The sequence below is a fragment of the Apteryx mantelli genome, chromosome 9 (assembly GCF_036417845.1).
Source record: "Apteryx mantelli isolate bAptMan1 chromosome 9, bAptMan1.hap1, whole genome shotgun sequence".
In the NCBI taxonomy this organism is placed as follows: domain Eukaryota; kingdom Metazoa; phylum Chordata; class Aves; order Apterygiformes; family Apterygidae; genus Apteryx; species Apteryx mantelli.
Window position 1 is genome coordinate 15,678,849 of NC_089986.1, and position 126,129 is coordinate 15,804,977.

A 126,129-nucleotide genomic window follows, 5' to 3' on the forward strand; every position below is an offset into this window, starting at 1 on the left:
TTTTTGAGTGTTCATGTCAAAGACAGACACTAACAACTCATGTGACAACCTGCCAGGAAAACTTTTCAGATCATAATTCGCATAGCATTTGTATCATGTTCCCTTCCTGTTTAAAAAGGCAGTATGGAAACCTTACAAGGGGTTATTTGCTGGTCAGAGGAGTTTGCTGGTTACGCTCTCCACCACGTGCATCTCTTTAGGAAACGATGCCACAGAGATAGACATTATTTCTAAAAATAAAAACCATCCCATGCATTGGTTTCTGGGGCTGTTTTTCTAATAACTTATTCCCAGTTAATGCTAATGGCTAATGACTGGTGGAGGGTGAGTATTGAGCCCAGGGCAGAGCAGGAAAACAGGCTGTTTCCCAGCAAACCACAGGCCGCTCTTCCTCGGCGGCTCGTCGCAGCAGGGCGAAGGACAGAGGTGGGGATGCTGCCTGCCTCTGCCCAGCCTGCCCAGTTTAGCCCCACAGGCAGGACTCAAGTCTGTAAGCACAGATTTTTTACCTATCCCACCCTTGACTTTGGTGTCTGAAGGACAAATCCCACGTGTGCGCAGAGCCCTGCGTAACTGCAGCGCTTCAGCAGAGCTGCTCCGCTGCAGCTGCAGGGATGGGGGCCCCGGCAGCGCGGTGGCTCACGGATGAGGCTGTGTCTGCTGTAAAATGACCTCGCAGTGAGTGACAGGATTTACCGAATGCCAGGCTCCTGCGTTAATGTGGCGCGGCGAGCCGGGCTCTCCACGGCCCCCGGGGAGGCGCCTGCCGGCAGCGCAAAGGCTGGGCATGGCCTGTTTTAAGAGCAGTCGGTGCAGGTAGGCACAGGATCCAGGTGGTCTTTCCATCTGCTGGCGTGACGCTCGTGGACTCGTGGCCAGTCTGAGACACGCAGCCGGAGCGCTGCACAGCCCCGTCCTCCCTGGCAAGCCAAGCACCTCCAGCTCTGGGAGAGCCCCGGAAAGGGCAGAGGCTGGAATCCCCCTGCGGTTTATGCACGCAGCGATGCCGGCAGCGGCTTAGTCCAGCCCGCGTGTCTCCCCGGGGCTCGGGAGATGTGCACGTCCCCAGGTGCTGCAAAGACGGCTCAGAAAGGTTGCCCACGCGGGCGGTCCCTGTCACCGGTCTTCCCGCGCACGGCACGGCCCAGGACTGCCGCCTGCCAGGCTGCGTGGCAGGGACGCGCCAGCCGCAGGGGCCGGGGCAGCAGCAGCACATCTGTACAGCAGGCACAGCTGGAGGAGCTGACAGGCCTCCCTGGACACGAAAAAGCCCCCTGCTGGCTCCCAAACCTGTGCCCATGCTCTCAACGCCTTCTGCCGCCGGTAGCAAGTTTGGCCGCGGTGGCTGGAGCCCCCCCGGAGCCGGAGGGGCTGTTGCCCGGCCGTGGGGGACAGTCAACGCTAACAGCCGTGCATCAATAGCGTGCAAAAAGAAACTCCCCGCAGGACTTTTATCACCCGTACGGCCCTGGCGAAGGAAAGGAGGCCACCGCTGGGGAACATCTGGCTTCCATTGCTCATTGTCTGGCAATTAATGTCAGCGCTGAAGACAGAAGGGACGTCAGATATTAAATAAACACGACCGCACTCTGCAGACCAAAACAATCACACTGGGGAAATGTGCGCATGCACACGCACACGCATGCTCCCGCGGCGCGACCTCGGGGCCAGCGCGCAGGAAACGGGCTTCTCACCACACACGCACATGCATGTCCAGCCACACGCAGCTGCAGGATCTCACAGAGCTTGGGTTTCACGTCAGTTAAGGAAGGCAGGAGAAAAATCTCCTTTTCCTTTTTTTTTTTTTTTTGGCAGCAGGCAAATTACATCTGCAAGTGCAGAAGCCTCCTAAAACCCTGCCCTGTGAAACCGAGAATGCTATAGGGAACCCAGCCAGGGCTGGACGGACAGATGGACAGGTACTGCATAGCTGGCCACGGACGTGTTTCATGTGTGTCCAACATGTTGCGAGGCAGCTGCACTGGATGAGGCAGGGAATGGGATGCAGGAAGCGGCCTTGATGGCTGGGCTGGCTCGTACCCCCCCAGCTAAAGCTGCCGCTCTGCGTCTCACCCTTCTGCTCAGCAGTCCCCGAGGCAGAGCCGAGCCTGGGAGGCGCCGGAGCCCTGCGGGAGCGGGCGGTTGCATGGGCACAGCCGGCCGGTGGGCAGCTGTGTGGGCTGCCTCGCGCCGGGCAGAGGACGCGCAGTTTCTCTGCCAGCCGCTTCCCAGCATGCCAGGAGGCCACGGGTGCAGCCGGCTGGCAGCCACGTCGTCGGCGCACGGCAGAGCTCAGCGACGCCTCCCTGCGTGCAGCCCCCGGCCAGGCTGCACCCGCGAGCTTCAAGCTCCCGACCTCTGCCCGGTGCTGCTGACGAAACGCGGGAGCAACCACCACGGGCAGCCGTGGCTTCCCGGTGTCCAAAACCAGAACATAACCGCCTGCTATGTGCCCGCGGTCCCTCTGGGTGGTCTCTCATCCCTTCTGCCCTTACGCTTGTGGGTAAACTTAAGGGCAGCGAGGAGACGGTCACCCGGGGGAGCCATGCCCCATCAGCTGTATTTTCACATGAAAGAGGTGTGCTGCACCAGGGATGTCGCAGAGCAAAGGGCAGCACGTACTGATTTCTGCTCTTGCGTGCAGAGGGGACTCATTAGCTCAGCGCTGGTTTTGCCTGTTTTATTCTCTGGAAGCTTTTGTTTCCCTACAGAAATGTAGTCTCTCTCTGCCTTGCCCTTAGCCCCTTTTAATATTAAGGTCAATAGGCTGATGATTAAGCAGGAAAAGGGCATGAAGAATCAACCAAATTAAATCCTGTGTGCAAACAGGTGGGTGTGAAATTTCAATCAATGGCCGGTGTTAGTAGGGACCCCCGGGATCCCGATTTCCCAGGGGAAGGCTGGACAGCGCGAGGGGGATTTGGGTGGAAAAACTCCAGACATGGGAGAAAAGAAAAAGGTCTTCTTAAAAACTAATATTGACAAGGGCCCTGTGTTTGCACCCCGGCTTCCCCGGCGAGCACAATGGGGGATGATTATCCCGGTCCGGCGGGGAGGGAGCAACGGGAGCTCGGAGGTGAGCCGGGCCCCTCCCAGCTCTTCCCGCCCCCGTCCCTCCGCTTAATCCCCCGCTCGCCAGGGCTTTGAAGTCCTCGGAGGCCGAATAAGGGATGTAAATCACGTTAGACGCACTGCGTGATCACAACGCCGCGGCGAGACAAAGCCGTGCCCCCCCGGGAAGGTGCGGGCGCAGAAACGGCGCGGTGTCCCCCAAAACCGCCGGGCCGCAGAGCCGGGGCGAGCCGGGGCCAGGGAGCCGGCGCAAGCCAAGGGAACAGCTCCGGCACGGCTTTGGTGGGGTTTCATCCGCCACCAGCACGCGCAGGCGGGATGCCAGGGCGAGGGATCGGCCGCGCCGGCGCCCTGCAGCAAAGCCCGGCCGCGGGAGAGCGGCAGGAGGGGGGACGGCGGGGAACTGCCCCCGGGGCTCGGGGCGCCCTGCCGCCCGCCGCCTCCCCCGTGGGCACCGCGGTGCGCGCAGCGCGGCCGCCGGCAGCAGCGGGCTCGTCCCCGGCCTCGATCAGCGCAGGCTGCAGGCGCGCGGCGAGGTCAGAGGCGGCGGTCGCCGCGGCGCTGCCGGCCGGGGCTGTCCCACGCTGTCGCACGTCTCGCAGCGTTAGCATCACGGGGGGGGGGGGGGGGGGGCGCCTGTGCAGGCAGACGCGGGGTTTATCGAGCTGTGAACCGCGTTATTCCCTATCGCTAGCGATGCTGCCGGGACGGACACGTGCCTGTCACACGCACGAGGCTCCGAAACCGCGTGCGCCGGCAGGAAGCAGAGGGGTTTTGGAGGCGCCGAGGGGAACGGGCCGCCGGTGCCTGCACGCACCGAAGGCTGCGGCGCGCTCGGCCGGGCACGCCGGGGCTGCCCTGCACCGTGGTCCCCGCCGTGTGCTCGCTCCCGGGCCCTGGCAATCCCCGGAGAAAACATTTCCATTCCTTTCAAAGCTTTTTGTCCTTTCTTAATTGGAAAACTTTTTTTTTTAAGCAAAAAATGTTTTTGTGGAAAGTGCCTGCTCCCCACAGAAAAAGCCTTGCTCTCATTGTATGCGTTGTGGGCCCTGCCAGAAAACATCTGATGTGCTTCCAAAACCGCTGGGGCATTTCTTTCCCTATCAGAGTGGAAATTTTCTTCAGAAAACACAGTTTTACCTGGTTTGCACTGAGCTTTTGGAGGAGGGACTGCTGCGAGAGGCAGCTTGCAGGGCCGGCAGAGCCACGCGCGCATCGAGGCGAGCTGGAGACGTTTGGACGGATGCTCACCTCGCTCGCAGGGAGCTCGCACCGCCCCAGTCTCATACCCACCCGTTGCAGGTGAAACTCATTGCCTTCTCGCTGCGAGACAGTATCTGTTTGAGAAACACACAGTAAAAGACATTATTTTAGTCCAGTAAACAGCTCCCCAGTACAATAAAACAACAGTGAGAAACGAAACACTCCTGCTGCTTCTCCGATATCAGGGCCCAGGTCAGGCTCACCCAAAGACAGTTATGGAAATGCCCTTTTTCGCCCTACATACGAGACGTCCAATATTTTAACATTGCTTTCTGCCCCAAATCAGAAGAAAGTTTAGAAAGGTAAATTTAATGTGGAATAGACATTTTGCAATATTAGATCTGGAAAACTGAGCTGATTTTTATCAGCATATTTTATTCTCACAGTGCTGAATATTTTATTCTCACATACATGCGTATTTTCACATATATGCATATATTCTCACAATATGCATATTTTGTTCTCACAGTTTCATAATGTGATGAATTAACAGTGCGCTTGATAAATATTGTAACATTAGCCCATATAACTATAGCACTAATTAAAAATTTAGAAAGCTAAGTCAAAATCAAACACTCTTTCAGTTTTTCACTTTCCAGGGAATATTCTGTTGAAATGAACTTTTTACCTTGAATTCTTGGCTTTCAGTGGAACAACAATTTCCGATGGAAAAATGTACCACTGGAAAATTTCTGGGAAGCCCTAACAAAAATTTCCCATTGCATCTCCAACCAACAGACTTATTAGAAGACATCTGAAATAAATTCCCCTAACTGAATTATTTCTGAGATTGCGTTTGCAGTGGAAAGCTCCCACAGAAGGAACCTTCAAACAGCACGAGCCCAACTGGGCAGCTGCATCAGCGCCAGATGAAAGTGCATCTGTATTTGTTTTGTTCAGCAGACTTTGCTTAGAGTTAAAATAGTGGCTGTGAAGCAAAATGCTAACATTTCCAGTTTACGCTGCATCATTTTTATCCAAATTTGTGAAAGAGCTGCAAAATTTCACTCATAAATGAGTCTACCATCTTTAAAATTAGTTTATGATTAGCATGAATTTTAGGGCAGTGATTATAGCAATAACTCATTATCAGTTTTACCGGTCCGTCCATAGCACAAAGTAGGAAACACCCTGTGACAACATTACGATCCCTCCATCACATCTCCAGCGCAGTTTGAGTTTTGCAGCCCGGGACTTAAACTCTGAATCACTGGGAGGAGATGCCACATTTCCAGTTTGGGAATAATATTGAGTACTGAATATTGCATCGCAGCAAAGCCTCAGGAGACAATAAAGAAAGTTGCCTGTGCCTTCCCGCATGAAACGCGGCTTGTTTGCTCACTGTTGCTCCTCAGGCGTTTATAGGCTCAAACCCTTCGCGGCGCGCCTGGCGCTCCGGAGAGCCTGGGGCTGGCCGCGCGGCGAGGAGCCCGGGCGAAGGAGCTGCGTCCCACATGGCAAAGCCAGCCGGGACAGCGATATCCTGAGTTGTTTTTTTTTTTTTAAGCAGCCTTCTGAGAAAACATCTGCTGTGCCCCAACCCTGCACTGGAGTTGAAGATCAAAATAAAGAACTTTTGTCTTTTTATTAAGCATTTTAGCAAATGTGACTATTACATTCATATTATATTTCCCTGTTTTGTACAAACACGTTTAAGTCAGCACTAAGAGGATTACGTTTATGGCGCACCAATCTCTGCTCAAATGGGCTGACTAAAGAAACTCTTGTTAAACAGTATTTTCTCTAATGCCTGTTGCTTTTCTTCCTTGCCTTAGTGCTCAGACATCTACCCGGGCTCCCTAAATCCACCCTCCTCATAAGCTTTCAGATCAAGACTCTCCCCCCTCCACCCCCCTCTGGACCCCTTAATACAGCTGAAGATGAACATTAGCGCTTGGTTCAACTGCACTGGAAAGGGAAAGGGCAGATTCATCAAAATCTTTATACCTCCATAGAAAAATGTAGCCTTTTGCCTTTCCTCGAGTGAATGCCTTTTCTAGAGGGTATTCATTAGGGCTTCGGTCTGTTTTTGCAGACAGCTCCACAGATGTTGACATTTTTTTTCTTCGCTGGGTTAAGACGCCTTCTATAGGCTTTCATTCTCCATTTGTTACTTCTTTATTATCCCGGAGGGTTTTTTTCCCTCTCTCCCTCTTTCTTCCCGAGGAGTTGACTCGGTTCTCTGAAGAGAGCAGTGGTAGCCAGGCTCGGCATTATCTCGGGCGCTTTTTCATCCCGGCGGCAGGCCGTCCGGGGCCGCGGGCCATTGTGGCGAGCAGCAGGCAGCGGCGGCCGGGCCGGGTGACCGCGGCGGCCGCGCGGCGCCTTTGTGCGCCCGCCCCGCGCGCGCTCGGCCTCGGCCTCGGCCACGGCCCCGGCGGGTCAGCAGCGCGCCGCCGCGCCGTGCCTGCCCCTTCGGCTCCGGCCGCCGGCGAGCTCGTGGGAACGGTTTGTTGGAAAGCGACCGCAGGACACGGCGGGGGGAAAAGGACGAGACGGGGCGGGGAAGCAGAGCCAAGGAGCTGCCCGGTGCTGCGGAGCGGCCGCTTCTTTGCTCCGGGCTCCTGCCCACGGCAGGGCTGGCCCCGCTCGCACAGCGGCCCCAAGCCGCTGGCTTTCGGGCGGGTGGGAGAGGTGCCCCGGGCGGCGGGGCTGCCGTGCGCCTCGGGCGCTCGTAGCAGCTCCTCCAGGGCCGGCGCCGCAGGCCCTCGCTCCGTCTGCCGCCGGGGCCCCTCCAGCCCCCGGTGATGCCGGCTGGCACCACGAAGCAGCTGCAAAACGCAAGCTGGCCGGTGCTGCGGCGCTGCCGGTGGCCGCTCTCGATGCACTGCTCAGGGGTTAACGTGGTTTGCCAGGCTCAAGAGAGTGACCTTTAAACATCAAGATAGCTGGTTCCCCGCGGTGAACTTTGCAAAGACAGCAATTTGGCCCAGGGTGGAGGCTTAAAGCACGATGCAAACAGCACCCCTCATTGATGCTCCCGTCTGCAAGACCAAACGCCCCAAGCCACACCTGGACCCCACCTCCCTTGCTTCCCAACACACGTCCGCCAAGTGCTCCGTCCCCAGGGCCAGTGTCCAGACGTCTAAGCCCCAGTTCCCAAAGAAAATTTATTGTGTGTCTAGAGATTTTGCCTCCCGAAAGATTGCTTGGGCAGGCACAGGTATTGGCAAAGGCACCGTAATTCACGTGGTAGTTCAGGACCTGTCTGAACAAAAAACGGGGGTAACCGTCGCAGCCTAGTCACAGATGGCCTCATTGTGTCGCTTTTGCTGCTGCCCGCCGTGCATTATCTCCGCGAGAAGAATAGCCCTCCTGCTCAAAGAGCCTCCGCGGCCTGTTCCCACACTGCCCTAAATGACCAGCTCCGGAGCCAGCACGGGGCTCCCTCGGACGGCTCTCCCAGCGGGCGCCCGCGCGAGGCGCGCAGAGGTTGCAGGTACTCTTTATCCCGCCGCGCAGCAGAGCGCCAGCGGCCTGCTGCTAGAAATTTGTCTGCAAATTTGGCCTCATTGAAAGGCGCGCGGGGCCCGCGAGACGCGGGCTGATATGATAACTTGATTAAGGCCGGGGCTGGCGATGGGGAGCCACAGAGGCAGCTCAAAGGGAGCTGTGCTCCCGGCCCTTAACCTCTCCTCGGGAGCCTGACGATTTTGTGTCGTAACCGGGCTGTCGTCCTTCCGCCGGGGTCCCCGGAGGCGCGGCAGGGACCCGGCTGCGGAGCACTGGGCAGCGCAGCATCCGCAGGCGCAATCAGCTCCAGCCATCGGGGCACAATACCGGCACGGCGTGGATGGGGCTTTGGCATGAAATGATCCCAATTAGTTTGCACTGTCTAAATAACACCGGATATGCATTGGGAAGGATGGTCCTTGGCTTGGGCAGGCAGGATGGGATACCCCCAGCTCTCCCTTCCCCGGCAGACTACTGTTTTACCTTTGTGGGTTCGTCTGGGTTTTGCTTGCTGGCCGGGCAGTTGTGCTGGATGCCAGCAGAGCTCCCAAAGCTTTACCGAGCTGCCTTGGCCCCCCAAAGGGAAGGAGGGGAGGGCAGCAGCTCCCCACGGCAAGGCACAGCACCCCGCTCCGCACCACCTCAGCCCCTGTGCAAACACGGCCCCGCAGCGGTGCTCAGCAGCACCGGGGATGAAGCCCCGGTGCCTTCATCCCTGCGCTGCGCCAGGCTGGAGCACCTCACATCACACCCTCGCCTTCAGATTTGGGCACTTTCTTGTCTCAGCTGCAGAGCCCACACCTGGCTGCAGCCGAGGCAGCATGGCCTCAAGCAGGTCAGCGAGGTCGTGCTCCAGAAAAACTGCTTTGTGCCCTCAAACTGAAGACGAGGGCTGCAAAGCCGCACTGGGAGCTTCGGTGGTCTCCCAGCAGCCGGCTCAGCCCCCGGAGCACAGCTCGGTGCCACCCCGGCCCCACTGCTGGAGGCCGTGACACCGCAGAGCTGCTGGCCGTGCCACCCAGGGCACCCACGGCGTGCTGCAGTGCCCAGCGAGGCTGCGCCATGCCCCGTCCTGCCAGGGTCCACGCCAGCGCGGGGCCAGGTGCAGACCTCTCCAGATGAAGCTGCTCGTGCCCTCTGGCCCCAAAGAGCTCCCCGAGGCGCCTGAGGCCTTTCCTGCGCATTATCAAGTGCTCAGAGCCACGGCAGAGTGCTGGGATATCCCAACAAATCCCTGGGAGAGGTGGTGGGCTTGAGGGGCCCGAGGAATCAGGCTCCCACGCTGCAGGGAAGTGACTCTGCACAGGTGGGACACGTGTGGATGGGTCTGCTCCCACCAAGCCAGGGTCTGTGCCAGGGGCTGGCTCCAGGATCTGGAGCTGTGCTGTTCATACCTGGGGTCCCAAGCTGGGGATGCTGCCTCTAGCCCTGCACGTGTTCAGGTTTCCCCGTGGCTCCCCGCTAACCCCTCTCCTCCAGGCTCGGGAGGAGGCACAGCCCGTGTCCTCCCACGCGAGCCCTCCAGCCTGGGACAGGCATCTCACCTGCCGGAGTCTGAGCACCGCGAGTGAGACGGGAACATTGACAGGGGCACTAAAACCCTCACTGTCACATCCAGCCTGACCACTGTGCTAAAAGCTCCTGGCGTTTTCCCTTTTTATCATCACTTTAGCAGGACAGCTCACATTATCTTTACACATCACCCTTGGGGAAATAGTGCTGATTGATTGATAGATGTATGATATCAGGCAGGTGACATCTCTTCTGAACACTTCTGCTGGAGGAGCCCTCCCCTGCTAAAAGCAAGACGAGAAAGAGCCAGCTCCCGTTCCCTTGCAGTGACCCAACCAGAGGGTTACAGCCTGCTGGATTTCACACACCTCGCTGCGGTGCCTCGCTCTGCACCAGAACTGGGGGGACTGTCTGGCATGAGCAAGTGGGACAGGATCTGGCCCAGGACAAGCGGTGGTCCAGGACTGCTTTCCTAGGGGCTGGACTCCACCTTTCCCTCTGCGCAGTTTTCGGATCCCCGCACCCCTCTCAGCCAAGGCATTTCACCTTGGCAAAGTCCCAGCAACATCTGCCCGGCCACAACCGCACGCAAGAAGCGACTTTTCTAATGGGGCTGAGTGACGGCATCTCCCGCTGCATCTGCTCTTGCTCATTTTTGTTTGTTTGCGCAGCCCTTTGTCCTCCTCCGAGCCGCGCCGCGAGCTTGGCAGCGCGGCCCCGCTAGCGCTCACGCGCCCCGAAAGGCATTAGCGTTGCAAAGGAGCCCTGGTAGCAGGATCCGCAGCGTTCACATGAACATTGCGAGCACCGGGGTTTATAACCCAGAAAATCTCAGCTATAAAGGGCTCTGTGTGGAGCGGGGGAAGGAGGCGTTCCGGCCTGCCCAGAGCTACTTTTATTCCATTGTGCCTTTTCAGCATTGCATTAAGGCAGCCAAAGAAGGGGGATTTTTAATGGTTCCCCGGGAACAAAGCGGGAACATTCTGCCCAACTTCATTACAGAATCATCTGAAACGCTTGAGGAACGTTTCCCACTAATTATCATAAATAGCCGAAAAAAATCTTTCACTCCAAAAGCAGGTTCCATCTGCCCCACTGTGTTTTCTCACCTCCACTTCAAATAGCCTGACACTGCCCCCGCACAAAGGGGAGACTCCATCTCCGCTCCCCTCGCACACGGATCCTCTAAAGAAATACAAACAGGCGGCAGATTAACATAACTTGCTTGCACCTTAAACAAATAGGCAACTTCCGCCCCGCCAGGCTCTCCCGTTTCCCAAAGGGAGCATGTGCTGGCGGGTGTTTCTGGCCCTTGCTCGCACGAAATCCCGAACAAAAGCGGCAGGCCGCTGCAGCCAGCGGCAGCGCGAGGCGCGAAGCAGCAGGACCGAGGCCCGGCGCCCCATGTGCCGGCGCCGAGGTCGCCCCGTGCAAGCAGCCCCGCCGCCCCCGCCAGCGCGGGCGCTCGCCGGAGACGGGGGGCTCACACCGCATCCGGCGGCCGGGCAGGCGCCGGCTGCCGGCGCATCTGCGGCACAAGCGCCCGGGGAGGAAGCCGAGGCCGCGCTGCTGCGAGCCGGGGGCACGTGGGCCGGCGGGGGGGCTCGTCTGCCGGAGGCCCGGGTTTGCTCACCAGCCGGGGTTATTTTGCAAGTCGCCCCGGTGCAGGTGTTCATGGCCCTCCGCCCCTGCTAGCCACAAGAAAGGGCTGCCGCTCGGCTGCCTCCCCCTTCCCGCCCGCGGGGGCCCCGGCGCGTGGGGCGCTGCGCGGGCTGCACCGTTGGCAGCGCTGCGGGCCCCGCCGGGCAGCCGGGGGACCGGAGGCAGGTGGCGGGAGCAGGCCGGAGCATCCGAGCAGCTCGACCCCGCTGCCGCTGCCTCCAGCCTCTGCTCCAAACTGGTCGCCACCAGAGGCTGGCAGCAAGGGCCTCAGACAGTCACGGCAGCTGGGGGGGGATGTGGAAGAGGCTTGCAGATTCACAAGCAGCCTGGAGATGTTGTACAGAGATCGACTGCTCACCTCTTTTCCAGCACGGGAACCGGGGGCGTCACATGCCAGGAGCAGCCAGCAGGACGGGAGCACGAGGAGGTGCTGCCTTGCACAGCAGGGAGGTGGTCTTGGGGCCTCCCTGCTGCAGGGTGCTGCTGATGCCCAAAACTTACCTGCGTTCAAAAAGCAAACCAGAGACATTCACGGATGGAAAAGGCCTGAAGAGCTGTTCAGAGCAAAGGCTCTCTCCCATCCCCTGCTGCTCTGGGAGCCCAGGGGACCGCAGCGGAGCAGGAGAGCACGCTGGGGAGCATCACTCCATGTTGCTCCGCACCACCCAGGCACCCGCACTGCTTGGCACATACCCCGGCACGGTTTGAGCAGAGCATAGCCCTGATCCAGCTACAGCAGTCGGCCACTGGTTTTGTCACAGCCCGTCAGCTCTCCGGCACTGACAGCTCTGGGAAGCGTGCCGGCTATCTTCATGCATTAAACACCCGACTTTCAGCTGACAGCAAGAGTGCTGGCGGGCGCCCTGCTGTTGGGGTGTTGGATTACAGCCGCCCTGACCCGCGCATAGAGAGCAGCTCTGGAAATGCGGCCACAGCCACCCCCTCCTCAAACAGGCGCCTCCAAAGGCTGCTCACATCTCCAGCGGCAGCGTGAGGATGCAGCAGGTGCAGCTCCCCCAGGCAGGCTGCCGAGACCCAGACGGGGGTGCAGAGCCCCCAGGCAGGCTGCCGAGACCAGACAGGTCGCTGCCACGCACGGGGACTGAGCTCGGTGCAAGTCACACCAGCAACGCCTGGGCTTCAGCGGGACGCAGTTGCATCAGGGGTCTGAGCACCCTGCGCGGGAAGAGCTGGCTCCCCGGCGTGGGGGCTCTCCACCCCGGCTCTGCTGCTACTTGACTGCCAGAGGCGCTGCCTCTCCTTCACTTGCTCCCTGGCTGTTCTTGCTCATTGACCAGGAAGTCCAAGTGTATTTTCCCCACAGGCTGCCTGGTCATGTCACACCCCCAGGACATGCTACCCACACCTGCTAGCGGCCAAACTCCTCTTGTGCTCCTCTGTGGCCCCATTAACCTCTTATTCCTGCACAGTGGCCCTGGTTCAGCTGAAAGCAAGGAGAGCACCAGTCCTTGGTTACCTTGTGCACATGCCTAGGACGAAGCAGACCTGATTTCAAACCATCTTACACAGGCAAGAGCTGGCCCTACGCTCTCGCTCAGCCATCCAGCTGTCTGCAAGGCCCCATGTTTTAGAAAATAAGGGGCCACCTGTAGCTCTGTGGAGATCAGCCCTGCTGGCATGTCACCACGGTCCATGCACAGCCACCTCTCAGACTCCCTGGGGCCGAATCCCCGCGGGGTGACACAAGGACCCAAACCCGGCCACCCAGGTGTGCTGGGAACAGGGGTCACACCAGGAGCCGGCTGCAGTGGAGGTGCGAGTGGTCCTCAGCTCCGCACGTGGAGATTACACGTTCCTTGGTCCAGTCTCCTCTTGCAGGTACCTCACAGTCGCCTGCTGTGGGCATGGGCCCACCGGTTCACCGGGGATCCCACAGTGGCTGATGGGGCAGCCCAGGACAGACCGCATGCCCGTTCCCTCCCCGGCAGCACCGAGCCAGGGCCAGCTGAATGGGAACCGCTGCTAATTCCTACCGGATCAACACAGCTTTAGCCCTCTGGGGGTCTGCCCCTAAGCGATGGAGGAAGCTAACTCCTGTCCACGAGCCAGCTGCTCTAGCCCTTTCCCCAGACACACAGAAGGCTGTATTTTCATTGTAAATTGGAAATCAATCATAGCAGGAAATTCCCGTGCTGAGAACGCCCTGGCTATTATTATTTTATAGTACTCGGAGGTGTTCTGGGCACTTGGAAAGGCATGGCCCTTTCGGGGTATTATAGGGCAAATTAGTTTTAAAGACTGCTGTAGGAATGTTGGCCATTAGTTTCCAGAGCAGGACTGGTGCGCGTGGAGGCGATGGTTACAGCGGCGCGGGCAGGGCTTTGCACTGATTTCAGACACGTGTCCGACAGGAGAACGCACCACTGCAAAGACGGCATCAGTGCGCTCTGGAGTGAACACCTCTGGCCCTGACCCCAGCTTTATTAACAAGTAATTAATAGGAAAGCGGACGTGCTTTGTGTCTCTGAAGACCTTTTAAGATGTGATTATGTTGTGCTAATCTCACCCCGAAGTACTTCCCTATTTAGACTGCACTGGGCCATTAAATATCTGAAACGCAAAAGGAGACCCCCCCCCTCTGCCGCCTTGGGAAGTGTTCAGGGCTCTGTTCCCCGGCAGCCAGGCCCCGCTTTCAAACCCTCTAAATCATGTATTAAGTTGAGCCCATATGGACTGCCAGGAAAAACACTCCCTTCCCCTCATCTGTGTCTCATTACCCACAGTGCCAGGCCCGGCTTCGGAGCCGTTTGCTCCATCCCGTGCAGATGTGCTGCCCCGCTCTTGCCTATGGTATTTCACAGACGTCATCAGGACTTCAAGGAGCAGCTGAACGTCCTGCAACACTGCACAGGCTCTTGGCAAAGACATATACCCAGGGTCCCTAACACGTGGCCATAGACATATACCCTGACACCAAGCACCTTTCTGGTCCCCTCGGTCCCACACGAGGCAGGCGAGCTCCCGTGCGCGGTCCCACCAGGGAGGAGGTTTCCTGGCTGCCTCACCGCGGCAGCCCATCTCAACAGGCAGGCAGTGCTGGCAGGGGTCTGGCCCCTCGCCGCCCGGGGAGGTCTGCAGAGCCCAGTCCCGGAGGTGTAAAGGGAGAGGGGAAGGTGTCCCAGACAGACCCATCCTACAGCTGCCTCCTCTGCTCTTTGGCACTGCAGCGCTTGAGCGCTCAGGTCGAGGAGCAGGTCAGGAAGGTGCAGGCACCTGCATCTCTTTCCCGATGTGGCTTGAGTCCAGGACACCCCCCCCAGCTCTCGGGGTCCTAGAGCTGGAGTTTTGATTCACCCGATGTGCAAATCACGCAGTTACTGGCAGATCCTGGCACGGGGAATAAATTTAGCCACTATACAGTGCTACGCCTGACAGCGCTTTGGGCTTGAGCTGTGTTCTGGCACAAAACAGCAGGATTTGCAGACACAAGCGGCTGCTCTCGCTGGACCCTCCTTGTGCAACACATGGCCTGACTGTTGATTTACACACGCTGTCCTCCCCGAGGCCCCGAACCAGCAGCGCCTACACACTGCACCCAGGGAAGGACACTCCAGGGCAGGGCAGGATGGAGCAGGCTCGAGAGGCAAAGGCAAGGATTTACAGACAAATTCAACCTTGCAATAACTGGGGTAGTTAAACTTGGGGACAGCGCGGGTGGCACAGGGCTAAGTCACCACTGCTCAGAGTCTTGAGCAAAATAAGTGCCCTAAGAGCCACAACAAGAAACAGCACCTGCTTTATTTCACTGCTGGGGACACTTCTTCAGCCTGCATCTAGCAGCATCTACAGCTAAACACGAGGATCATCCATCTGTCCCCCACCTTAGCTCCTGTGAAAGCCAGACCTGGTGGCTGCCCAGGCCATCCTGCTCTGCATCTCCCGAGCTATCGCCACGCAGACATGGGGCCACCAAGAGCTGTGGCAGCTTTTCACCCTTGCTTGAAAACCTGGATGTGGGCTGGTGAGGTGAGAACCCCACCATGTCCGGGCCTCGCTCAGACCCCACGACATCGCCTGGCTTTAGTGCCATCATTTTCCCCCACAGTGTGCAAATGGTTACAGTGACTTTTATGCTGAAAACGCCAGACGAGGAGAGAACACACCTAAATAACATAGCGGGCGGGTACTTGACAATGGAGCTGCCCCCTCTCCAGTGCAATAATTAGCTGCTCCTCCTGGCTGCCGCCTGCCTTGCAAGCCATCAGGGTTCACGTCCTCAGGCTTTTGCTAATCACGATGGCAGGAAAGTTATTTCTGTGCCAAATGGGAGCTGGTGTTCAGCCCCCAGGCTGTGCCGCAGAGGGCAATTCTAGCTACGGGGAGAGGCTGTGAGCGAGCAGCACCGAGAGACCTCGGAGTCGGGGCTTGGCCACGTCTCCTGCCTTACAGCAAGAGCAACGTCATCTCTGCAAGTCTCCCAGCCTGCAGGGATCTGAAGTTGCTGAACAGAAGGCTTAGCAAGTCATAGTAGTCTTTGCACAGCTCTCGAAATCAGGCTCAAAATCTCCTGGGATAAAGCTCTCTAGTGAAAGTTTCACCACTTCCTGCGATGCCAGAAAAGCCACAGAAACAGACGCTTTTGTTTAAGTTTGGCACTTCCCTTTTTTGGCCCTGGCTGCAGCCCAGAAGTGCAGAGGTGAACACACACATCAAAACTTCGTTTATGAGGAAAGTTACCCACCTCTTTCTGAACTTCAAAGGAACTGGCACTTAGCCTGGATTTTGGGTACAGGTCCAGGTTAAATTATTGTATGAGAACAAAGTGATTGGCCATATTCAAATGTTACTCTGACAGAGAAACCAGGACATGCAGCATCTTAAAGAGCTTTTGGGGGTACAAGATTTAAGAGGGGGGGGGGGAAAAAACCATCAGTTTTCTCGCTCTGTCACTGCCTGTGTCTGTCAGACCAACAGGAGAGGCTGCAACTCTGGTCCAACATAGCTCTCTGACAGCTTGCACTGGTTCGGGGACCCCGTGCCCCAGCCAGCAGTGGGCAACCGCCACAGGAGACTACGTCAAAAAAGAGCCTGGCATAGAAACACTCCTATCATCAGCCCTTTAGCGCATGGCGGAGACGCACACGGCAGACTTTAATATCAGTAAGGTGGAAACTGAGAAAGAGAGAGGAAGAGTTCAGAGTTGCCTGACGGATGTACCGGTGTGGACCTGTCCTGTAGCACGACCATGAGCGCTGGCAGCAGGGTCTCGGACATGTCAGAGCAGGGCCTCCAGGGCTGCAGTCATCCTCTGTGGCCGTGAGCGGCAGCGGGACAGGCGGTGGCAGCCACTGTCGGTGCAGGGATGCCATCTAGTGTCACTTGGCAGAAGGGCCCATGAGGCAGTGCCACCAGGGACGGGGCAGCCCCGGTCCCACAGGCTCACAGCCTCTCCAGGGCCGGACTAGGGGCACCCCAAAACCATCCCCAGCACAGAGAGGTCCTGGGACACCCTGCTCCTGGGATTCCCCTCTCGTAGTAACTGACAGGACCAAGGGAGCAAGGCAAAGAGGAAAAACAGTGCTGGGAGAGCTGTGCCAAGGCCCCTGGTCCCCCAGCATTGCACACAGAGCTGTGCTGATGCCCCGCTCCTGCCTGCGCCAAGAGCCCGCATGGTGTGTGCAGGGCAGGACCACGAGACAAAGCAGCACCGCTGTGCTGCGAGCACGCGCAGCCCTGTGCCACCAGCACGGCTCCAGGCTCCAGCTGAGATTTACGGGCAAATTGCCCTCCCTTACTCCAGAGGATGCAGGAACGCTAAATCACAAAGTGGAGATGCACCAGCTGCACTAAGCGTGCTGGTTGTGCAGGAGCAGCAACGCTCAAAGTGGTGCCGGCGCCTCCTCAGGGGGCCCTGGGGCAGCCCCACATCCCAAGGCCTGGTGGACGCTCTGGCATGGGCGCACGGCTGCCAGGGGTTGGACACTCACCAGCCTCACCAACGCCACAGGTCCGCTTCTGCGGCGGGTGGCTTTGTAGAGGAGAAGGGCCAGATTCACCCCCAGGAATGTGCAACCAATTTCTAGCACGAGCATAGACAAGTACAAGGCAAGGGAGACCTGGCAGTACTGGTGGCTGGAGTGCAAGGTGCAGCCCCAAGCATGAAACCAGCAAGAGGACGAAGGCAGGGAGGCTGGCTGGGTGCTCGCACGGCCCCACGTGGCAGCAATGGTGAGGACAGAAGACGCAGGAGACGTTGAGAGGGGGCTGAGAGGGTGCTGGCAGGCAGAATTGTGCTGGGAGGCTGTGGCTGAGGGCTGGGTGCTGACGGTGGATGAGCACTGCACCATGGCCTGGTCCCACTCTCCACTTGGCTTAGAGGCTTGGTCGGATGGTGGGTGCGATGCCAGCATGGCCATGCCTGGCACGGCAGCCCTGTGGAGTGGCTGGAGCACTGACGGGGAGCCTGAGGCAAGGGAGGTGCTGGGAGTCCCCAGAGGGATGGCTGCTGGCCTCTCCGTGGGCGCTGGAGGAACAGGGGGCATTTGTCCAGCGGTGGCTGCCAGTGTGGTGGCTGACACTAGTGTGGCAGCAGGAGCTGGTGTGGATGGTGTGGGCTCCATGGTGGTGACTCCAGGAAGCTGCAGTCTTATGATGGCTGGTGTTGGACCAAAGCTGAAGGTCTCCGGTGGCACGGTCAGAGATGGGGTGGTGATGGAGGCCTCCGGTGGCACGGTCGGAGATGGGGTGGTGATGGACACCTCCGGCAACACAGTCAGAGAGGGAGTGGTGATGGAGGCCTCCGGTGGCATGGTCAGAGATGGGGTGGTGATGAAGACCTCCGGCGGCACAGCTGGCAATGGGGTTATGATGGAGGCCTCTGGCGGCATGGTTGGAGATGGAGTGGTGATGGAGGCCTCCAGTGGCGTGGTCGAAGATGGGGTGGTGATGGAGGCCTCCGGTGGCATGGTTGGAGATGGGGTGGTGATGGAGGCCTCCAGCAGCACAGCTGGTGATGATTTGGCAATGAGGGCCTCCAAGGATATGGTTGGTGATGGAGCATTGATGGATGCCTTTGGTGGCACAGTTGGCAACATGGTGGGAATGGCTGCAGGCAGTGGCGTGGTTGGCAATGCCAAGATTGGGAAGGCCCCTGGGGACAGAGTGGTCAGCACTGCAGTTGGGAAGGCCCTTGGTGATAGCATAGTTGACATCCCTTGTGATGACAAGGAGGTGAACGGCAGAGGTGGAGTGAAAGAAACTGAAGGAGGCAGAGTATTTGGGCAAATTAACTGGTCGTCCCTCAGTGACATTACTGCTTGCCCTGCCAGGTGGGGTGGACTCTTGCATGCCACTTGGGTGGGCAATTTAACTTTCTCAGTGTTGCCCTGGATCCAGCTGTGCAGGTAGCAAAGGTTGCAGTCACATCTCCATGTGTTCTCACTGAGATACAGTGAGCTGAGCCTCCCCAAGGGGTCCAAAAGCCCATGGGGAATACTCTGCAGCTGGTTTTTTCGAAGGTTGAGGGTTTTCAGATTTGTGAGAGAAGCAAAGACCTCGTTGTCCAGAGAAGAGAGCTGATTTGTGTCCAGCTGGAGGTCTGAGAGCTTGCTGAGCCCAGTGAAGGCTCCTCTTGGTAGGGCTGTTAGCTTGTTCTGAGACAACGTGAGTTTGTTGAGAGATGTGAGGTTTCTAAAGATGCCATCTGGAAGTGTGGCCAAACTGTTCCTGCCCAGGTCCAGCTCCCGGAGCTGTGGCATGATGTCAAAAAGGCAGCTGGGAAGCTCCACAATGTGGTTTGAACCCAGGGTCAGCAGCTTCAGTTTGTTTAAACCAAAAAAACCCTCAAATGGGAGAATCCTGAGGAGGTTGTTGTCCAAGAGGAGTTTCTCCAGGTGGGGCAGGTTCTTCAGGAGGGTGGGTGGCAGCACCCTGAGTCTGTTCCTCTGGAGGCTGAGCTCCAGCAGCCCCAACTGACCATCCAGCAACCCCTCTGGGAGGTCCTGAAGCTCATTCTCATACAGCCGGAGGACTTGCAGCTGGGAGAGTTTGCTAAAGGCATCCCCAGGAAAAGCCCTGATCCTGTTTCTAGCCAAGTCCAAAAACATCAGATTGGCAAGAGAATCAAAGATGCCTTCTGGGAGAGAAGGGATTGCATTGATGTGCAGGGAGAGCTCTCCCAAATTCTCCAGCCCATCAAACAGTCCTTTGGGGATCTGCCTGATGTGGCTGTCTCTCAGCTCCAGTCTCTGCAAGCTTGGGAGGTTTTGGAAAGTACCCACAGATAGTTCTTCTAATGAGGCACCAGAGATTTCCAAATCCCTCAGTTTCTCCAAACCGTCAAAGGCTCCTGGTTCAACTGTCTTGATTTTGTTGCCAATAAACAGAATTTTGATCAGTCTGGGCATGTATCTGAAGGCACCTTTCCTTATAGCAGTGATGCTGGTCTGTACAAAGATCATCTCAGAAATGAAGGGCTTTGCAATCTTTGGGATCTCTTTGACATCATTTTTGGTCCCTCTGTAGACCTCCTGGTAATCCTTGGGGGTTTCATACTGATCTTCACTCAAGATTTGCTCTTGGCATTTATAGGGATGGAAGGAGAGGAAGAAAAGGAAAAGGAAATGCTGGTACATTGTCCTGAAAAAAAAGAAGTTTTCAGATGTCAGATATGAAGAAAAATAAAATCTGTGTCCACAGCTCATGAATTATGGTATGACACTGTCATTCAGCTCTCAGCACTCTTCTACGCACATATCATAACTCATTTTATGAAAGAGAAAGATTGTACAAGCCAAAGTACACTGCATTTACAAGAATTCAGTTCTGTTGATACTAGGGGTTGGAGAGAAATGGAGAGAGCACCAACTCAAAACTCAAGTGTGGGAGAGGGGAGGCACTCCAGGAGAGGCACAGGCTAAACAGTGTCTGTTCTCTGTTCGCCTTCTCCTACACTTGGGTTCAGGCTGGACGTGCATCTGGGTGAAGAAGGCGAAGTGCTGCTGCCTGTTAGCACTGCCCCAGTGGGACCAGTTACTCAGCAGGGCCGTAGCTGATTCATATAACAACGGTAGCAGTCAGCCCTTTGCTTGCTACTGCAGCAGATTGGAAAGGGTCCTAGTAGCCAGCCAAGACCAGAAGACCTTGTTTACTCAGAATTTGCCAATAAATTTACAGCTTAAAACAGCTGACCACCTTATGCAATGCATCTGTGGAAAAAACAGCATTACTGTAATTTTTGTAACAACAACCATGACAGTGAGACACCCAGCACAAGTCCAACAACACCAGTTGCCCTTTACTAGGAAGGACACGTTTTTCTAGGTCATTCATGGTGGTATGCAGTGGTGCCACCCCAGCCTCTCAGCGCAGCTCCTGGGGACTGTCCAGTGTCACCCAGGGCTGCCAGAAGCAGATACACTGAAGCAATGATGCCTGGTGCATCCCTTTTCCTTTCTCTTCTAGCTGTCCTGCTGTAGGTTTCTGTGCCCATCCTTGGTCAGACACCTCTGCAGAGCACACTGTGCTGGATGGACTTGCTATTATTGGCACTTCTTTTAGTTCAGGAGGATTATTTAAAGTATTCCTTCTAAATAGCTCTTTTTCAAGGTTCCTGCTAATCACATCACAGTTTGGCCTTTCTTATGCAGCTTTTTCAGATAGAAATGGCTGATCTGTGGGTAGCAACTGAGCTTTATACTTAGGACTAGGCCCATTAATATCCACAAATTAACCATTTGGTGGCCTACATTTAGGGCCATGATGTGGAAGCCACAGTCTGCAGTTAGAAGCCGTGTAAATATCCCCCACTTCCACCTCGTCATTCTGAAACATCCAGCTAAGACATTCGCTCTGGTTTAACAGCAGAGAGCATCATACTCCAGCAGTATTTTTCATTTTGTTATTCACAGCCATAGGTGAGAGTAGGAGAAAGGGATGTGGACTGCTTCTTGGGCATCCAAAGCTTACTATGGAGAAAGCTTACATTGGGAGGTGACATTTCCTATGAAAAGACCTACAGACTCTCTGAAAATGTTTAGAGGTCAGCAAATCCAGAAGACTGAAAACCATTGGGTTCAAACAGAGAAATATGAGAGGTGAGGTATGTGCTTACTTCCCCACAGGGTTTCCCAGGGCCAAAAGCCACTGCTGATCCCTGTCCATCCTCTCTCCAAGGGTAACTCAGGTGGAGGAGCTGGGGGCTAAGAGTATAAAAGTGCATGCTTCACTGCAGCTGCAGGGGCAGAGCAGATGGCCTGGATTTCATGCACAGACAGGACAGGCTGGGCTGGGTGCACAGGAATGAAAATAAACAGTTTTGAACCACAAAGTGCTTTTAAGACTCCCTCATCGTAGCTGGCTGCATGGAGCTTCAGCATGGCCTGCCTCTCTCTCTCTCTCTCCCGCAGAGCAGGAACAAGGTGGGACAAACCGCAGGAAAAGGCACACGATTAGAGCCTTGCAGCCTTGCTGCGGAGGAATGACAGTCCCCCCAGAACTGCCCTTTCTGGCACATTCCTGTTTTTAAAGAGCAGAAAAGCATTTTGCATCACTTACTTGGCCAAGCACTTCCAGCCCAGCGCAGGCAGCCACTCCAGCCACTCCAGAGGCGAGCCGAGCCAAATGGAGAGCGAGGCCTCCAAACGAGGGGATCCCTCCACCTGGTGAGGCCGAGACCTCTTTATCCCCGTAGCAGGCGCAGGGTTTGGTTTCTCACGATGTCGGCTGCACAGGGAGATAAGGGGCAGCACGGGGACTGCATGCCCCGGTGCAGCACAGCCAGGCTGCCGGCACAGGGAGCAGTCCCTGAAACTTCTTCGAGATGAGGGGAGGCACGTAGCCCCTAGGTGTTATCTGCTGGCACCACTTGACCAGCCACATCCACGGAAAGCTGAAGATCTCCAGTCCAGCCTGTTCAATAGCCGATGGTCTCCACAGTCTCGTATCTCCGGCAGCATAACCCATCGGCCTCACAGCCACCACCCCCGTCAACACAACAGAAAGGAGATTCTTTTACTGGGGCTTTTCCCAGTAAAAATTTCCAAATGCTTCCTTCTTCCTGAGCTGGCTAAAAGGCATCGCTCTGAAGCTATTTCGTTAAGCCTGCAACAGTGACGATGTCTGTGACTCTGCTGGACAGATCCCCTGACGTCTGGCTATGACTCGGCACGCACAGCTGCTGCTCTGCTCGAAGGCTCAGGCTGCCGAGCGATGGACCTGTGGTCGTGCCCTGGGCTCACCTCCACCATAACACAAGCCAAAGGCCTCCGGGGGGGAACCCAGGGCTCCGGGCAGGTGCAGTGCCTTGTGGGACAAAACACCCTGTCTGATTCAAAGACTTAAAATGTCAGGGAGCTTATCACATCCCACTGGGTAATTGCACTTTAACATTTCTTCTTCGGTTTTCACCTCTTATAAAAGTTCAGCTCATGCTTACCAGGCTTCACTATGCCTTTCCTGGCAAATTAACAAGCATTCCAAATTACTGCACGTATTCAGCAACTTTACCCCCTCCAGCATAAACCCCATACGCACGTCGCCTTTAACACAAAACATGCTGGCTCTCCTTGAAGGAAGCCCATCTATCATCTCGGAAACCCCAGCTCTTCTACGTTGCAACGGAGCAGCAGTTTCACACTGTGCACCAACAGAGGACAGGCAAGAGGAAAGGGACTCAAGGGCGAACCCAGACCCCCTGTGAGTAACCGCTGAGCGTTGGGGACCTCACCTTCCCGGCGAGCTGGGCCTGGGGGAGGTGGCAGGCCAGGGTAATCGCCTTGGCGCCACGAATGGTGCTAATTAAACCTCCTCTGCAGCAGGAAACATGCGTGCGAGCACGAGTGCGTGTGGGAGGAGAAGACTCCCAGCTGGAACAGCTCTGTGCTGCCAGTGCTATAACTTGGCGTGCTGGAAGGAGGCTGGTGCTGTCAGGCTGCAGCCCCCACCAGGGCTAACAGGGCTGGTTTTCCAGCCAAGCCAGCTAAGCTCGTTGATGCAAACAACTAAGACTCGTGTCCCCAGCACGGCCCCAGGGGGTTGCACACAAACCTGGACCTCCTTAGCCTCTCGCGCAGGCACATCCACCAGGAGCACGTGAATTTTTGTGGGAGAGAGGATCCGTGTTCTTTCAAGGGTGGGAGGGAAGCAAGCAAAGAGCAGAAAAGGGATGGAGCGAAAGTCTGCCCTATCCAAGACCAGTATTTGCCAAAAGGGCCTTGCTGTGGGATTGACATAACACAGCTGGGTCTGCGTACTGCTGAGCTGGAGCTGAGCAGCCCTGCGGGGAGGTGAGCGTGACCACGCTGGGTCCCCGTGGTGCCTCGCTGCTCCGGCTGGGCTGGGGTGGTCCCAGAGCACCTGGGACACCAGCCCCCAGGAAGAGCAAACCCAGCAAATCTTCAAGAGAAGACCCCAGGTTCCTCTAAGTGCAGGCAGGGTCAGGAGGCACGGGGCAGCTCGGGGGGGGGGGGGGGTGGCCAGGCCTCTTCTGGGCCATCCCAGCTCTCTCTGGCTCTGGAGAGTCCCGTGTCCCATCGGCCACAAGATGGTGCAGCAACACTGAACAGCAAACCCCTTGCCCCAGTGGGGACAGGGAGAGAGGCTGTGCTGGGCATGCTGGACTGCAGGGCAGCAGATCGCAGAGCCTGCTAGGTCATGCACACACACACACACACACGCACTCGTGTAGCATCCCTCCTCTAGGGAAGAGCGCGCCTTACCTGCCTCCCCTGGGCGGGCGGCGCTGCTGGGACTTCGCACCCGTCGCCCCGAGCCCGTCTCCGGCAGGCAGACAGGGCCGTGCCGTGCGGCTCCAGGCGAAGCCCCGCAGGGAGGCCTGGGGGACAGGCCAGGGGCAGCCGCGGGATGGTTCCCGGTGAATCCCACCCGGCAGCAAGGCAGCCCTAGCCACCTTGCCCATGGGCTGACCAGCTTCTCCCTTGGACACCCCTCACCAAACTTGTGCCCAGGGGATTAATGCTGGCTGACAGCAGGGTCACTGCACAGCACGGGGAAGTGGGATGGGATTTGGCACTGGAGAGACGCAGGGGGCAGTGATAACCACGCCAGAGACCAGCACGTACTCACCCGCGGGTACCAGCTCCCCAGCACGCCCCAAGCGTGGCCTTGCTGTCGGGGACGCCCCAGCCTGGAGGCAGGTGACAAGTCCCTCTCGGATTACAGCCACATTCGCTGCTTCCCCCAAGCACTCGGGCAGAGGCCGGGGAAAAGATTGCGTTTCTTCTCTCCACCCTGGGAACTGGCCGCACAGAAGTACATATATACAATTTAATGATACTTGAAATATACAGGGAACACCTGGCTGCGAGAATAAATACCACCAGTCCAGCTCTTGCGTTTGGCGACGGTTGGTGCCGGCGGCAGGGAGAGCAGGTGGGACGGAGCAGTGCTTCTCGGGCGGGTTTCGGAGCCGCAGCAGCCGGTCCAGGCGGAGCAGAAGCGGGCACGCGCCCGAGCCCTCAGGGAGCGGAGGCTCCGGCGGGGACCGCGACCCCTTCCCCTTCCCCTTCCCCGCCGCGCGCCGCGATGCTGACGCTGAGGTGCAGCGCGCCGCAGCTGGAGCGCAGCACCCAGGCGCCCCGGTAGGGCAGCCCCGGCCCCGGGGCCGCGGGCAGGCGCAGGCTGAGCTGCCGGCAGCCCGTGGCGTCGCAGGCCACGTGCACGCTGCCCTCGGCGTCGCTGTAGGCGCACTGCCCCGGCGCCTCCTCCTCCTCCTCCTCCGGCGCCGGCTCCCCCGGGGCGCCCCGGCACGGCAGCTGCTGCTCCGCTGCCTCCAGGAGGGAGCGTCCCTGGAGGGGAGCCGGCTCGGCGCAGGAGGCCGGCGCGTGGGCCAGGGGGTCGGCGAAGCCCTGCAGCCAGCCCAGGAGGTAGGCGAGGCGGCAGTCGCACACCCAGGGGTTGCCCGCCAGCCCCACGCGCACCAGCTCGCCGTTGGCGTCGAAGAGCCCCAGGGGCAGGCGCGGCAGGCGGTTGTGCTCCAGCGCCAGCGCCGCCAGGCGGGCGAGCCCCGCGAAGAGGCTGGGCGCCAGGCTGGAGAGGTGGTTGTGGCTCAGCCGCAGCGCCGTGAGCCTGGAGAGGCCCCGGAAAGCCCCGGCGGGGAGGTGCGCCAGGCTGTTGTGCGAGAGCGCGAGGGTCTGCACCTCCGAGAGGTTGGCGAAGACGCCCTCGGGCACCGTCTCCAGCCGGTTACGGGCCACCGAGAGGTCGAGGAGCTGCGGGGTGCCCTGGAAGAGGGCGGCAGGCAGGGCGGCGAGGCGGTTGCCCTCCAGGCTGAGGGAGGTGAGGTTGGGGAGGCAGGAGAAGACGGCGGGGTGCAGGCTGCCCAAGGCGTTGTGCTGCAGCTGCAGCCGCCGCAGCCTCCCGAGGCCGGCGAAGGCGCCGCGTGGCAGCTCTGCCAGCCGGTTGCCGTCCAGGTGGAGCTCGCTGAGGTGCCCCAGGCTGCTGAAGGCGCCGGGCGGCACCTGGGCCAGCAGGTTGTCGCTCAGTTTCAGGATGCGGAGGGAGGTGAGGGGGGCGAAGAGCCCCGGCGGCAGCTCAGCCACGGCGTTCTGGGAGAGGTCCAAGGTGTGGAGGTGCCGGAGCGGGTGGAAGATCTCAGGGGGAAGCACCTCGATCTTGTTCCTCCGCAAACGCAGGTCCTGTAGGGAACCCGCGGCGCCGAAGAGCCCTGGCTCCAGGGAGCGGATGGCGTTGGAGCCCAGGGAGAGCTTGCTGAGGCTGGGCAGGCCGGCCAGGAGCCCGGGGCTGACGGCCGACAGCGGGTTGCCCGAGACCTCCAGCTCCGTGAGGTTGGGCAGCCCCTGAAATGTGCCAGTCTCCAGCACCTGGATGTTGTTGTTGAGGAACACCAGCTTGGTGAGGGTGGTGCTGGAGCCCAGGGCCCCGCTGCGGAGGCTGCTCAGGGCTGTTTCCACGAAGAAGAGCTGGGTGGCATTTCCCGGGAGCCCTGCGGGGATCTCCCGCATCCTCTCCTCCGAGCAGAAGACTTTGGAGATGTCGTAGCACTGGCAGGATGGAGGGCAGGGCTGGGGGAGCCCCCCCACCAGCAGGGACCCCAGCCCCAGCACCGTGTAGACCGTCACCCTGCACTAGAGAAGGACCTGAGGCTCATCCCTGTGCCATGGCTGGGGCCAGCCCTGCCCCACGCACTGCTTCAGCAGGACAAAAAACTGCACCCCACAACCTGCAGCCTCTCTCACGGGCAGCCGCTGCCAGGGGAAGCGGCTTTTGTGCTGAGAAATACAGCAGGCGCAACCCTTTTTGGCCATGACAGCATGGCGCAGCCCACGAGGGCATCCCCTTGGCCGCATCCTGCAGACCGCCCCAGCGCTGCCCTTGCTCAGCCTTTGCGGGAGTGGGAGACTTTGCTCCCAGATCCCTCCCGTGCAGTGCATCCTTGCTTTTCCACCTGCGCCCCAGCCCTGCTCTTGACCTGTGACAACCAGGGCCGCACTGCCCTCACCAGCAGGCCCCGCGTCCTACAGGGCCATGGCCACAGCCATGCCTGCAGGGACTCACTGAGACCACAGAGGAACCTGCATGCGTCTCTGTAGCTGGCGCAGGCAGGGTGCTACCTGCAGTGGGTGGCAGGGAGAGTACTGCAGAGCAGACCGGGCCAAATCAGCACTTAGTCACAAAGTGAGCAGGCTCCCCAAGACTGTATTTCTACATGCCCGTTACGTACTTCTATTTCTCATTAAAATTTTGGACCCAGAGCTTGCGATAAGGGTGTGTGGGCATGCAAGGGCATAGAGTCGAAATGCCAGAGGGGGTTTGTACGCTCGCAGGGCATGTGCACGCAACTAAGACACACTCCCCCAGGCAGTGCCCAGGAAGCACAAGAGCTGCTCAAAGTAGCCTTTGGAAGCGGCTTCGGATCAGGACTAGTGTCCTACACAGACCCAGCCGACCTTTCCAGCCCAGCACCACCAGGCAGGACAGTTTGGCACAGCTCTTGGTGCCCCAGGAGCTCAGGCAGCCCTAGGCGACCGGAGCAGCAGCACCCAGGCCTGTGGGATATTTAGTTGACCACATGCCTGTTCCCAGCCCACGCGGGGCTGGAGAGGCACTGACAGACTGCCTGAGCAGAGCAGTGGCCTCCAGGCCACAGCCAGTGCTCTGTGCCAGAAAGCTGGAAGTATGCAGACCGCCGGAAGCCAAATATTGCTCTCCTCCGCAGTGACGTCAACCTGGAGAAATCCCATTCAAGTGAGGGGTGCTCTGGATTTACGCCAGCATTTGAGAGCAGAATTAGGCCTATCTTTTCCTTTCCACCTTCTAACATGTTTTCACACAAAGCCAAAAGCAGTTCCTAGCATGCCCAGCTCCCTTAGCAAACCCATGTCACCAGCTACCTGAACCAAGCAGCTGCCACTTACCAAGAACAGCATCACGGGTCCCACGACTGGGTCCGCTGTGAATTCGTGGGAGCAAAACTCCTCCAGAAAGGAAGACGTTTTCTGTAGCGGATGTTGAACCCAGCTGACGAAACGTCCCTGCTGGGGCGGAGCTGCCCATTTCTGCTTATCGGTGACAGCAACCAGTGTCCTTGGAGCGCTTCAGAAATAACCCGGCCCCAGCGGGAATTGAGGTGAATGCACTCAGGGAGCAGAATAAAACCAGCAGTGAGCTAGCATCCTGGCAGGGAAGCGGCATCACATCCCAGAAGGTGCACCGGCCTCAGGGCAGTGGCAGGGCATTGCTGGCACCAGTGACACCCGTCCCACACCAAGGGTCAGCATGTTTGCTCACAGCAGCCCTCCAACAGCCTTCCTAGACTTTAATAAATGTCACTGAAGAATGGGACCAGCAAGTGCCCTTGCACAAGAGAGGGGCTCAGGCAAGGCTTATCAAGGCAAACCCAAGCCGTGGCAAGGCAGGGGCAGCATGCCCAGTAAGGCTCTGGGACCATCATTGTGCAGCTCGGAGAGCAGAGCCACCAGCATTGATTGCATAAAGTGCTTTCCAGCCTGGGATGCCGATCTGAGGCCGACCAGTGGTGGGCCGGCCAGACAGAGCCCATGGACCAGCCAGGATCCCAAAAGCTTGCCACCTACCTGGCAGAGCTGGATGCTTCTCCCGGGGTACTTAAGGAGACTTGCATGGATTTGGCTGGCTGGGTGGAGCCAGGTTGCTCAGGTATGAAGAAACTCAGCTGTGTCAGAAGAACAGGCTACCCTGGCTGTCAGCAGCTGGCTCTAAAGGGAGCTGAGTGAGCTCCCCCACTCCAGGCCCAAGCCTGATAAACTTGCTGAACCCATCTCTTAGGAGAGGACTCTGCAGGAAGCATCTCTATGGAGAAGCTGATGGAGGTCTCAGCTCTTTCTCCGAAAGCTGTCCTCCCGCTTTCAGTGGCTGGGACCTCCTGCAACCTTGAAGCTACCAGGTCTCTTCTCCTAGTCTAGACCCCAGGCCAGCCCAGGCTCCAGGACTGCAGGCTGCTAACTCTCTCTCATGCCAGCCAGCCTCTGTGGGCTTTTCCTCAAAACAAAACAAAAAAAGATTTAGGAGAGGAAGTAATGCAAAGCTCCCATCCCAGCTGGGTTATTCCAAGGGCACAGGGCCGCGTAACGCGTAGGAGCAAACAAACAATTCTTGGAACTGGAGATGGACAATTGTACTTTAATCGGAGAGGTCACAGAGCAGGTACTGAACAGCACAGATGCATATTCACATGTTTCCAGGATATTCTGCAGGTGCGAGTCAGGAAGAGCGCACTGGTGTGCGAGCGCGGGGCCTGCCCCGGCACGAAGGCGGGCGCACAGGGGCAGGGTGACCGGCAGGTACTGGGGAGCTCCCCTCGCCCGGCTCTCTGACAGCCACGGTGACATTCCCCAGCACAGCCCAGCACCAGCACAGCGCTGCGGGGTCATGTGCAGCGGTGAGCTAGACCAGGTCCTGCTGGGCTGCGGCCCCGGGATGCTCCAGCAGCTGTGCTTGACCAGGGCCCAAGTGCAGGGAGCCTCTCCCAGCACCAGGGAGAGGGGCCCACGCCGGGGAGGGGGCTTTGCAAAGTGCTTCCTTGGGCGAGGGCCAGCTGGCATGGCCAGACGCTTGATCCAGCTCCATGCGTGCTTCATGCCGATCTCCCAGCCCCTAGCTCTTTCCTTACAGCAACGGCCTCCTTGCAACCCGCCCCCGCCCCAGCACTCTGTGACCCCAGAGGCAGCAGCGCGGCCTCGGGAAGGCTAGCATCTGCCTACCGCGGGGCTCACGCCTTGGCTTGCAGCTTGGCTGCAGCGGTTTGCTGCTGTGCCCAGGCCATACACGCACTCGCACGCAGCCCCCGGGGACAGGACTCTCCTGCCAGGGCGAGCACAAGTGCGTTAGGGTCAGGACCTTTCTTGAGAGGGGGCTGGGGGAAGATGCTGTTCTTCTCAACCCTGTGCTGCCTGTGGGCCGGGAGGGCACAGCCAGTTACTCTGTGCGGGCTGCAGTAGCACCAAGGAGCATCTCAGGGTCAGGAGACCCGTCCAGGCACGGGGCCAAGGCACAGACAGCCTTGCCCCGGGGGTTCCCCTCCTGGATGCCCACAAGCTGCAAACCAGCACAAGGACATGCAGCTCTGCTCAGGGCGAAGGCCCCTGTTGCACTCCCTGGCGCTGTGCGATAGTTTAGCACCCTGCGTTCCCAGACGTGGGGGTGGGAGAGGAGCAAAGGCACAGGCACCAGGAGCTGGGGTAGGGCAGCAGGCAGAGCTGGACCAAGCAGCAGGCATTGCTCAAAGGGCAATGCCGGGCGAAGGATGGGCAAGACCATGCCGCCCTTGCTCCAGAAAGCACCACCACGGCCAGGCTGCAGCTCCCTGCTGAGCCCTGGGCAGCCCCTGCCCTGTCAGGCTCAGGGGATGCGGGTTGCCTCACGGCACCCCACACCGTGCCTGATGGGCCCCAGGGACACCCCAGTGTGCAGGGAAGCATGCACGGAGGCCGTGCTGGGGGCAGGGGGCCGGAGAGGAGCGAGCGTGATCGCGGGGTTTCACCTCCCTGCAGAGGAGGGCCTGCATGAGGCGAAGCAGAGCAGCACGGGGAACGCAGAGCGATGCTGGCCCGTCCAACTTGTCCACTGCAGCTGACGCAAGGTCACTGCCAGGTGTCCCGGTCCCAGGCATGGGCTGCACCAAGGGGCTGTCTCACCAACACCGCTCCCCCAAGGGTTTGCCGGCCACCACGCTCAGGCTTCGTTGGGCGCCTTCATCCTCATGAGCACGACGTGGCTCTTCTTCCTACAGCTGTAGGCCACCAGTGCCACGAGGGCGCAGAGCAGGGCCACGCACACCAGCACAATGACCGCCACCACCACCCCACTCTGCACCCGTGTCAGCCCCCACTGCCCCCTCTCCTCCTCCTCCTCCTCCTCCTCCTCCGCGAGGCCGGGGGCGGCCGGCAGCACTGTGGGGTGCCCCGTCTCCGTGGCCGTGGAGGCCGGCTTGGAGGGACGCGCAGAGAGCGGGGTGCCGGGGCGTGAGGTGGCCGTGAAGCTCTCTGGCTCGGCTGTCACGGGCAGCCCGTCGGAGAGCAGCTGGTCGCGCTGCAGCCCCACGATGGGAGCGCCCCGCAGGAGCAGCGGCAGGGCGCACACGGGGGGGATCTCGCCCACCTTGTGCTGGTTGGCCTCCAGCCAGGTCTTGAGAGCGAGGATCTTCTCGTTGCAGTGCCAGGAGTTGTTGTGCAGCCTCACCTCCTGCAGGGCAGTCAGTGGGGCGAAGACACCTGCTGGCAGGTACTCGAGGACATTGACCTGCAGCTGCACCTTCCTCAGCGCTGGCGTGGCCCCAAAGAGGCCCTGTGGCAGCGCCCGCAGCTGGTTGTTTTGCAGCGAGATGTTCTGCAGCTTGGGCAGCCCACGGAAAGCCTCAGCGTCCAGGCGCTGCAGCACGTTGGAGTGCAGCGACAGCTCCAGCAGCTCGCCCAGGCCCTGGAAAGCTCCTGCCGAGACCGAGCGCATCTGGTTCTTGCTCAGCACCAGGAGCTGCAGCTGGGTGAGGTTGCTGAAGACACCCTCGGGGAGGCCAGTGAGCTCGTTGTCATAGAGCCACAGCTCCTTCAGGTTGGGCATGGGCCCAAAGGCTCCAGGGGCGATCTCCCGCAGCTGGTTGACGTGCAGGGTGATCTTGGAAAGGGCGTGCAAGGGCAAGAAAACACCGCTGGGCAGGGCGGTGATGAGGTTGTTGGAGAGATACAGCTTCTGGAGGCGCTCATTGTGCACGAAGAGCTCCGGCGACAGCGTCTCCAGCTGGTTCTGGTGCAGCCCCAGCTCCTCCAGCTCCGGCAGCCCGTCGAAGGCACCCGCAGGGATCTGCCGGAGCCGGTTCTCATAGAGCCGCAGCACCTGGAGCCGCGTCAGCCGCTCGAAGGCCTGGGGCGGCAGGTGGTCGATGTTGTTCCTGGCCAGGTTCAGTTTGGTGAGGCTGGTGAGCGGGTCGAAGACCCCCTCCGTCAGCTCGTGCAGGTTGTTGCCGTGCAGCTGCAGCTCTTTGAGGTTGCTCAACGGGGCGAAGTGGGAGGGCTCAATGTGGAGGATCTGGTTGCTGGACAGGAGCAGTGACTCCAGCTGGCCCAAGGGCTCAAACACTTTCACAGGCAGCTCCCGCAGCTTGTTGCTGGCCAGGCTGAGGTAGCGCAGGGAGGGCAGGTACTGGAAGGCTCTGGGGCTGATGCGTGACAGGTCGTTCTTCTCAATGCGCAGCCCGATCAGCATGGAGGCGTTGCCGAAGGACGCGGCGCCCAGCTCCGTGATGCGCGTGTTGATGATCTGCAGGGTCATGGTGTTTTCGGGGATGGGGCTGGGGACAGCGGTGATGCTGGCACCAGAGCACTCCACCTGCGCAGCACGGACGCACTGACACTGCTCTGGGCACTGGGCACGGGCAACGCAGGCCACGTGCAAGCCCACAAGCAGCAGGACCCAGCCACTCTGCTCCATATGTCCTGCAGGGAAAGCAAAGGGGAGCTCAGTGCTGGGCTTCCCAGGGTGCTGCAGCCGTGCTGGCAGGAGCCTCCTGCACCATCAATCACCCTGCGACACCTCCCAAAGTGACAGATTCAGCCGGCCCCTTTGAGAGGGCAGCCAAGAAGAGCCAAAGGAGAAAGGTGTGGGAACAGGCATGGCCTTGCTCAAAGGAGGAGAGCTGCGAGGTGCACCCGCGCCCCGCTGTGCACCCAGCTGTACCTGGTCACACTGGAGGGGAGCAAAGTGTGGGACACACTAAGGACAGCACTTGTGTGGTTAAGGGATGAGCCTTTGGGCACAACGGCTCATGCTAAATGCTGAGGCTCATCCCGCTGCCCAAGGGCTGCTCTCAGGGACAGGGTCCGCTCTTCTCCCTGAAAAGAGCTACCGAGGCCACGGGAGCTGCTGCACTCCCACCCTCCGGCATTGCAGCCCAGGAGGGTGTGCAAGGCTTGGGGAAGGCGCTGGCCAGCCAGCGCAGGGCAGGAGCACGGAGCAGGACAGATCCGGGGCTCTCGGCGCCTCGCTGCCATACCGCAGCTATTGGTGGCATCCTTGGCATCCTCTGAGCAGGGCTGCAATTCCCTTCGCTCCTCCGGAGCCCGCAGCGGCTGGGAGTGCGGTTTCCTGTTTTGCAGTGCAGCATCGTTTGCTGTAACAACCAGGGCTCGCCTCCCAGCGTTGCCCAGCACTGGAAAACTTCAAACCAGCAGCTACCAGAGTCAGCCTGGGGCGCCGAAAGCCGAGCGGGCCCTGGGGATCCCGGGAGGGGGGCGGGAAGCTGCACCCACAAGGCACCTTCCAGGCACGGCGCGCCCACGAATGGCTCCGCGCTCCTGTCCCGGAGCCAAAAGCAGTGCTGGCAGCCGCTCCCCGGACGTGTTTTCACTGCAGTGCTGCAGAAGCGTTTCTCAGCCACTACCCCCAGGTCAAGACGGGGCTCAGCACGGCCGGCCGGCGGGCACCGCGCCGAGGCGGTCCCCACACCGAGGCGGTCCCCACACCGAGGCGGTCCCCACACCGAGGCGGTCCCTGCAGGGACTGCAGGGCGGTAGCGTGCAGCCGGGCTGTGGCTGCGGTGGCGAGGCCAGTGCAGGCTCACGGCCACGGGCCACCGGTGCCACCCACGAGCTGTGGCCGGGGGCTCCCGGGACGGGAGCGGGCAGCCAGCAGCACCAGCAGGGTGCCACCGCCCTGCACGCCCGCGGCTGCCACCAGGGCCGGCGTGGGTGCCTGTCGCAGGCGCTATCACCCTGGGGCCAGCCTGCATGTGGGTGTCCGAGTGGGACAGCCTGCTCTTGCGGCCAAAATCAGCCGGGGCTGAGACGTGCCCTCCCACCACCGTGACTGCTGCCACCCCGCCTGCCAGGGTGGGGTGGATCCAATTTTGGTGCCTTTCCCCGGCTCCCTGGGGACTGGCCACCGCCCCGTGGCAAGCCAGGGCTTTATGCAGAAGTCCTCCCTCACCCCACAGGAACGGGCATCATCCACTTCAGCTCCTCGGGGTGTCTTCTCCTCCCTCCTCTGGCCTGGGAGCTCCCCCCTCTCCGCAGATTACAGCGGCAGCCTTGTACCAGGGCGGCACAGGCTGGACCCTGGCTGACAGCTTCAAGGGGCACAAGGGAGGGCGAAAACCTGCTGCTCCCCAGGCACCGAGGACAGGCGAGTCCGGAGCACAAGACACCTGGGCACACCAGCCCCGGCTGGGGAGGGTGCAGGGGGCTGGGGGTCTGCAAGGGCACGGCCCCCTCCCACAGGCCCCAAGCTCCTGCGAGGGAAAATACTGGCTTTCTAGAGGAAGGGGACAACCCTCTAAAAGCCAGCAGAGTTTGTTTTACATATGGAAACAATTTGCATCCAAGAACGGTTCTGTTTATAGCAAGCAGTTTATAAATTTCACTGAACGCCTTGCACATCAAAAGCCCTGCTCATGTCACTCCCTGTTAAGTAAGCTTAGAGAGCATTCAAGCTGGAGTGCGGTTCAGGAAAGACAGCTGAAAACAATTTGTCTTTTTTTTTCTTCTTCTTCTTCTAGGGACAAAAACTTTCAGAGAGGCTGAATATTCTCTACCATCCAACTCATGCACCTCAGCATCCAAATGCTCCTAAGCTTAACCCGTAAGGAAAGTGGAGGGAGGAACAGTAAAATCTAAGAGGGTGGGGGGGGGCTATTTTTTGCAGTACTTCACCTATGCAAATATCTCACCTCCCACTATGCCCAAGCACACTCATTTTTTTTGGAGACCCCTCGCAAGCCAAGCACCTCCATCTGATCACAGCAGCAGGGATGCCGAGCACGCACGTCCCGCAGCCTGGCTGCGACCCCGGGCCGTCCCGCGGAGCCCGGAGCAGCGCTCGCGGGGCTGGGAGCAGAGAGGAGACTTACCCGCCGGTGCGTCCCGCAGCCGAGAGCTCGCAGCGAGCGGTGCTCCGCGCTGGCAAGTGAGCCGAGTGTGGTTCATGCTTCCCCTCCCAGTATATAACCCATCCAAATCAATGAATCAGCACAGGGGCAGCGTCGGGGTTACGGAAATTACGGCAGCAGAGCTGTTTCCAACTCATATTTCCTCAGCAAACAGACCGGCTGTCTCAAAGACGGCGTTTTTGGTTTCTTCCTTGCGAACCCCGGTGCCTTGGTTTAAAGCAAAGCAGCCGGCCCCGAGACCACGCTGGGTGCAGACGGCTCCCGGAGCCCCCGGTGGGACACGGCCGCGTGCCCCACTGTCCTGGCCAGGCCCCACAGGTGCAATCCTGCCCTTTGCCGTCACAGCGCGTGCACGGGGGCTGCTCTGGGGCCTCACCTCGGTGCGCTCGCTTTGCACGCCGCAGCCCTGGGAGGAGGTCGTCACCGCCAGCTGCACGAGGTGCTGGGTCGTGCCCGCGGCCGGAGCTGCCCGTGCAGCAGCGCACCGAGGCTCCCCTCGCCTCCATCCAGGAGAAAGGGGTGCACAAGTCTCTGCGCTCTCCGCAGCTTCCAAGGTGTCCCTGTTTGCACACGCGCCAACCCTGTTTACTAGAAACGGTGAGTAAGAGGGGAACGCCAGGCTGGGGAGCGCTGCCCGAAGCAGACGGTGGCTGGGGAACCGGGGGCTCAGACATCCTGTTCCTGGGGGCAGTCCCGAGCCCAGCTGAGCGTCTGAGGTAGCGGCGACGCTCAGCGTGCCGCCCTTCCTGCTTCCTTCCCCGACGCACCAGCACAGCTCTCCGGGCAGCCGGGCAGCGGGGGACCGGGACCCGCGCTGGACTGGAAAACCCAGGGAGCAGCGGGGCAGAAGGCAGCAGGCTGCTTCAGCTGGCGATGCCGTGCCAGAAACGCCTCCGGGCTGATACCGGCAGCGGTGCTGGGCACGGTGCAGGTGCAGAGCCCAGAGACCTGCAGCATGCCCAGCACGGGGGGAGCCCGGGGCAGCAGTGCCCACCGAAGGGAGCGATGACGAGCCGGGTGCCCGTCAGCCCCCGCTGCAGGGCTCTGCCCATGCCGGCACCGCACCGAGCCTGCGCACCCCGCGAGGACACCGGCACGGGGCTGCAGCCGTGGCATTGCTGGCACCATCGGAGGCTGGGCTGCTGTCACGGCAGAGCGTCCTGCCTCGGAGAGCCCTCTGGAAGGCCGGAGCTTTTCCCATGAGTGCGGGTGCCGGGGAGCCAGGGCTGGGGCGGGATGGGAGCGCTGGGACCCACATGCAGGCAGGGCAGGGACGCGGGCAGCCCCACAGGCCTGATGCAGCTGCAGCCAGGAGCTGCAGGCATTTGGGGGATAACACAGGAAAGTCAGGGTGCTCGGGCCCTGCTTGGGCTTCCCTGAGCCTGCAACGCTGCGCTAGCCGCTGGACTTTCTCCACACAACTGATCCCACTTCAGCCCACCCACGTTTTCAGCAGCTGCAGCAGCCACAGCCCAGGTCCCATCCGGCGATAAGGAGCTGCCCGAGACGGGACCAGCCCGGTGCTGGCTCCGTGCACGCTCCTCATCACGACACCGGGACCCATCTCCCCACCGCCGCCCCGACGGGAGGGCGCCGGGCAGGCACGGCTGCGAGGAGGGTCTCTGCCGAGAGCACGGGCAGAGGGGCTCGCAGAGACGCCGAGCAGGTTGGCATCCATCCTGCGCAGCGGCACGCCAGGGCGCAGGGCCAAGAGCCCGGGGGGACGGGGCAACGCCAGGGCAGCAAGAGCAGCCAAGCAGGGGATAGGGACCCTGTGGCAGAGGGACCGGGATAAACATGCAGGAGAAAACCGCAGGGACCGAGATGGGAGTTTTCGGCGAGACCTGGAGGAGGGCAGCAGAGATCGTGGGAACAGGGTGGGGAGCGGGAGCTAAGCCGGAGGCGAGCGCCACTGATGTTTCACATTTCATGGGTGGCAGCAGTCAGCTGCCATGCGACGTGGGGGACCGCAGGGGACCCCGTTCCCGAGCCGGCGAGGGAGCACGCGGGCTGGAGCTACCCCGCTGCACCACCCCAGCCGGGCACGCTGCTCGCCCGCCTGCTCCTGGAGCAACGCCCGGGGATCCGGGCACTGAGAAGGGACATTTTTAAAATGCCGTCCGTCAGTCCTTTAGCTCACACAAGAGATTTTCCCAAGCTGCTGTTCCCAAAATAAACTCCCCGCTTCCCTGACAGCGCTGCAGCTGAGGTCAGGCGGCGGGCTTGGGAGCTGCCGGGCTCCCCGCGGCCCCGGCACAAGCGTGGGGCCCTCGCTGCCTTATCGCGCCCTTATCCGCCAGCTCTGTCTGCTCACCGCGAGCGCAGCGCTGCTGGGCTCCCGGCCGGCTGTGACTCATCCCAGAAGCACACGGCTTTCCAGCAAGGCACCACAGAAGTTAAGACCCAGCACTTCTTGAAAACCACCACCCAAAACCCAGCTGACAGAGGAATGTCGGACTCAGCTTCTTCCAAGCAGCGTTGCCCCAGGAGCAGCGCAGGACCGGGATGGGGGCCGGCGGGGAGCGCGCCGTACACCCGCGGTCACCCCGTGGTCCGTGCAGCCCAACCAGAGGAACACCAACCCCGTCGCCCCCGGGAGGGGAGAGACCAGGGAACACACAGGTTATTGTACCTGCTTCCACTCTAAACGCCCGAGGCGTCAGGGGAGTCTCGTGTCGGGTAACGGCCTTTCCAAAAACCAAGCTGCCTTCATCTGCGCCTCCGTAACTGGCTTAGGCCTCCGCTTGGAAAAGACCAGCCTGTTTGCAAGACATCCCTAAGAATAAAAGAAGACGGGCCGAGTTAGACCGTAACTCTTGCTGCCTCCCGCACCACCCCCCAGCGGGAAGGCAGGCACCGCCGCCCCGCTCTCGCGCACCGGGCAGGAGCGCGGCTTCGCCCCGCCAGCCCTGCGGCAGCGCCAGGCTGCGAACGGCCCCGCAGCAAGTTAGAGCACGTGCAGCTTCACCAAAAGGCTTCCTAGAGCTGGGTTTTAAGGGCTTTCTCTGGGTTTCCCCAGCAGGAGGGAAGGCGAAAGGCTCTCGGTTAGCAGAGCCCCCGCTCCAGCCCCTGTCACCAGGGACGAGGATGCGGCAGGGGACCGGTGCGGGCAGGAGGGCGCGCGGCGGTCGCCAGCCTCCCTGCGGGCAGCAGCCCGCTCTGCCTCTCCCGGGGCGGCACAAGCAGAAATGAGCAGCGCTGCGGAGCCGGGCGGCAGGCCTGCTCCCGCGGCTCTGACTCACACCGCCGCGCTTGGCAGCGGTGCCTAGGGCAGGCCCACGCGGATGAGCCTGCCGAGCCCTCACGGGGAGGGAACCACAGAGCCCTCCCTTACCTGGGGCCTGGGCGTGCTCCGATGGAGACGCGCCAGAGAGCTCTGCCCAGGCGCTCGCACCAGGCGAAACTGCCTCCCGGCACCCCTAAAAGCCGGGAAAGCAGGGAACCAGGGCCCTGCCCGCGAGCACCAGGGCTCCCAGCGCTGCGGGAAACCGAGGTGCTGGTGGGCAGGGAGCGAGGGCAATCCTTAGGGGCTCGGGAAGAAATGGAGCTTTCCATCCTGTCCCTGGGGCTCCCGCAGCCCCGGGCCCTTTCCCACCTTGACCAGAGTCTGGGCAACAAGGGTTACAGGTGCTCCATGGGGCTGAACCCCAGGCGTTGCTGGAGATTTTAGGACTCCAGCACCCATGGGGAGCAAGCCACCAACACAGGGCCCAGCACCCCAGGGAACCTGGCTCTTTCCTCCAAGGTCCTTCCCAGCAGCGGTCTGCACAGCTAGGACCTGCCATGACCCAGGCAATGGGGGGCCACGACAACAGCCCAAAGGCCCTGCTCAAAAGGTGCATCTCCCCCCTGCTCTCCCCTGCCCTGCAGGGCTTCCCCAGGGACATGCTTCACCAGAAACAAGCTCTGCAGTGCTCCCCAGCCTCGCTCCTGGGGCACAGGCATTGCCTTATGCTCCTGAGGCCTTCAGAACCAGCGGCAGCAGCTGGTTAAACCTCACACGGGGACTCGGGGACTGCGGGGACACAACATTAACTCCCCAAAGCCAGAGAAACAGCCCTCAGGGCATAGGAACGTGCCCCAGGTTGCACACGGCGGAGATGACCACAGCCAGGTCAGCCAGGGAGGAGGAACAGCCGCGGGCAGGATGAGAGCGCAGGCCACGCTCAGCACATCTGGAGGGGAAGGCAGCTCCCAAAGACAGCATGTGGATATGGTTTGGGATGAGATAAGCGCTTTCCGAAGGAAGGCTGCTCTGTGCAACTCCGAGCTTGCATGATACTGGATGGAGCTAAGCATGCCTCGCGTTACAGCCAAGCGTCAGAGTCCAGCAACGTCCGTGGGGATCTTCCCCAGGTGCAGCTGGACCGACCAGAGCAGGGCTGAACCCCCCCTCCCAGCCAGAACTGAGGCTGTGGGGAGCCCCTGCCGAGCCCTACACCCCCTGGAGAGGGGCAGGATGCACAGCTCAGCACCCCATGACTCAGAGCCAGCAGCAAAACCTCTGGTCCCAGCTGTGTCCCCGCGCTGCCAGCCCTGCCACGCTGGCTGGCGAGCTGAGCCAAGGCGCCTCCCAGGCCACAGGCAGCGCGAGGCACAGAAATAACAGCACCCTGGGGAAACAGGTTACACGGCATCAGGGCAGGGCTGGGGGTGTCGCTTCTTCCCTGCCCCTCCTCGGCTGCTTTCTGGGGTGGAGATGCTGAGCTCAGTCACCTCAAAACCCAGGTTTCGCACCGCCGGAACAACCTGCCCTCTCCCAGGGGCTGCAGGGAGGGTGGTGGGCATCCCGGCTAGTGCCAAAGGCAGCGCCCCCAGCCCACTGCAAAGCCACCTTCGAGCACGAATGGTTTTCCAGTTCCTCACCAAAGGCTGCGGCTGAAGGCAGCTCTGCAGGAAAAAGCAGCAGTATGTGACACTTCCCCCAATGGCCTTGCTGCTGGCAATCACCACGCCGGCTGGAGGAGGTGTCATTGCCCTGGGAGCTCCCTGGGGTTTCTACAGCTGAGCGTTGCTGAGCCCACGTGAGGCAATATCAGCTGGGGTGCTGTGGCAAGCAGTCCCCAGCTAACTTCACCCCTTGGGCTTTGAACCTGCCCCACATCACCCTGCCTGGGGCCCTCGACTCCCGGGAGGGCCAGCAAGCAGGCGACCCTCACCTGCGCTCACCAGGTCACATGGTTTTAATGCAATCTGGGATCCCAGCCCCACTGGGGCTTCTGTCCATCCTGTGACTTGTTGCACAAGCCCTGGTGCTCGCTCATGCTGAGCTCACCCCGAAACACCACTGCTCTACAAGGTCCCAGACCCATCTCCTCCCGCAGCCCTCACTCACAGCGGTGAGGTTTCGACACAATCATTCACTTAAGCAGATCCAATAGGACTCACCCCAGACCTCATCCTGAGCAGTCTGTCAGCCCAGCCTGCCCCTGTCCTCCTGGTACCCTCCCTTTGAGTCCCAATACTGGAGCATCACCCTCTTCTGGGGAGGTCTGTCTTGCTCCCGGATGGGAGGACAGTCCCTGCGTCCATCCATGCTGGCAGGTTTCCAGCACATTCACATGGCCAGGGCTGCGAGCACAGCCAAGCAGGGCTGCTCTGAATCACCAAGAGACTCGCGACCGTTTGGAAAAATCCAAGTAATCGCTAAAATTAGCAGCTTGTGGGCTTGGCCTGAAGAGAGCATTACTCATCTGCCAAACAGCTGAGAGAACTCAGCCACACAGCGCTGCTGCACAGGGGCAGCAGCCGGGTCTGCCGACCCCGGGGCCAGGCTGGCGAGCGCAAGCCCTGCCACCGTGCTCCACTGGAGGGCCAGGGATCACAACAGCCTCCACGGCCCCAAGCACTTGCTGCTGCTCAGATGGGCAATGCGTCCCCCAGGGGTGGTATGGGCTGCCCATAGCTTGTTCCACACACAGCAGGCCCTGCAGCTTGCACACAGGTAGAAGAGGGACAACACCCCTAGGGCACACGCCATGGGCGCCTCACTTCCCCGGCCTTGAGGAACCCAGTGGCGATCAGGCCAGGCTGCTGCAGACAAGCACATCTGGCTGTGGAGCAGAGGGACACAGAGGTGCTCTCCAGGGGCTCCCTGCAAACCAGCCCAAGGACCCAGACAAGTCTCCTGTCCCTGCTCCAAATCCCATGTGCAGCTTCCTACCTGTCTTCCTGGAGATGAACGCAGAGCAGGAGTTTGGACAAGCCCTGGCCCAGCCAGCCTCCCCAAGAGCAGAGCACACTGCTCAGGACTGAGTTCAGCCACATGTTGAGCAAGGCACTTTAGGGGGAAGCTGGACACCAGTATGACATCCTGTCCCCCTGAGCACCTCGTGCACCAGCAGGGACAAACCCACCTCCCCTGGCTGCTCTTGGTCCTGGGGCAGGACAGGGTGGCAATACAGGGCACAGGAGCTAGAGGGAAAACAGCTCTGCCATTTCTTTCGCTATTGCCCTCTGCTCTCCAGCACACCTCCAGCTCCCAGGCCGGTTTCACACCCCTGGAAGGCCAGGGCATGCAGGCTGGAGGAGGACATTTCCGTCACAGGTCCCATTGCTCTCTGCATTTCTGGGCTGGGACACCCCAGTTATTTTGCACTCTTGCAAACTGCCTGTTACAAGAAAGTCCCTTCCCCCAAAAAAAGTGCTTGCAGAGACCAGCTGGCCTCAGGCATCAGGCCAAACTTTGCTCTGCTCCAGAGGGAAGAGGAGGACTTGGTGCTGGGCTATAAGCCAGGGAAAGAAGAGAGGGTCCCCTCGGTGCTCCAACCCATAGCTGGAGTAGTGCAGGACATCTCCATGCTTGAGCTGCGCAGTGGTGTGGGGCAGGTAAGGCTCACATGAGCATTGAGGTGTGAAATAACAGTTGCATGAGGGGTCCCCTGCAAACTGGTGCTGAGACCTTCCCCATCATCCACCTCCAGTTAGAGGGACACCAGCTGCCCCTTCCCCAATGCACACTCACTCCTAAACTTTTTAGGAACCCACACCAGAGCCAGGGCACCCTCCGCGGGTCACGTGGCAAAACTGCTCTGGAGAACAACAGCCAGGAGCTTTGGGAATGGAGAAGCATCCCTGGTCCCTGCAGGAGGGACAGCAGTGATGAAGCAGAGCCAGGCTGCAACCAGCACTCAGACTAACACTTCATCGTCAGCCTGTTCTCCATCCAAGCGCCAGGGCGAGAGCTATCAACAAACCACTGCCTAAACAGCATTTAGGAACGCTAACACCAGCAGGGCCCTGGTGTTCACACGGCAAGCGGGACCGCAGCAGAGCCCTGGCCCTGAGCCCCACACGATAGCAGCAGCAAGGCAGGGGCTTGGCGAGGGCCCAGGGCAGCGCTAGCATGGAAGGAATGTGGGACTTCCGGCCAAGTCCTCCTGGAGAGATAATCCAAAGCGGAAAAAACTTGTCCGATGGCGGCGCGGCTGCTGGGAGAGGGTGAGGAGGAAGGGAAGGACTAGCTGGAGCAGGAGGCAATGGTGGGGGGGCTTTGCTGCTCATGCGAGGAGGATGGAGAGATGCTTGCTGGATGGTTGAGAGCCTGGGTGCCATTCCAGACCAGCTTCAACCCATTCTCCCAGGCAGGACTTGTAAAATGTAGCCATCAGGGTCCACTTGTCCCTGCCACAAGCACAAGGAGTCAGGGAGTGCCCCAAGTCCACGGCACCCAACACTCCATGTAAGAACGTACCCCACTTCTCCTCTCCACCCAGGGAAGAAGGCAGGAGGCTGCACAGCAAGTTGGGGCCAAGTGCTGAGCCACTGCCAGCAGTCGCTGGCTCCTTGCCCTGGGCTTTTTTCATCTAGAGAGAAACAAAGACACAGCTGGAGATCTGGCACATCAGAGAAACACGACAGTCAAGATTGCACAAGAGGGGCCAAGCCTGGTGGTGAGACGGCTCTGGGTACAACTGGAGCAGCAGCCCCCCTCCTCCCTCCCAATAAAACAGCATTACCAGGACTGCAGCAGTGCACAGCTCTCACACAGCACAGCTCAGTCAAGAGGCTTTGCAAAGGCTCATCTGCTCATGAAAACCTGGGAGGGAAGGGGATGCGAACTCATACTTCAGCTAAGAAAATGGAGGCTTAGCTCACCTCCACAGCTTGCCTCAACCCTGGTGGGATGGAGGAAAGGAAAAGCAGAAGCTTCTTGATCATCAGGTTCAGTTTATACACAACAGCCCTGCCCCATGGATATGTGCCTTTGGCATCACCTCCTCCCCAGCTATTCTCCAATTCCTAGGAAATATCGTGCTCCAATATCACTGCTGCTGAATCAGCTTCCCCAGGCAAGATGTTCTGGTCCAAGACCTGGAGGAGAGACATGGCCAATTCTCAGTAACGTCAGCCAGAAAACCGCAGAGCTCCTGCCTCACTGCCAGCTTTTGCACACGCTCTTGAACCATGGAGCTTTTGCTGGGTGTCTTCTTGGCTGATGACTCAAGCACAACTGCAGTGGCATGAACCACCCAGCTTCTCTTCACCACTGTGGCAGGGAGGAGCAGGAGCCGAGATGCAGACTCCAACCTTACTGCTGTGTGCTGGAGGGCCAAAGAGGAGAAGCCAAACCAGGCCTGGCTGTGTTACAGACAAGCGCTCCGGGACACACAAAGGTATCAGCCTGTACCCACAAGTTGTCCATATTGCTGCCTCCAAACAAGCTGCATTTAGTAGAAGGACAAATGAGCTTGCTCACCTCTGCAAGCAGTGACAAAGGGTTCAGCCCCTCAAATGGCTACAGATCTCTCACAGCAGACACAAGATGGGAAGAGCAGAGATGTCAGGAGACACAATCAGAGCACGCTTGTGCTGCTGGCTTGGAAGGGAGCGCAACCCTGTGCTACAGCAGCCAGGAGAAGAGGCAGAGAACTGCTGGCACAGTGGGGAGAGCAAAGGCAAGAGTTAATCCCCTCTTTGCTGCTGCGTTCTCCGGGCTGTTGGGAAGGAACTTAGCGCACTCAGTGCTGACAAGTGAAGGAGACCAGCACCTGCAATGACATCGTGCTACAAGCATGCTGCAAAGTCCTGCTGTCCCAGCACAACAGGTCAGAGCTCTCTCAACTCCAGGATTTCTTGAAGCAGAGAGAGCAGGAGTGGCTGCCACAGAAACATGAGTTTTAGGAAACAGAGACTCATGGAAGACCCTTAGATAAGCTACATTAGAAACGCTACTCCAAGCACTCCTGACAAGGACACAGTCCCAGAGGCATTTCCTGGACTTTGAGGTCTGATTAACATGCATGTCTGTTGAACAAGGCTCTGAGTCCTGGGCCTGTACAGCAGCCAAGGGTGTGGAGCTAACATCCCTGACACAGAGCACAGATATGCTTTGCATCCACCCTTTCCCAGCCAGGGAGAAGCCCAGCAGCAGGGCTTTCCCCATGGGCCAGGGATTGGATACCTCCAACCTTTCCCAGCCTGCAGGTCATCCCAAGTCCAGCTTAGTGGCCAAGGATGGACATAGTAGCTCATAGAGGCATGGGCTGCAGGGTCCAGAGAAAACTTCGCCAAGGCAACAGAGAGGAGCTGACTGCAAGAAAACCACACTTGAAAAAGCCAGCAAGGCTAAGCCCTCAGGGCTCCACCTTTGACCTTGCACGTGTTCATTTGAGAAGGGCAAACTTGACAAGCGAGGCAACGCTTCCCTCGGAGAAAGAATCCAAGATGCAATTGCACTTTACTCAAGCAGCACTCACTGCTGCCTCCTGTCCTGCCACGAGCTGTCATGCTGACCCGGAAGACAGTCCCTTCTCCAGGCTGAGTAGATATGGGATACAAGTATATCCCTGGATTTCCCAAAGCCAGAGGAGTTTTCCAAGAAGGGCTGAGCTATGCTGGGCAACAAGCAATGAATCAGAGGCAACACAAAACATGACATCCCAGTCATGGGGGAGAGAGGAAGAGTTAGTAAAACACCCCAAGCCCTTATTGCTCCAGCCTTTTGTTCTCTACTGACTTCACTTCCTCTGTCTGGCTCAGGAGTGGGGAAAGCCCTATGACAGCATGTAAAGATGATGACAGCACGTAAAGACGAATCATCCTCCTCTTAGCACTTGACTGTACGCAGCCACGTGCCAGAGGCCCCATGTGCCAAAGTTCAGTGACTGCAGCAAATTGAGCCAGAGAAGTGCCGAGAGGGAGCTGACCTGCCTGCAGCCAGGGCAGCCAAAAGGAGCTTCAGGAAGATAGCAGCTTCTGCTCACCTGCTGCTCTTGGTGCATTCTGCCAGCACAGGACATCTCTTGCATAGGTCAGTCACGTAGAGTATCTGTTATACACGAATATGGGGATAACTGTTGCCTTTTTTTTTTTCTTTTTTTTTTTTTTTTTAATCTGACAGTTTGCATCGAAGTCCCTTTGGCTGAGAGTGCATTTCTCAAGTACCTCACTAACCAGCACAGAGTTTGTAGAACAATTTCTACATGAGTCCAGATTATGCTGGTTTCCTGCTTGCTGTAGGCAGATGTTTGCGTGGCGCTGATACGACCAAAACTGGTGTTGGCAGAACACCATACAGTCATTACATTTGTCCAAGTAAGAACCTAAATTTATACCAGTTACCTACTTTTAAGTGCTTGCATGCAACAACCCAGAAAAAAAACACCAAGAAAGCTTCATGCTGTCTTTGTTTTTCTCATTTAAATAGACTACAATAAATATTCTGGCATTTGTTTATGAACCCAGTCCCAGTTTGCTTCTCACTAGCTGTAGTAAGTCACAGTTCTGCTTTAGAGATGGCTCTATTACCAGACTTGTTAAACTTTGGTAAAACTCACAAGCAAGACGATGGTTATTTAACATAACAGAAGCACATTGCCTCTTTCTGCAGGCTAGAAAAGAAATTCAAGTTCAGCAGCAGAGTACTGTGAGGCAAAGCAGTCAATAATTTATTCTCATTGCCTAGAGCAGCAAACAACAGGGAGACACAACTATTGCTACAAACTTGCAGTACATGCAACTTCTTTCACCTCAGGCTTGTAAAGTGCCATTTCAAGGCCATCCAGGAAAGATCTCTCTATAGTTAGAAAGCCATCATGATGGCCTCACTCAGAAGGACCATCTTGGCTCCTAGAGTGTAGGCTTTCATGCTCTAGCAGCCAAAAACCACATCCAGGAGCTCCTTAATCCAGCCCTACCTTCTGAGCACAAGAGCAGAGCTTGTAAGAACAAAACAGGTCACATTAAAAAATAACGTTTAAACTCAAAAGCTATCAAAAACACAGGCAGTCTGACAGCTACCCCAGTCTACTTTCACACTAAAATATTCATATCATTCAAAATATTCGTAGCATTTCAGTATGAAGACCAAAGCCCTCAGTAGTGCCCTCTAAAATTGCCTTTGCATATTAACAATTCAAGGGGCTGGAAGCCAGGGAGTATACTAGGTAATAGGACGAGGTAAAAACTACTGAGGCAAAAAGTAACTACTGTGCCCTTCTCATTCCTGTGCTTTGGATAACTCTAAGCACAGGTCAGTTCTGCCTTTCCATAAAGCCAAACCCACAGCTACTGCAAGCTGAAATCTAACACGAAGATACCGACGCTCCCCTACCAACTTAAAAATTGAGGTGATATTTCAGGGCCCTCGGATCAGGCAGGCTCCCTGCCATTTTGCTGCACGCTGAGCTTTGCCTAGCCGTGCCCAGGAGAAGCCAGCCCTGCCTCTCCCAGCCCTGTCAATACCAACCCTCCAACCACCAGCGCTGCTTCGCGAAGGAGCGCCCTGCTGCGCTCTGCTCTCCGGCAGGGCTGAGCTTCAGGCCTGGGTAAGTGTCCAGCACTCCAGTTTCATGACTCACTGCAACGTGCACCAAGAAACACCTTGCTTGGCAGACCACTATTCAAAAATTTAAAGATGAAAGAATATTTACTTGAAATTTATATTTGTAGTAATATTACAAAGCTTCAGAAAAAAAAAACACATTAAGATTATACTTTCCATCTCAGCATCTTATCTAGCTTTCTCTGCTTAAGCTAGAGGAAGTTGCTGTTAACTTTAAACAGCTTTTTCTCTGGATATGGTTATTACCACCTTCTTCCTCCCATGCCCTGAAAAGCATGTAGAGTACTATAGGCAACCTTTAGACAAGGGTTAAAACCCAGTGTTCCCTGCAGCTGCTTCCTTACTTTGCTGCCATTTTTTCTTCCAAACGGATTCCAATAGAGCACACAGGTCATTCAGAAGTGTCCTCTCTCTTTCAGCAGCCTGAGCACAACAGCAAGCAGAGCTTTATATACAGCGTTCACCAGGAACGCAACTGCCCTGAGCCACAGGCCTCAGCTGCATGGAGGTGACCACAGATTTCCTTCCAGCTCTCCCTCTCCCTTGCACTGTGTATTGCAACAATATACAGTGATTACAATCACTTTTGGCAAACACTAAGCTACATAAAAGCCCATTTTCAATATGCTGTAAAGACAAGGCATTTATGGTTCTTGCTATGTAAGATTTGTAATCCATATCCGAATCAAGCAGGAACCACCCAAATGCAGGAACTACATCCAAAACAATGTTTCTAATCCCTTCCTTGGCTGATATTCTCTTTTTTTATAATTTTTATCAGAACAACAGGCTGAGCAGGAATAGAGTGTAAGAATTGCCTAGTTTTACACATCACATACAGAGTGATCACAACAGTTGCAATTTGGACTGCTAAAATCAAACTATGAAGACACAAGAAGAACTGACAATAGGCAACTCTAGTATTAAAATATGGCTCAGCACTCATGCGGGCTGGCAACTCCTCCCACCAGGCAAAAGTAGTTAAATCTGTTCCTCTTACACTGTTGGTTTCTACTGTGATGCTGGGAGAAGTTCGGGTTGGAACATCTGAGAAATGAGACTGTCCAACACCCTGAACATGTGAATAAGTAAAACCTAGAGTTGCAAGAGGCATCGATGTGGGTGCATTAGCATCTGTGCTGGGCACCGCTGTTATGGTGGTTGCCAAAGTTGATTTCAGCTGTTCTGTCACCAGGGAGGTTGAAATTTGGGAATGAGATGAGCTCCTGAGTGTCTGGTATATAGTGGCTGTGGCTGGCAGGCAGTTCACATGATGATCTGTTAGAGCCACAAGAGAAATATTCTTCAGTACCAGTGGGCTGTCACACATTAGGGACTGTGGTTTTCTTACTATATCAATGTTCTTTTGGAGCCATTCCTGGAAGCCAAGAATTTGGCAATCACATTTCCAAGGGTTGTTGTCAAGGAAGACTTCTTGCAGCTCAGGTAAAGCAGTAAAAAATTCTCCAGGAAGAGACTGCAGCTTAGTACCATTGAGGTAAACTTTCTGAAGGTGCTTGAGATTATGAAAGAGGTTACTAGGAAGAAACTCAAGCCTTGAATCAAAAATGGAAATATTCTGCAGCTTCTGAAGGCTCAGGAAGATGCCCTCTGGCAGACTGGAAATATTACTTGCATGCAGAGACAGGCCCCGCAGTTCGTTCAGACCACTGAATACATTCTTAGGAAGAACACTAAGTTCTGGATTGAAACTCAGCACAAGAAGCTCTAAATTTGTCAAGTTACTGAACACAAAATCTGGCAGAGTTGAGAGCTTTGTGTGATACAACCACAGGCTACCAAGATTCCTCATTTCTCCAAACAACACTTCTGGAAGAGACTTCAGTGGATTCCTGTACAAGGTCAATTTAGACAAGTTAGGCAAGTGCAGAAAAAGCCCAGGAGGCAAAAGCCCAAGCTTGTTTCTGGAGAGCGTTAGGATTCTTAGTTTACGAAGACAGTGAAATGCATCAGGGGCAATGGACTGGATGTTATTGGAGTGCAGGAAGAGCTCTAGCAGCTCCTTCAGGCTATCAAACAAACCAGACTCTATTGAAGAGAGCTGGTTAAAATACAGCATCAGCTTCTGAAGTCTGGTCAATGAACTAAATATAGTTCTAGGCAGTGCTGCCAAAGAGTTCCTCGACAAGTTCAGTATTTTGAGTTTGGCAAGTTTCTTTAGTGCGCCGCTAGGAAGCGCTGTTAGTTGGTTTTTGTTCAAAAAAAGCTCCTCCAAACTGACTAGTCTGTCAAACAGATTCTCTTCTATGCGTTTCAACCTGTTACTTTCAATGATCAATTGCCGAAGGCATTCCATGTCATCAAACACTTCTGCAGGAAGCTCAACCAGGTTGTTATCTAGCAGTGTGAGGACTTTTAGCCTACTCAAGCCTTTAAAAGCCACTGGTGAAATCAAAGAGATATTGTTTGAAGTTAAGATGAGATGCTGTAGCTCCAACATCCTAGAAAAAACATCCTGCAAGTAGGTTACATCTGTGTTCGTTATGTGAATTTCTGTCACGTTGCAAGGCAGATTTAATGATTCCAGGTCTTTTATATGGGGACCAGAGCAACGTATTCCATTTTTCAAAGAGCAGTCGCATTTCTCAGGACAAACAGATGCATCCAACTGGAGGAAAAGCTTGATCACCACTGACAAGAGAAACACCAACATCCTTGTCGAAACACCAGAAATATTAGCTGTTACAAGAGATAAGAGAGTCAGGGGTTGATTACAGGTATTTAATAACTTAGCAGCAGCAGACAAAATTTTGTGAAAGTATCAAAGAAATCGTAAATACGTAAGAAATTGTCTGGCTTGAAAGCCAACTTCAAAATCTCTTACTATTGAATGCAAGTATTTCTGAGGTTCTCAGCTTACATTGAGAAGTATAGATAAGGCTCTTTTATAATTCAAGTACTACTTGTTATATATTTGTACTAGTCAACTATACCAAAAGCATATACAAGCCACAAGACTGCTCCTAAATAGTCATAAGGCATATATTTATTTGAAAATAAAAACATTATGCCACAATATTTCTTTTTATTGTGGCTTATCTAAAATTTACAAGTTTAAACATACAGAGTTTTACAGCATTGTTCTTATTGTTTTGATAGAAGCTACAGCACAGGGAAAAAGCTTAACTGATAAGGGATAAAAGAAGTAACATGCAAAAATTGATAATGAGGTAGAAAAGAGTGTCCTACAACTCCTGTAGTATTTTAAGTGGCCACATACAAAAGGGCACAGTTCTGTTAAACCATTTCTCAGCACTCGCAAGCGACCACTTCTTGGAACAGCTCAAGAACACACAAGAAGAAACAGGCTATTTTTGATGTAGCCTGAAATAACACAAGAGCTAATTCAGCAAAGGACAGTAGTGAGCCTCTGATAACAAACAACTGTCTCGTTTCAACAGCTCAACACAACACTAAAGTGTCAGAGCTATTAAAAATACTATGAAATTAAATGAGAGGAATAAAATGCTGTAATGTTAGCTAGAAAGCTGTACCAATAAAGGACATTAAATCCTTAGATCTGCAAAAAATGTACCACTCAGTCCAAAAGTTGCATATACACTGAAACAAAAAAGGAACAGGAAAGCAACCATTAAACTATTGTAGCTATAAGGCCAACACTTAAAAGACCATGTCAAACAGAAATCTTTCCACAGTTTAGGAATCTGTCCTTAGTGAAATCAAAAAGTCCAAGTATATCAGAAACTAGAACCCTGAAAGTCAAGGAACTGGCTGATCAGTAGGAGAAGCAGCAACCTGGACTGGTGTAGACATAACTGGAATACTTAAAACTGCCTGTTTCAGTCTTCAGTACTGAGAATATTGGGGGAGAGGGAGAACTTCATCCCAACATACCTTTTTCCAGTAGCAAGGATGAAATTCTCCCAGACCAACATGACAGAGAAATAGGTACAAAACTGATCATTTAAAAAGGACCAAGTCAGGCTCAGGTAGGACAGCTGAATTTCTCAAACGCCTGAACTGCTGACAAGAGCATACCACCACAGATCAAAAACAGCTGCAGTGCCAAAAAAGCAGAAGCCAGTATTACGTTAAACAAACGAACAAAACCAAAAACAAACAAAAAATCCACACACAACTCTAGGTTAGGCTCAGAGAACTGAAAACTGGTAAAATCAGCATCCCTTCCTAGGTAATTAAAGGACTAGTAGTTACAAGTGGCAACACAGATGCTCTCAAGTAAGCTCTCACTGGGCCTTTGAATTCCAGAATTGGGCTTAGAATTCTTTGAATGAGACAGTAAGTCAACAACAGCAACAACCACCACCTTGAGACTTCACACTCCCAAAGGGCTTTTCCATGTTATACAAGAATCCACCAGAGAATCCAGGAATTCACAGATGACATGAAAGTATCACAGAATCACAAACCAAGAAAACATGAGCTATTCCTGTGTAGCTCTGGAGGTCCCAACCTTGGCTTGTTCAGGTATCCCAGTAGCAACAGCAACTACAGTACCAGATCTGGGCTAGCCCACAAACAGGCAGTGACAAGCATTTATCTGCTTTTCCACCCCTCTGTTTCACACTATGCAAACTGACACCTTAGAAGCTTATCTGCTTTTTAGAGGAACTTATTAGGAACACAGCAGGCAATCAGGCTTCACCATGATTCTGCACTTTAAATGGGAAGAAAAACAGCAAAACGCATCCTCTAGATAACACTACTTTACTCATATTTGCATAACTACTTTCAAAGGCCAGAGAATATGTTAAGCTTCATAGCAGATTTTGCCTACTTTTTAGTTATGGAATCAACCGGTTTCCATAGGTTGTATGCAACGCTATCAACAGTAGAATTTGAAACCACTCACAAAACAGGAGAAAAATTCAAGTCATTCATGCAATGGCACAAGCCACACTTGTAGCTTCTGACAGCGGCACTGGAGTATGTGCACCAACCAGCCCAATGCAAATCTGGTTGGTTAGAACCAGAGACTTGTGTCTTTCAGTACAAATTAGGATTGGAAAGAAGTTTCAAATTTGTTGTTAGACACTCAGTTATACAGCGGTCTGATACACAGAGGCATTAGATTTTGTAGGAATGGATGCATCAATTTTAAACACTTGAGTGATATGTACCTTCTCAAGGCTGCTCTGACACTTCCTTTCATGCAGGATTAGAGTCAAAGCAACCTGATGAACGGTTTTCTACTTAATGCTTTGGCTAAGGAATCCAGACTTGACCCATTTGGCTTCCTGTTCTCCCTCCAAGTCAGAAGGTCCTGAAGAAAGAAAAACTTTATCGAAACATTAGCTTGAAATTTCAAGAGTCCACGTTTTTGTAATGAAGTTGTTTGTTTACCAGGCATTTCAAATACCTTGTCTTCAAGTTTAAAACAATGTGCTCTGACAAAAAATATTTAAAAAGAGGCTGAGCTGCAAGATGGAAAAGCTGTCTTTATTTCTGTGTGATTTTTCTAAAGATGACTGGGACATCGGTAACGCTCACAATCAGGAGCATTCCCTCAGGAGAGTTATTTCAAGACTGCTTCCCACGCATCAGAGAAAAGGAATATCTGGATAACAAAAGCTGGAAAAAAGTCTCTATTCAAGATAAAAGGTGTGGCTTTAAAATGGCTTTCATGAACCATCAGGCGAAAGTAAGGTCGCTATTACTCTATTCCAGAACAGCAGTGCTATACACGCATTGCAAACACACTCTGCATGCAGGCTTCTCTGCCTCCACCTTCAAAACAGGGACTGAACAAGATACCCATGACATCAGCCAGAATAAGTTTTTATTCTTCGACAAGCTTTGGATCAGATCTAACTGTATGAGGAGTGATTAAAAATAATTTCATGAAACTAATGAAAAGAGTTAAAATAGAATCTGTTCATTTTAATTTTATTTCAAAGAGCTTCAGTCACAAAAATGATTTACAAGACTATTTACAATTCTATTGTACAGTTATTTACGTATGCCTTTTGACAACGGGGTACCATTCTAGAGCAGCAATGCATGTTTTAAATACAAAGACGTATTATCATTTTGGATTTACAAATAAAAAGGAAGCTGAGCTTCTAGAGAGCACTGTAATGCCTTTTAATCTGTTAGGATTGAGGAATTCACAAAGTGAGTAGTTTCTGGTTCACATAATTATCAAACAAGCTGCAGTTTGTTGAAAATAGCTGTAAAAACCTGAAGCTTTACCGTATAAAATCAACATATTCAAGACTCTAAAAATTCAAAACCCCACAGCTTTCCCTTAAACATACAAAAACTTAAGTTTACAATCCAGAATTTCATGGGAGAAATACTACAGAACTTTAACTCTTGCATTTTGTGATGACCAACATAAGCGTTAAAAACTTGCAGCATAAAAAAAAGGACTCCACATCTGCTTAGTATTATACTGTATATACATATACAGTACAGAATCATTTACCCAATTTGGGATGACTGTTCAGCACAACCTTCATGAAGAAAAATAAATAGAATTAAAAACCCAACTTTTTTTCTTTTTTTTTTTTCCCCTTTAAAGTGCAACAGCAGAAGTTTCCAATTTAAAGTTACAATGAATATGGACAGTTTTGTGGATGTTTTTGTCGTTCTGCTCAAGCGTTATTCGCAGGGTTTTTTTTGTTTTTTTTACAGTAGATTTAGTTTTACAGCACATGAAACTAGAGTTACTGCTAATTAAATCTGAAGGGAAGAAAAAACTTTTAAAATAGCCCTGAGGGATATACAATTTAATGATCTTGCAATTTATTTTTAAAAAGTAACATTTATTATTTAGCAATTGCTTTTTCTGGGTAGACCAGTCCTTTAAGTATGTGCATAAATAATATTTAAAAATCAGTAATATTTACAAATCCTAATACATCAAAGTAAAATACGTACAGATTAAAGTCTGCATACACAAATAATTTAATAATAAATCAAACTTCTCAATGTAAGGCCAAAATATACAGCAGGAAGAAAGTGTCTACCAAGTATCTAGTGGAACTCACTAAATTGGTCTGTTCACCTGAATTTAGACTTCCAAGATAAACATTAAACAGATTTTTCACTATAAACTGAATTTCATCTTACTTCAAAGCACAAACTGAATACGCTAGTTCAGATCTAGTTTGCTGTATTTCTGAAAGCCTGAAAAACTAAATTGCTCAAAATTAGAAAAATTATAGGTGGCCAAACCCAGCTCTTGGGTAGAAAGGCATAATTCCCAATAACTGCAGGAGATGAAAATGTTTATTTTGTGGCTGAACAAAAGAAATATTCTCTCTCAGAAAGGTTGATTTATTATTCTTAACTATATGTCGAAAGTAAATAGGTCAGAGCTCACGCATGCAATTTCAGAAACATTTACTAATTCTGAATGCATATCTTGAGGAAGGTAACTCCCACTTGAAAAACATGCTGGCAAAATTTTCAAGTCTAATATGCTCACGACCCTAATTAATGATTAGCCCCATTAATCATCAATTTCAACAAGTGGAAACACTGGGCTTTTTCAGTTTTAATAAGAAAAATTCCATAAAATGTTCTCTGAAGAAAAGCCCACCTTAAATAAGTGGTTTCCTTCTCACTCTCTAGATAAGTCTAATACACTAGCACAATATGATTGAAAGACTAGCTTCAGAACCCAAACAAGCTGAGTGAAGTTAGCGGTTTAGAGAAAGTACTAAGCAAAAACACTTAAGAGAAAAATGCAAACATTTTTTCCTTTCACTTCTGATGGAACAACCAAGCTAAAATGATCAATGAAATGGAAAACAAAGCTTATTCATTTAAGGATATATCACAGCTCCTAGGTCCAAGATGCATAGCTTCACAACATTTTTCAATATAATTTTTCTTTAGATTTTGGAATAGTACTTACTCATCTAAGAATTATTCTTCAGTTATTCCATGCTACAAAGATTGTATGAAATCAACACTGGCAGAAATTAGCCAACTGATTCAAGTTCATGATTAGCAAATTCATCCTGTCCACAATTTCAGACCCTTTAAAAGCTACCAGTGTCATCTGATGTTCATGACCAAAAGAAGGCAGGTTATTTAGACTTTTACACTACTCTGCTGAATGACTGCTAATAAAACAACTTTGTTCTTTCCCCTGCTCCACCCCCCACCCCCACCAAAAAAAATGAAAAAAAAAAAATCAGGAAAAGAGCTGACAGCTGGACTGGAGGATAGTATACCATAAGCATACTATTTCTGAGGAGCAAGTGTTATTATCTACTAACCCTCAAGTTCTAGAAAAACCATCTTCCAAACCATTTAGCACCACTTTTAAATTCACCATTGGCACAGTATGTTCAACACTGCAAAAATCCTAAAATGAACAGTGGGGGATACTGCCACAGACTGCCTTACAAAAAAGCACAAGGAAATTAGGCCTGACCTGGAAAAATTCCACTTACTAAAACAATTTTGGAACGGAACAGTCTCCACAGGAATTTGAAAAGCAAACAAAAAAGACCCCACTATTTCAAATTCTGTCATCAGAATACACACACATCAAAAATCCCAGCCAGTTTGGGGCCCTCCCTGCACTCCTTACATGAGTTCTCTCTAAAAGGCGGCCCTGGATCTTAGATGCCCTCCTCAAAGTTCAGAGGCGTCTGAATCAGACAGTTTCACCTGGTTTAAAAAAAAAAGGTAGATCAAAAGCCAACATTTTTGCTATCTTCCCAAAGACCTAAAAAAGTTTTTCTGAAGTGCAGCAAGTTGGAGATGGTTTGAAGATAAGTAGCTTGAGGTTTCTTCCTCATGGACAAAACAAAAAACCCCCCACCCTTTTCTTTAAGCTCTGCTTGTGAAGACAATGCCTGCCCCTCCACCTTTGCTGATCTATTTTTTCTAGAGGTCTTGGGTTTTCTTTGACACCACCTAATGGCAAAATCGTGCATTGCTGACCCAAGTACTTAAGCAGCATTACTGCTGATGCAAGTTAAAAAAAAAAAAAATCCAGATAAGCCTTAGTTCTACAGCAAGACAAGATTTTAGCTCAACTATTTTCTCTTAGTTTTGCTTCATACAGCTACATATAGTACTTAAGACATTGGCAGACTTTGAAATGCATATGTTCTTAGCATGCAAAAGTCCCAAGCGTGGGCTTGTGAAAATATCTCCCCCCACCCTCTCCTTGCAGCAGTAACTTTGGCCTTACTACTTCAAGGCATATAATAAAATTCTCTTAAGATTTAAAAATAAAACCTGATCCTTCTGTTGGAAAAAGCAAGGTCTGTGGAGATATATATAGTTAAATATAATAAAAGTGAGATGGAGAAGAAAATGTTAGGTTCTCCAGTCCTCCTTCTCCAAAATGGTTAAGGTGTAGCCTAATGCTTCCTTAACTGGAGTCTGTCTTCACCTTTTCAGGGTTAGCTAGAAGAGACACTAAGAACACACTTGAGAACAATGTGCTTTCTGCTTGGGGACAGAGCATATTGCTTCTATAGCGTTCCCAATTCCTGCTGTGGCAGACTAAGGAACTAAACTTAAACCACAAACTTTTACACCTGGAAACACTCCTTGCTAGTAGGGACAAACTTAGGGGTACACTCACCAAAACTTTAGAACCATTCCGAGGCACAAAGCTGTTCAACAGTGAAAATTAAAAAAAGAAAAACCAAGAACAAACAAACAAAAAAAACCCACAAGAAAACAGCCAAACAAAAAAGAAAAGGTCATTATGTGCCTCTAGTACTACCATGAAAGCATTACATCATAGAGCTTACATTAACATGTGCCCTGGTAAACAGGTTAGAACAATGATTAAGATATCCCAGGCAAATAAAGTGAACCTGTTCAACTGCCCTGCAGTTTAAATCTTCAAATACATCTCATTTTGGAATAATGATATTTTTTAAGTTAGAAGGTGGAAGAAAAGATGACCAGTTTTGTTCTGCCTAAGATAACCTACATTTTTAAAATGTATAGCCATAAGATGTCTGGCTCTGAATTCTGTATTCAGACAGACAAAAAATAGTTGAAAGTATCTGTATCGGAATTTGACGTATAGTATACTGTAATTTCAAATAAAGCCTGAAAATTACATTCTTCTGAATTCTACTAAAGACGCATGCCACCAAGATCCGCTGTTATGTTAAAGTGATGATTTGATATGAACCATTTTCTTGAGATGGTACTTTAGCTTCTGTTGTTGTTCTGGGTTTTGGTGGCCATTCTGGATCAACCAGCAGTTCCTGAGCTAGATGCATATACTTGGCTTTTGGTGTCTTCTCTCTACAACCAAACAGTGAAGAAAGGAAACAAACTCCCCAGTGATCCACAGCCTCCTGCAGAAGTAGTAAACAGATTTAAAAATTGGATTACCAAAAGCAGAATTAGTTAATATAACAAACCATACAGTAAATCACTAGAACAAAATCTAATATTTTAGTTTCTAATTTACTGTGTCATTGTTATGTTAGATCTAGAAAGCACAGCACAAAAGTTTTTCTGTAAGGTTCTCTCTTCCATACTACGGTAGCAATGACATTTAAAAAAAACACAAAGAAAAAAACAAGTATTCTGCATTACAGTAACATAAAAGATCATCATCAAATTTCATGTATATTTTAACAGTTTTACTAAGCAGAAGTATAACAGGCACCACTAAATGTTGCTGCTATTGAAGAGTAACAGCTTGGACTAGAAAAAGCAGTGAAATTCCCAAATTCCCAGAGATTCTCAGTGAATGAATGAAACTTTTCACAATGAATTGTTTAGCTCAACGCATCCAACCAACCACAAGTGACAGAATTTAACCATCGCGAGAGACCTAACTGCATTCCATGACAGGAAATCAGTCCTACAGGCAGGCAGGAGAGAGAGTTACTAGAACAGACACAAAGCATTGAACTAAACCCTTCTGCTCTATTTCTCTTCTCACAGTCCTAAATACATGCAACTTAACTAGCTGGAGAAGAGAAATACCACCCCCTATTCTCAAAGTACTGGATTCCTCCCATTTCTCAGAGAGCACCTGTATTTTGTATGGCTGACATTCTGATGGAGATACAGGCTACATACGTTTATTCATGCTCTGATTTTCTACATATGGGTGAACAGAACCCAACACGAGCCTTAACCACAAGCTCCATTCTTCAGTGAATACAAAGCTATTTGTTCTTGAACATTCTCAAAAGGGCAAATATAACTCTGAAGTGAATATATTTAATAAAATTTACTACTGAAAAATAAAGCATTGTAATTCTTAGAAAGAATAAGTATACAAACACCTAAAAGTAATAAGCCAAAAGGCTTTAAAAAAGTCTACTTTCCATGGGATTCATATAGACTTCCTTCACATATTAATGACAGAGGGGCAGACCAGACTAAGATTCATGGTCACCTGAAGAAAAGAAGCTAAAGTTCGGAGTCTCTTAAACCACCTGAACGAGTAATAATGTACCTTCACTCGCCATTTCCTTTCATTTCATTTGTATGCGCTATAAATTACTGCTCTTGCAGATAATGCTCTAAAACCCTAAATCAAATTCATTTAATCAAGGACTGGATTAGACCCAGAGTCAGCAATTCTGCTTCCAAGTAAACCCAGACACTCCTGGTCCTATTATGCTAATTTGCTGCTACAATGCAAACGAAATTTGCCAATATGCAAACTACAGATAAAGTGAGAAAAGTCTCAAAAGCAATCTGCTGGGTTTGTTTCTCAGGTCTTGTACACAGAGCTAAGTTCTTTAGCATACAGGTGTCAACAAGGAGAGAAATACAAAACCAAAAGCCATTCCTTTTAATATTCAAGTTACAGAAATCCAATTTAAACAGTTTTGAGCTTAAGACAAGACACTTTTTTAGATGGTAACAAGACACAAAACTGAATTTATCTGCATGCACTCAAACGCAAACGACAACAGCAAAACACTAGTCTCCAACCTGAGGCGGCTGGGGTATGGTGAGGCGATATTCTCCTTGTTTGTCTCGATTGAACACAACCTTCCAAAGGATCATATCAAGGAGGACATTCTGTGAGACATTGCAGTGAGTGGGAAGAATTAAAAAGAAACTAATGATCATTTGTTGTTAGTGTGCACATTAGAAATAAAATTTGAAATAGTGTGTTAGGCATAACTAATTCAGTGTCAGGCAAAACAGAGAGCTTACATTATTTGTCAGTACTTAAGTGATAAACATTTTCACTTCTTAAGTGCTCACAAGAGATTTAAGAATATGAACATGTACTTTAAAATCAACTGCAATATGACCAAAACTGCATCCGTCAGTTTAGATTAAAATTTTAAATACATACTTAATGTGTTTCAATACTTTTAAAAAAAGCTGAAGCACTGCATACATTAGTGCTTAAAGCACCATTTTCTGAAACCATCTTTAACGTTGTGTACTTCATACTGTAGTTATTTATTTTTTTAAACCAGTGACATTCACAGAAAAGCTTGTATGGGGTGGCAAACCTGAGCCACCAAAAGGAATTCTGAAGGCCTTAGGTGCTGTTCCTGATTTTGGAAAAGAGGATAGATGTTGTGCACTATGTTCTGTACATCTGGTTACTCTTATCAGGCTGTGTGGGTGGACTAGAGAGCCTTGAACAAATCAGGCAAAACAGATGTGAACCTGTACCTCACCAAGGCCTTAAGCCTATGACCCTCCGATCTTTGAACAGATTCAGCGTTTAACACCTGACTAATCTCCGCCATTGAAAAAGGGGAGCTGATCAACCAGACTTGTATACAAAGCATTTGCCAAACAAGCCCTGAGCTTGTTAAAAGCTCATTTTTGAAGCTGGACTGTTTCCTTCTGGTTTAAGTACATGTCTACATCAGGCATTTGAAATGAGGAGAAACAACTGCTAAGATTGCCCTTAGTTATGCTATATTCTCTACCATCTAGAAGAAAGAATACATGTGACTTGCAAATCTAGTCTGGCACCCCCACGGACGGAGCAAAAGCTTTACAGCATTTCAGAAAACACATTTTGGACAAACATATTCAGAACTCATTCCTGTTGTGGAAACAATTAAGAAATTAGATGGCAGTGGGGACAAAAGTGTCAAAGTGACAAGTGTGACAAATTAAGAGTGATCCAATTTCTCCGCTTATCACATCATTATGAGGCACTTAGAGGCAATACTTAAGAATTTGTCTCAGCAGAACAAACAGAAACTATGGATTATATACCTACAAGAGTACCTTGTTGAAAGAAATAAGGAGATGCCACCAGCAGCTTTTCCTAGATGTTAAGAATGTGAACTGTCGTACTTAGTAACTCTGTACTGAAAAGTCTGAGAAGAATATCCAACCAGGTACACAAGGACATAAGGGTGATGCTTACTGAAATGCTGCTTACTGAAAACCGGCACTGGAAGTGAATGAATGACATAGCTTGTGATTCCTCCACAACATGCTGGAACTAATGAGTTGGCACCACATGAAAAAGCTTCCTGGAATAGTATTACTGGAGTTGGACAAATACAGTTCAAAGGGTGGGACAAAAGAAGGTCAAAATGCAAGGTGAAAATGTATATTGAAAAACAAGGTTTGGGGTTTGAGGATCACTGGGCAATGCTCATATTGGAAACTCGCTGTAGAGTAGGACAACTTATCTTTGTCCAAACAAAGCACATCATTCAACAGTGAAAGTGGAAGAATTAGTTTTAAGTCAAATGCAGTATGTCCCAACCAGTACACGTCAAGAAAACTGAATTCTATAATTACTTCCATTCCACTACTAAAGTGTGGGCAACAAGACAAACAGGAAAGTCTGTCTAAAAGGAATGCGACAAATCATCCCACCAGTTCTGGTAATGACAAGTGACTGAAGTGTTAAAAAGTACTAATTATAACCTGTATGGAAGAAGGGATGTGGGATTGAAATACTGGGTGAAGGCAAACGCATTGCAATAAGTGTTACTTAGGTTTGGCTTACTGAAAACTCAGAAGTTTACAGATTGATGTGGCAACCAAGGCCCAGGAGCAGAATCTTAAAAATACCAAATTTAAGACAGAATTTTCTCCTCAAGACATGTGCTGATACGCAGACCAACATACTATGCTCAGGTAGACTTTCTGCCAGGAACTTTAACGCTTCTAGTACTGAGACATTACCCAAATGTCTAAAAGTTAGGAAGATCATTATCTGAATAACAAAGTAATTTTTCCAACAGAAGGTTTAAAACTTATTTTTCTCAGAGTTTATCAGTGGACTGAAAACTGTAATCACCACCTTTTATGCTCAATATATCTACACAAAGGTCAGTCCCAAACAGTAATTTCTTAGTACTTCAAAAAAAAAAAAAAGCTGATTTCCGGGGATTGTTGTAATAAAAACATCAAAACTGACTGAAGAGAAAAAGCAAATAGGGAAAATATTTTAATCTAGGAGCTTTGTTTTAAATTTTTTTATTAAAACAAAAAAACCCAAACATGATTCTGCAACCTCAGAATAACCATTCTGAGTCAGTGGTAAAGAAAGCAATATACATATAATTTAACTTTTAACAAATAAAAAGGTAGTCAAAAAAATTAAGAATTTAGTAGTTCAAAAATAGGAAAGAATTAAGGGCAAAAGTGAAAGTTCCATGACAAGCAGGGTTAAAATAAATATAAAACAATCTTAGCAAGGCACAGGATCTTTTAGGATGGGATAAATTTGTTAACAAGGCAAAGGGCCAAGAATTTATTATCTACTCTGTGTTTCTGAAAAAACAGGTTCTCACACGTGAAAAATGCTGAAATATATGTTCCAAGAGGGAAGAATATAATAGAATGTTGTTCCAAATTAATTTGGAACAACATTTTGAATTCAAAGCCTTTGTAACTTTAATTAAAGTATCCTAACTAAAAACAACATAAGCAACCAATGTTTTTAAGTTGTGAATAAAAGGGAAAACCTAGTCAACTGGAAAGAGTATTAATGCTGTAGCAGTATTCAAAGGCCAGAATGGTAAGATGCAAACAAGCATTATGCTGGTTATCTTGATACGAATCTCTCACATACTAATGGAAATACTACCTAAAAGCTGCAGAAAATGTTATACAGTAAAAAGGATGATCGGACTCCATAAGCACTAGATAGGCTAAAAGGCTTTTTCATCCTGCAGAAAAAAAATAGTAGCTAATGTTTGCAGTCAAAAACCAACATATTTAGGTTGGAAATAAGACATCATTTTGTCAGGGAGAAGAACTAACCACAGGAATAAATTACTGCCTTTGAATCCTGACTCTTTCCGGAAGATGCGTCTTTGTTCTTGAAAATAACACAGGGGTATCTGGATGAAAGGCAGAGTGTGTTTCTATCCACACTAACTCTGGAATCACAGCAAAGGAGGTCAATATCCAAATTGACTGCTTGTCGACAAGCTAAGGGCCAGAAAAAGTAGATCTGTGCAAACATCTCTACTTCTGGACTTGAGCAAACTGTTTGAATCAGATTAGATGAGCAAATTATATAGATGTGCAGTATTCTGAACAATAAGCTATATATGTGATTCAACAGAATAAAGATGGGCTCCCTTAAGGATTATACACGTGTTCTGCAACATTTAGTTCTTTACTATGGTATGTTATTCTAAACTGAATTATTACAGCAGATAAATTTCAACTATTTAAGACAATACTCTCTACATTAAAACTTTTCAATTTTCCCCTCCCCCTTCTTTGAATAAAAAATGTTTTTAAAGTTACACCTTTAACACAGAAAATCGTGACACCTTAAATCTTGCCTAGAAGTAAATTTGTAGAAGTATAAACTTAGAAATAAAATACTGCTCCATTTCCACAGATGTGTTCTCAACAGAGACCTTCTAAACACAAGACAAACCTGTACCCTGCAAAAACTAAACAGACAAGTAGTTTTTCCATTTGAATTTCTTACCTCCACCAACACGGATACAATTGCATTGACAATAACAATGATGAGAATTCTTAGACGCCACTCATATGGCACACACACGAGCTGTGAGAAAAAGTTGCCAGAGGTTAACAACATCCACATAAAGTAAAATGACACAAACATTCAAAACAGATTGGTAGTTATAAACTCACGCACACGCACATTATAAATACACATCTATATGCATAGAAACCTAAATGCAATAGAGCTTAACAACACTTATTGCAGAGTGCATTAGGCAATATTCTTTTTCATTCAAAGCATCTCCCTGAGAAAGCTTAAGGGCTTTAATCATTGGTCCAGTTGTAAATTCGGTGCAAAAGTTTTGGCAAAAAAAGGGGAACACTAAGCATTTCAGTTGTGTCTCTACAAGTACATACCAATTTTGTTCAAGTTCCCCTGCTCCCCCCCCCCCCCACAGATGAGAAGTCACAGCTCTAAAGGGTCAAGTATGCCCAAAAGGACGCTAACCAATTATCCAAGGAAGTACAGAAGTCTGTGCATCTATTGAATCTTACCTCAAGAAATGTGTCAATAGATTCAACTGGATGCAACATGATGAAAAATATGAAGACATAAAGAACTATCACAGATACAACAAACAGAACTGTAAAAAATAAATAAATTAATTAAAAAATCAGACCATTGCCCAGTAAAAGAATTTAGATAGGTTTTGCGTATATCCTAGGTTCATTATTCCCTGGAAATACCCTCTTTTTGCCCTCTAAATCCCATCTAGGCAGATTTTTGACAGTACAAGTTGTGCTGCCTTGCCAATAGCAATGTAGAGACAAAAGGCCAGAGTCTCACTGGCTCGCCTGCAGAAGTAAAGTCCCAAAAGAGCAGGCTGGCCCAATCAGCCATGGCATCCAGTGAGCGTACTGGAGCAGAAGAGCCACAGCACACTGGACGGAGTGAAAAGGATTGAGAAGCAGCTACTTGCGGAAGCTTAAGAGGAGGAGAAAGGTTAAGACCACCAAAACAGAATGATTTAGGAATAAATTCACAGCAAACTCAGCTGAGCACCTGCATCATTCCTCTCATCACTGAAACAGCAAACAAAAAGTCTGCTTAGTAGGGCACAGCTAAGCATACAACTTTCCACAGAGCGGTTTTTCACAATTTGTTACAGTTGAGTTTATGGCCAAGTGAAGACTTCAGTGTTCTGAAGGGTATTCAAGTAATTATCTATTATAATATACAAGTAATGTTTTCTAACACATTTAAAGAATATTAGCAAGTAAATACAGCAAACATACATGCCAACTGATTTAAGATTAGGTTATTATAAAAAAGCAAGGAGTTCAGTTTTATCACACCACCAAAAATCCCATGAGGCTATAAGAAAACCTCAGAGTGCCAAGGCCCTGACTACATTCACAGGATTTTCCAGAGGGAAGGAAGAAAAGAAAAAAAAAAAAAAAAAAAAAACCAAACAACCCACACTCATTGAAAGTATATTTCACATATTTTACTTTGAAGAAATATAGATATTCTTGTCTTCTACAAACAAAGAAGCTATTAACACAAATTACCCCACACATGTTATTTAATACTTATTTCTATGATTATCAGAGGATAATCATCCCATGTTCCCATAGCAATGCTATTACTGCTGAAGGAGCACAACAGGATTGCAAGCAAACCATGGATAAGTACGTGGATAAGAAATTTGAAGTTTTACTTGGAACTGTACATAGAAAGAAAGGACTTACAATTTTTGTAGCATGGTTGTCTAAAGGGCTTTCCTTTAGAAAAGACAATTGCCACTATGAGGTACTGAAAGCTGGAGATAAAAAACAAAGTCGTGTTTTCATAATTTTTAATGTTATGTTCATCATCGAGAGTCTCATTCTTATAGTCGACCATAGAGCTGGTATTTGTGGCATCCAATAAGTGACACGCACTACAATATAAAAAACATTTAAAACTGAGTTAAGGAGAAATGCAAATAAGGCTAAAACCTATCGTTAAAAAAAGCGATGACCATAAATTGCTACAGTAGTTAAAATAAGCATATCCTTGAAAACCTAATACAGGTAGTAACTCAAAACTGGAGTAAGGAGGTAACAAGTTTTGTGAATTCTGAGCTTCAAGTTCTCATGTGTGTCCAGCCTGTAAGTTCCCTATATGAACTGTTTAGGGACTATCATTATAGACGCACTTTGATGACAAGGTAAGAAAATACTGCAAACTAAGAAAAGATACAAACAGCTCTATCTTCAGAAAAATTGAATTTAATTTATTGGAACTACAACAGGACTACGCAACTTTGTATTCTAAGAATTAAAATAGGTCTGAACAATGAATTTCAGATTTGGATCTCAGTTGTCCCAGAGTTGAAAAATATTCAGATCTTGTAGTCTGGCTCTGACACAATTTTTCATTTCAGCCATTGAATAACTTCTATGTATCAATATGCTGTTAACAAAATATTATCCCATAATCAGTCATTATTTGTTTCTTCTTGTGCTTCCCTCCACCTGGAAATCAAACCTGTGAAAATTCTCCCAGTAGATTATCTCCATCTTTTTGGACAATGCCTACATGCAAATAAAGAAAATACCTACTGTTCTTGCTGCCTAATCATAATTTCCATATGTATTATACATTTCCCCAGATTCTTCTTTCCCCAAATCAAGCATTAGACTGTGGTTTCCATAAGAACTAACAGCAATTCACATTCCTACCTCACTTAATAGTACCCCCTTTCCCATTGCAATTTTTCCCTGCATATGACAAATGGAGCAGACCACTTATCTACTGATCTCTGCCCACGCATGCTCTGGGCAACAGAAAGAGAAAAATCAGTAGGTTCTCTGAAGAAGTCTGGGAGCAAAAGTTCAGATTCACTATACAAAAGTCTCTCCCAGAACTGCTGCCAGAAGTCCAACTCCTCTAGCGAGCAATGACCATTAGCCTAGTTCAGCATACTAACAAGCTGCCATAGAAAAGCTTTAGTCCCCAAAGAGGGTGGATAAAGAAAAGAACAATTATTGACTATTCCCTTTCAGTCATTAGTGTATCCAGTATGGAGCCACTGAAACACTTACTCAGATTTTATTGTCCAACGCTCATACCAGGACTGTTGCTTGACCCAAAAAAACCCAAGGATTTGGAAAGCAAAGCAGATGATGATCTGAGACAAAACGGAACACAAAAGTGGACCTGAGATAAGACCTGATGGAGGCCTTCGCGCAACAAGTTCCTTCCAAGCAGGATTCAAACTCACTGCAAAGAGAAAGAAAAATAAGTTACACATTGAATCATTATGGCTCTCAAGAGTTACCCTCTTCACATTCTATGGAATTAGAATGGTCTGTTCATGACCTCTCAAGCTTTACACTTTACAAATCTGCCTGCATGGTTCAGAACCACCACTGCAAAACCACCTGAAAAAGACTATACCTCGATTGTCACAGTGCCTCCTGTAGGTTGGTTACCTCCAGCAGCACAGGATGAAAGAGGACAGAAATAGCAGCCACAAGACTAAAGGAATTAGTAGTGTGTTTTGCCAGGTTCCAGATGTGGCTGTCTTAAGACTAAGCTGAACTTCCCATTTTTCTGACACAAGCACTTACAGATCCACTCTTCGGTTTTGGTCACCCATGGCTTTGAAGAACTCATTTCTTTAAATCTTGGAAAATTGAATTCTACTGTTAGCCTGTAAACTGACCACTACTTTCGCGTGTGGAATTAAATACTTCATTAGACAGTAGGTTGCAAGCAAACAATCTTTTGTGGACAGAAGTCCAACTAAAAATACAAGAAATGAAAGACATTTGAGAAACATGAGGTTGGAACAAGTACGGTTTTGATTCCAACAATAGTTTCCTCATTTCAGGACAAATTTTTGCCTCCCAATTTTGTGAAGAATTGCATTTATAAGATCATACCCATGACCTGTTTTTTGTATGAGGACTTCTCACAAACCTGAGCGGATTCTGATTCAGTATAGAGTTGTTGTTTAATTCATATACTGCAATAATTGTAACATCATGGTGCTCACTCCAACCAACAGCACATAATAAGATGTTAAAGAAAATCTGACCATGTAAGAACTGTTTCTTTGTTCATAGTTGCAAGATAGTTGAATGGTACAGAAGCCAGTAGCAATAATTCAGCACAATACTTACTAGTGAAGACAATCACCAAAATGATTGCCAAATCAATGAAGAGAAACTGGAAATCTCCCAGATTGCTCAGGATCTAGACAGAAATCACAACTGAAACATTGGTAATTTCTTCACACCAAGAAACATCTTACAGTAACAACTCTACTGCATTAATTCTTCAAGCTTTACTCTATAAACAAAGGAGTCAGTTTGGCAAGAGACTGCCTTAAATCTGGTAGAGCCTTGAGTACTCTACAGTTCAGAGATCAAATCTTGAAGTAGAAAGGTATAAAACAATTTGTTTAAGGTTCAGAACACATAAGCTGTTAATTTGAAAGTTGTTCTTAATCGAAACTTTTATTAGGGAATCTTACAAACCCATTAAATAAAAGCTTAGGCCCACAGCTAAACACCACAGATCCACTGTATAGTCATACAGTTGTCAGAATTTTCATCTCAAAGTTCCTTTAGTACTTTGTATTTTGGGTAAGTTACACATGCAAGTTAAAGTACAGGATTTCCACCACGTGCCACTATAGCGAGTCCAAACATATTAACAGGAAATACTCCACTTGGTTTTTCCCTCTCCTAACTCAATCCTTGTAGCTGCTCTTTTTCAATCCTTACATAAAGGGAACGTACTGCCTTTAAAACATCCTAACTTAATTTAAATGCTGACAGTCTTCAAATAATGGAAAATCGTATTTTTATTCCATTTCTATACTTATTTGGACTTCCTATTGCAGAGACTTTCTAACTGCAGAGATTGATTAATGCCTTTTTTAAATGGATGCTACCATGATTTTCATACAACTGGTGTAAAAAACACCCCCAAAATACTATAATTAGCACTACCTTTAATCCAAAGACAAAGTTTTTAGAATGTGTATGTTATTTATGTGTACTCAAAGAGACTTGCAACAATTTACCAACTTTTAAATCTCTGAATTATATTAATATTGCTTAAGCACAACACTTAAATACTTACAGAATACAGCAGAGTAACACTGATGTACTGGATAATGCTGTATAATGCCATGAACTTAAATACACAGAAGGAAGTTATTAAAGCAGCACGGCCTTCCCTGTCAAAACAAACACACTCGTGTAACTAGAAAGCTTTCTATGAAAGCAGTTATACTCTGCTTAGCAAAATGTTAGCTAAGATTAAACATATCAAACCCTTTGAGACACGTTACACTGAAGACAGAGCAGAGACACATGGAGGAAAAAAAGGGGTAAGAATGGTACACTTAAAAGTATATCAAAGCTGAGAGCATGAACAGAGCCCACCACCTTACTTCAGCATTCTTTGACTTTACGTGGTTTTCCAATAAAGATTTTAAATGCATTTCTGCTTGAAAAAGCATCTCTCCCACACAAGTTTACTACACAGATTGAATGAGCATGCAGTCAGTCAGTTGCTGCCTTCAGAGACGTTTCTGATTACCCATTACTTTCATTAGTTCCACACAAATGAAACTAGATTCTTCTTCTCTGGCTGACCTGTACACAAAACTGTTATCTAACTTCCAATTCTAGAATCGAAAATTTGTCAAAACCTATTTGTGAAATTGGGTTTCTACCTATGATAGTGCTGAGGACTGAAGTTATCTGAAGAACTTTACCCCTTATAATTACATACAGCCTTCACGGAAAGTAAAATAGTCCATAAGACACTAAATTAAGCATTAATGTTTAGAAGTTGCCACACAAAGTAGTGCAGTTTAGATGGACAAAAGGTAAGTAAAACAAAACGCTGAACTCTGCCATGTCAAGTCCTTACTCAGAGTACCTTTAGGAAAGAAACACAAACTACTAAACTTATCGCTTGTGCTTTAATTCAAATGGGCTTCCTATAATATCAAACCTACTAAGACAGAGTATGCAGAACAAGTTACATAGATACATATATTGCTTCAGCTAGCTTACAGCTAGTCTATAAAATACTGTTTTGAACACTATTAATTGCATTTATATGCAGAAAAGTATTTGTTAAGGGCACAGCAAGTGGTATTACCTGATCAGCTTTGGCACGCAGGAAATACTAGGTGTCCTGGAAGTGAATGGTGATGCCACAGAAGCCTCAAGCTCAGACAAAGATATACCACCATGTGCCCTCTTTAGCGCCTGCCAGTTAGCATCAAAATAGAGATCATTTTAAAACATTCTTTCAGCTGCAAAATTTAACCAAACAGTCCTGTATGTAAAATAAAAATATACTTACTCCACAATCATTTGCACCATCTCCACACATGCCCACATAGTAACTATAAAAAACAAACAGATGTCAACATTCTGCACCATTCCCTAATCACAATCCATTTAATTTCATTAAATACTTTTATATTACTTGACATATTCAGGACATGAACAGAAAAAAGTGACTCTTGATAAAGAAAGTAATTACTATTCCCATTATACACATAAGGAAGCAGACAGAAAAGTAACAGTACTTATCCAGGTCAATCAAATCATTAATGGTTACCATCCTTCTGTCATTCCAAGGTCTAAAGCATCTTTGCTCTAGGAAGGGCAGACTTTTGTAGCATTTGGTATTGCTACAGAGTTTTTATAAAGATAATCCTAAAAGCATCAGGATGATCAAACTTCAGAAAAACAAGGAGAAAAAAAAAAGCAGCCACATGAGTAACAATCTCAAAGTTAGGTTTGCGGCCTAGCACCAACACACAGGATATGATAGATAAATGACTAGAAATCATCACTTTAATACTTCTTTAATAAACAGAAGACATCAATACATTTGCTTACTAAGCCAACTAACAAGATTTAGAAATATGCTAGTCAGCTTAGCTACTTATCACTTAGAGTAAACTTTCATAAATTAAGATATTCACAACTGACCAGCAGATGGTACTATTTACATTTCAGTTTGGCTAATGGTCCGATTTACCAACTCAAGAAAGCTGTTTTCATTTGGTGCAACAGCTTATAGCATACATAGGGAGATTTCTTCCTAATACACTGAACACCCTGTCAATCCCCACCTGCCCTTTATACAATTAAGCAAATACTTACTCTACATTTTGTAAAGCTTCCACCAGCTGAGTTTTCTGATCAGGCGCCATGCGAGCAAACACAGTGCCATGTAATACAAGCTGGAAAACAGGAAATTTCTTACTGTTCATCACAGGACAAAGCCTGTCCATCATCAAAAGGGCCCATACTCAAGTGAACTACTCACCTTGGGTACCAGGTCCTGGAAATGCTCCAAAATCACTGCAAATGACTTTCCATTCATTGCAAAATGGTATTTGGTCATCTGGAGATCCTCAAGGCTTTCATGGACCAATTTAACTGGAATATCCTATCATCAGAAGTATTTTAATTCTCTAGATGTAATATATTTACACAGATACTGTGTAATTTCAAACTAACACTCAAAGAGGTATTTCTGAAGATACCACACTAGTGTAGGCTGGGAATAATTTAATTGAAAGAAAACCTCATACAATGAAAACACCTATTTGGTAACAAGAACATGTGGCTTACCATGTTTCAGTTACAAGGAGCTAGAGCAGTCTTAAGACTTAAATGTAGCAAAAATGCCTTCTGCACAGCTAAAATGCCAGATCTCACACGCCACAGATCAAAGTTGAAAAAGCAACTCCAAGCTATTTTATCACTTAGTATTTTACTATCTGAAAGTTAACTAATACCCCAATTTTGATTTGCCAAGGTGCTTAATGAAATAATTTAAAAAAGAAATAAACAAACTTAACAGCAAATCTAACTGATAACACTCTAGGGAAAAAAATGCTCAAGTTACCTCTGAGTTTATGGCTGGTGACAAACTAGTGCATTTTGCGAGGGTATCTGCATAATGCCAGTTGATCCTGGCAGCCTGCCCATCCTTTGGAGGTAGTGCTTCAGCAATAATGACCTTATCCTGAGGTAGAATCATTCCACAGTCTCTGGCCACAGAGATAGCAGTTAACATGTTATCCCCTGTTAAACAATTGCATTTTAAAAAGTTTCAATTAAAGAAAAGGATAAGTAGCATGCACTGACATTCAACAGAAGAGACATGCTAACAAAGCCAGTTTTAAAGCAGAAGGACTACCTAACTTAAGTGACACCTTCAGCACAATACAAGTCTACAGCAAAGTTTAGCCCTGTAAACCCATCCTACTGCACTAACATCACTAGAAGTTTTGTTTGCTTCTTTAAGTCACAAAGATTTCTTATGACCAAACCTCAACATATATTTAAAACCAGGCAGAAAGCATGTGGCCATTTAAAGTACACTTTCTTTAAACACAGTCATAGACCATGCAGGACCAACACCAAGTTCTATTACTAGCCAGTCAAAACATTCTTCCAAAGTTACACCTGTGATTAAAAGGCAAACAGACATTACAGAAAATACTAAGCACACTTACATACAAACACAGCCTTGCTTATGGGAACACATGTAGCCATTCTCACAAAAAATTCAAAGTGACTTGCCATAGGATAACTCAGGCTGGTAGGCACCCTCAGGAGGTCACACCTAGTCCAACCTCCTGCTCAAAGCAGGGTCAACTGAGATCAGGCCAGGACATTATCCAGTCTGATCTTGAAAAACAAACCCTTAGGTTTTCCATCCTCCAAATCCAATACAAACTAACTTATGCATGGTGCTGGGGAGAGGAACCTACAAAGTAGAATAATCCCAATACTGATTTCAGACCTCTGCCTAGCCAGAGCACCTTTCACCCAAAATGAAGTAGACTGATGACTGAATAGTTTCACAACATTTTCTATGCTATAAATCTATATCTAACCTAAACACTATTCTATAATCTAATGTAAATGCTATGCTTCTTGCTATATAGTAAAATCCCAGTCTATTGGCACTAAAATTTTACTTAATACTTCACTTATATTAATATAACTTAAACCAAAAAAGACACAGATTTTTTTTCCAATATAAATGTGTTTACATGCTAACCTGTAACCATGACAGTGCGAATGTTGGCTTTATGCAAATCTTCAAGTACTGCAGGGGTTTCTTGCTTCAGCTTGTTTTGCATTATAACTAACCCCATAAAATCCATGTTGCTTTCAATAGCATCTCTGTAGAAAAAGAAGCAACAGAAAACTTCAGAAGAATTGCAATTACTAGCTGTAGCTTAAAGAGCCCAATTTTTCTGTTTATTAGAGCAAAGGGAAATGTTTATTTTTAACCATGAAAAGTGTGAAGAATTAGCTTTATAAAAAGTGACCCTGAGAGATATTATTATTCCCATTCATTTATACTTACTTCCTTTGTTTAAGTTTAAAATAAAAACATGAACCAGTATAAAAAAAAAATGTTCTTTCCTCTCAAGTACAACCGTTTGGTTTCTTCCACAAGAATTCTTTCTACAATCAATTGCATTCTCAAAAAGAAAGGTAACTCCTGAAAAAAATGCTCTGAAACTTACTGCAGAGCCATTATTTATTTTATTTAGAATGCACAGCTGGAATTTCTTTTCCAAATTAGCTGAACCTTCAACATACAAGCTACCAAATTTTGTTCCCAAGGCTAAAGAGATCAGAGATTAACTAATTAAGTAAAATGACTAATCAACTTGAAATTTTTTTTGTTTGTTTTACAGGAAAGTGAGTATCCACAGGGATTTGACGTTCTACTACTACTGTAGATTTTCACACCTGAAACTGGAAACCTGTTTCTCTACTTTGTATTGTTTTGGCAAAATTCATCGTGTACACAGAACTGATACAGAACTACAGAGTCAAGGTCAGCATTTTCATAATAATGCTGCACCTCAAACTCTATGGAAAAAATAGCATTATCCACAAAAATAGGACCATATGAAAATTAACCAAAAATTCTATTCTTACAAGAAAAGCTCTTTCTACCAACAGGTTTTCTAATGAGAAAGTGGTCGCTCTGCCCACAACAGATGAAGAAACTAAATCAAACATGCACAAGAGGGTTTCCATGAGATGCCATTATCTTTAAAAGACAGAGGTGATGTACATACGTGCAAGTTGCAGAAAAATCAGGTGAGATTCTATGCCATGTTAACATAAATTAAACACCACAAACTATTATTACAGTACATTTAAAGCTCAGGGCTGTTCCTCAGAACTCACCCTATTACAGAAAAACTTGTTTATCTTAAATTTCTCATGTATTGTCCAAGGTACAAATAAAGAATGCACAGGACCATGTACACCAAGACAGAAAAAAGATGAACAAGAGTTGTAACTGATTTAAACCAAAGTAAACATCACAATTAATCCAAACCTTGCAGCTTTTAAAGTCTGTTACTTATTAAAAAAAGTGAAGTCATTCTTACCTATTAATAGTCTGGACTTTGTGCCACGTAAGCTTAGACTCCAATTTTCTGTGAGCAAGAGCAATAACTCGGAAGCCTTGCTTCGTGTATTCTTCCAGGACACTCTCAAAGTCAACAGGAACTTAAAAAAAAAAAAAATCCATCAAGTTCAGAGTTACTAAAACTGTTCATATTACAGCTTAGTTACATGAGGGGAAAAAAAAAAGATCAGTTTTCTCCTTTACCTGTTTCCTGCTTACACAAACTGGCAATCACCTCAGGGGCACCTTTCATGTAAGCATCCATTCTCTTCTCCCCCAGAACTCTGGCTATTACACACGTACGTTGTAAAACTGAAGAAAATGGAAACTGGCGCACAATTCCAATCTCATAGCTGGTCTGTATAATATAGGACAGAAGAGGAAAAAGGTTACATCCCCAAAAATGCTTAAAGAGAGGTGGATGTTTATGTGAAAAATCATACTTACCGAAAGCTCAAATAATTCCTAAAAAAAAAAAAAAAGACATTTATTGTAAATCTTCATTTTGAATTTTTTCAGATACCAATATTTGCAAATGAATCTAGACAGCATTCTCAGTCTAAAGTCATACTGCATTTGCAAATGACTTCATAACTGAATGTGAATATACTGCATATTTAGTATCTTCTACTTAAATAAGACATTAGAACTTGATTTTTATACTAGAAAGACATGAACAAAGATAAATAGAGTACTATTTTCTGTTACAGTCTATCTGCAAGACTTTTCTCAGTCTAATTTCTGTGTCAGTTTACCCTATGTAAATGAGAGTAACAAGTTGTTTCAGAACAAAGCCATGACTACTGCATCACAGCACAAAACAAATCCTGTAGTAAGTTTCCAGAGCATTTATAATGTGTCATCTCCTCCACAGTAACTACTGTTGTGCACACGTTGTGCACCAAGTTCTGAACAAAAGAGAAGCTTCTATCCACTGTGGAGGAATAGGACATATACAGCAACCAAACTGCTACACCCTCCCGCTACTTTCCTTTGTGATAATCTAGGTAACAGAAACTGCAAGGTGAGCAGACTGAAACACTTAAGTAGCACGGTAAGAATTTGGTAATGACACTAAATTTAAAATGCCTTGGCTCAAAAAGCATTACAGTACTTGACAACCAATCTTTAATGGCAACAATGCTGTCAATCAATCTGGTTGGCTTGCAAGTGGCATCTACTGAACCACTACCTTCAACAAGAGTTTAAATATGACTTCTTTATATTTGCCTTTCAAAAAAAACACAGTTCTGATCTTGTTTGAATTACACCAGCCAGGACCACAGCATGTGGTAAAATGCATTTATTAAACTCAGATTTGTTTAATTCAAAGAATTGCTTTGAATTTTTTTTACCATTTCTTGATTTGTTGCCTGCTTGGATTCTGGAAAAGGCTGTTTTGAAGGGCGAACCACTGTTGGCATGATTTGATTATGAAGCGCTGTTTCTTCTTCGGTTGCTTCTTCTAAAATCTGTATTAAAAAAGTACAATCAACTAAATTAATACATTCATTAACTTTTCTCAAAATGTAGTTGTCAGAAAAACAACCCTGGAAGTCAGCCCAAGATGCAATGATCTTTCTAAACAAGATTTTTAGCAGTTAACATAAGATCTGCTTAGCAATTTTAAATTTGTATTACAAACATTAAAACCTTGCCACACATACTTCAACATCAGAAAGCAGTAAATTAGATGTCCAAATTCTTTACATTTTATGAATTGTTGCATCAAACACATTTTAGAAACACTTTCATATTAAGACTTCCTTTTTACAGTGACACATAAGTATTGTCACAAGTTACTCGTTTAAAGTTACAACTTGAATTGGCATATAATGGTGTATCTTGTACATGTCAGCGTAGGAAACTTCGTATTACTGAACTTACAAATGTTGCTTTTCTTGAAACACTTACCCATCCTATTGCTTCAAACATCTTCAAATCAAGTGGGTCCCCAGAAAGTACCCCTTCAATTTTTGTAAGGGAATGACAAGTTGCCATGCAAGCAACAAACTCAGACTTCAGCAAGCTCTCACTGCAAGCCCTCTCTTCCGGCAAAAGGAAACTAAAACAATGAAGTTATAATATACTTAGCACTATAATTATTTATTATGAGCCAATTCAATGGTTTGTTTAGATTAACAGAAGAAAATTGACTGCACGAGTCTCTTTACATGTATTTTCACACATCACAGAAAACAGATTAAGACTCTGGGCTGAGATCTTCAGAATTACAGTCAGAACTTCTTTTGGCTCCTTCAAAAATTCTGTGTTACTTCACTCTTTGGTTAGATTTCCTTGCACGGAGGCCTCTTATCACTTTGCATATGACTCAATTAGTTAAGCCACACAAAGACTCATCACTTTAGAGGGCAGAATTAAGGAAACATGCCAAATTTAAACAGCATCATTTCCGCATTATGAACCTAACGGGGTCTCAGACTTTAACCAGTTAAATTCTAGTTCACAGACTGCTAAAAGTTATTAACTTTTCATTACTTCTAAAACATATTTTCACTTGCATTCTTACAGCCCATTACAAATGCAAACATTTGAGCTCACATTGAGTCTTCTATTCTATTTGGCAGAAGCTGTTAAAGCACAACCAGGTATCATATTTGTTATTAACTCTCATTTGTCCTTACCAAGCACTTTCCACCCGTTGAATTCCCCAAAGATCCAAGCCATCCTCAGTAAGTGTGCCAGTCTGAAAAACATATCAAGGGGAGTTGCAAGAAAAAAAGCCTTCAGAACCAAGTTATCCTCAAGTAAAGCAAAAATTAACAGGTAATAAACCAAATTACAGCTGAACAATACATTTTATTTCATTTTCACTTTAAAAAAGAAATTAAGATTTTAGAACAGAAAATTCAAATACCTCCTTGGCTTTTTGCTAATAACCGAGTTCCAGTTTTGTGAAATACCTTTTTTTTTTTTTTTTTTTTAAACATTCAAAACAATCATGTCCTTGCTTGGGGATAGGACAAGGGAGACAGACCCTTAAGTCCAAAGGTGAGCACTCACCCCCTCTGTACTCTGAGGGCTGCTGTGTGTGCACACATGTGCAATCTATGAAAGTGTTTTACATTACATTCTGAAACAGAAAAAGTACAAAAGGGCAAACAGTCCATGCTGGGAAAAGAAAATGGACACTAAACCCTTAGTACTAATTACTTACATAGTTAAAAACAGCAGCTGGAACATATGTACCAGGGAAATAATATATTTAGTGTGGATACTTAAAATCTTAGATGAAATTCTAAGAGGGAAAGGAAATTTGATTCAAGAATTAGCTGAAAGAAAAGGATTCTGGCTAGTGGTATTAATGGCTTTTATTATTTCTTAGCAGAAACATGACTGAGGTAAACTTGTTTGGATCTTCATTCGAAATAAATGAAAATGAGAAACAAGTCTGACCTCAGGCTTAAACCTGAAATTTTCCAGAAGTCTATGTGCAAAACAAAGCTCTTAGAGTCTCCCACTCTCACATTTTTGGAGTGCCACTAATACGTTAGGACTGGGAGTCTTAATATAAGAAAGGAACTTCACATTTTAAAAACTTTTAGAGTAGACTCTAAACTAAGTGAATTAACTGAAGGCAAACACTGAAGACCTGCAACTAACAAAAGTGATATAACCTATTCCAAGGTAAATTAATTTCACTGCAGTTACTACTCTTTTTGGATTTCCTTTTACTGCACATTCCACCTTCCAGGGACCAAAGTTTCAAAATTCAGCCAACCTTATCAAAACACACAAGATTCAACTGGCCACAAATATTTATCCTTTGTGGGCTGATGCAGAAGATGCCAATTTTTTTCAACCGTTTCTGCGCATAAACAATGCCAGCAGTCATGGCAGCAGGGAGTGCTGGAGGCACTGTGATAGTGATAATGTCGAGAGACTCGATGATGATGGTACGAGCTGGAACCTGCAATAACAAAGTAGTTAGTGAACAAGAATCTGCTACTTAAAAAATTCACTGTCTCACTGAAGTGTTACATCACTGTTAAAAGTAAAAATCCATGCATCGCTTTCCCCAGCATAGCAGGTTCTGGAGTGCCCAGAACCTACCACAATCTTCACCAATAAGCAGCCAATGACAATCCAGTCCTAAAACATCCATAACCCATAACTAAGTTTTCACTCTTCCGCCTGCAAATACATTACTTAAAGAGTGACTAAATAACATGCAATTCTTCAGAGAGAAAAGAATTAAGAAGTTGTCAAATAGTTTCTTGATTTCTGTTTTTCCCCTGCATCATGCTTTACATTTTCCATATCCAGTTTCCTCCAACTGGATATCAGTCACAAGGTACTCGCATATAAAATAAAGATAAAATCAGAAATTGGGTCAGTGGAAATGGAGGCAAACCCAAATTTTACTGTAATATAGTCAAATTCTGCTTTTCTGCTGAATCTTGCTCTCCCTAAGCTTTTTTTTTTCCCCCCAGCCTTGATAGAAAATAAAGACAAGAATTTTTCACTTAGAAATCAAGAATTTCCACATAATTGTTTCTCAACATCTGAAGAAGTGTGTTGGAAATCATGATCAACACTTTTCTAAGGTGAAGCAGTTGTGGACAAGAACACAGTGAAATGAAAACATACCTCTTTTAAGATGCTATTGACAACTGTGTAAAGAAAGCCAATGCCTGCCACCACTACCAGAGACAAGAGAAACAAAGAGGCATCTCTATGGAGTTTAAAATCAGTTGGCTTTGGATACAGTATGGAACGAACAAGTTGTCCTTTAGCAGTGCTAAAGCCTATAAATAAAAAGGAATAAGTATAAACAGCAAAACTATTCAAATATGTCAAAAACCTTAAGCTACTTATTTCATTAGGACAGTTTCTCAATATACAGTAACAGATATTTTGCAATGCTGTAATTAAGGTGCTTCAAAAATGTAGGCGTATGTGACACTAAGTACCTCTGTATTGCTGATACAAACCAACCCCTCTTTTACAGAGGCAGTAAATACCCAAATGGTTTGGGCTGGTAGAATTGGCTGTACAGCATTTTGCTTCTGCTCTGCCCCTTACAGTGCAGAGCCAGTGGGTATATTTATTAGATGTCTAATTGTGCCAGTCCTTGTGAAAGGAAAAAGTTATTAATAGAGTCCAACTTTAAGCATTTAAACAGCAAGTCTGTATAGGCTCCTCTGTCAGCCAGAAAAAAAAGATTCAGGGGGAGAAAAAACAAACAAACAAAAACAAAAAAACAGTGCTCTGAATCCTCTTTCAGAGAACCCTTCTCTTGATCCCATTATGCCACCTAAGCTAGGAGCAAGGCACTTTTAAGCGTCTTGGAGACAGAGGATCATCAGATACCCCGGGATCCTCCTTGAACCTTTGCCGCAACACCGGGAGAGGCCAATGCCAGCGCTCAACTCTGTATGCCTGGAGCATTTTGTATATGCTTAGACTTCAAACTCTACTGCTACAATCTCAGTATCAGTGTTGGGTCTGCTGGCACTACCGACAGCTCCTTGATAACTCCTCTCAATCGGCAAGCCATCGCATCAAAGGCCAAGTCCCCTGTGCTGATATTTGGCATATGAGATTCTACTAGAAGAAAGCAGCTAGCGCATTGGTTTAAAGGGGATGAGTTAATCACAATAGTAAGAAGGCTTGAAGCCTCCAAACTTTGAATTTGCTATTGCAGAAGACAAATTAGGGACCTGTGTAGAGAAGTTCAGTATGTTGTTAATTGAGTAGTTAGTGATGAATGCTTTGTAAAGCTAACTTCATCATGTTTATAGAGTGGGGGCAAACTTGACCTGTCCTGGGCAAAGAGCAGATTTAAAAAAATACTTCAGATGTCAAGACAATAAGAATCTGTTTGTCTCCTTGCGAGCTCCAGACCATGATACTAGACTTAAAAAAAAACAACAACAACAACAACAAAAAATTATTTTTCCCTGGAGAGTAGGAGTAACATGAGTCTTCAACAGTCCATTTCTGTAACCACTCTGGACAGTCTATCTATATATATTTACACCCATGGCAGGTTGGGTACACAAAATTTTGTATTTGAAAAATAAAAGTTATGGGTAACAGATAACATTTAAGGTTAAGAGAAGACACCACAGACAGAAGAGGCTAGTTATGATGAAGTTACTTATCTATGTAAGTAGCAGAAAGCTAATCAAACATTTAATCATGACAATATTTTTTAGTAATTCCATGATGATACTGGAAAATTGCTTTAAAAATATTTTATTCAATGCAAAGTTATTAAGTCCAATTCTCCTGCAGCTTGGATTACTGGATTACAGTTTACACACATCCGTCTATTTTATGGTGATTTTCTGAAGACCACCTTTGTAAGACAGTACACCTCAACTACTTTAGTCTGTGCAACTATTTTTAATAGGAACATCTGTATTAATCTAATATCAAACCTTTAAAATATCAGCATGTATAAGCATTGCTGTGAAAAGGATTATATAAATCAGATTTTTAAGCAAACATTGATATGTACTTTGACAAAACTATAGACCAAGAAAAGCATTTCGCATTGTCAATTACTCCAGTAAATAAGAGGTTCTCCACCACCACCCACACGCAATCAAATGGTGTGCTAAACCTTTGAATAGCAGTATACATAGTTCAACCAAGACATTGTAAATATATCTAAAGAGTCAAAATTGTATCCACCTAGGTTTTAAATTGAGGCTAAAGACTGATTCACTTTCCCTTTTGCCAACTGATGCTCTCCAGGCCATTATCTAGTTCTCTTACTGTTGTAACAGACATTATCAAATTATTTGAGGTATAGTCATTTCCTCAAGCTTAGCACCATTCAGTAACACCCTGAAATATACCTACAAAACTGGATAGTATGTTAACAAGTGATAAACTTAAAATCTATACCTGTTCTCACTACTAGAGCTTTGACTAATTCTCCAGTATAAAAACGGGTTTGAATTACATTGGTTCCACAGAACAAAGTATGCCGTTTATGCGCTTCTGGACTGTATATTTCATCTCCCATTGCTTTTGGATCTGCTGAAGGGTTTGGTAGATTAATCTTTGTGACAGGAACGCTTTCACCTTAAATAAAAAAAAAGAATCTCTAAGATCAAATAAGAATAGTCACCTTCCTTCGCAATTTCAGAAATGCTTCAGTAAAACAACATAATCCCACTTTACTAGCATAAAAGCAGACTTAAGGAAGAAGTCATCTTCCCTTCAACACGTTATAAGGCAGTGATCAACAAGCTGTAAGGAGAGACCTATTACCCTCAACTCACTAGATTCCTTATCCAAAACCTAATTACTATTCTGTCATTATTCTCCAACACAGATTTTCTGTCTTTTACCTTCATACCAGATAGGTGCAAAAATATAGCTCACTTCACAAGACAAGCTTCTTTCTCTTGCTGCAATGCTTCACCCTATTGCTCAGAATAACTAGAAGCCTAGGGAAATTATTTTCAGCTCCTTTGGTGACTGAATGCTAGGGCAGCAAACAATTTTATCAGTTACTAGCAGCAGCAAGAGGCTCAAGTATATTCAAAGAATGGAATCTGACAAAACACAGTAACTTGGAGTATTGGAACTATGATTTTCTAAATGCTGCCAGGTTCAGACAGATTTTCCTAAGAATAACAAAAGGTCCATCCTACGCACAGTAGCTATCCTTCAACTACTTCCGGTCCCTGGTTTCAGGGTATGCAGACACAAAGTTGAGATAATCTCTTCTGGTTTTTAAATACAGTAGGACATTCTACTCACTACCCTCATTCTTGGAAGCAATTAAAATTGGGCAAATTTTTTTCCAAAGAAACATACTGCAGAACTCATTCAGCCCTGATCCCAGTAACACCATCAGGCCAAAAGGCAATATAACAAACTATCAAGAAGAAAGCTTTCCAACAAGAAACATCACTCATTTTTTGAGTTGCCAAGCAGTACTAGGCAGCAATTGCAGATAAGCAGAAATATGTAATTGCAAGAAGATATATAGTTAAAAAAAATAAACATATCCACTTCTGTTAGAGCACGATGAATGTTAAAGCATGCACAAAGTTATAAACTAGTATTTTAGCTGCACAAAACAAAGACTCTATCAAGTTTACTTTACCTGTTAGCATACTTTCATTTACAATGCAAGTACCACTGAGAAGTACTGCATCACAGGGCATAATTGTCCCATTAGATGGAATCAACATGATATCTCCAGGCACAAGGTCGGTGGAAAGGATTTCTTCTATTTCTGAGTGTTAAAACACAAACAACTTTACCTGAAAATAGCTACCATCTACAGAATCCTACAAAGAGTTTCACAGCTAAGATCCAAGCAGTGGTAATTAAGGTGTTGTTCCATTTTATTAGTGGTATTACTAAAAGTTGTTGAAAAGATACAAGAAAGCATTGATAAACAGTAATGCAGTTCCACCACAGATTAAGTTCTCTGAAGCATATGGATTTAGTTTCTCATAACACATGAAAGGAGTCACGTTTATACAAAATATATTAACAATTAACTCAAGTTCAGTATAAAGGCATAGGTCCAACACAAAGGCATGTTTTACACAACAATTTGTCACACACCAGAACTCAAACATCTTCAACTATTGTGGTATCCTAATGATATGACAGTGGTATCCCGGGATCACCTTGCAGCCCCTGCTGGGTACTAAGTCGTAATGGAAAAAAGTCAGAGGCACATGCATGTTTAGGTCAAGAAAGAAACTGCAATGACAACTACATACATGGAGGGGTAAATATGAGAAACATGAACAGAAAAGCACCTAATTAGATCAAACCTGATACTGGCTAAAAGACCATCTAGAAGGATATTTCTAAACAGATTATTATCCTATCTCAGTTCTACTTTAACTTCTCCTTTTCCTTTCTAATTTGCTAAGAAATAGTTATTTCAAGCTGATCAAAGAAAAAACTGATGTGTACCAACTTTTACACTTGCACTTAAATGAACAGTTTAACTTTAATGTTTCAAACTGCCTGTGCAATTTACCTTGGTTTCCTCTGCAGACAGAAACTCTGACAATGCTGTGAGCTGCTACCATGTCATGTAACATAACATATTGCTGCAAAGGAGAAAAGATAGTTCATTATTTAAAAGCATAGCTTGTCTCCTAAACACACATTCTAATTCTATACAAAATTCTTTACTAAGATTCTTTTACAACAAAATATTACTTGAAAACATTCTCTTGAAAATAGTTTAAGAAACTTTTGCAGTCAAATAAAGTTCGAGTGTGTCAACCTGTACAGATTCCTATTCTTATATAGCATTCTGGGAGCAAATATACACTGCCACACATTTTTATACAAATGTTTGCTTGTTAATTAATTCACATCATACGAATACTGCAGTATTTGTATGAATTTGTATGAGTTTTTAGCAGTTGTTTTAAAACAAATTTTAGAGGGTTACTTTTAATGACCTAGGAGGTAGCTTTTTTCCCTCTTTCTGGTTTGAATTTGGGGTCTACATTTTAAGAATAAATACTGCTAACTTCCATCAGATACAGCTCCTAAGTCTAGGGAGAAAATACATCACCAATTTAACAACCTGCAAGCATGGCTGGTGCTCAACTCAGTTTTATTTTTTCAAAAAGAAGTGAACAATGCAAGATGGAATCCCTACTGTCAATACAACTTGGTACATAAATAAAACTTGGGGACAGAAATTTAAGTGAGGTGGTGTTTCTGTGAGGCAGCAGGCAAACCTATTGACTCAACAGCATGGAAAGTCAGCAGAGATGGGTCCCAAACAGAACTCTAGATCCAAATTCTTTCAACTTGGAGAGGGAGAACTCATAACAAGATTCTACATATATACTTTTGAAAAACTCTTAAAGATTTGTAGCCAATTTCAAATCAAAATAAAGCAGTAAATAAAGAGCTGAGGAGATGCATGCGTTTTCTTTGAACTTACCTTTCTAACGGTGTAGAGTGAGCTAACAATGGATATTACAGACATAATCACAATTGCTAATGCATAGTAGTGATATTCATCAATGATCCACAATATCACACTGAACAACTGAAAAATGTAAAAAGGGTTGAGAACCTAGAAAAGTGATAGAATATTAAAGTTAGACCAAAAGGTAATATGCAATCTCAGTCAGAATCTTCCTCTTCCATGGAGGAGAAAGATTTCAGTTCTTTATACCTAAATTTGTTTACCCAAATTGCTCCCTCTTTTTCACTACTTCCTCATCCTTCCCCAAAAGCACAGTTCTCACTAGAACAGCACATAAGTGCATACTTTTAAGACTGTAACATTTTCCCCTACACCTCAAAGCAAAATTATAGGAAGATCTGATGCAACTTAAGTTACGGTTCTTAATTTAGATGTTATTTATATTTCTCATTAATAAATGCACTGACATCTCAAGTTCTTACACCATAAGGTCAGGCTGGAGGGTTTCTTAGTTCAAGAAGTTGTACCATGTATTATTATACCATACAAATAACAAGTCAGTTATTCAAATCCATACGATACAAGGAAAATAGAACAGGTCAAGCAGAGTATATGCAAGAACCCATTTGATGCAATGAATATGTTCTCAGGCATATTCCCTGGGCTGGTAATAGAGAGAGAACACAGCCAGTGGTTGCATGTTTGAAATGAACTACAGCAAACAACAAAACAAAAAAATCACACGCAAACGGATACTCTCTCAAAGAATTCTGATATGTTTTTCAATGCCATTACTAAGGCAGCTGTGAACCTTGTGAACCCTTAGCTTGCAGCTAAGAACTCTCTTGAATTTGGAGAGATCTGAAAAAAAGGCCAATATCACTTTGATTTACAGTGGTGGGCTCTGGGGGAAGGTTTCTTCATTTTACACAATTATCACTATTTGAAAATCAGTCCAATAGTCTCTGTACTCGAAGTAACTTTTAAAAATTTAATGATAGACTTAAAAAAAAAAAAAAAAAACTTACCTCCTTAATCAGAAGCTTAAAAATGGAAGGCACTTTCACAGCAATTTCATTTACTCCATAGAATATTTTTCTGCATTAAGGAAGATCAAAAAAAGACACTTAAAACTTACTCATTTTGAAATAATTCCATAAATATGAGAAAGTAAAATATTATTTAATCTGTGACCCTTTTAATTATCACATTTATTGTTTCAAAAGGAATCTATCAAAATAAAAAGCCTACCTAGTAAGATGCTACACACTTCTAATACAAAAATAATTATTTCTAAGTTCAATTTAAACTGTAACTTAATTTTTATGTTCTTTCACAATAAGATTTCCCTATAAACTGTGTATAGTTTCGATGTTAAATTTCTCGTTCTAAAAAACAATATGGGTTTCTCTCATTAACTTAAGCTCAAATGAATGTTAACTCTTACCCTGCAGAAAGAGCAAGATAATGTTTTCCCATGGTTCTGTATCTTAAAGTTTTATTCTTGGCATGAACAAAGGCAAATCATGAAAGAGGGAGCAAGAAACTAACCTCTGATGGGATCTGAGCTGGTTAAATGACATTGACATGACACAGACCCTCAAAGGGTCTTCTTAAGGGCTTATAGAAAGAGTCACAAGTTGGCATAAAATGGAATAAAGAACTTTCAGTTTCTAAACTCTTAAGAACACCTCATTTGCAAAAAACTGCTAGGAATGCAACAGAAACCAAACTATTCTAATTTTGGCAATGTGATAATAAATTAGAACAGCAATAATTAAGGACTTATTTACATTTTCACAATATATATTCTAGCTTGCAGTTCATATTTGAGAAACAAGAAATCCCTACACTATGCATCATTAAAGACACATGAGAAAGATTTTTTCTCAGACTAAGTTCTCTAGGTACTTAAGTTTTGTTCCTCAACAGGAATGCTCACACAGTAAGCTTAAAAAAAATTAAAAATTAATTTCAGTTATTTCTTGTCAACCAGAATTTAAGAAGCGGGTGACATTTAGCCCCAATCAACCACAGACAGATCCATGCAAGCTATGGAACACTCCTCTGCAGCTAACTAAGCTGTCAGAATGAAACCCAAAATCCTGCAAGCTGGGAAGTTTTAGCCTTATCTTCTCAAAATAAGAAATTAGTTTAAGTTTAGCCTAGTTTTGCTGCTTACTTGCATCTAATATTCTTTATAACCTATCCAGTACACTGCCCCTTCTATCATAGTGACTACTAGCCAGTGATTCGAAGGAAGGCAAGAAACAGCTATCTCCTCTGGCATTCCCTTCAAGCCTTCAACTATCTACCACTTGAGACAAATGTGATCTTTCCATTTAAACAGTCCTTGATGGACTTTTCTACTGTGAATCAGTCTATTTGCCTTTGAACCCATACGCACTTTTCAACAATGACAATTTGTTGTGGCAACAGTTTCTACCACTTAAAGATGAGTTATGTGGGAAAACACCTACTTTTGTTTTATATCTGCTGCCAAATTTCACGGAATGCCTGCCAATGTTGAGGACAGCAGTGAATAACTGCTCACTATTCCTGTTTTTGTACAGATTTTATTTCTAAGTTTTATATTAAGAAGCAGAGTAAAATAAAATGTCATAGATACAATCTACTATAAGTTTCAAACAATAGTTCCAATTCCCTTGTTCCGTGTAGTAACATCATGACAAAAGTAATCCAACACAATTTCAGAGACTGGTTCCTATCCAACATATACAGGAAAAAAAAAAATCTTTGCATTTCATACCTTTTTTTAGTTTTGGTTTAGTTTTCAAGCCAGACCTACCTACTGACAGATTTTTCTGAGGAAAGTTTAACAGCTTAACAGTTTATACACTAATCACTCTTAATTTTCTTCCACTTTTGGTAAAACTTTAGGAATACAGATAATAGCAGGAAAACAAATTTTTCCTCAAATACCGTAGCATTACCTGTAATCATGCATCGCCTTTGTCAGTCCTGCGCTGTGTTCATTATGAATTGAAGAACAGAATGTAGATTCATCTAGCCCTCTAAAAAAAAAAAAAAAAAAAAAAGAAAGAGATCAATGGGTTATTTAAGAAACCTGGAACATAAAATGAAGTATTCAGTAACACAAAAAAAGTTAGGCCTCTGCCATGAGTTATGAAAGAACAAAGTCAGCCTACTGACTACTGCTTTTCTAGCTGTTTTTGTCACATAACTGTAAATATCAGGGAGACGTTAAAAGAAGTCTTCTCATTGGCATGTCTTGCTCTGTAGGATAGTCATCTTTTACTTTTATTTCAATCAAAATGCAAATAAATTTCAGAAAGGAAGGAAAATTCTAGCATAACTGGCATTCAAGGCTAAAAAGAAAAAGTGAACAAATTTTACATAATATTGTCTGAAATCAATATGGACTAATATTACAAATTATTTGCTTCATTTGCTCTAAAAAGTACTGGAAGCATTTTAGAAGCACTAAAAAATCTATTTATCAAATAGTTCTGTATCAAAGCCATTTGGTAGCATCTTGCTATTAAAATTTGATTCATAAGCAGATAAGCTACAGTCTGCATTTCAAGTACTTTCTCAGCACTGGAAGGTTATCATCTTCATGTAACTTCTAGATGATATGAAAGCAAGTGCTATAATTTAAAAGATCGACAGATAAGAATGCATTTGAAATATATATTACTGTGTTCTGCAGCTATGGGATCATTTCAACTACCAAACTCACTAAACTGGACATGTCCAATGTCCAGGCATTTTCTGACTGAAGTAGTGTGGATGCACAAGAATTCTCCATTACCTTCCAAAAGGCTTTTACAGATGACATGGCAAAACTAGTACTGTTCCACATAAGTTTTTTTTATTGGATATTTGTTAAGTTATCTACTGAAAAGGATTTAGAGTTGTCACAGTGAAGAAAAACCATTTACTGTGCATAGTAAAAGCTATTTGCATTCACTGCAACATGGGGAAAGAGCTAGACATCCTCACTATTGCAAAGGCTAGGAACGTGTTCCTGTCAAATTCTGCTAAAAGCATAAAAAAATATAATGTGAAAGTTTTAAGAAAGAGAAATTGGACTCTGGCCACAGGGTTGTGTTTTGTTGTTTTTTTTTAATGCAAGGTTTCCCTAAATATATTTCAAGTTTAAGAATTTTAAAGTTATGCTTTTAAATCAATAAATATACAACTTTGTCTTGTAATTCAACAGTGCCTTTCCTCCCATTCTATCCCAATTGAAATTCAATTTTCTTTTTTCCTGCCTAAAAGAAAACTAACAGTGAGTTTCAGGAGAGCTCCTAAAACTGAATGCTTTACATGCAAATATGCATACCTGTGTAATACTCATGCTAATGAAAAGCTTTTAGTAGGATAAGTTGTCTGTGTGTCAGACATCAGTCCCTAGTTCTCAGTATAGGTCTCATCTCTCCCTCAACCTTTCACTGTCTGATATAGACCCAGAGCTGCCTTCTATTCTATTTACTTTCTATTGTAGTATTTTTCAGAACTTCTCTACTAATTTTCGCCTGCAAAGGAAAAAAAATTTCATTTTCAGTTCACAATGAGAGGAATTAGTATCTCTCCGCATAAGCGTTATAGTACTGAATTCCCAAGGCATTTCTGAAAATCCCTGTGTGAACATAATTTATTACATAAAGTACTCATCAGCTCACTCAGATTCAGATGCTAGTTAAAATAAAACAGACATACAGGGTCAAAGTTGCATCCTTTTTGGCTATATAAGCAAGTCAGATTTAATTTAAGAACAATTACACTTACATTTCCTGTGTTTAAAACAGTGGTCTTAATGTTGAAATATTATAAAAAGAACAATGATCATGAAACTCAAGCTCTCATAACTGAATTAGCTGCCCAGAAAAACTTAATTTGCTTCCCTCTTGTACTGTGATAAGTCTTCAATCATGTTATCAAACTATTTTGCCGTTTGGATACTTGCAAAATTCACCGTACAAAGTGAACTTTCAAATTATCTTCATCATGCAGCATTGTGCTTATGCCACAACCACAGCTGTATCTCTTTCCTTGTGGATTTTACTACAAAGCCTATCCCATCTCTATAAAAAATATCTACAATAGGATTTTCACAACCATGTTAGGTGAAGTAATATAAATTTCTCTTTTCCACATAAAGAACTGAAGAGCAGATGAAGGAAAAATCTCTCAATGGAGGCATCTAGTTTGAAAGCTTTCATGACCTGTTTTTTTTCAGAATACTTACTGTAAGCTCAGCTATTATTTCCCAGATGATATCTAATAACTTTACTACATGATCACCCCTAATTCACTTTAGAGAAAGTTAAAAACTGTCATTTTTATTTGACTTTGTGCAAGAGTGACTTAGTACTGTCCCAGTATCAGGTGTGTCTCGGATATCGCCACTTCTCTTTATTATCCGTCTGCTAAATACTGGCTTCCAGCTCAGCTACAGTACCTGACTAAACAAATGGTCAGGCTCAAAGGTTGCTAACACAAACAAGTGAAAATTTGGCATTTTAGCAGGAATGCGATTGACTACATGCTCACATAACTTCACAGGAATATCTGAGATTTTTCAAGGGCTTATAACTTGGCTGAGTTAGCACAACAACATCAAAAGGCAGTCAAACACTAACATATGCCAAATTTCAAGTCATTGCTTTGGGGGGAAAAAAAGTTGTTCCTTGGCATTAAACACATGGATTCATATGAATTTTCCCTATACCAGATTTTAGCAAAAAGGAGTAGTTTTTCCTTTATATTTTTTAAATTCGTCTGCTGAAAATACTTCATTTGAACAGTTTAAAGTTAGCAACACTATAAGCATGACAACAAGACCCTGTAACGCAAAATGAAAACCGTCACTACCTGCACTCCTCTAATTCATGGGAGGCTTAACATTAAAAATGCATACAAGACTTTCAATTATTTACAGATGAACTGAGACATTTCCACATTCCCACAGGAATGGTTCTCTGTTTTGTAACTGCTTGTATTATGAGCAGTTAGTTTCTTTAAATTACTGATAACTTTTCATACTATTTGTATATCTTTTTTTTGAAAAGCAAGAAACATTTGCAGACTACACTCTTCTTAATGGAATTTTAGTTATTTTTTCCTTCTGTCACTAGTCATTGATTCTGTTCTATACTTAGTGCTTGGGCTTACATTTCCACTTGATGGTTCAATGCAGTGAACATTGAGTCGAGTTAAGAGAGAGATTATATTTTTGATTTAAACTTCCCATTTTAATAAGCACTTGTCAAAAATGGAGATATTTGGCTTTGCATTTGTCTAGTATTGCAGGAAGGCCTTATCAGTAGCATCAGAAAACAGAACTTCAATCTTGATGCCACATACATTATTGCTGGATAAGAGAAATAATACAGCTCTTGGCATTCAATGAGTACAGCTAGTACCGTTCACTAAAAGCTATTTTCCATCAAGGTGACAGACCTTTCCCTGCGTTATTTTGTTACTAAAGAGGGATCAATTTCAACTCAACTGGATTAAATGTAGCAGCACACACCTATACAAATTTGTGCAACTAGCTACTTGGTGAATTCCCTCTTCTGAGATACTCCTTTGGGGTCTAGCTCAGCAGCAATGCAAAAGGTGTAAATTATTCCATCAAAAAAACATTTTTGAGAGTTTATAACAGGAGAACTGCCAGCCATCAACAAATACTATGATTATGTTACTTAACACACCAAAACCAGGCATAAGCCTATAGTGGCATGAAGCCTGTCACCCCATAAAAGTTGCACTCAGTAAAGTTACATTAACCAAAAATCTTTCAAAAAGTTACACCAAGTTAAATCTCCCTGCTCTCACAATGGTTCAGAGAAAGAATTAATGAGCAAGAATGACTGGTCAGAATAAGATAACATTTTCACAATTGTTTTAGGCATGTTATACTTCCAAAAATGCAGTTCAAAGTGTAATGCAAGAGAAAAAAAATATCCTTACCGTACAACATCAAAACTTTGAGCTGAATCATTCCAGAAATATTTCACGCTGTGATGAGTGAAATAACGAATCTGCAAGGAAAACAGACACAGATATTAAACTGGTACTGCTTAAAACCTCTCTTCTGACTTAATAGACTTTGAACAGTGATAGAAAGTGAATTTAGAAAAAATACACTGACAAGAAAACTAGATAGCTTACTTTCAAAATGATCTTTCAAGTGTTTCACTATTTCCTGAAAGATGAGCTATCAAGAAAGAGATTTTTGCTCCACGCAAAGAACCAGACAGCCTTTTAGTCAAACTAAATCACAGGTACTGCACTGTGTGTGTTCATACTAGATACTACTTGCAGATGCTTTGAAAATTAGCGACTGCGATACTGCAGGTCTACTCACGGGCAAATATTTTTTCAAATCATTTTTATTCTCTTCTGCAGAAGTTTCACAGAAGTGAACAGAATGGCCATTTGAAACCTTGTGTATAATAGGATTAGGATTCTGTAAAGGATTGGCTCCCAAAGAAGGCATAATGAAAACCTTTGCACAAAACCATATCTTGAATTCATCCTTTAAAAAAGAAGAAAAACATGAGTTGTTAAAACAATGTTTAAACAGCATTTTACTACAGTAGCTATAGCAATGTGTAACAGATGACAGACTAGCAGAGTCTATACATATCTACAGATGATAGGTACAAACTAGTATTGGTTACCCTAAGAATACATTTCTTTCCACAATTATAAAAGCTTCTTTTCTGCACCAGAAGATTTTAAAGCAATGAACCTTGGTATGTAACTTGGAAATCCTCAGTCCTTTGCAAAACACCGTATTTGTTCTGTAGTAGGAACTATGGTACTACTGTGCATTCAGCTAGTTGCACCCACCCTGTCACCTCAAATAACTGAGGACTGAACATAAGATCATAACCAGTGATTGCACACAGCAATTGCGTAGGAAGAATATCATCTGAGATCAAGCCACACCTGCATTCACAGTTTCACATTAACTCAGCAAGCTTAAGCTTTTATGTTTGCTGACCAAGAAGGATCTGGGGAAGAAACCTGAGAACCACCAAGTATCAAGTTATGTGAACAAGGTATATGTTTTGTAACTCATGACAATATGGCAGTCTTTTATTTGATCCTTAAAAACTGAAAGCAAAGACCTTTTCTTTTCATCATGTCCTCTGCATACAACTGTCAGCCTTCCCATATAGGCAGCAAAGCTATATACAGTACAGAGGAGCACAATTCTGCAATGCCATAAAGTAAAATCAATCTCCCTAGCAGGCAAGAAATTGTGTATTTTAGCAAGCAGCAAGAGGGATGTGAAATAACTCTGGACTTGCCAAAGTGCTTTCTCCTATATATAGACTTACAGTTGTTCTCAGCAGAACCACTTCACAGTCTTTAAGCATAGTCCGTTTGCATGTTGCTTTCACACGCCACTTAGGCATCCAATAGAGGAGGAGGAGAAGAATGCCTCCAGAACAGATCACTCCTACAGTAACTAGCACCAGCTTCCAATGGCACAGATCATAACCATAGATCTCCTGTAAGGAAAGAGAAACATGTAACAATGATCCTCTTGATTGCTCTGGCTCGGAAGTCAACATTAGCTTTTTATAGAGCGTGGTAGGCAAAAGGAGTCAAATTTCAAAACCATTTTCTCCCCTCTCTTTTTTTTTTTTTTTTTGGGGGGGGGGGGGAAGGAAGAAGAAGAAAGCAAGAAAAGAGATTGCTCCATAGGGGGGAGGGGGTGCAATAAAAACGAAAAATTGTTTTGCTCAGTTAGAAGTACAAAGACTAATGAAACCCTCAAAGGCAGAGCATGCACATCCATTTAAAACAGCTCATTACAGGACCTGCCTCTACTCTAGACTGTTCCTTAAGGACTTAGATTGTAATATAACCTGCCCTAACTCTCAGCGAAGGACCAAATTTTTCTCCATGACCATGAGCAGTAGACAGCAAAACCGGGCTCAGGATTTAAGAGCAAAAGCATATTTGGCTTTGTAAAATGTTGATTTTAACATACTAGCATTTGACTGGCTAGCATACCTAGTTTTGAATTACTGGTGCTAGCAGATTTTCATAATACTTTCTAAACAAGTGTGCTTAAAAGTTTTAGCAGAAGAACTAGATTATTTTGCCTGCCATTTAAAAAGAAATGATAGTGTGAAACATGAAGGGACTCCAAGCAGCACTCTCAAAGGTTATATATCTTGCCAGCTGGAAAAATCCTCTTCCCCCATAAAAAAAAAACAAGAAGTATTAAGTGCACCCTGGTCAAAGGCAAGCACCAACTTAACCTGATGACAGCGAGGAACAGAAAATAATTCAATGCCTTACTAGATGCTGTGTTACATTCCTGAGTTTCACAAAATATCTTAGACTGTATTTCCTGCTCCAAAAGAGCAGCACAGTTTCCCATTAAGTCCCACCTGTATCGTCCATATTAACACTGACTTTTTGCACTATCTTTTGTAGTTTTCATTAAACACTACTAGAAATCATTTAAATAACTTTATTAAAAGGCTTTAAGCTTGTTTTGTAGCTTTCTCAGCTGATAAAAAGTGGTGACAAAACCCACTCTCTCATTTTTACCCCCAAAACACCGGCAAAAGCATTTATTCGTTCCCACTAAAAAAGAAGAGGTGAAAGAAAGTAGGAGAGGCTAATGCTTCTTCTCAGGCAACACAAAATTAGTTTCTTTGAAAAGCATTTATTTTAGTGACTGGACCTTGACCAGCTCAGTATTGGTTTCTGTTGCAAGGCTTATCTGCCTAGTCTCCATCTTACACCTAGCCTAATAGAGAGCAACTTTTCCTAGAAGCGTGCAAGAAGAGCAAGGAATTCAATTCACAGGAGTTTGCCATTTCTCAGAACAAAACTGCCAAAATATTCCATATATCCTCTGCTGTTTCTAAAATGGACTAGAAATTTAAAGATCAACTGTCATTGGTTTCCTCTCAAAGCTAACTCCTGTGACTTCCAGGATGAACAATAAGAGATGGCATTGCCATAGCAGGAAGCAAAGTTTTAACGCTACCAAACAGCTATAAAACTGCTCTCCGTGTTTTATGGAATGGGGAATCTTATCTGCACAAACTCACCAAGAGTATGCACAGAATACGGTCAGATTACAGAGAATTAGCCTGGTTTCAGCCACAAGAAAAAGGCTCTGGGATTTGCAGAAAAACTGTGTTTCACTGCCATTTTCCTTTAAACAATGTTTTCAAGTGCCAACACCTGATATCTATGGGATTGCTGACCTCAAAAATGCAGCCAACCCAGCATCTCTGCAAAGGCCTTCAACAAAAAAGTTCCCTTTCCCAGTACTAGATCTCATAATACCAGGGAAAAAAAAGTTCATCAAGGATACTTTTATAAACTGCTAAGGTATTTTAAATTGAGACAGTATCTCCTGAGGTAATATGCCACATCTAGGAAGAAAACAAACAAAAATGTTTTTTTTACTGTAAGAAATTAGACAATGGAATTAATTACCATCTCATCCTCCTCTGCTTTATTGACAAACTTCTTTTCTTCTTTCTCCATGTTTAGTATGATATGGAACTTCTCAACTTGAGATATGGAAGACCTTTAACAACAAACAATTAAAAATTGAAGCAGCATTATTAATTTTATACTCAAATCTTACAGGTTTTTTTCTTTTTAAGTGAGTGCATACACAAAATACAGTGACAACTTAATAGCCTTTGTGAAACCTCAGCAAGTGTCCAAAATAGTGAAAAGTGTCCCACTGTTCAAAGTTCACCTCTCAGAGAAAACAACATGAATTAAAAATGTATTTTTCATTATTCAATTTCAAGTCTAATTCTAACAAGGTTTAACAAACAGCCATCGTGTCGTGGCTGTCTGAATACATCCTTTACAGTTATGAATTAATTCTCCCAACTCCTGAGAAACATGGAGACCTCTATTTTACTATTTGTTTGGAGGTTCTGCAAATTTCAGCGATTTGCATAGTCTCACAGGAAATCAAGGAGAGCAAGGAACAAACTTAGACTTGTAAAAGTCTACTACTCTGGCCAGAAAGCCAGATGACATTTCTTTACAAGATGTATATTTATAGATCTTAGTTTGCAGCATACTACTTTCCAGTAGCAACAACCCAAAGAGCTCAGGTTAAAGTATTAAGATGGAACACTGGCTGAATCCAAGTGAAACATATTGCAGAAACAGTACACTTTGAAGAAGGGAAGAGAGGAGCTTGTACCATTTTAACTTGGTTACGTTCTACATGTGTGTGTGTGTGCGCATGTGTGCGTGTGTATATATACAACAAATTTCATGATGGAATGCAAACTAAACTTGTAAAAAAAAAAAAGCTTTAAAAATAGGTGAAGATCACACATTCCTATTGTTTCATACTGTAATAGTTCCAATCAGGCGCTATTAGAAGCTATTTCCTTCACAAGGAAAGGCACTGTACACCCAGGGATATGCACATCTCACCTTAGGAGAAAAATAACTGTGTTACAAAAAAGAAAATTAAGGATAACACTAGAAAGATCACACAGTTTTCATGTTCCCAGTTTGATATTTCTAAATTAAGACACACTTAATGGTCACCTTCTTTTCCCTTCTTTCCCATTCTTTTATTATTCAACTTGTGTTAGTGGGTTCCTTTCTTACAAGACATCCCTCATAGCTACAAATCTTGAGAGGTGCTTTGAGGAATAGATTATGATCACAAGAATTTCAAGAATACAGAAGAACATGGAAAACTATGAAGATGTGAGATGAACATACTGCACACAGATCCCTATTCCAATAAAAAAACTATAAACAAAAAGGTACATCATACTAAAAGGCTCATCAGCTCTTTCAATGTCACATAAACATGTTAAAAAATGAAACTTGCCAAATCAAACAAACACCTACATTTTGGAAATTAAAGCTTCATCTAACCTTCATTTGGTTATTTATTTGGTTCCCTTTCACAAATTAATTAGATATAGTTTCTAATTAATGAACCTGTAACTTCTTAGTTGCCCATAGAATGCAACTACTCAAAATACTTAGCATTATGTAGTATTATGATTAAAGCACAACTGTCACCAAGGACTTTGCTGTCATTAAGTCCTCAACACTTTCACAAATCAAATCACCAAATCTCAGGTCAGGCACTCTGAAAACAAGGCCCTGATTCTGTACACTTATATTCAGCAGGTCTTTCCTCTCAACTCCCGCAGTTAAACAAACATCATCACCCCTTTGCATGGTTTCTGCAGGCTATTACCTCCCCTCTAAACACCCCAACAAATGAAGCAGGAATCCAACAGAAAAGGTTTCTTTTGCTGCATAAATCTGGATCTTCCTAGAAATCTATTCCCAGTACTGAATAAGGTTCCAATGGGAGAAGTGCATGCTCACAAAATTAAGAACTGAATCAAAACACAAAGGGCTCAGTTACAGGTGAAAAAGCATTTCATAAATTGAGAGCTTAATACAATTTCTATTTTGTTCTGTATCAAAAAGAAGCTAATTTGTTAAAACCGTCTCCTTGGAGAAAAACCACCATCTCACTCTCCAATTGCATTAACTGAAATTTTTTCGTTACTGCCCAATACTGAACTATGAATACCTTCCACATTGTTGACTAATTTGGGAATTAAACCAAAGTTGTGCACCACTGATACATCCTTAACTATTATACATGTCATGTAAGTTCTAAAAAACATTTTTGTTTAAATTGCTACTTATCTTTACTAGAGAGCTTTTTATCTGAGGAAAAAAAGTATATATGGAAACCAGTTTAAAATGTCTGTCCTAAATCTATGCAGGGGTACTAAGAAAGCTCATGAGGCCAATCTTTGAACTAACAAAGTCAAAAAATTTTATGCACACAGCACAAATCACATTTTTTAAAAGTCATATAACTGGAAAAGCTTTATGTACTCACGGAATCACAGTTCTAACAGAGTTCACAGCTTCATGAGAGAACTACTACATTTTTCATAGGTGAACTAGTTTGCTCTTCAACAAACATGCATTTCTTTGTTATGTACCGCAACATCAAAAGCAGTTCCTGCACAGAGAACTCAACTCTTGATGAATATATCTAGCTATAACCATACTTGATACAGGAAAGCACCAGGCAGGAAAATAAATGCAGTTAGCAATAGTATAGCCAGCATGTCAAAAGAGGCACCTTATGGAACATGAGGGCAATATGAGAGAAGCACAGTTGCTGTAATCTGGAGCAGTTTCACAGCTGGAAAGGAGCATGAGTGGTCAGTCTGAGCAGCACAAAGGGGAACCCCAGCACTTAGACCACCAGTAATCACTCTCGTGACTTAATGGGCTCTCTGAACAGCTGGGTAGAATCACACAGGGAACACATGAGGAACACTGGAAAGACCATTTCCGACTCATGTTATTAGCTCTATCTGCATTATTTGATACAGGCTCATTTACTGAGTAACATTCAACCAATATACACAATCCTCATGTTTCACGTTCTGCCTTAGTTTTCCATATTAAGCTCAAATTCTCAAATTCAAAACTCTAACCTCGGAGATCATTAGGGATATTTTCCTTAGTTGATGGACCATGAAAATTGCAATTCAGGAGAAAGGAACAGTACTCTTTCTCAAACTCTATCCCTTTCAGCACATTGTCAATCCAAGTTCATCATCAAGAATTCAAATGCATAACTGCCTTGGGTTTGTTTTTCACTGCTCTGTCGAAAGTTTTATGGTTGAGCAATAATACCAGGGGTGCCACAGAGCTGCCTTCTTTGCGTGTGACTTCAGGTTGCTGGGTCAGACCGAAGGAAGAAGTGATAGTGTCTCACCAATTCAGAGAAGACAAGACTAGCAATCTGCGTTTATTCTTTACTTCCTTCTTTCCATAATATGATGGGAAATAAAAGAAGTTAATGATTTAAATAAATATTTAAGTAAGTATTTAAATACAAGCCTGGGACTTTTCAAAATACAACTTACTGTAACTCAAAGTGGGGTTGAGACCCACTTACAAGAAGCAATTTGGACTTCGCCATATTCAAACAGAAAGTGCCTCTGATGCAGAGACTGCCAAATAACCTCTCTCCAGGACAAATTCCCTGGAGCAAATAGCTAAAGTCCTGCTTACTCTTTTTTTCTACCACTTGGCTCAAAAAATTTACCCTAATATTCCTAACAATGATCAACTTCAGTAAGAAGGGTGTGAGACCACAAACCTATAGCCAGGTAAGTGCTGTCTTTAGAAATTTTTTTTTTTTTTTTTTTTCCTTTGGCCAGCAGAGCAAACTGAACCCAGTTTCCCCCTATTGTGGGCAAGAGCTCCAGTCACCACTACATGGTGCAGGAGAAATCTTCTACGGAGAGCAGCTCCCTGAACCCACCCAAGGCAAACGGAGCCCTGCAGAGAACCAAGTTTCAGCCTCCACACACTCCGCATCAGTCCAGAGTGGCAGCTGAGCACAGTTTTTCCACAGCTCCATAGAGATAAAGAAAGAAGACTTAAAGTGAATTTTAAAATCTTTCTTGTCTATCTCCACAATTCCCTTCTTCCTCTCACCATTTAACAAACCATAGCAATAGAAGCAGTATTTTTTTCCCTCTTTTAAAGAAAGAGGCCAAACCCAATGCAAACAGTGAAAGTTACTGTCCTCCATTGCTTTTATGCTTACATAATTTTTGTTCACTGAGCTACTATTGTATTATCTGAGCATACTCCCGTGTCAGAAAAGTAGGAAGCATCCAAAAAAGTCAGTGCAAAAGAACTGCTGTTCACCACGCAGACTAAGAATGAAATCACTCACATTTTTAGAACAGCAAGAGACATAAGTATAAAATAACAAACAGTATAGAGATCAGCTGAATAGTCTCTAATTTTGAAACACTTCCAAGAGAACATGTTTGAATCATAAGCTTAAGCAGTAATTCTGCAACTTTAAAGAAGTATGGCAAAATTAAGTTAAACTGCATTTGCTATTTGCCTCAGTCCTTATGAAAATGAAGTTGAGGCTGAGACAGCACCTGCAGTTTCAGATTCAAGTCAGTCATGCTTTAGAGCTAATGTAAATCACAAATTAGGTCACAGGAAAAATTGTGCCTTTGCACAGACCTATAAAGTTACATGCATTGCTGGTAGTGAAGAAAGAGTTGCATTTTATTCTGAATTACTACAGTAATATCTACTTCTTGATCTATTCTGACTAAACAACCAGGGCGCCCAGTAGTTTCACCAAATTATTTACTGGCAATAAACATTTGTATCAATAGAACAAAAGGTGCAAGTAAATTCATGGCACAGTTATTTAGGAAAATGTTATTGAAGAACTAGAGTCTCAAATAATCACTTTGCCTAAAGAGTCCTGCAAATCATAATCTGTAAGTACCTCTAGCTTATCTGAAGTCAGTTTTCTAATAGTTGGCATAGTTAAAATATTTCAGTTAAAATTTTTCACTCCAAGTATTACCTGTGGGGAAGTAAAGACATCATCATCCCCCGTTCTCCTCAAAATTTGTCCCAAGTCTGTAATCCTTAAAATACTAATTCAGTTGCAGCATACATAGTTGCCAGTTTATTCTTCCAGTTTTTCAGTTTAACTGACATTTCCTAATCGTAATAGAAATATTGCAATGTCTAGAAAAGACTACAGCTATAAAAGAAGAAACTTCTGAAATGTCCTGCAGTAACTGGATAATTTAAATATCAAGTTTCTTGGATGAAAGTGTTTTAACTTTGACAGCTCAAGTCTTTAGTAAAATACATGCATGTTTAAGTAAAAACTACCAAGGTGTTACATGTCTGTTTATGCTTCATCATCATTCTTTTTTTTTCCTAAACACAGGAATAATTATATTTACAAACTCGTATCTTAAAAATCCCCTATTTTATTGTTTTCAGATATTTGTAAAAACACTGAGGTAACTAAAAGTTTCTCTTACCACCAAGCAGCCTAGCAGCCGTCCTCCGCACTTGCTTTTGTTATCATGAGGTAGTGAGGCAGTTCTTAATAACTGAGAGCCTATCTACAAGGGAAGTCCTGACAAATGAACTATTTTGTCTGAAATCTAAAAAAAGTCTCCAAGGGCTTTTCAAACTGTTATCAAAAGATTAACATATCAAAGAAAATTTGGCACTGCTTGGAATGTTTTTTTTTTTCCAGTGTGTATGAACAATTGCAATACTGTAATTGGACTAGTATAGAGAATATGCTTCCAGGCAGCAGACTGCTGGTACGGCTCATTCTATTCAAACCACAAATGGCTCACAAGAATCCTAGAGACATAGTTTCAGGTCTATGCACGAGTCCTGATATTATCTGCATAGCTAAAAGCATATATGCTTCTGACCAAACCCTTCCTGTTATTTACAGCAGCATCATACTCAGTATTTTTTATGAGACAAGACAACAAAATTCATTTTAAGGAGCAAATCAATGCTAAAGGCAGCAAGCAGTTAATGCACACATTTCTCATTCTAAACATTTTATAATTTATCACGGAGCATAATGAAGTGACCGCATACACCAAATTAGAAGACTTTTAGAGATCAAATTCCTCAAAGCAAAATGTGGTCATTACTTGAACACTGCAGAAATATATATAAGTTACTTTTCTGTACAAGACAAGGATGAACTGGCACTGCTTTGATAAGAAAATAAAGGGCCAAATGAAAGATAAAGCTAGGTATTGAGATACATGCAGGAAAAGGTCCAAATTTAAAGACCACATAGGTTTCAAAACTTAAACAGAGGAGTCTTCCTCAGCTCCCTACACAGTGACTTCTATTAAATAACCTGAGCACGTTGGCTTTTTACAGCAAGAGGATTAAGAAAAAAAAGGACTGATTTGTCTAGAAAAAGACCATGATACAGTACAAACATGAACCATTTTCCTGAAACCTAATGTCTTAATAAGTGATCAGTCTGGCTTTCTTGGGTCCAAAGGGATCCATTATGGCACTAGCATTTTTAAGGGTTACTGAAATGTATATTCTCTGGAATCCAAGACACATGGAAAATGATAGGGAAAGAAGAACCGTAACAGCTGACAATTATCTAGTGTATTACTTATTTTAAAAGGTCAAAGACTGTAAATTCATTTCCAGAATTTCCAGAACTATTAGCAACAAATATTCTCCATTAAGAGATAATCCACAGCTTTGGAATTGAATATTAAGTTTCTATATAGTCTGATGTCATCACAAGTCTTTCAGATTTCTAAATTAAAAAATATCTTGAACAGCCATTCTTAACTGTAGATAGTGCCTATTGCATAGCAGTCATTTATTTAACTGCACCTTGACTAGCTGTCAAAAATAGACAGAGAAAACTCGTTTTGTTCTGAAAATAGAAAATCAAGAGTTATTTCGGTCTCCCAGAAACCAAAAGTTTCTGTGCTTTAGAGCTGTACTTCCAACCCTTTGTCACGAGAAGCAATCAACCTACCAAGCTAACCGATCCTATAAAGGCAATATTTATTTCCAGATTTTATTCTTGTTCCAGTAGCCTGTGATTTTCCACACATTTAGAACATTTTTTCCTGCATTACAGTAAGGGTTTTCAGTGTTCCAAGCAGTGGACCTACAGGAGGTAAGTAATTGGTTTACATATACAAAATACTAACTAATGCTTAACCTCTGCCATACTAGCAGTTACGAAATTCAAAAAGGAAGAACTACTCAAACTGGAACAGCAGTAACAAGCCAGTAAGATGCAATCTGAGAAATTCTGGAAGAATACAATCATATTCTTAGGGGGGAGAAAAAAAAAAAAAAAAAAATCAAAACACAGCATGGGCTATATCTGAATATTAGCAGAAGAGAACGTCAGCAAATTTTACCAAGAGATTACCAGAGGAAAAGTGCATTCATTCAATCTTTCACAGTAGTCAACTTTTTGACACTACCCAGCAGGGCTGAAGCATCAGGTGCTGCACAAGAGCACTTGCAGCTCCAGGAGATGGTGCTTTGGCAGAGGCTTCTGCAATCTTCCTGCGGGCCTAGCCCCGAAGGATGCTTCCAAATCAACCAGTTACAGCCCCTGACTTGAGGAAACTAAGTAACAGTAATTCACAAAAAAATCTGAATACTGAAGTGTGTTTCAAAATTTGAATGTTAGAATATGTCCTATGCATATAAAACAAAGTACCTTTTATCCAAATACATACTAGCAGTTAAAACCAATTAAAATGCTTCTTTTAATTTATGGCAGAACTAAATAAAAATTATTCCAGAAAGATTAAGAACTGTCTCCAGACTGACCACAGAAATATTTCTCAACAGAAGAGAAAGATATATCTGTTCTTGACCCAAGACTTCTATCACTACTCTGCTAGTGAGATGGCTTAGTCTACACTAACATTTGGCAGCACCGACCACGGAAGGTTGCGCTCAATATATTGTTTTCAACACACGCATAATATTTGACCTGATGATGTCAGAATTTCTAGCAGCAGGGAAAAGAATTATATTAGGTATATTTTAAGAGACCACACTCTAGAAAAAACATACTTACAAATAGGGCAGTAAAAATAAAAGTTTTATCACCTCACAGCTCCTGCCCTTGCAAAAAGTCTAATGAGTTCCACATACCATACCTGAAGAGCTGAATCCGCAACACTGAGTCATGAAATGCACTGTACCAATAAATACATGGAGAAGGATATAAAGGCTAAGATGACTGTAAGGAACAGGATGGGGGGAATACACAGACAAAATGTTTAAGAGCACATTCTTCTGCAACTGTATTACATAACATATTGCATGTTTAAGATAAACCACCCCAAAAAGACAAACTTAAGTAGACACAGACTTAAGTAACAACTTTTCAAACTTTCAAGAACTAAAACCAAACCTTCAACCCACAGAGGCTTGGACAACTTTTTCAAATTTACTTTCCAGTCCTTTTTCTTTACACAAGAGGTCCAATTTCACTATACTCAAAAATAACATACTATTTCCTAAATTTTCTCCACTGACTGCTTCTGAAAAGGTTGGCAGAACCTGCAGCCACTGAAAAAGAAAAAAGGACCATTTTTAAACTCACTTGCAATTACAAATGCTAGCACTTGAGTTTAAGGGATATATAAGATTGCCCTGCTGAAATCTATGTTCTCACATTTTGTCTCTAAACAGTTTTTTTTTTTAATCAGAATTCATCCAACCCTCCCACTCACTAGTCAGGGTACCTCCCCAAAGGAAATAGCTTTCAAAGGTTTTTAATAGCTTCTCAGAGTCTTCAGGAAACTTCTACCAACCACAGGTGCACCTAAACCATGCATTTTCGCACCACTCATGTCCCATCAACAGTGACAACTTCCACTTATTTTCTGCAACTGCTAGCAGCCATGGCTTGCAGCAGGTGGGATTTCATTACACTCTGGACTGTTGCAAAGTGCTACAGACTCTTTGCACACCACCTGACATGCCTGACACCATGCACAAGACCCTGTCTTTGCCTGCCCTGAAACACATTTAAAAAAAAGCATGTCACTCAAAGACCACACCAGAACTGAAACAGAGATCACATACTCTGTACCTATTACATATCTTAACTGAAATTTTGCAGATGCAGTGTTTGGAAATGGGACTTATGACCATAAAAAGATTACCATATTTTACTTCAACATACCCTATATGAGCTTAAGTGAGTTAATTTAAAATCATCCGTAAAGTTTTCAGTATTAGTTAATTTTTGATACGTATACACAATCCTAAACCAGAATAAAACAGCAAAGGGATTCTCCTTGAAAGATACCTTTAATTGGAGAAATGCATCTTACAGGAATGGAAGTTTTTGCCATTTAGAGCCTGTCAGTAGCTAGTGTCTGCACCTTTAAATACCAAGTTAGCCACATATTGCACAATAAATTTTTGGATAGGACATACAAGCTGAAAAACTACTGAAGAGCTAAAAATCTTCCAGCTATATTTTGAAGGGAGTTAAGGTTATAATTTGTACTACAAACAAAGCTTAACACTTCAGTCAACTAACCAAGCTCTAACAATAAGAATGACATAATAGTTTAATGAATACATGGAAATTTTACAAGTACACGAGCTAAATTTTAACAAAGCCCTCCACTCAATACCTATTTTATCACTTCCCATCTTAGGCTTTCTCTTATAATGCAAGCTTTTGTTTCTGTGTTTAGGCTTAAGGAAGACCATTGTATCCAACAATCACCAAACCAAAATTGTATTTACATTTGTAAAGTGTATTCTTTGTAAAGTATACTTTTTGCAGGCTGCAATAGCAATTGCAATGTTTATAGTAAAATACATGCTACATTAAGGAAAGATAATTCTACATCTAACAATAAAACCAGTATTGTAATTTGTCATGATAACTAAGTTAGATAGCCAATACTGCACTCCAAACTCACTTTCTAACTAGTCTTCAGATCTTCACTTTCAAATCACTAAAATTTGTTACTAATGCAATTAAGCCCAAAAATGAAGATATGTTAGAAGAGAATTTAGGAAAACAGTCGGTCATATCAAGACCAACTAGTCAAGCGCTTTACCACCTAATCTTCTTGGAATGTCATTTATCCTACTTCTAGTAGCAGATATTTATATTAATGAAAGTTTTCAACAGCTAAATCAAGCACCAAAAGTGAAAATTGCCAACGTTTTCTGTCACTCACAGGCATGCAGAAATACAGTCCTTCCCTGTTTCCTTCTTAGATTTCTGGGCCCCTCACCTGACTGTCATAAGGGAAAGGAGGTCTCTGTTCCACAGCCTGGGAACCCAACAAAGCATACATTTATTTTACATGCTTATTGCTTCTTTCCTATTTTGGAAGACATTTTGGACTAGACATTTGGGTTAGAATTCAGACTTTGACAACAGGGACAATGAAATGTTTTGTTTATTCTTGGAAGAGAAAGTTAGAGTGTTTTAAATATCTCTGGTAAGGCATGGCGCCATTAAACTCAGCTTTAGTCTTTAATAGCTGAGTATTGAAACTGTATCCAAAAAGAGGAGGAAGCTCCTTGTTTTCCATGGAGCATGAACTTCACTCAGTCCCTCTACACTGATTAAATAACCAAGACTATTATGGGCAGATAATGGAGATGGCAGAGGTGCCCCTTCCCAGCACCAAGAGAACTGCAAGTACGACAGCAGAGAATTGGGAGCCTGAAGACCCAGATCCAGCAACAATGTGTCCTTTCAGGGAAGCATTTCCCCTCAGGGGCTGTGCCAAGAGCCCAACCTTTCCTGTGTGGCTGCCACCTTATTGTGTGATGGAGAGTATCTACTTCCTGGGATATATTTGCTTTTGTGGTATGGATGCTCAGTAAAGGGAGGCAAGCACTTTTTTTTCCCCCCTCTTCCTCTAAAATTCTTGGAAAATATTTTTAAGGTTAACATAAGAACACTTGAATCAAATTTCTGTTTGCCCACAAGTAGTTTACCAAGCAAAAATGGGTTAATCACAAGAGATGATCTTTCCTCTACAAGACAGTTCAGCCTTGGTTCTTCAACAGCATAGAGAGTTTGCATATAGGTATGAGTACAGCATATTCTAGACAACTAACCAAATTCATTATAAAGGTGCAAAATTGCTCGCTTAATTTCTTTCACATTACAAGTATAACTTAGTATTTTTTTCTGCTTTCAGCTGAGCATTTTGAACCAGGCTGAGAGCAGTGTTTATTCACTCTGTCCTAAAGTAGTGATATAAAACTTAGATTCCTTAAAAAGTTCAGCTATATGAGCGCTAAATGCGCATCCACTGTATCTTCCAGAATAACAACAACAGCACCAAATTACATCTACCTTTAAGTATTTGCACTTGTATATCTCGACTTCTTACAAATTTTTTAAACTTCAACCTGGGTTTTTTAATAGTTGATTTAAATTACAATTTTAAAATATGGCATCATAAATTAATACATGCTCTGAAGTATGTACCACATTCACTTTAGCTCAGTCAGAAATGCTTGACGGAAAGAGCTCTTCTAGTGCATACATCAGCCCTCCAATCAATATAAATACTATGCATGAATGGGAGGAATTGTTAAAAACTTAACTTTTAGCCTTGTCATATAGTATTTAAAGAAAGTTATAAGGTTGTATCAAAGATTTTTAACAAAATTTAAAATGTTTGTCAAGCAGGACTGCTTATATTTGTCTTGTTTAAATTCTAATGATAACCAAAGTAAGTCTCATTAAATAATTTAAAAAGCCTGTTAAACAGGTTTCATTAGGAGATTAGACTGCTGTAGCTGACAATTGTCTTATGCACAAGAATTTATATGACCTGACAGCTTAGCTCCTTAAAATGATTAATATACTCTCAAAACTACCATGAGATAAGATGAGAAAACCGAGGGGAGAAAATTACACATTATGTCAATGAACATAAGTTGGACCAAGACGAGAAGAGAACAGAGTATAGGACTAGTGTTTAATGCCCAATTCCTTCATGCCTGTAAGTTTAAACTACAGTCCATGTCCATCTAGCTACTCTATGCAGGTTACTCAGAACAGTCTTACAAATCCAGAAGTTTTCTAGCCATTTAATAAATTACTACCCCTTACAGAAGGGCTTCTACAATCAGTGAAATTAAATTAACTCACAGCAGCCTGCTAGAATACATCCCATCGACGCCTTTAAATAGCACAGACTAAATGAAGCGCTTGTTTATCTCTTGCGAATGATTTCTACAGCATCAGCAGCGTGAGACATCTGTAAAATGGAAACAGACTCCACGACAATCTGGCACTTGATCTCCCTTTAACCGCTGCAATCTGCTCAGCACTTGATTCTGACAGTCAGTAAAGGTCTTTAGATCACCTACAGAACTGCCGCTTTCAATAAGCAATAGCTTTCTATTATCACTCCATTTATATTTAATTTTTATCCAGCATACTTACCAAAAAGGAGAAATTCTCCTTAACATATTCATGTTTGGAGTAATATTGATGTTCGCTATTTGAACTACCATTTCTAGATTATTTTCCTCCTCTGCATAGAAACTTTCTTCATAACAGGAGTATGAGATAGAATGGTATGTCTTCACTGCAATAACGAGTAAAGTTAGTTTTCTTAAAACCAAGACTGGAATGTTGTAATTTAGCATGTCAAATGTATCACGGAGCACTCTTTCCTCAAGTGTGAACCTCACTAACTAGAACACCACCACCATCTACCCAAATATTCTGAAGTAACCTCTTTTCAGATACCTCAAGCCCTGATGCTCGACTCAGATTTCCCCATCTGCCTTGCTTTTTCAGAAGCAGTATGTCAAACCAGAGGCTAGCTTTTTAAAGCACCATAATGACTGCCACCACTCTCTCCAAACACGAAATGCATAAGTAGCTTTTACTCTCTACCCTTTGAATAAAAGTAACCCAAGAATGAAAACCCCAGCTGAAGGCTAACAGAACAACACAAGAACAGCCCTGAAAGGTCAGATCAAATGTCTATTTATCCCAGCATCTAGAAAAGCAGCAGTCAATCAAACCCCATGGGAAGACTAGCATAATGATACCTCCCCGTAGACTCTCCCTGATTACAGTGACTTGCAATTCAGTGGCTTCCTGAGCCAAATACTACACCTTCTCATTTAATGCACCCAAATGGATTTTTCTTACATTTTCTCATTACTTTCTGGACACATTTCAAACATGCCAGCATCCTGCAGCAAGGAATTCCACAGTTCACAGGGAAGAATTTTTGCTTATTTTGCTCCACCTGCTAGTTTCAGCCAAAGCCTCCCAATTCTCGTATTTGAAAGGGCAGAAGTTATTCACTATTTACCCCCTCCTTGCCATCTGTGATTTTTTATAAACTGTTCTATTCTCTCTTCAGTCCTCTCTTCGCCATGCAGAAATAACTGTAATAGCTTGTCTTAGAGACCATTCCACGCTTTTGATCATCCTTGTCTCCTTTTCAGCACCTTTTACAGTTTTATTATATTTCTTATGATATGAGGGAGGTAACATCCCTCAAAAATTTGCACATGTTCAATAACACATTAACGTTACAAATAAATTACAAAGTAAATATACTACACAAATAGCTAATCAAGATTGGTTAAAAACAATGCTGGAAAAAACAATAGTGCCTGTTTTCTCTCATACATACTCAGTTGTCACAGGCAAACTGAAGAGAAGTTGCACATTCCTAGAAGCACCTGCTGGTTTTATGTGCTGATGTAAAAAAAAAGTCATACATAGTGTTAAATACGTAGTTAAATACATACATAGTGTTAAATACCATTACATGTATTACAAAAAATACTCCATTTAACATATCCAATAGATTTCTGTAAAAGAACACTCAAACAATGATGACTTGCAGACAAATCATTTAAAACAAAAAAATTTAATGGCTTTTTATAAATCACTAAGAAATTAACAAAACTGGCAATTCCATAGGTACCAAATTGCTCATCATCAATTGCCAGATCTCTGAAATATCCTCTGGAACATAAGACATTAACACCAGGGCTGCCCCCACAGCCATTTCTGATGAGCATGAGTCTGGTCTTGGATTTCAGGTTTATAGGATGAAGCTACAGTTCTACTCCAGATCTTCCCACAGAGAAAAAGAGGTGTCCAGCATCCTAACCCCCACCCCCAGTCTGACACTTAGTACCTCACAGTAAAGGGATCAAGGGCTGAGCATGCTATACACCTGAAAACATCTTAAAGAACCACAAAGCAAGCAGTGGCTTTTTAGTCTAGCTTTCCAAACAAAGGAGCAGGAGGGGTCACTTAGTCTACGTAACAGTGACCGCAGGGCAGCTCTTTCAAAGCTGACATCTCACCTTGAAGCTTCAGCTAGATCATACTTAAGCATAAACTGAACCCCTCGTAGAGGCTCTGCAAATTCCTCAGATTTGTATGCTTCTTACAGAAAATATAGAAGAGCAACCTGATTCCAGATGGAGTAAGCTTTATCCATGATACCTAGCAAACCACTGCGATTAATGCGGTTACAAATCCACATGTACAGCTCTCTGCCAGACATTAACTTCATTTGCACCTTGCCTGCAAACACTCCAATCTAGAAATTCCTTGTGGAGTCTTTAAAATACCTTTCTTTATACAGGCAGAACTAAAGAACTTAGCAAAGACCTAACTTAGACTGTGTTGTAACACACGGTATGAATATGGGATCTGGCCTCTCCTTAGCTGAAGCACACAGAAAAGGAACTCTACAAGCAACTACCTCACCCAAATGAAAGTAAAACAACCAAAAGGTAAAAACCTAAACTGAGGCACTGAATATTATCTTACCTTAATGGAACATTGAGAGGGGAATCAGACACAAGTTAGTGCATTTTTCCTATCCTTCAGGCTGATATTATGGATGTCTACAAGCCCATTTTCACACCTATATTTAATGAATACACTACCAGACTTTCAAAATGAGGAAACATTAACCTAGCTAAAAAACAAACTAGTATCCAAGGAATGAGAAGGTTCCCTGATGGAAGAGACCATAGATATAAAACACACTTCAGGTATCTAGCAAAGATAAGATGGGAAGATATAGTGAAACACTGAGCAGACCGCCAAATACTGCTATGTGAACTTAACAAACACCTGTCTTTGTATAATTGACTGTCCACAATATTGGGAATGACAGTCCCTAAGGAAAGTGAGATTTACAAAAGCTGAACTACAATTTAACAACAAGTCAATAGAAATAATTTTCATGGGGTACACATCAACATATTCTCAACCTGATACATCCAGCTTTTTCTGGTAGGAGCTAATCAGTCTGGTAGGAGCACAGTCACTGTCCAAGTGGTCTTTGTTATTTCTCCTACCATACCTATCAGTGTTTGGTAATAACCACTTTACAACAGTTTTACTGGTGACTTCAGCTGGACAGACAATTATGGCATTTAAGATACTGTTGCTTCCTCGCCATTTATGCAATAGGAGGATAACAGCAAGCAGCATAAACTGAGTCACTTTATATTTGTTCCACATTCAAGCTGGGGACTAGGCAAATCCAAATTACTTTGCACCGAACTTGAGAAAAGTACTCATATGATCCATTCTACCAATGCAATTATGAGGACCAGCAGCCTTCAGCAAAGAAGGAGCACTTTTAAGCATATGCTGTAGTGATAATCACTGCAGAAATAACTATAATCTAAGAACTGGTGTCATAAATGCTACTAGCATACCAGTATCAGCTTGGGGCACAAAAATTCTTCATAGCCCATACATGCTCAGAAAGCAACTATGCTAACCGCCTCACTATTGACAAAAGCACTCTTCTTTCTCTGGAAGTGATGTAGCTGGATAAGAGATGGGAAAGGGAAGAACTCTAAGCAGGTACCTACACTAACATGCTACACAGTAATGACTCCACAGAGCTGACAAAACTGTAAGTTACTTTTCATTGCACCTTCCTCGCAAAGGGCATACAATTTATGTAGTAAAGCATTATGTGCACTTGCACATTTTTGGCCATTCCTTAATAAAGTATTTGTGCTATAAAAGACAATCATAAGAAAATACAATTTCTATTGCAAATGAAAAGTAAAATTTGCAGATGAACTAATGAAATTTAGAGTCAGAGACCTGAATATGCCTTCAACCAAAGGAGACTAAACAATTTCAGAGTGCTTTCCGTTTGCTCAGAGGTATTACATTTGTCTCTGCTCCAGCCACACAGCCTTCATCCACAGGTTGATCTCACCCAAGCGGCTAGGTAACTGTTGTAGTAGTACAATTGTACAGAACGACAGACAGGCAGAAGTTGTGTTTCATCCATACACCACTGGTATTCAAAGCTTGGCTGCCCAAATAGGTGCCAAAAATCATTACTCCTTTTCACACCAAAGATCTTCAATATTGCCAGTATTAAGGCTCTAGCAATTAAATTTGTCTATGATGTAGAAAAGCAATGTCAAGATCCTCTCTTGAAACAGTACTTACCTTTTTATGTGGTTTTCAGCAAATGGTCCAGCTGAAGGGAGGGTTAATCCAAAGAACACACTTGCCAAGACTGTCTATTTGATAGCCCTTTTATATAGCTGTTTGAATTACTCAGTTGTTCCGAAAAAGAACATTTTGCTGGCTCGTCAAATCTGAGCTACTGCTGTGGTGACAGAAGCACCAATTTTAGACAGTAGCACCCTCAACCAAAGACTGCTGAAGCCAACAGAACCCTTTTGACTTCACTGGCCTTCACAACTTTGACAATGGTAGGTATTTGTTGCGAAAGGAGTGACACACTTCACTCGTAAGAGGGAAGCAGCACTACGTTTATTGCAGTAAGACAGTGACTTAACAAAGTTCATTTGTGAATAAGAATGATTTAACGAGGTTCGATTGGCAAGGTTCACTCAGTTATTTACTGCATGAAGGACAGGGTCAGATGCGTGCACAACAGAGACCCTCCCATTGAGTCACGACGTTCAGACTGGACTCCCTTGCTTTCTAAACTCCTTCGGAGAGGAGCCTAGGTATGGCTGAATCCAGTCCTAGTCTCAGACTTGGTCAACAGTTTACGTCTAAGGAATTATGTGTGCAATTAGTCAGAGATATAACCCAGCAAAGTTTCACAAAGTTCGCAAAAGTTCAGCATGCTATTAATCACTTACCGAGGATCTGTTGCAGGTAAGGAATCTCTCAACCTCGAGCAGTAACCTTGAGAGGAGTCCCTGCTCAAGGGGAGGTTCTGCAGTACAGCCCGCTGCCGTGCAGGAGAGCTCAATGGGCTCTGGGCTGCCCCCTATTTATGGAGGGAGATGATTGACTCAGTCATATTTGCATACTAGATGGGCCTTAGTTGGCGCATACTCAACTAGCCCCTACATACATGCTGTTTACAGGGAGGTCAGGTTGAGGAGGAGAGCGCACATCAGTGGGGGGGGGGGGAGCACACCGTCACAGTATGTTAGGGTTCCTTCGCTCTTCTAAAAATATTTCTGTTTGGGAAACAGAGGTAAAAATCCCTATCTCTCAGCTCACAAAAAAAATTCTCTAACAATTCAACAGTAATAGGACTTCTGGAAATTCACCTGTATCCAAAAGACATACAGTTTAATACATACTATTACAGGGTGAAGGTAAAGTCAGGCAGGTGATGCAATGTAATTGCAACATCATACAATCTCTGCATTAGAGGCCAAGCCTTACCAACATCATTGAACTTTCAGCTCCCGCTATCTACTGCCATGTTAAACGTATCCTCCAGAAGATAAGCTCTTGCTATTGTTGTCGCTAATCACTATGGCGGATCTAAAGGACAAAGTTCACAAGGGCAACTGTACTTTTCTTCATTGATCCGGAGGCACAGTATAATAGAAAAATAAATAGGATTAGCATAATTCTTTCATTTGCTCCAGTTATCTTCTTACAAATCAGTCACTGAAGTAGAAAGAATAGCTGGCTCCTCTGTTTTGTCATGCAATCTACTACAGCCACACAAAACCAACTTTAAGAGTACTGAGAATAATTATACACAAAATAGCAGTGCTATATTGACAGTTGGACTTTCCAATTTGAAATCTGGCTGCTCTCACCCAGGCTCCTTGTACTAGTTAATACACTGAAGTATATGTCCTTCAAAAATGATCTTCAAAGCCCAAGGTGGACCTTTCTAAGCATGGATAAGAAGCATTAGGATTACTGCTCGAGTCTAAAGTGGTAATCTGAAGCTAAGACTTCCAAACTAACTGAGAATTTAGCAATGCTCTACTGCACTAAAGTTACACACACACATACCCCATACCACAGAATTTCTACCATTCTGAGGTTTTTAGGATCTTCCTACAGCACCAGAGAACATGCTTCATTCAAAAGAAGCAAAATCCTAAAGAGAGAGAGATCAACATCCAGAACACAGTATCTTTCCAAACTAATACACATAGCATAATCAAACTTATTGCACCTGTGCAAGGTCTAAACTCACTGGATATGACCAAGCAGTGGACAAAAAGAATCCTGTGCTTTTTTCCCCTTCTTGGGCCAACACAGACTAAAACTAGTATCAATAGAGAACTTAGTCTGTTCCAACCTAAATCAACTATGCTTCTCTTTCTCAATACACCACCTCGTTCTTGATGGCCACCAATAAAAAGACTTCTTAAAGTACTACTTTCTTCTGTGAGAAAGTGTCTAAGGTATAATCTGTGTTTTCCTTGATGAAACTTAACCCTATTTCAAACTGTCCATCATGGCCACGGAAAACAGCATTCCCTCTTGCAAATCTTTTAAATACTTGAAGTCTCTTACATTCCCCTCAACCTTCTCATCTCTTGCCAAACTCTAATTTTCCTCCATCTCTGTGGAGTTATGTTTCCTCAAACTCTGATCATTCTCATTTCTCTTCTCTGAACTCTTTCCAAGTAGTCCAAATTGTTCTTGAATTCTGGCACCCAAAACAGATACTTTTCGTACTTTGAGAATATACCAACAGTAAATACAGCCAAAGGATTTAATCATGACATCTCTCAGACAATACTCCCGTTTAAACATCCCAGTGAGATATTTGCCTTTTCTGCTAACAGCATGACACTGACTCATGTTCAGCTTGTGATCCAGTACACCCCCAGGTCCTTTTTTCTAGTACCTAAGCAGTTATTCCTCATCCTGCATTTGAACAGCTGATAATTCTTGCTGAGGTACAGTACTCTGCATTTGTCCCTACTGAATTTCATCCCATTTTTCAGATCATTTTGAATTCTCATCATGTCCTCCAACACAGATTCCCTGAGAATTTAATAAGCACATTACATCAGCCAATTGACTGATGCTTTCATTAAAGACAACTATACCCAGCCCTCAGAAAACTTTAATAAAAATCAAGGGGCAAGACCTCTACTGTTCCTGCCCTATCCACAGGGCTTGCTGCTCTGCAGTAGAAAGATATTAGGCTCATCTGATGCAATTAGTTTTTCACAAATCAATTCATGTTGCCATTCTTCTCCTGGTTATCTTCCAAGTACTTGGCAAATAGAATACTTGCTTACTTATCTCATCTTTTACCAGCAGTTCAGATTAAAAACTGTCAAACTTCCAACTCCTCTTCCTCAGCTCTTTCATATAACACTGAAGGTTTCCCTTTGCTAGTCTTCTAGTACTTGCGAGTCCAGCGACAGCCTCTAAGAACTTTGAGCTGCTTTAACAATTTTACGACGAAGCTGAACATTTCTGCACAGTTGGCCCTGATAAACCAAAGTACTTTCTAGTGCAAAATATTACCTCATCAGAAGTATTAACAAAATTAGTCACCTGCATGACATTATCTTTCAGAGAAGACAAGCAAAAAAGGCACTGAACACTTTAAATGTGCTGCATCTTCTGTAGATACATACTTTCTCCACTAAACAAAAGGCCACATTTTCTAGTCTTCCTCCTGGTATTAATGTACTTCTATAGGAACCTTGATAGCTTTGTCTCTTGCTAGCTGCACCTCAGTTTGCACTTTGGCCTTTCCAATATCTGCCCCTGCTGATTCTCACTGTCCTTTTATACATGTTCTTTGTACACATTTTTTATAATCTGACTTATCTCCACTTTCTATACGTTTTTTCTTGCATCCACAGTCAGTAAAAGCTCATAAAACAAAGTCAGTCTTATTACTTCATTTCTTGAAACCCTTTTTATTTTGCTATTTTATCTCCTACACCCTGTATAAGAATCACAAACTCTTATTTAAAAGCCATTGTCATTTGTCACCTTTCATTTTGACATCCTCCACATTGTTTCTCCCTACAAGCTAGAATAAAATCCCAAGGAGTGTCCATTTCTGCTGCTGTATGTACCTTCTAACTGAAAAAGTCAGCAACACATTACTAAACCTTGATAAAGGTCTAAAAGGAAACAGAATTAGGTATTTTGGTTTTGAAGGATTGTCTTTTGGTATTAAAGATTTGAAATTTCAATACAACTAGGAAAAAAACAAAAACACGCAATGGGTTTGTACCTGTACAAGTGCCAGTACCTGGTCCTCTTCCAAAGAGCTGCTTTAAGATGAACAATGCAATGCCACAATTCTAATAAACCAGAACCAGAAAAGGGGCTAAATTCCTTTTAAAAAGAAGAAATACAGGAGCTATGCAAGAACAGTTAATTCAGAATGCAGACAGCTCTGTTAAAACTGATAAAATTACAAACAGGATGATACTGCACCACTTATAAGAACAAGCAGCTAGACTCTATGATCCCTGAAGTTAAACTCCATACTTAAAAAAAGGAGCAGCAGCATACAGTACATAGGATTTTTGCACTAGGTCACATTCATAACTCCTGAGCAGTAACTACTCAATCACCTATCCTTTGTTATTTAAAACTGCCTTTCAGCTACAAAAGATTAAAGACTACAGTCTAATTTCAACCAGGAACAAAGGTGTCAGAGTTGAGGCTATAATACAACTACAGTTTACCATAAACTGAACTTTTGTTCTCTGCTAAGCAGATTATTTAACAAAGGAAATAGCTTTTTATGAATGAAAACTATTTTTATCACACTGTGTAACAGTGAGAGGGAAACGTTTTAGTGTTACCGTCATTTAAAATATTTTTTAAATTGTATAATTAGGAAATTAGGATTTTCGAACTATGTTTGTGTGTGAATGCTATCATTCTAGACTAACTAGATTCATGCTCTAGTCAAAATGTTATTTTTTTCCCCTAGAAGAACACAAAGCCTACTAATTTGCACAACAACATGCCTATAGGCCCAGAGCAGGCTTGGCCATACTAGACACCATGCCGTGGACACAGGTAAACCCTGCTCCCAAAAGCATACACTTTAAGGGCTTCACCCACTCGCATTGGAAAATGGAGTATGTGAGTCTAAGACATTTGAAAGATGAGTCTAAACCTATATAGAAGGAGCATATATTTGCACACTACAGAGATACTGCTTATGCATTGAGGAATGGTCAAAATAAATGAAGTCTAATGAGGTCCTTTTTTATAGCTCCTGAAACTTAGAATTTCAGTAGAATTACCTGAAGAACTTTCTTCCACTATATATAAAGAAACGCAATCTCTTCCCTCCACCCCAAATACCATCAGGCTCAAACCTGACAGAAGCTAAGTGAAAGCAATCCACTGTTGATATCTGACCAAACTAAAGCAAGTAGCATCTGAAGACTCCCTGAAAAAGAAAAAGGGACCATTGGTTAAGATGCTTGATGAAAGCCTGGTTTTCTCCACGTCAGCTCCCCCCAGTTCTAGTACGGATTTACTCTATGACCTGAGTGACTCACTTAGACCTGGCTTTAACAATAAATGCCATTCATTCCCACAGAACAAGTAGAATTTGGCTCCACATCATTGAAAGTTTGGGTCTTGTTGATTGTCTGTTTTATCCTCCATAGAGAAGACAGTACGGATACCACCTCCTTGAGGCAAATAAGAAAAATTAATCTGAGGACCTCAGGTCAATACTTTTTTTTTTTTAAGAATTCGTTAGGACAGCAGCAAAACAATTTGTCTGGTGCACAATGCCTCTCAGACAGCATGCTAACAGGAGAGGACTGAATCACTAAGTTTCTTGATCATACTCAGCTACCATGACGCAGCTTCCCTCCCCACTTTCCCCATCTAGCCAGACATTGCATGTGGCCAGACTAGGCAGCTAGAACCTTTAGTCCCTCTCCTTTTAGGCTTGGGATGAATTAGTGCCTGACTGAGTCACTGAGCCCTTCCCAGAGGAAAAAAAGGGCTGAATGAAAAAGAAATATAGAACAGAAATTAATTCTAGGACACAGCACCAAAAAAAAAAAAAAGGGGGGGGGGTGAGAGAGCATGATGGGCTCAAATGTTAGTCTAGAGGGCACTGGAAGACACTAAGCAGAGCACCTGAACAGCATTGCTAGTTCTGGAATGTATTCAGGAAGTCAATGGATGCTGTCCAGTGGCTCTGCCAGAGATGCAGTCCTCAAGGTTGCTTGGATCCCCTTCATTAAGCTTCTTTCTCCTCCTGCTGGCATGGAGGGTCAATTTTGGCCAAAACCAGAAAGAAGGTTTTGCCATCCTACCACTGCATGGTGGGACCTTGGATGGGGAAGGTACAAACGAAGAGATGATGGAAGACGTGCAGTCAGAACCTCAGCAAGAAATTTTGAAGATGATGACAGCTGAGAAAAAACAGGACTAGAAAGGGAAGAGCATAGCTCACCATGCTAAACTCAAATTTAATACTCTATATGCACACAGAAGTTGGGAAGAGTTGTTCTAAAAGACTGAGACAGTCAGTTACCATGGTAACACAAGGACTTTAGGAATCCAAACAACACGAAGTCAAAAGGTATAACTAGTAAAAATCAAGGCACAGAAGTACAATAAAACATTTCTGTTTGAACAGTCTAGCCTACAAACTGATTTTACTTCAGCAGAGAGTAAACTGGACAGAAAGGGGAGACATATTGAAAAGGAAAAACATTTAATAAAAAGTTACACACTAAATAGAAGTGTTTAAGTGAGAAATATGAGATAGAGATACAGAAGTAAAGCAAAAGAAAGCATAACTGAAAAGCTAGAAACTGACTTTCACTGGAGGCATCAAACAGCAGGAACCGGAACTTTAGCCACTGACTAGAAAAAAAACCACACAATTTACTACCCCTCAACATTTATGATGGCTACATGCAATGTGCAATCTGTATATTTCACAACCAAACCAAATCAGACCACCATCTCACCACAGGCTAAACAGTCATACATTAGACCAGTTATTTGGTCTGAAAATCTGAAGAGAAAAGAACAGTTTCTACAAGGACTAATTTCGGTGACATAACTTAGATTGTGAGTTATCTGTGACAGGCTAAGTCCTCTGCCTTGCGTTTAGGCTGCACACAGCCACAGAACACTTAAGGTGCCATAGTGTGGAGGCAGAAAAAGGGGCCAGGGCAAGAGACATTTTCAGCAGCAGCACCAATCGCTTGGGAAAAGGCCTTCATTCTACTCCGTGCTTTACATAGAGCTTTCTGAACCACTTACATTCTGCACCTCACCTCAGCATCCCATCTGTAACTGGAATGCTCACCCATCTTCTGAAGCACTTTAAAAGATAAGTACTTTTATCACAGTTTTTCACTAGCTCACTTAGACTCTTACGTTGGAATGCTCCATGGTGTTAAAAGCTAGTGTCCTTCCTCACAGGTGACTACACTGAAAATACACAATGTATTTTTAACTTTACCAAGCCATCTTAACAGTATGTTTCCCAGGAGTCAGGAAAGGGGATTTAAACGAGCATCAATAAATTTACAATTGAATTATACAGTTCAGAGTTTAAATGGTACATCTCCATTAGACTTTGCAAAGTTGTATTTGTAATTAGCCAACAAGAAAAGGCAGTTTAAAGTAACAGCATTATGTAGCCCTTACTGTCGTGACACAAATGAAGACTGAAATCAACTCTTCCCTCAGTGCGTATGCAACTAAGATCTGCTGCTGTCACCAGTGACATTGCTACATGGACATTAAGTTTTGGAAGGTCTGATTTATACCGTATAGCATTCTTAAACAATGCCAAAAGAAAGCAAACGTGTCCAGCTCTTTCTCCACAGGTACAAGTAATTCAATATTCTGCAGTAGATAACAGTTTCTTATAAAACTCAGTTTCAGAGTTTTCAGATAAAATCAAACTGATCACAGAAAAATATAGCTGACCTGTCTGAAGAGCCAGTGTGTGGACAAATCTCATACATACAATGGCTGAGTCACCTACAAAAAAATATATATATATATGCAGTCAGGGGAATGAATAGACTAATTGAAACTTAAAACTTTAATTGCACTAGCTAAGAATATACCACATAGTTCTGGTAAATTAACAGAGCAAAGAAAATATTTTAAAGAATTCCAAAACTAGATTAAAATTCTCAACAATCACGTTAAGAGAAAACAGACGCAGTGTGGCCCGACAACTACCTGTGATCATGTTAGAACAGCTTAGACATTAACCATCTCCTATAGCTGGAGGCTATACTATCTCAGTTGAGTGAGACAATAGCTTCTTGAACTGCTCCAGCAGGATTGAAAGCAGTCATCCAACCACAAAACCTGCAGGTAAATACAGCTCAATGGTCAGCAAGCAAGCACGATATTGGCAGTCGTCAGCTTTTATAGCCAACACTGCAGATATTAACGTTTTTTTCTTTTCATCTTATGCATTGCAATGAAATGCTGCTGTATTTAAACAAAAGGAGATATTCTTTAAAGAATTAAGATCACATTTTAATTGCTCTGAATTTCAAAGGCAAAATTCTCATTTCAGCTGTTAACATGATTGCAGAGAAGCAGCCTAAAGAGGACAGTAGTATCACTGATTGATTATTAAAAATAAGACACATGACAACAGGCCAGTAAGCCATGCTAAGCACTTAACGGGCAGGCGAATGTAAAGCTATTAACTGCCTTTATTCTAGCAAGGCAAGTCCCTAGTACTTTCTGGAATATGCAAGACCTGTCTGAATAAGGCAGTCATTTTTAAAAACCACCTAACCAATTCTGTTTCATTTCTCAGTGTTTAATTCACCTAATAGGTGTTTCACACTTAACAAGCATAGATACGCATCCTCTTTTGGATGAAGCAGCGATGTCAGAGGTGATTGCAGCCTGAGGTCACCATCTCCACAGCTCAGCTGATAGAAAAATACTCTATAACCTTTGTCAACAGCAGTGTAGCAAGCACACTGACTCCTCTGCTCAAAACCAGATGAGAAGCATTGATTCCGCTTCTTGAACTCTGCTGGGGAAGTTTCTCTCTGCTACACAAATACTAACAATTTCAACTGGCCCAGCCGCCGCAAAACAGATTTAAGTGTGCCCAAACGGCAGAACGCGCTCTCTACTGATGTAACTGCGACGCCTGACGATCAGGACTCCGCACGCAGAACTGAAAGCAGAAGAGAGCGGGCGGAAGGGCGCGATGGGGCGGTTACCCGCGCTGCTGAAGGTGCCCCGGCGCGAACCCCCCCGAGGCCCCGCCGCCTCCGCACGAGGGACCCGGCGCAGAGCGGGGCCACGGCGGCGCGGGGGGAGCGGGGGCCGGAGCGCGGCCCCGCGAGGCGGCCCGGCGCCGCCGGCTTCGTGCCCGCCGCCTCTCGGCCGCCCCGGCGCGGGTGCGGGCGGCGGAGGTGCGGGACGGCCCCGACGCCCCGGCCCCCGCAGAGCCCCCCGGCCCGGGCACGACGGCGCCGCCGAGGAGGCCGCCGTGGCCGCAGGGCGCTGCGGCCGGGAGGCCCGGCGCGGCGCGGCCCGCGGACCCCTCACCTGCCCGGCCGCGCGGCGCCGCGGCCCCACTCACCGGCGCCCTCAGCTGAACCCCATGTCGCCGGGGTGGGCGCGGGACCGGGAGCGGGACCGGCTCTCCCCCGCCCGCCCCACCCCACCCCACGGCCGCCCCGCGCGCCGCGCCGCGGCCGCCTCGCGAGGCGCCACCGGAACCGCCGCCAACCGGCTCCACGCGCCGGCCGCGCTGGGCGGGGCAGGGAGGGGGCGCGGAAGTGACGCCACCGCGGCACGCCCCCGTCACGCGCCGGAAGAGCGGGCGGCGGTGCGGCCCCGGCCTCGGCCCCGGCCCTGGGGCGGGGCGGGGCTCGAGGGGGGCGGGGCCTCGCCCCGGGAAGGGGCGGGGGGCGGGGCTTGGGGCGGGGGGCTGCGGGGGGAAGAGGGGTCTGTGGGGCAGGGGGAGAGCCGTGGGAGGGATGGGGATGACGGCTCATAGGGCAAGGGAGAGCTGTGGGGCTGGGGGGTCTGTGGGGCTGGCGGGGGGTCTATGGGTCGGGGGAGAGCCGTGGGGATGGCGGATGAGGGGTCTGGGGGATGAGGGGTCTCAGGAGAGGGGAGAGCTGTGGGGCTGGCGGGGGGTCTGTGGGGCAGGGGGAGAGCCGTGGGGCTGGCGGATGAGGGGTCTCAGGGGAGGGGAGAGCCGTGGGGCTGGGGGGCTCTGCGGGTCAGGGGGAGAGCCGTGGGGCTGGCTGGGCGATCCTTGGGGCAGGGGGAGAGCCGTGGGAGGGATGGGATGATAGGTCTCAGGGGCAGGGGGAGAGGTGTGGGGCTGGGGGGGGGATCTGTGGGGCAGGGAGAGAGCCGTGGGGAGGATGGGGATGCAGGGTCTTGGGGCAGGGGGAAAGCCATGGGGTTGGAGGGGTCTGTGGGGCAGGCAGGTGGCCGTTGGCGGGGATCTCTGGGGGGGTCTCATGGTGGTGGACAGCTGGAGGGGGCTAGCTATGGGGGGCAGGGGGGCTCAGGGGCACCAGGGGGCCGTGGTCCCAGCCCAGAGCAGGGTGGCAGTGGGTATGGGGTCGGTGTTCGTGGACCCGGCGTGCGAGCGGTGGCCGGGGCGCGATGGAGGGGGCGCAGCGGCATCGAGAGCCTCGCCGGGAGCAGCGGGAAGGGGTGCGGGCACCGGCCAAGGGCGCCCGCGCAGGGGGGCGATGCGGGTGCGCGGGGGCCTCTGGGGCACCCACAGGCAGGGGGTGGCGGAGCCGATGGCCCCGGCTGTAACGTCGGGGGCCTCTGCAGCTGTGAGGGAGCCGCGCGGAGACCTGTGGAGGAAGAGGAGGAGGAGGAGGAACGGTGCGCGGTGCTCGGAGGAATTTGGTGGTGGGGAGTGAGATCTGTGCGGGGGGAAAAGTGAGGCTGAAGTCGCTGCGGGGTAGAGGAGAACCAGCAAGATGACATAAGATTTGCGTTCCTGGGGTTATTACATCCAGGGCATGGTGCTGAAATCCTCTGGGGTTGCTGGGACAGTCTCCAAGGCTGGAGAAACGCCTTGGGGACAGTGCAGGGCGGCGTTTGGGTGTTCAGGAGCGGGCGGAGGCTGCGGGGACCCGCTCGAGGCTCGCGTGGGCAAGTGGGAGGTGTCCTGGGGGCGAGCGGGGACTCGCAGGTGGGCAGCGGGCTGGCCTGCAGGTGATGCGCTGGGGGGCTGTGAGGCTAGACGTTTCCCCTGGAAGACGTGGGGCATTGGAGAAGTCTGAGCATTTAGGGGCTGATTCCTCAAGGGAGAGTGAAAGGTGTTTTTTTGGGAATGTCAGTTGCTCGCTCGGGGAGAGCTGAAGGAATGCGCGCTGGAGGGAAGGGCTGAGGCACGTGGGTGCAGACTTTACGTGGCTGCCGGTAGCTGCCGCGGTCCCCACTTGTTATAGGATGGCAAATAGTGCAGAGGTTGACAGCGTGCTAGACTGAGGCATTTTAAGCCTCTCTTGGGGGAATTACTACCCGTCCAGGACAGGTCTTTACACTGTAGTGGGTCTGACAATAAATCAAGACACATAGAAGAGTAGGCGAGTATGCTGGGTTTTTTTTCACTACCTGATTCATAGTACACACTGCGTAAGATGAATGAAGAAACTCAATTAAAGTAATCTCCAAACCCTGTTCCTTCGGGCTTCAGCTGGCAGGCTGCGGAAAGCTGCCTGGTCCTGTAAGTCTGGCACTTCTTTGCTTCCAGCTGTTACATTCAGCTGATAGTATCTAAAACTGCACTAACCACTTTCCAAATATTTTTCCATAAAGGCATCTGTTGCCACAAGGATGTTATATAATGGTGAGAGAGAGGGGAAGTGGCTCATGGAAAATCTCCCATTAAGAGATGATGATAGTCCTTTCTGCGAATATTTGAAAACTCCAGCAGAGGCACCATTTACGAAATGGCTCCATTAGAGATCCCTGTGTCAGTCATGGGAGAGAACCGAATCCCCGTGGTTTAAAAGAAGAATATTGTTGTCAGCTACAGACTGCTCAGCCTCCTATTTGTTGTAACACAACAAGGGTTCAAAAGGCCAATTTCTCCTGTTCCACACCCCACTGTAAAATACATGCTTGCTTTTAATAACCCAGTCTCTAAGTCTGTTTTTTGTCAACAGCATTTGCAGTCAGCTAATGATACACTTACCTGGAAATTTAATGGTGTCTACGTAAACAACATGCTTAGCACTCAGTTGCTTATTATTTTCCTCCTCGGCAGTCCTTTTCCATGCCACTGCTTTCCACGACGTGCTCCGCTGAAACCTGTGTGTGCTGTGTTCTCAGTTCCTAGAACCAGGTGTTTAGTTTTGTAAAATTGATATTGCTCAGATGAACCCAGCCAAATAAACAAGCTGGGTCAGTGTGACTGACTTGTCCCACTCTTGCTTACTAATCCCACCAATTTATGCATTTTCCCCACACACACTATACCAGAAATTATTTTGAGGTTTTTCTAGGTCATATATAAGGATAATAAACATTGTAGGGCAAAAAAGGGACTCCTGTGTGACTTCACTAAACATGCCCTTAGGTGGTTGATGGGTTAATTTTTCAGATTTTATCAGACTTTGAAGAGCACTGTAATCCGTTTCACAGGGTCTATATTTATTTTCACATAGTACTTTTTTTTTTCAAATAGTCGCTCCAGGTGAAGGGAGTTGTTCAGCGTTGCGTGTTATCTCATGCAAAGGCAGCTGCTTCTGAAAGGGGATGGGATAAGTCCGTCACACAGACCAGCTCATTCCCCGGCGGTGCGCTCTCACCCCGTCCTCTGCATCTGCTCTAATGATCACACTGCCACAGGATGAGTCAGTTCAGCAAGGTGATCCAACAGGAAACTATGCCAGTGAAAAATAGAAAAGGAATAGTGTTCTGTTGGCGCAGGCAGTCGAATTGATTCACCAGGCAGGCATGTGACCACTGTTTAAGGGAATGAGAGGAAAAGGAAAAGAGAAAAAAACCTGCCTCTTCTGGCGGCAGCCCATCGATTAGGCATAACATCAAGCTGATCTGAGTCAAGTCAGAATGGTCATCCCCGTCCGCTCCTCACCAAAAAAGTGTAAAAAAGTTTCTTTGACAACATCTGTTTTCCGTTAAGGTGCCTTCTGTAGTAATGTTGCAGTTTAATTCTGTATTGACTGCATTCTTCATCAGCCTGCTTAGGGCTTTCACCAAAGGTTGGCATCAAATTAGCCAAGCTATGGTTGCTTCTTACCTGGGACACATCAGTTACTGTTTTTACATGCTGACTCAACAGTAATTTTCCCTGATTATCTGGAAATTCTACAGTGATACAGTATTTGCTGAGAAATCGGTATTAAAGGTTTGATGATCTTCTCAGACAATTATAAAAATACTTCTGTGTGCAAGTTTTCCAGCCTTAGTTTTAACAATGGTTATTAGTTTATCATTCACCTTGGTTACAGGTGGAAGAGGAACATACTTCTATTAAATATGGGTACATCATTCTGTCCATTTTCCAAATGAAGAACAGAATATTTACTGAATAATTCCAGGGTTTTTTTCACTGAAGTGTTGCTGTCTTAATCTAATATCCCACCTAAATCATTGTTAGGATTTTCTTTGTGCCTGAAGGAAACACCACCGTGTGGTGATCGATCATATTGGCCATAGATTTTTTTCATTGAATTTCCCTAACTAATGGTCTCTGTTTCCAAACTGTTCATCTGTCCATTGCTATCAGCTTGCCAAATTTTCATCAGTATATAATTCTTTATTGCTGCTTTTTAAGCAGAGGGTGTTTCTTTTTGTTTTTTAAACCAGAAAAGCCTCCTTTTGTGACACTGAAATTGTGAGGATTTGAGTCATCTAATAACAGGTTTGTAAAGAACTCCCCCAATTTCCATTCGGATTGTGTCATAGTATTTCCTGAGGCTCTCTTTTGCTCATGAATGTTTTCAGCCTTGCAAATCTGGCACTTTTGTGGCACTAAATACCTAAACACATTTTGCCTGATGGAAGTCTGTTGCCTCTGTATGTTGCAAGTAGACCAAACCATGGTCACTTCCATGGATAAATTCTCTTCACCTATCAGGATAAGTCTAGCACAGCGTTACCCTAAGCTGTTTTCTATACATACATTTATAGTTGCTTGCATTGTCTTTATAACTTACCCTAAAACTGTTATGCAACTCCCCCTTGCATCTCAGCACAAAGTCAGAAGGCTTTTTTTTGTTGGCTTGGCGAAACAGGACAGCAGCTGAGGAGCAATTGCTGCCCTCCGTTCCCAGCCCGTATAATGGGTGTTTCCTTATGCAATCCATTGCATCCTCCATGTAAGATGCAGGTATGCGTCAGCACCCAGAACAGTCATACAGAGGTAGGGAGATTTAATTGGGTACTGTTCTGCCTGGATATGGATAGAAAGAGATAGAACAAAAACATGTAAATGGAAGGAGCAGAAATCCATACAGCCCCGGAAACGTGGCTTTGATGAGGAAAAGCCAACAAAAAGGTTTGGGGGGGGGGGCGGCTAAGTATTGACTGGTGGACAAAGTCTACCATTTGGCTTAAAGGAAAAGCATTATGGAGTTATTACTGCTATTAAACAGAAGCTCTTATTCTGTTATTCCCTGTTCTTAAAAAGAGTAAGAAGAACTGCTTTGATACATATATGCTTACATGTCCTTCATCAGAACTCCTTCAGTCATTTCCACTTAAAGGTTAATTTCTCATCATATTTTTCAACCCGTTGCATATTCTAATGTATTATCTTTATCCACATTAGAAGGTTTCCCTTACACCTAATTGCTTTTCTTTTTCAGTCCCTGGCAAATTTGAACTCGTTTATTGCTTCACAAACCTCAGACCATGCAGGCTTTAATTAATTCAAAGATTAATTTTGTGGTTGGCATGTTCCCTCCACCCATCTCCTTAAGCTGTTTCTCAGCTGCTTTCCAGTTCTTTTGGCGTTATTCTGTTTTGTAACGCTGGAGATGACTGGCAAGTCTGGCTGTCTTGAAGCATTGCTAGCTGCATCTTTTCGAGGAAAGGGACAGGTCACGAGACAAAAGGAGTTATGACTTACCAATAAATCATTGTGTTCGATCCTGTTAAAGCGTCTGGTGTTCAATCTGGGAGAACCAAGCAAAAAATCGTTACAGGAGGAATAGACACAGTTTTCCTCAGTTCGGTTCACCTTTGTGAGACTCAGTAACATGAGGAAATGAGCCACAACACCCCATCTAATGCTGTCACTTCTTTTGGAAATGTTGTGGCCATTCACAGCCATTATAATTCCTCGAGATTTTGCTCAATAATGCAGGAGCAGGCAAGCAGCTTGGAGCTTGAGGACGGAAGTAGCTGTAACAGCCTGCTGAAATCAAACCCAGCAGCCTTTCTCGATAGGCTTCCCATGACTATTTTGATTGCGTGGCCGCGTGCGTTCCACCTGAACCTGTTTTCTGAATGACCTGGACTGGGTTCGGGTCCCACTAATAAAACCAGGGCTCACCTCTACAGCTTCCTGCGACTAGAAGACTTTTCCTCGCGTGGCTTCTCCTGGCTGCTCCCCTCCGCAGCCTCTTCCCCAGGGCACCAGGCACAGGCTGTTTTCTGTGTCCAGCTTTTCTGCACAGAACACTGCATTTTGCCTGGTGGAGGCACAGATGCCTTGAATGATGCTAATTAGGCGTGTGGCATTTAGTGGGTGCCTTTTCTCAGGCTGACTAATTGTATTTTATATGTTTCCCAGTCTGGCTGTATCCACTGTTCTCTCTCATCTTAGGCTGTAAACTCTTCAGGGCAGAAAACGTCTCTCTGTCACCTGTTGTACATTATTACCTAGCTGACAGGGGCCACGTGCTCTGCTACAAGGCATAAAAATCGTTGTGCTCTAAGAACATTTGCAAGGTTTTTCTCTTCTGTACAGGATTTCTAAATCAGCAAACACAAGACCCTAAATGGAGATTGTGTTCGATATAAAATCTGTCTTTTGACAAAACTAAGATATCCAAGTAGTAGAGAAAATAGACCAAAACCTACTGCTTATTTTATTATTCAGTCTTTTTAATGTATGTATTGTGTGTTCCACCTTATCTTTCCTAGTACAACTATACAAATAAGTGCCTTAACTCAGAGTAGGTTATGAACCCACCTCCAAACCAAACAGGCCCTCGGTTAGCCCAGATCTGGTCACGGACTCTGCAAACACACCATCTTGCCGTGGAGGAGACTGAGGGACCAGCCCCATTCGGAGACGAGAAGGGATCATCTGATGCCACTGCTATTTGCTTTTCCCGCCCCGGTTGCTTGGGCACAAGGCAGGCTGCGGCACGCTCCGCCTGCTGAGGTTTTCAAGGTTGGCAGCAGCAGTGGTACTCAGTGCAAGGCTGTGGGAGAGGTGTGCTGGGTTGTTGTACGTTGCCCGAGATAGCCGAGAGCACACAAAGTCTGCACAGGAAAATCTGACTTCTAAACCAAACGCTGGAGCACAGGAATGCACAGATAGGTATGTGGAGTGTCCCATGAAACGGTGGTTAGTAATTTGCAATTACAGTTTTACTGTTCAAGAAGATGAGTCATATGCAGTGAAAGACACAATTCCTTAAAAATCTCCTTTTAATGCTCCTTAAACTACATTGGCAAGCCTGAGTTTTTAAACAATTTATTATTACTTCCCTGCCAGAACAGCTTGTGAAACAGCTTAGAAGTAAATTGTACAAAATGCCCAAGATTGCCACAGATGAAGCCTTTCTTTTCTTCCATGTCGCCCAATCCTTTTTCCCCCTCCTTTCTCCAGACATTCAGTTCTTCTTGGTTTAAAATAGTCTTGCTACTTATTTCCATTACAACGGCAGCATATCTAATAGGTCACATGTCTTCAGGAGCAGTCACAGAGAAAGGGGAATTCACTGCTCCATTTACTAGAACAAGATCTTATATAGTCACTTTTTATAGATAGAATAAATAATATTGTGGTTTCCCATTCCTTTTGCTAGCCCTATGACTGCTATGAAAAGCAGTAAACGAGGTCATGTCTTGTTTCCACGCTATTTCTCATGCCCTTCAAAGTGTATTTCTTCCCCAGAAGTTACTATCTTCTCAAGACACCCTGCTGCCTTAACTGAATTACCATGTAGCTAGTTGACATGTCATGGACTTTGCTGACATGTGCCTATTTTTTTTTTTATTATTTTTT

The 126,129-nt window shown here is 45.9% G+C and overlaps 5 protein-coding genes and 1 long non-coding RNA gene across 11 annotated transcripts; 1 reads left to right on the forward strand and 5 right to left on the reverse strand.

Annotated features, from left to right (window-relative positions):
* Window positions 1–14,662: 14,662 nt before the first annotated feature.
* LOC106498382 (platelet glycoprotein Ib alpha chain-like) lies at window positions 14,663–21,682 on the reverse strand. Its single transcript, XM_013959607.2, has 2 exons — window positions 21,478–21,682; window positions 14,663–19,560 (listed from the first exon to the last, which is right to left on the reverse strand). Exon 2 carries the CDS (start codon window positions 19,554–19,556, stop codon window positions 16,803–16,805), a length of 2,754 nt encoding a protein of 917 aa, XP_013815061.2. The 5' UTR covers window positions 19,557–19,560; window positions 21,478–21,682; the 3' UTR covers window positions 14,663–16,802.
* Window positions 21,683–24,217: 2,535 nt separating this feature from the next.
* Window positions 24,218–27,401, reverse strand: LOC106498383 (carboxypeptidase N subunit 2-like). Its single transcript, XM_067301457.1, has 2 exons — window positions 27,318–27,401; window positions 24,218–26,027 (listed from the first exon to the last, which is right to left on the reverse strand). The coding sequence occupies exons 1-2, from the start codon at window positions 27,327–27,329 to the stop codon at window positions 24,399–24,401; spliced, it is 1,641 nt and encodes a 546-aa protein (XP_067157558.1). The 5' UTR covers window positions 27,330–27,401; the 3' UTR covers window positions 24,218–24,398.
* Window positions 27,402–28,540: 1,139 nt separating this feature from the next.
* Window positions 28,541–54,210, reverse strand: LRRC15 (leucine rich repeat containing 15). Of its 3 annotated transcripts, none has more exons than XM_067301813.1 (2): window positions 53,968–54,210; window positions 28,541–31,868 (listed from the first exon to the last, which is right to left on the reverse strand). In XM_067301813.1, exons 1-2 carry the CDS (start codon window positions 53,969–53,971, stop codon window positions 30,112–30,114), a joined length of 1,761 nt encoding a protein of 586 aa, XP_067157914.1. In that variant the 5' UTR covers window positions 53,972–54,210; the 3' UTR covers window positions 28,541–30,111. The 3 variants fall into 3 exon arrangements, with proteins under 3 accessions (XP_067157914.1, XP_067157915.1, XP_067157913.1); XM_067301814.1 differs by lacking the exon at window positions 53,968–54,210 and adding an exon at window positions 36,948–37,091; XM_067301812.1 differs by lacking the exon at window positions 53,968–54,210 and adding an exon at window positions 34,277–34,412.
* Window positions 46,171–48,794, reverse strand: GP5 (glycoprotein V platelet). Its single transcript, XM_013959616.2, has one exon. It carries the CDS (start codon window positions 48,772–48,774, stop codon window positions 46,834–46,836), a length of 1,941 nt encoding a protein of 646 aa, XP_013815070.1. The 5' UTR covers window positions 48,775–48,794; the 3' UTR covers window positions 46,171–46,833.
* Window positions 51,963–116,930, reverse strand: ATP13A3 (ATPase 13A3). 4 transcript variants are annotated; one of them, XM_067301808.1, is made up of 33 exons: window positions 116,883–116,930; window positions 92,792–92,885; window positions 90,661–90,834; window positions 89,679–89,849; window positions 89,282–89,352; window positions 85,273–85,353; window positions 83,347–83,416; window positions 82,331–82,465; window positions 81,404–81,476; window positions 80,507–80,638; window positions 79,294–79,473; window positions 77,026–77,183; window positions 76,157–76,345; window positions 75,060–75,121; window positions 74,329–74,479; window positions 73,770–73,886; window positions 72,862–72,879; window positions 72,619–72,772; window positions 72,395–72,515; window positions 71,038–71,162; window positions 69,874–70,052; window positions 69,289–69,411; window positions 69,123–69,202; window positions 68,311–68,353; window positions 68,104–68,213; window positions 67,072–67,168; window positions 66,105–66,177; window positions 65,022–65,199; window positions 63,684–63,874; window positions 62,487–62,575; window positions 61,951–62,031; window positions 57,996–58,085; window positions 51,963–56,392 (listed from the first exon to the last, which is right to left on the reverse strand). In XM_067301808.1, the coding sequence occupies exons 1-33, from the start codon at window positions 116,918–116,920 to the stop codon at window positions 56,195–56,197; spliced, it is 3,846 nt and encodes a 1,281-aa protein (XP_067157909.1). In that variant the 5' UTR covers window positions 116,921–116,930; the 3' UTR covers window positions 51,963–56,194. The 4 variants fall into 4 exon arrangements, with proteins under 4 accessions (XP_067157909.1, XP_067157911.1, XP_067157910.1 ...); XM_067301810.1 differs by lacking the exon at window positions 116,883–116,930 and adding an exon at window positions 98,212–98,242; XM_067301809.1 differs by lacking the exon at window positions 116,883–116,930 and adding an exon at window positions 97,740–97,809.
* Window positions 116,931–119,683: 2,753 nt separating this feature from the next.
* Window positions 119,684–121,056, forward strand: LOC136992605 (uncharacterized). The gene is made up of 3 exons (XR_010884962.1): window positions 119,684–119,795; window positions 120,545–120,645; window positions 120,738–121,056. It is a non-coding gene; the product is annotated as an uncharacterized lncRNA (long non-coding RNA).
* Window positions 121,057–126,129: the final 5,073 nt, after the last annotated feature.

Bases quoted from the DNA above. Each gene is read 5' to 3' on its own strand.
- LOC106498382 (XM_013959607.2), bottom strand. From the start codon at position 19,556: ATGTACCAGCATTTCCTTTTCCTTTTCTTCCTCTCCTTCCATCCCTAT.
- LRRC15 (XM_067301812.1), bottom strand. From the start codon at position 34,352: ATGAACCACACTCGGCTCACTTGCCAGCGCGGAGCACCGCTCGCTGCG. The intron at 31,869-34,276 runs GTAAGTCTCCTC...CTTTCCCTGCAG, and splicing joins GCTGCGGGACGCACCGGCGG to GACATATGGAGCAGAGTGGC.
- GP5 (XM_013959616.2), bottom strand. From the start codon at position 48,774: ATGTTGGTGTTTCTCTTGTCAGTGGTGATCAAGCTTTTCCTCCAGTTG.
- ATP13A3 (XM_067301808.1), bottom strand. From the start codon at position 116,920: ATGTATGAGATTTGTCCACACACTGGCTCTTCAGACAG. The intron at 90,835-92,791 runs GTAATTAATTCC...CTTTCCTTACAG, and splicing joins AAGCAGAGGAGGATGAGATG to GAGATCTATGGTTATGATCT. The intron at 69,203-69,288 runs GTGAGTAGTTCA...CCTGTTTTCCAG, and splicing joins TCCAGGACCTGGTACCCAAG to CTTGTATTACATGGCACTGT.